The 121,896-nt window shown below is 42.1% G+C and overlaps 1 protein-coding gene across 1 annotated transcript; it reads left to right on the forward strand.

The window, feature by feature from the left end:
- The first annotated feature begins 5,034 nt into the window (after window positions 1-5,034).
- Window positions 5,035-119,568, forward strand: LOC101790354 (vasoactive intestinal polypeptide receptor). The gene is made up of 13 exons (XM_005023238.5): window positions 5,035-5,190; window positions 43,204-43,300; window positions 59,902-60,009; window positions 74,134-74,234; window positions 78,130-78,230; window positions 80,035-80,167; window positions 96,630-96,783; window positions 98,828-98,888; window positions 101,302-101,371; window positions 104,343-104,434; window positions 109,173-109,302; window positions 110,690-110,731; window positions 113,206-119,568. Exons 1-13 carry the CDS (start codon window positions 5,140-5,142, stop codon window positions 113,395-113,397), a joined length of 1,332 nt encoding a protein of 443 aa, XP_005023295.1. The 5' UTR covers window positions 5,035-5,139; the 3' UTR covers window positions 113,398-119,568.
- The last annotated feature ends 2,328 nt before the right edge of the window (window positions 119,569-121,896 follow it).

Consider the following 121,896-nt stretch of genomic DNA (forward strand, 5'->3'; position numbering starts at 1 on the left):
TTTGGTTTGTGCAATTATTCTTGGGGAATCATCAAATCAGTTTTGTTTCTGTTGTTTGGTTTTGTTTTCATTTTTGTTTTAATATATTCTGTTTCATCACTTAAACATCTGATTAGTATTTTACTTGTGAGTTTGATAGTTATATGTAAGTTATAAAAGGCACTCACAATACATATTCATGGACTGTTCATAAAGCTGACAACTGTGTAAAACAATATTAGACTCATTTCAGTTTTAGCACCTTGTTTATCTTTCTTCACTTTTGAGAGATTTTTCACCATAATAGTAACTCCCTGTACACACATGAAATATTTTTTACTAAAGTGCTTTAAAGGGCTTTGATTCTGAACTCTTTTTGCTGGGTTTGACAGAGAATAAGATTAATTGTGAATACTGAGAACAAACAGGAATAATTCAGGTTTGCATGGATGTTTGAAGCTCTAGCTACACTGAATGACACTTCATCAGCTGTTTAAATCTGCCAAGAAAATCATTCAGCAAAGAGACTTTAGGGATATAGGCTGGCTTCAGATGGTGACTAGATGATTACATATAAACATTTTTATTTCCAGCTTGTCACATGAAATCCTTTTAGAGTTGGTAGAGGTCTAGTCAATACAGTCAATAAAGGCCAGGACACAAGTCACCTCACCCCAAACTATGCAAAATAGATCAGATAACGAGCTCAGGTGGCAATATTTTAATTCTAAAAATCCACAGTTAAATAAATTGAATCCATCAGCTATGCTTAGAAGGGATCGATAAAACTCACACCTGTGTACCCCTCAGGTCATTGCACTACATTCAGTTACACTGTCCTGGGGCCGTCTTCCCCAAAAGGCAAAGAATCATAAAATCACAGAATCATTAAGGTTGGAAGATCATCTTCAAGATCATCTGGTCCAACCATCTCCCTACCACCAATGTCACCCACTAAACCATATCCTGATGCAGAAACACAAAGAGATGAAGAACACTAAACTGAGTGGAGCTTGCTGTAATTACTACCATTATTGTTATTTTGGGGTGTGATTGGGGGATCTCATTCCTCTTTCAAATTTTGTTGTTTTCAACTAACAGCCATTGGCTCAGGCTGCTTTTTTTTTTTTTCATTTTCTCCTGAAGTGTCATTTAATATCCTACACCTTTTCCCTGAAGCTGCTTAAATTTAAATAAAATCCCTGCCAAATTTCATTAAGAAATTGAGGAACGAAATATTTCACATTCTCCATTCATGGTGTTGCTCTGTGGACTGGATTTTGCTCTGATGTAAGAAGGGTATTAAGACCTCTCTTGCTGCAGCTGAAGACTTGGAAAGGAACATTGGCTAAATGTTCCAGCAGGTTTGCAGACAAGATGTCCTACTGGAGCTGATCAGTCCCTCCATGGACACCTGCATTTCTTGGCAGAAATGGGTGCACAGACAACAGAAATGAATTTCAAAAACAGGCTGCTAAATGCATATATTCATTATGATATTGGAGTAGGAGACTGAAACAAATAAATATTTGGAGTAAATTGGGCGATCTCTCTGCATAGCAATGGAGTGATGCTGGTTAGATCAACTGGTGGCCTGGTATAATGCATTAATAATGAATCAGGGAAGGCCTACAAAAGAATAGAAACTTGAATACAAAAAAAAAAAAAAAAAAAAAAAAAAAAAATTAGATCCACCAAGCCTGAAAGCTTTCCCCTACTGACTGAGAACCTTAAAACACAGGAAGCCACCAATAGTTAAAGCTTCGTTTTGCAAATAATAAAGGTGGATATAATTGTTGTGTTTGAATAACAACACGCTGAATATTTTCCTGTCTCTAATCCCAATGCAAATAATACATAGAAATATATTTTGCAGTTCGTTTATGGAATGCGATGCTATTACTTTATTTAAACAAATTCACAAAGTGGAAAGCAGAACAGATGCACTGTGTTGGGTTTGGAGAGAAAGCTAAATGGGGAACATAACCCCAAGGGCACAGAACAGCAAATCCAGCCTTCAGCAAACTGCTGCATGAATCAGCTCTAAAATGTTGTCCTTTCAGACACTACTGTTAATAGTCTTTGTATTGTTGATTGCCAGGGGCAGAAAGGAAAAATATACAGACAGGAAACACCCCAGTTGCATTTATTTATCACTGCTATTAGCCTCCACCAACATCTCTTACATTTGTATGGCATTTTCCCAAGCAATGTCCAGAAAGATAAGTCTTTTTATGAATGATGCCTCAGCTCAGATGTTAATTGCATTTTCGGAAGGGGACTAAATAACAGAAATGAGGTAAGGCAGCCACAGAGAAGATGCACTAGCCCAATCCGGTGGTCACAGATTTTAACTGTGCTGCTGCTGGTGTGAGGAGGAATTGGATCAAGACTTTCCTGAATTGTTTTGTTTGTTTGTTTGTTTAAAAAAAAAAAAAAAAAAAAGCCTTCTAGATTGCTACATCAAACTATTTGCAAAAAGAACTCATAACACAGTCCTAAAGCCTTGTAAAACCTTACACAGAAATATGTTAAACGCAAACACCGTGGGGCAAGCATCGACCTAATTTGATTTACATGGAGATTTACATGGAGATGACCTCATAACAGAATAACGTCATGGGGGAAATGCATCTTCATATCATAATAGATCAGGAAAATCATCAGTTTAATACTTAAACATGTTCCTGTCCCCACCCAAGGCAAAAAAATAAAGGTTTAAACTTGGCCATTACTATGTTGTTGTGTAAAACTGCTGTGCACCCAGACTTTGAATGGTTTTGGCTTCCACCTCTGTCCCAGAGAGGACATGTGGAAACAAGAATGGGTACAGAAGAGAGAAAATGGGGTGCCAAAGGTATGTTAAATGTCCAAAACAGGGTGCTGAAAAGCGGTCAAGATTTCTCTTGGTAAAACCACTGTCACAAGACAGGGAGCATTCAGGCTCCCTCTCTGCAAAGGAGCTGAAGACCAACATCTACCACTACTTTTTATCTACCCACCCCCCCAGGGAAATCTGCCTCCAGCAAGCTACTTGAATGCATTCAGGCCACATAATAACTGAAAGAAGCAAATATAAAGTGGCTATTATTAGCTGCGAGATGCAGTGACCAGCTAATCGGCTGTTCCCTTGTCATTTTACAATCAGAATGGAGTTTTAAATAGCTTTGTTGTGTGTTCAAATCGTTGTACAACTAATTGATGCAATTAGCATCTCGTCCCTCTTTTTACACTGGCAATTATAAGCCACCATCAGTCCTATGAAGGCAAACAAGATACAGGCCTGTTTTTATTCGTATCAAATGCAAAAGAATGGGGAAAAAATGTCCTCCAAATATCCATAAATGCACAGGTCTCTCCAAAGAGAGTAAAAGGGGAAAAGGTATCTTTTACATGTTAACTCCAAGAAGGGCATGCTTTAACGATTTGCTAACGAGAGCTAGAGGCTGCATATAGCAAGACAATAAATCTGCCCATCTGAGCTTGAAAATCTAGCAGTGCAGGAGAGAGAAGAGAAAGAAGAATATTATTTTTCTTGCTGTCACCTTTATTTATGGGACTTGTTTGGATTTTCATGCTAAAGCAACCTATACCTGTGTTTTCTTTCAAGTTAAAAAGAGCGTTGCCCTTGGTTTGAAATGAAACCTTCCACGCTGTGTGGGAGAGAGGAGGGTTTTCTACATTTACATCTAAAATACAGGTAAATTTGGCCTTCAGCTGTCTTTCAGAATCACAGCTCCAGAAACATCGTGCCACTGACAGACATCTAGGAACTTTTCTCTTTTTATGGGGAGAAGGGCAGAGAGTGGGCATACGGATTGACTGCATTGGGCTGGGATTTGCACTCTTTGGCTGTCCACGCAGCCCTCCCAAGCCAGCAGCTGCTTCGGAGAAAGCCAAATGCTCCTGACTGTCCCTTCCCAGCAGTGTTGGGTTGCTCCCCCAGCACCACTCGACCCCCTTGCAGACCTCATGGCAACATCTGCACCACCTACAGCCCCACCAGCTCTAACCCCTGTCCCTGTGCCAAGGCCATGCCTCAGCACTCTCCTCTGTGCCTTCACGACAGACCCCAGCAAGCTGTTGAACACAGCACTTTGCTGCCTGCAAGGTTAATCTACAAGGGCTCCTGGCTCCCTGAAGAGGGAGATGCTTTGGCACAGCCGGTCATGGATGTGCAAGATTCTTGCTCCAGGGCTGGAGGAATCCCATAGTGACTGCACCAGCTGGTGGGTAAAAAATAAAATTCAAGCTCTGATGATTTCCTCTACATCCGTTTCTCTCCATCCCACTGTAATGGGGTAAGGGGAAATATATATATATATATATATATATATATATATATAAAGAGGTGAAAAGGGAAGAATTGAAAGGAATTAAAAAGGAAAGATGAAGAGAAAGAGAAAAGACAAAAAAAGGGTGGGAGAGGGGAGCAAAAAAGGGAGGAGAAGGGCGAAGAAGTTTTAAAATTAGAAGAGGGGTGGAAATGGGAAAATGGGGGCAAAGGAGAGAAAAAAAGAGATAAAATGGAAAAGAGATAAAATGGAAAAGGGAGAATGAAATATAGGGACAGTGGGGGAAAAAGAAAAAAAAGGGGAAAAGAAAAAAAAGGGGAAAAGTAGAAAAAAAAGGGGGGGGGGGGGGATGAAACGTGTAAAAGGAGAAAAGAGGAAAAGTGAATGAAGGGAGAGAGAAAGAACGGAAGAACCAGAGGAGAAAAGCAAAAGGGATGAAGAGGGGATAGAAAGGAAAGGGAAACGGTGAAAGGAATGGGAAAGAAAGAAAAACAGAAGGAAAAGAAAAGCGTGGGGAAAAAAATAAGCAGACAAGAAGGGAAAAAGAATAAAAGGAAGAAGGCAGGAGGGAGTAAAATTGAAGGGAGACGAGGAAAAAAAGAGAGAGAAGAAGGGGGCAGCAGGAGGAGGAGGGAGGGGACACCGTGGGAAGCGCAGCGGGGCCGCGGGCACCTGGGGCGGGCGGGGGGCGGAGAGGCGCGGAGGGGGCGCGGCGGCCGGTGCCGCCTCCGCCTCCTCCTCCTCCTCCTCCTCCTCCTCCTCCTCCTCCTGCTCCTGCTCCCGTCCCTCCCTGGATGCGGGGCTGCCGGGTGAGCGCCGGGAGCGCAGCGCTGCGCCTTGCGCGCACCGCCCGGAGCCGGGCAGGATGGGGTGCGCGGGGCTGCGCGTCGTGGTGCTCGGCTGCCTCCTCTCCGCGGTGAGTGTCCCCGGCTCGGAGCCGGCAGTTCCCCGGTGTCCGCTCCTTCGGAAGGGGTTTGGCGAAGGGTTTTTGCTTTGGGCAAACTTTAGGCAACTTTGGAAGCGGTGGTGGTTGAAGGTGCGTCTCCGCTGGGTTTCCCTTTCTCTGCATAGTCCGTGCAATAGGAATCGGTTAATTAATTAATTGTCTTTCGAGCTCTGCTTCCTCTTCAAGAGTGAGAGGATCGCGGGAGCCGGAGGGATTCACTTTGGGTTCTCGGTGTTTTCTATCAGGACTGACTCTCGGTTTCGTTGCCATCCAGCCTTTGCAGCCTGGCTTTCAGTTTGGTTCCCGGCCGGGAGCTTCCTGCACCCTTCCGTGCAAAGCTCCCCTGACCCTGGGAGCAGCGGGCTGACATTTTGGGGGAACAGGGAGCAGCAGGGCAGGGTGCTCCGGCACAGAGATCAGCCACCGGGAGAAGTTGAGTGAAGCACCGCTCTGTGCCACCCAAACCTCATGTGGATGCAATGTTTGAGATGAGCAGAATGTGGGAGCAAAGGATGGCTTTTCTGGCTGTTGTGTCCCCTGCTTACAATTCCCACGTTTGCAGGTCCCTGAGTGGGGCACTGCTGTTTCCATCCCCGCTGCAGCCGGCTGGTAGCACGCTGGAGAATTAGCAAACGGGCTTGTTTCTCCTGTGCCTGGCGCTCACACACACACACACACGTGTGCACGCAAAAGCTAATTGTCTGTGCAAACAGTGCAGGCACGGGGTCGGATGCTGAACATTTCACCGAAGCTCTCATCTGTCACCTTACTCCTCGCAGTGTCTGATTTTTAACAAGACCATTCATTTTAATTCAGCAAGCTGCAGGGGGAGGAGATGGGGAGCTGCTTGTGGCTGAGTTTCCCTCTTATTTCTAATCCCCTCCTGCACGTTTCATTCCTTGAAGGGTGTGATTGTCTCCCCAGAACGCTGTTGGGTTGGGTGAGGTTGCCCCCAGGAGCTGGGTTGTGCTTTTGGTACTTGGCAGCAGGTTGCTTCTCTTCGCTCGGCTGGTGACAGCGGTTTGCCCAAAGCTGCTCTGGTCCCCAGCAGGCAGAGGCAGCACAACCCAGAGAGCGGGAAGTTACCCAGCTTTGGGACTACATCACTTGTGTCCCTTTTCTTCTCCCCTTGCCCCATAGGAAACAAGACAAATGGACTAATTTTATTATTTTTTCGGCTGTCATCACGAGCTACCCAACCACCTGCATCACTAAAGACTCTTCTTTGTAGAAGAACAGGCTGGGAAAATGGATTAAAGTATAGAAATAAATAAATAAATAATGGCTAGGCAATTAGTTCCAGGAATTCTACAGATTTTGCCTTAGGGAAAATCCAAAATAGTTCATGGCCGGGGCTCGAGCTGGGGAAGTGAGAAGGGGGTAGCTCTCCCACCAGCTGCTGGAGCTGCTCCAGCTCCCGCTTCCACTGAAGCCCATGGCAAAAATCCCATTTCTTTAAACGCTGTTGGCATGAAGAGGTCCTTTGGGGCCAGATCCTGCAGATCAGTCATGCAGTCTGCTGAAGTTTGACACGCAAGTGTTGGTAGGATCAGGCCTGTATGGCAGTGCGTTTGGTCCTATCAATGAGCGCAGACCCACGATGCTTTGGGACAAGGGCGATCTGCAGCATCCATGCAGCCCAAAGGCAAGCTCTGGTCCCTTTTCCACCTTTGTAGGATTTTCTTGTTTTGTACTTTATCTCACTTCCTTGCGTCGGTTTAGTGGAACCGTTGGTTGCGGTGGCTTTGTCGTTCTTTTGAACATTCCTGGCACCTGGCTTGTGCTAGTGGGTTAGAGAGTTTTTACAAGCTCCTTATCTCCGCTGATCTGCGAGGTGACTAATGCTGAGGTGTCTGATGCCAGAGAAAATCCCTGTTGTTTTTGTTTCTCAGCTTGAGACTGGGAATCGGTGCGCATTTTTAAAGCAGAAACAGTTCTGTGATTGTAACAAGGCTCTGGGATCAACGATCACTCAGCAAAGTCTTCTCATGCAGTTTATTGTGATAACTTTTATTGGTGTGTCATTAGAAAAACTTTGTACGAGAACAATTGGCTGATTGAGAAGTTCACTGCTATAAAACTGTGGTGGCACTGTGACTTCTAATTGCTGTCATAAACTTTCACCTTGGCCTCTCATGATTTACAGATGTGGAAAAAGGAAATTGGGTAAATTTTATTTACTGTGGTTCAAGCCATGCACACCAGAGTCCTGGTTCCTGCAATGGTCAAGTTTAACACTTGGGCGAAAAGTGCTAAATTTGGGAGGCCGGGTGTGCGATGCAGTGTAAATCCAGAATAATCCCTATGGGGTTCTGTTGGGTTGCTGGCCCAGAGAGCAATGAATTGGAGATGCTTGTGTCTAGTAAATGGGAAGTGGATAATTCGAATGACTTGGTGGGTTCCACGTGCCTTCAAACTGCAAGATATTGGAGTAGCCAAGTCTGCCCTGCTGGGTAATTTGTGTTTTTCTTCAGAGTTTTATTCTGCTGCTGCCATGAGGTGTACGTGAAGGAATAAAAAAAACTCGGATCTGGTCCTTCAACAGCTTAAATGTAAATGCTGGAAACAGGATCATTTAAAAAAAAAAAAAAAAAAAAAAAAAAAAAAAGAAAACAGTTAAATTTAAGTTCATGGGACAACCACTTCAGCCATATCTGCATCTCTTTCATCTGCCACTGACTGGGAATCTGAGAACTGAGATAAATACACTTAAACCAAAATAATCCATGTTTTGGTGAAGAGGCAAGGTACTTACTAGAATCCCGTAACCTAACTCCTGCATCCAACACAAGGTTCATTTAGCAATGAAATTATGTGTTTGAAAAAGGCCTTGTCACAAACCCAGTAATATATCCAAGTTTTGTGATTTATTAACATTTATCTATGTATAATTGCATTTATTTATTCATTCAAAGCCACCTAAGAGCACCAGGTGCCCAGTTACTTCTGGGTAACTCCAAAAGTCTCATTGTCTCTGTGTAAGACTAAAAGCTTTCAGAGTACAAATTTTCAGCAGTGCATATTTTTAAGAAGCCTTCATTTAGGGCATAATGAGGCAAAAGAGCAAAATAGGCAAAACTACAGTGTCTGATGTGGGCTGGGGGGGAGGCTATGTGGAATATTTAAGGCTGTTTAAGCAGCGTGGTGCTGCAGCCCACCCACAGGGGGATTCACACCACAATCTTCACACCATCCTGCAGCCGGGGTCGGTCCCCAGCAGGGACACTCTGGAGAAGCAGACACGAGGGGGACCACGATGTGTTGTAAAAGGAGACAAGTCCTTCCTGGTGTTTTTTAAAGAGAAGGGATAGTTGCCAAATATCCAGCATCAGAAAGCAGATGGGACCATGGACAGAGAAAGCTGTCTGGCTTGTTAATTCGGGTGTCGATGTATATGCTGCTTCATTTTTATCCTTTTTTAAAGTGCTCTAAAAATATTCTGGTTCAAACTCCCTCCCCGCTGCACTGTCAGCTGGTGTGACAGCCAGAGGGCCACGCCGAATACAAATGCAGGGCAGGGTCTGTTCTGCTTCGTGGAAAGTCTGGCTGGGGAGGGCTTGGGATGCTGCTGCTATTTTCTGGTCTTGGTTTTGCCCTTTTGTAGTGGTGCAGCTGATCAGTGGATGGCTCTTCTCACCCCAAGGGTGGCGGTCACAGCACTCAGTAGATGCAGAGCAGTGAGGTCTGCTGGCAGTTTTACGGATGGACAACTGGCATACGAGTAGGGGATGGGACTGGTTATGAAGGAAGTGTTTCAGCTTTCTTGAGTCTTGGGAAAGAGGAAAGAATGAGACCTAAAGAAAAATGGATTTGGGAAGGTCTGGGATGGCGAGCCAGGCAATGCTGCTCTGTGGTGTGGTGTAGCTGCCCCAAAGCCCTTCAGGCTACGTCTGCTCAGCCTGTGACTCAGCCATGTCCTTGGTGTGTCGCTGCATGTGTCACTGCATGGGCTGTACTGTACCTTGTCTCCTTAAGGGATAGCTTGTACAATTTTCAGGAAAAAAAAAAATAGCATTTCCCCTTTACCAGATGGTCTCCAGCAGAAGCAACTGGAAAGACTGGTATCTAGTGAAAATCAGTCTTCTGCTTGCCACATCATCTGCTGACTTTGTAGGACTGGGTGGTTACCAGGTATTTACCAGCCACAAATCCTTGTTGTAGATGAAGAAAAGGGTCAGGATCAATTGTCCTGCTCAGCATCAATTGTCCCTGTACAGCCAGATCTGCGTGCACTTGGAGGTGGTTTGTCACACCTGCATGCAATCAGTGGGTCGGACGCAGGAAAGGAGTCTAATTATCTACATGAAGAAAAATGTTGTTACTCCAGTTTGGATGAGGAGCAGGACTTAGCTTGGTTTTATGAGCATGGCAGGTCCTGTCCTGTTCTCCTTGTGGCACAGTAAGATCACCGCCGTGGCGTGGTGGCGCAGGGGATGTAGGTATATGCTGGTGCCTCAAAGGGATGTGTGATGAACACAACCCTGCTCTCTGGTCTCATCGACTTTCCGCCTTCAGTATTAGAAAGAAGAGAAAAATCCCATGAGAGGACCAAAATCTAGGAAACACAGCCAGGAAAAATCCCCAGCTGTGATCCAAATGTGTGGGTCAGAGATGCCTGGAGAAGCAGGAGAAGGCCTGGAGCTCTGGGCCAGCAGGTGGGTTGGAGAGCGTGGCTGGGCAGACAGACAGATGGACGTGAGGCTTTCTGAGCCTTCCCATGCCATGGCACTAGTTTGTCCCTTTTTGAGGCAGGATTTCCCACAGGGAGTGCTGAGCACTTGGTGTTTCGCTGCTCCCCCCTCTCCGGGCTCCCAGACGTTCTCCAGAAATCACGAGCTCCGCTCGGGTGGGAACCCAGCCAAGGCGGGGAGCGTCTGTGCCTCTGGAAATGAGATCCCAGAGGGCTGCAGTGGAAGCAGGACCGGACCCTCGGTTTCTCTGTCTGGGAGAGGAAGGGAAGCAATGCCGGCTATCAGATTGGCCTCCGTCCAGAGCTAACCCAGCCAACACCACGTCAGGGAGGTCTCGTGAGTGGCTCGTGAAGGCCGTTCACCAGCTGAGCGCTCTTCTTGTCACCGTTCCCTTTTTTTGGAGCAACCTGCAGCTTGTTTGGCCTTGTGCCTGACCACCAGGGATCTCTCTGGGATGATTCATCTCTCCAGGCACAAGCTTTACCTTTCACATTACCAGACCCGTAACTCAGGAAAACTTCATTCACTAGCAAGTGCCTCGGGGAAGGTCTGAGATGCAGGTGGTGCTCCCTGCAGCCGCCAGTGGCTGGATGTTCCTAAAATCCTTACACAGCCCTTCTGTTTGTTGAATGGGGCAATGCCAGACTTCTCCAGCTTTGGGTTTTTAGATCCCTTAAAGGCATCTGGAGATGTAAAGTTTCCTTCTGATAAGGATATTGTTAACAGTGCCAAGATGTTCTGTCCCCAAACTTCAGCTTGACTAGAAGCATCTGCTGGCTATTAGCTTTGCTACAAATCACTTTTAAACTACTTAGGCTCATGCACAAACCCTGATGAGGAAAGAGATATAATAGCACGAGCAATTATGATTAATAATTGCCTATCCACACAAGTATAAATAGCCTGTGTGAGCACAGCTTGACCTGCAGGAAGGCAGCAGGTAGGGTTGAGAGGTGGAAGCAAGTGCGATATATTTTGCTGTTACAGTTCTTGCCTCCAATATTCATCACCCACTCCTCCATCAGCTGTGCAGATGCGATGCCTTGGAGTGAGCACAGCCCTGCTACAAAGTTAGCGTAGGTGACATCAGGATTAAGTCCAGCAATTCTTAGGTGGTTGGTTTGTAAAGTGAATTCAGGGACACTGGGATGTGTGCTGTGGGCTGCTCATGGCAGGAAAGCACACATTAGTGCTGCTTTGCTGGCGTTTTATTGTGCCAGATTTTATCTACAGCACTAACTTATATACGTACAGAGTATTTCCTGGACTTAAAGACCTATTTTAGCTTCTGAGCTGTGCTTGAATTCTGGAGACCCTGATGTGGTTTACATTAACAAAGTCACTCTTCCAGTCAACTGAAACCGTGGATGTTAACAGCCTTCAACTCCTCCACTAGTCACATTAGGTGGATTTCTTACCCCCAGGGCAATCACTAACCATCCATTTCAGTGTTTGAGCTGGGAGATTTACACTTCTGTTGTTTCAGTTCAAATTCAGGTATTAGAAATTAATCGGGAGAGTTTTCTAATTCAGGATCATTTTCTGATGCATTTCACTAGTGGGATGGGCAACGGACTTGGTGGTGCTGGTTGGATAAACTCTTCAGGACTTCACAACTTGGCTTCATTGATTTGCATTGATTTAAAGTCAGGAGGACACCAGAGGAGGTCAGGAGGCCCCAGCTCTATGTTTGCTGAGCTGCTGTCCTCATGATCCTCTTTTCCCTTTTACAGCTGACTTAGGGCTGTTCCTACTTGAGTTGTGAAGCTGAATATGAACTCCCCAGGGGCTCATCCCTGTGAAATTGCACCTCATCAAGAAGGAAGGGGAAAAAAAATCAATTTAAATACAATTCTTTTCCAGAAGGGAAAACATCAATACTTTGTGTCTCCTTTGTAAATCTGAAATCTATAGGGTATCTTTTAAAAAGATGTTTATTCAAGGCTCCAACCTTGATTTTGTGTTTTAACAGATGTTTCAATTAATACCTGGTGATCCATAACATCACAATTAAGATCTGAGCAGCGAGTGTCTCCAGGGCCCTTATAAATGTCACTGTCTATCACAACTAATCAGCCCCTGAGCTTCCTTGCAGGTGACCTCGGGATGGGAATCACCTTGCAGATCAGGACACCTACGTTTTGGCATTTCTGCGTAGGTGTCTACACATGACCCAGGTGATTTGGGATCCCGGTGTGGTCGGGCTCAGTAGGCACCACATGCCTATGTTGTGCACCTTTTTTGAGCCCTCATTGATGGTAGTTGCAGCTCACTCAAACCCCGTGTAAATACCTACATTTAGAAGTCTTAGGCTGCCAGCCAAATCACTCCCCAGGTTTCCCATGTGTTGTATAAGAATGGGGAGAAAAAAAAAAAAGCTCACGCTGAATTTTTCCCTGCAGCCTGCTTTATTCGCTACTCAAAAGCTGCTTTTATCTAATTTTTCTGAAGTGGCCAGGCTGCTGCTGTTCAAACTTAAGGAACATATGCCTTTGCAAAGCAAAAAAGAAACAAAATATACTGAATGTGATGCCCCCTGCCATCCCCACTCCAAACCCCTTGCAACTCTATACAGTTGCGGTGAAATGAAAAGCTGCTTCAGACCTGACTCTTAGCATGTTTATGCACTCAGCTTGGAAGCAGCCAGAATCCAAATCCTGCTGCAGGTTCTACCTCTTCTGCCATTATTTAGCTGTAGCCAAATTCAACTCCTAATTTAAATGACTGCAGTGATTTATTTTTTTCCATCCTCTTTCCCACTAGAGACCCCCAGCTATTTATCAGGGGAGGGTTTCATCCCCTTGTGGCCATGTGGGATGTATTCCCTTGCTTTTTCTTTAAGTCACCTTTCTTAGCCCTCAGGAGCCTGCTGAGCAGATTAAAACCCACTGTCCTGGCAGTGGGTTTTGTGGAGGGGTGGAGGGAGTGAAATCCTTGTAGTTTGCGGGTAGCGATGGCAGTTCAGCAAGGAAAGCCAAGGGATGCTGCTGCTCTCTTCCCCTTTCTGAGTCTGTCTGTGTGTTTTGCTCAAGCTGGGGACCCTGCAGGGATTCCCTCCCTGGGGAGCTCTCTGGGGGCTGCTATTGCTCAGGGGTCATCTCAAAGCAGAGTGCAAGCACAGAGGAGCCTGCCCTGAAACAAGCCACTTGTTTCCTGAAATAACTGCACCCATCATTTCCACCCTAGCTTTTAACCATAATCAGGATTTCCTCCCCACTTTTTTTTTCTTTTCTTTTTTTTTTTTTTTTTCTTCCCCACAATAGAAGCAGCTTTTCTTTCTGCTCAGCATATTCAAAGGCAGAAAAATGCTGCTGTTGAGACAGTTCCCAGCTTCACAGGGCACCAAAAGGAGGCCAAGCTTTACGTGGAGAATTACTGACATGCTCAAGTGTCAACTGCTAGGCTGCCCGCATTTTTTGGGGGACTGACATTAAACACGACTGCAGAGCTCTGTGAGTCTTAGCTATGCCGTGCTCTTAATTCCTGTGCTGTAATGATTCCTCTTGAAGAAGTTCCCCCCAGCTTCCTTATTTCTCCACTCACTGACTTGTGTTATGCAGTTTTCTTTTTGGACAATTTCTCTGTGCAAAGCTTTTTTGCCTTCTGTAGCTTTGCCTTTGGGGCATGAGATGTGTTTTTGGGTGCAGGAATTCTTGCTCACTCACCCCCCTCTACCCCATTTGTTTTGAAGCACCATTTGCAGAAAAATCAACCATGTTCCCCCCTGCCCCACTCCTTTTACCCTTCCCTGGAAAGCTGTATGTGTTTCAGCAAATAGTATGTCAGGGGCTTATCTTCAGGCTGTTTGTGTACAATGCAGATGAAGCAATGTTTGTCAAGGAAAGTAACAGCTTATATTGGAACAAATGAAATAGATTATATTAAAAACACAGATACGCTTTCAGACAGAGCAGTGCTTCCGGAGTGCTGAAAGAAATAAAGCCTGGTAGCAATTGGGCTGGGTTCATCCTGAAGACGTTTGTCAGTGGGACAATCTGCGAGAGAAATGTGCTGCTCAGAGAGCATGGTTTTTGCAAAGCTATTGCTACCATTATTCTGTGTTCCAGACCTATGAAATATCTCCAGAAGCCAAGCCCACAAATCACCAGCCATGGTTCTGTTGGGCATTACAAACCACAGACTCGGTGGAGATGTTGGTTTTTATGACACGCTGCTGTTTTTCTCTCATCTTGGTTCTTGCTGTCTCAGAGCTGAGAGCTCTCGCCCACCCTGCAGCCCTACAAGGGCTGGTGGTCCTACCAGCTCCTCCCTGCCAGCACAGTTCGTCTGCTCTACAGGTGCTAATTACTCTTTTCTCTGTAATTAACAAACTTGACTAAACTCAGAACAGTTATTTCCGGCCTACGCATAGCCTGAAATTTCCTGACTGTTTCAGAGTTAGAGCTTTAAAAGCTTTTTTTCCTTTATCTCTATTAGTTTAGTGAAAACATTACATTCTGTATATCATTAGGCGATCATAGCTATAGCAGTACTTAATAAAACTGCGGCATGAGTTAGTTTTAGAGATTGTATTTTTATGGTTATTCCCCTTTAACCTATTAAAGTTCCCTTTTTCACAATGGTCCTTTGACTGGGAAGCTCTTCCAAAGCCAGACAGCTCTCGTGGTTTAACCTCCTTGGCCAAGCCCAGACAGTTTTGTAGATAGAAAGGAAATTAAAAATCAGAGCTTGCTGCCTTGGGTCTACTTGACCTGAGCCTCAAAAATGTCTTAAGGGACCAATAAGCATTTGAAAATATTTATAAAGCTAACTATAAAGCTGAAGCTTTGGTTGTCTGTTCAGCTATTTTACTACTACGTTATTGTTACAGGCAGATAAAACCAGGATTTATTGAAGAGGCATGTTCCAGAAACACTTGATTCACTTGTGGAAGATTAGCGAAGTAAAGGGCTGATAGGTTGCAGTTTTTGTTAGAGGAAAGACACCTTGTGTGCTCATCAGAACTGTATTTATGCTTTGGAAAAACAGATGTAGAAGGGAAAAGAGTCCACATAGCTCCTGCAAGTTATGATGGAGATGTCAGTTTTTTTGGGGCCAGCCAGGATCTGTGATCCCAGCATGATATTTGCACAAGGAGTTGGTGAGGATGTGAGATGAGGGAGAGGAGGTGGTTAAAATACAATGTGGAAGCACTCCTGCAAGCAATGGGCATGAGAAACACAAAAGCAGCAGTCACAAACCCCAGCTGCTCTCTGTTCCAAGGCCAGCCTGAAAATCTCCTTGTTACTACACTGCACGTTTGGGATAAACCTCTTGTCGGGTTGATCACAGGGTCTGCTGGTCACGCCTGGGTTGGGGCCACCTAGAAGCATCCTGGAGCTGCAGCATTCCCTAGGGACAGCCCGTGCTGGCAGTATGAAGCAGCCTGGGTGCACTTCTCTCCCCTGTGCTGCCTCTTTCCAGGCTGTTTTTCCTCTGCGTATTGCTCCAATTTTTTTTCTCCCCCTGTTCCTCTCTCTTGAAGATCTGACGGGATTTGTTATTGCACAACTGAAATCATCATCATAATAAAAGGGCAGCGGTGTCTTTGATTTGGGCTTGCTTTCTTCTCCACCACGGGACTGCTGAAAAGTCACATCTCTATTTCTATGAGGGGTATTAAAATGCTTGGCAGGTTGGTGCCCCTCTACTTAGTAATTATTTCTTCTCTGCCAGTTCACCACTCAAGCCTCCCAGGCTGTCAACTCTTGAAATAAGTATTAAATATATATTGCAGCCCTGGGAAGGGAGTCCAACAGGGCAGAGTATAACAAACCTAAAGATAAATGCTTGCTACCCCGCAGAGTAGCCTGGGGAGAAGTGCAGACAAGGAACAGCATCTGCTAGGGTAACTGTGAGTAGAAGATGAACCAGTAAATTGAGCTGCAGCTGGTGAGCGGCAGCGGTTCAGGTAAATGGACTTTCTGTGAAGGGTGAGCCTAAAACTCACTCTGGAAATAAGAAAAATATACTATCTGCTTATTTCTTTTCACTTTTATCTGCCTAAACTAACTTAATGAAGATGAAGCAGTTTATATGTGGTTAGATTAGCCTAGCAAATCGATACCAGGGCATGGTGCAATTACCTCCTGCACGTGCACTCGAGATAATGTCTGGGATTGAAAGCATCTCTAAAAGTAGAAGGCTAGCGCTGGCACAAGAGTGTTTGTACACTCGATGGGATTGAATTTGGCTGGCTATAGGAGCAGTGCTAAGAGCCAGAAAGTCAACTTCTTGTGCGATGGAGCTCAGTCCATCTCTGAAAAGGATGTGGTATCTGTTCCAGGGGAGCTTTCCCATATGATGTGTACGTTATACAGTTGCCATGCAGGGAAAGAAATTGGTGGGGTACTGTTCATGATGCAGTACTGGCCCTCCTGCTGAAGAAAAAACCCTGCAAAGCAGAGCCAGGAGCAAGACATCGTTGCAGTGCAGGAACGGAAGGGTGGCTGAGCTTGGAGATGCACCCAGGCTTGGCTTGGACATCACAGAGAACTGGAGGTTCAGACATGAACTTGGAGAGTTACTGGTTTGTTAGGGAGGGCAGGATCTTTCTAGGGTGTCATATAGTCCCCCCCAATATTACAGATTAGCTTGTTTTCTACTGGAAACTTCCCACTGATGAGGCCTCTCTTGGCAAACATACTGGCCTCTTTTTTTTTTTTCTTTCTTTTCTAAAATATGCTTGTGAGTGTATTTGGGCCTGCTGCAGGACACGTTCCTGTTGCAAGAAACCCAGAGTGACCTGGAAGGCTTTGCTCTGCATGTGACAGGGGTCATTACTCCCTGTCCCTGCTACCACTTGTTTCGAGGAATCCATCCACTATTGACTCAGGCCTTCCTGTACCAGCCAGCAGTGTCGTCATTCAGGCTGTCATGGGAGTCATTGCCATGAAGGGAAAAGGGTTTTGTTAGGGAACAGAGGCAGGGAACAGTTTTTTCATCAGAATAATGATGCTGGCCATATGCTTAGCGTTCAGCCGAGGGATTGGGTTGACAGTCGCAGCACGGTGTCTCATGGAGCCGATGAGGTCTGTGTCTTGTAAACATTTTGTTTCGGGAGAAGAGAGACGGGAATTCATATTTCTGATTGCTCTCCTATGAGCCATAGGAAATCTCTCCCAGATTCTTCACACCGTGCTAAAATAAGTTTAAAAATGGCCCTTCTCTCCAGAAATGACACAATCAGTTGCCTCCAGCTGTATGTGCAGAGAGACATGAGCTGCTTCCAAGGGGTAGGCAGTTGGGCGATGGGGAGAGCTTAAAGCTCACATTTTACTCTGATACTGAGGTCTATTAGTGCAGAAACCAGTATATTTCTGCACGGGTCACCCAATTAGTAGCTGCAGCTGACCTCTGGGTGTAGGGCATGTGGTTACTGTGAAATGAGATTTCATGAATCTAAAGGATAAAATCTAAAGAAACTCAACAGATAGCTTCGCATTAGTCCTTGCTGAGTGTTACCTTCCAAATGTGTTTCCCTTTAAAAAATAAAAATAATAATAAAAATACCAGCTTGAGGAATATTTTTGGAAAGGTGTATTTTTTTTTTGCTTGTAAAGTTTTTGGGGTGAGAGGAATATTTATTCTTGGGCATGTCAGTTCTTCATTTATTGGGGAGAAAAATGGAGTAGTTTTTACCATTTTGTCTTCTCATCACAGAACTGGAAAGCTTCATGAGTTCTGAGATATTTTTCTTGACAGAAGAGTGAATAGAGACAAAACTTGCTTTTTATGGATTGTTCTTAAACCTTCTTTTTCAGGCCAGAAAATGACCAGAATGTGCTAAATACTGTCACGCCTTTAAATGATGGCACAGCCATTTCTGGGAAGGATGGAAATGTCACTTTGCTAGTTTGCAGGTTGGAAGATTGACACATACAGATAAGGGATAATGACCTGCATTGTAAATCGTAGACCAGATACTGTGAGTGGAAGAGTTTCAGTATTGAAAGTCATTCAGTAACTATTAGTTTGAGGCATATTCAGTATTAGTTTGGGGATTTCTAAATCATTTCAACAGAAACTGATTTAATCAGGGGGTGGAGGGGTGGGCGGGGAAGAATAGGCTTGGAAATATTGGGCTAGGTGAACATAACAGAGTCATGACCCATGAGATCAGGCTTTTGGTGTCTCCTGTGGAGCATGTTACTGGGTACCCCCAAGTTATGCTGTCCCTGCAAATGGGTAGTGTTTCAGTGATGTGGCACATCTGGGGGCCAGGAGGGAGAGGGCAGGAGGAGTTACCAAGGCTAAACTGCATTTTCTGCATTAAATTTGATGCAATAAGCTGCATTAAAGAGACATTTGGAGATCAACGTGTCAGTCCTTGGGTTCCTCTGGGAGATGGTTATTTCAGCCTCTGGAATCCAGCACTATGTGGCTGCATCGGTCTTACTGGAACTAAAAATAAGAGTAACTTCCCCAAATAAAGTAGTGTGCGATCTTCTGTCAATCAGGAAAATGCTGCTGTGTTCCTCTGATGGTGCCTTTCTGATAGAAAGTCCCATCGGATCATTGCAAACACCATGAGTTCAAGACCTCGGTTTTAACATCTGTCTCAACGTCCCTTTCCCTAGTGGAAGCTGGCACTGAGAATAGAAAGATAACAGCATGCAGGAGCTTGGTCATTTATTCATTCAGCCCCAGGAATTTAACTAATGGTTGTGCTTGGGAAAATCCTGCCCTGCGGTTACCATCCTCAGCCAGAATAAATCAGCTTAGCTTTGCTGATGTTACCGGTACTGTGCCATGCTGTTTCAATGCTCAGGGAAAAAAAAAAAAAAAAAAAAAAAAAAGTAACCAATGGAGTGGGATACTGTGGCATTACTTTTACTTCTAGGAATGGGACAGATGCATGGCTTCAACCAGGCTGAAGGTGCTTTTGAGACAGTGGGGAACTTTTCAGTTGCCTACAAAGATAAATAACAGCATAGAAGCCAAGGAGCTGAAATTAAAAGTATAGAGGGTTCAGCCAGATATACAGAGGTTTTCTACATACCTTCTTGTATAGACTCCATGCCCTATATGACATTTTCTGATCCAAAATTGGGGTGAGGAGAGCTCGTGAGGATAGTCTCCAAACCGTTACACATGGTTTAGCAGAGTGTGTTTGCTGCACAACCTGGCTGGAGAATGAGGAATACGATGCCAGAGGTTTGCATGTTTCTTTTGTAATCAGTTAAGTGTTCTCACTCTGATAAGCAAAGCATGATTTTAATTAAAAAGCCATTCCAGATGGATTTAATTTGTATGCCACTGAAAAGGCAAATTACTGTGACTATAAAGAGAAAAAAGTGTGATGAGCTTCTCATTGCAGTGAATATAAATCCAGAGGGGCTTGGATCCTAAGTCAGGGGTTGTTTTCCTACTCCTTGGAAGAAGTGTTGGGATTTTTTTACCTACATCTTCTCAGCAGAAAGGAGCAATAAGGTATCCTTGCTTTGACTCCAGGTACTTTTCATGCAGAGTTGGCAATTCCTCAGGGATGTATGTAACAGCTCGCTGAAGACCTGTAAGTCAGGTTAAGAAGTCCACGACAAATGCAGGTACAGACAGACAGGTTTTGACAACCAGGTTTAATTCTACTGGGACAGGGCTGTGTAGCTCCTGTTTGTCGCTCCAGCCTCAGGAAGGAAAAATCCCATTGTCAATGGAAGCAAAGAAAAACAGATGATCCAGCTTGTTTTATCCACTTCTAAGTTTCACAGGACTCTAAGGGATGGAATAGAGGGAAAAATAATCTCTCTCCTTGAGCTTTCTGGGTGGAGAAGCAGGAGGCAGTTAAGGCATAAATTTAATTGTGCCACCCAAGGGGGCTGCTGCTCTTGGAGCCACCCTTGACCTTTGTTGCCTTTCTAAGGGCTTTTCAGAGCAAAGCTGTGAGTTTCAAGGTACTAAATGCCTCAAAGTTAAGTGCTAAGGAAAGCACTTAACTAACTCTATTTGCTATCCCTTACATATGCTGCATTAATTTGTCTCACAAGAGCAGAGCAGAGGGGGATGGTTTCCTCCCTCGCCCTGATGCCCACGCTGCTTTTGGTGCGGCCCAGGACACGGTTGGCTTTCTGGGCTGCAGGCACACATTGCTGACTCACGTCGAGCTTCTCATCCACCAGCACCCCTAGGTCCTTCTCCTCAGGGCTGTTCTCAATACATTCTCTGCCCGCCTGTATTTGTGCATGGGATTGCCCCCGGCCCAGATGCAGGACCTTGCACTTGGCCTTGTTGAACCTCATGAGGTTCTCGCAGGCACACCTCTCAGGCCTGTCCAGGTCCATCTGACGTGGTGCCCATACCACACAGCATGGTGTCATCAGCAAACATGCTGAAGGTACACTCAGTCCCACTGTCTACGTCAACACCAAAGATGTTCAACAGTGCCAATCCCAATACTGACGCCTGAGGACAACACTCTTCACTTTGATATTGAGCCATTGACCCCAACCCTGGTCATGATGTTAAGCTGTTGAATGAGATGTTGTTTGCCAGATAATTCTAATAATCAGCTGTCTGATAGAAACTTGTATTATTAAGAATATGAATGACATTTTTACCAAAAACTGATGTACTTTCACGTCTGTCAAGGGAAAAAGAGAGGCTGGACCAGAAATGGGATGAGATAGAACGTAGAAATACCACCCAGAATTCCCAAGGGTCTCTCCAATTTATGTTTTTTTAAAGTTTCTTATTTCTTATATTCATCCACAACAGTATTTCCAGTCCATATAATCACAATTACAGTCTGGAGTGCTGCTGTAAATAAATGGGGTAGGATTGCTGAGTTTCATTTTCCTAAAGCACTTTGCAAGCCTCGGTTTTGGATGTTTAGCTGGACAGGCCTGCTGGGAGCACATGGTAGTGGATGGCTCCTTGCCCAAGAGAGAAAGCTGTGTAAAAAGAGAGCTCTCTCTTTGGCCGAAGTCTTATGATCCTGTAAAGTACATCAGTTACAACTGACAGTAAATGTGGCTTTTACCACTTAAATGGTAGGTTTTATATTAAAATAAATGCCTTGTAATAAGGTGCTAGCATTTAATTTTAGGCTTTGTTGCATCTTTTCTTTCTTCACACCATCCCACTGATGTGTCTTCATTGTGAATCCCTTGATCCTCAGCCTGGGAACACGGGAATCAAATGAAGATATAAAGCCACATTTCCACACTTGGAGAAGCCACTTTCTCTTAGAAATACTCATAGCTTAATAAACCTGAGGGATGCACAACGCACAGCCGCATCTTGGTGCCAGTTTTGCCATGATTTCAAAACACTCCAGCTTTGTGCTATGTCAAATTGGAATAAATTCTCATCTACAAAAAGCAGTCCTTGGTGATATTTGCAGCACTGGGGATGGGATGTTCTGGGCAGGAAGCAATCCACTGGGGCAGGAAACCCAGTTAAGTGAAGTTACTGCAATAATCAGATAGCCATGAACATAATTTGTCATTGCAATGAGCAGGCAGGGCTGCTCAACAGAATATCCCTCTTTTTTACTTGCTGGTAGGTGGTGGAGCTGGAAAGAGATTCTAAAGGTCTTCTGTCCTTCTCAAGCATGGCATCTGTTCCCAGTAGCCTCTGTTACCTTCTCTGCAAGTGATTCCTTCAGTGGAACAACCTCTGCCATGTCTGTAATGACCTTGTGCGACCAAGGTGCATTTTTAGCTCTGCCTTTAGCTGAGCCTTGGGGAAAAGGTTACTTTCTTCATAGGAAGCAAAAAGCAATTGGGTTGTGAAATCCCAGAACTGCAGATGTGTTCTGGGTCCACGTTCTCAGATTAGCACCCAGATGAGGCTGATAAGAGATGTACCGTGCACCTCTCCTTTACGCAGATAGGGCGCCCTAAGATAGCAAGAGGGTTGAAACACTGTCCCACATATCTGTAAGTGTAATTGCACAATCCGTTTGTTGTCATTAGGTGAAGTACATCCAAGTACTTTGTAATTGGCAGTCGCAGCCAGAGTTCACTGTGTCCTCGGTCAAGTACTCTGAGCCTGGGCTGTGGAGTTCTGCAAAGCCAGAACTAATGACATGGATATCCCTCCTTTGCAGACCAAAAGATAGCAAAGAAAAGTGTAAATAGTGTTTCTTCTTCTCTGGAACAGTGGGGTTCTCAGACTTTTTCTCAGACTTTTTCTCAACCTTTTTCTCAGAGCCAGGTACAGTCTTTAGCCAGCTGAGGTAGTCTAGGGTCCCCAGGTGCCTGTGTAGAGAGCACAGGTCTCTTATGCCCTTCTTCATACTGGCTAGCCAACGAAGCCAGCTGTGCTGCATTGGGCAACAAACTTCAGGCAAATTAATTCTACCTTGGGTTGCTGGATATGCCTCTGTGTATACAGAGCCCAGCTTAGCATCACCAGTTTGCACTAGTGAAATAACAATAGCTGCTAGTCACTTTTGGCAAATACAAGAAAAAATAAAAAAGCAAAAACATTAAAAATAATGAAATGATTCTGAAGAAGTGACGAGAGTTTGATTTCTCATTTATTTGTCTCCTGGCTTGCAAACTGTCAGTATATTTCCTTTCTGTACGCTCATGATGACTAGAAGCCTGCTGCTGCTGCTTGTGTGTTGGCTGCAATGCACTGACCATACCACGATGAAGACCAAATACTACAAAGCTCCTGGTGAAACCCTGGGATTGGCAGCACCCAATGGTTCCAGCAGCATCAGTGTAACTTTGCTTTGTCTCTTCTTGTTTCCTGATCTGGATATTTAAGTATCTTCAGGCTTTTTTTCTAACAAAAGGGCATTAGTCAAAACTGAGTGGCCGTTAAGTGGAGTTCACAAGGATTTCTGTGCAGCATTTCCTCCTCTTGAAGTCCAGAACGTTACTGAGACAGAAGTTCCATTATATGAATGTGTTTGTTTCCAATCATCCAGCAGTGAGAGCAAGAGGACTTCCATGATTAGAGGCCAGCAGTTGTTTGAGAAAATCCAACTGGAATTTAATGTCTCAGTGCATGGGCCAAGATCAGACATCAGAAGCCTGGGAAGTCTGTGTAGTTGTAGCTATATTTAGATTAGAGTAATTCCTGATGGGAAGGGTAGATTATTTTATTTGGCTAGTTATTAAAAACAACTAATTTTCATTAGTTACCTCCAGCAAATTGAATCTAAACCTGTTTCTGATAAAAGCATAACTCACACTTTGGACTCTCCTTTACAGGAGCTGAGATGGACAACTCAGCACATCCATTGCCCCTTGCCCCAGGTATTAATCCAGACACTCTGGAGAGAGTTCAAAATTTGCTTAAGTTTCCACTTTGTATCTCCTTGTGTCTTTCTCTGCTAGATTGAACTGCCTTGTGGTAGAGTGCACCTCTGAAGATATTTAGCACTTAATTCTATCACCTAAATATTGGTGCCCAGAGTCTACTGAGATAACCGTACAGTAAGGGCATCCAGGTGTTGCTCCAGAAGGATGTAAAGCTCCTATAATTGCTTTTATGGCTCCTTTCCACACCCTTTCTTGGTCTTCATTGCTCTTTTAAAATGCCTGATATGCATCAGGCTTCCCAAGACAGTGTGGAAAAGGAATATTATCTTTCTACTCTTCCTTGCTGTTCAGTTTATACAGTGAACAGTTGTGTTAGCCCTTTCTCAGCAGCACATACTGGGAGTTCATGCTGAATTATTTACCTCTTCTAATCCCCAAATCCTCTGCCATAGAACTACTTTTCCAGAATTCAAGCTGCCATACTGGAGGTCTGCACTGAATTCACTCTTTCTTGAGCACAGCTTTTGCATTTGGCTGTGTTCAAATAGGCCTTTGGCTGTGTTCAACAGGACGAAGTGCTCTTAGGTGCAAGTTATCCAGGCCTGCAGATTTTGAATGTTTATCCCTCGTAGATGTTGTTTAATATCCGTCTTTGTTACTAATGGACTGGAAAAAGCTTCTTCATCATAATCAGATACATGCACATTGCCCTGCTGCTTTCCAAATACAGATCAAAATCACACAATGAACTTTCCTCTACTAGACCATACCATCTGTAAAATTTTGTTTGTTGTAATTCATGTAGAGAGAGCGGGAACCTGAAAGTAATAACATCTTGTTAATCTCCTATTCCTAATAGCTGCATATTTTTCCCAGTGTCTTAAGGTTCTTCTAAGCTTCATGACACAGCATTCCAATTTCTTTATCTTTATTTTCCTTCCATCTAGTAAATTTTGCTGGGTTTGGGCTGTTTGTTTGTTTATTTATGTATTTTCACTTCCAATTGCCCCTTACTACTTCCTAGTTGAACTGAGATTAGGTTTTACTCAAAGTTAGTCATTTGGATTGGGAAATTACGCTTGGCTTGGATCGTTATATTTTGGCCACCTGGTTTGTATCGCCAGAAGAACCATGATCTATCTTGCAGCACTGAGTGCAAATAGGGCAGCCAGGGGCCACATGGTTAAGGAGGTACCACATGATCAGGCTGGTGCCTGGCTGGCCACCAGGAGAAGAAGACTATGTGGCAGGTAGGACACACAGGTCACAAAAGGAGAACAGGAGGTTTTATTACAGAAGCATAATTCAGGAAAGGATGGAGACATTTTAATAGAATACCACAATATGCTGGAGTTGCTTTCTGGTAAAGCAGATCAGAAGTTGGAGGTGGGAAAAAGTTAACAGCATTTTAACGGGATCCTTCTAAAAGTGTAGACACAAGGTCCCATGGAAAGGTATGAAGAACTGTCAGAGAAGAGCACATAAATTCAATGATCCATTTGCCAAAACTGTTCATTCAAAATTCAGGTTTTGATAAATGTTATTTGTTCAATGAAATTTCCCAGAGTTCAGAGAAGATGTAAGAAAGGCACTTCATTCATTCCACAGAGAGATAGTTTTGATATTGTTATGAACAATGTAAATGTAGTTTCATTAACAATTTTATGGCTAGTATAATTAGTACTACCAGAGAATAAATAAAATAAATAAAAAAAAAAAAGCATGCCATGCTTTAAACTCAGCTTTCAGTAGGTAGAATACATACAAAAGGGGATCTCCTGCTATGTGTCATTATTTCTAGAGATATGTCTGTATTTATAGAACATATTCATGTTCATATGACTTGGATAGCAAACTTAATAACTTGGCTGGGTTTTCTGTGTTAATGTTTTCAGAAAATTCTTGGAATATGCTTGTTTTGAGTCCATACTTGAATTGCTACTGTGTTGAATGCCTTCTGCAGGAAACCTGTGACTTCCAAGAATTTGTAAGGTGGAAAAGAAACCTCTGATTAAAAAGTCTCCTCCAAAACTTCAGAAGGGAAAGGGAGTGGATTTATTTGTATTTTGTTAGTGGTACACCTTTAAGATGGCTTGCATTTATTTCCCATGAGGTGTTTTGTGTCTAGAAACATTGACAGCAGCTTGAGCTATCACAGAGGGATTTTTAACAGGGCTCTTTTAAACCTGTTTATACAGTTTCATCTTTACATACATACAGAGCTTCTTGAAGCCATATGATTTATCTTCTGTGGATGAACACACTTGACTGAACTCATTAGAGAAATGGAAAGTGGATACGGATGGGTTAGCAGATGACATCTTTCCAGGTGTGTTCTGAATGAATACCCTAACAAGACACTGGTATAAGCTGAGGATTACAGGCTCACACTGATTGTTGTAAAGTTACCCAGCAAGACATTGCTAACGTGAAGTTGTCACAGGAAAAAAGGTGAAGGAATATCATGGATCACAAATGATTTAAAAGGGCCTCAGCAGATGGTTGTGTTTTAATGAGGACACAGAGTATGAAGCTATGTCCATCTCAAGTGGAGTCAGAGGCTTGGAGGAGTTATCAACAATCTGGGAAGAGGAGCGAGTTTTGCATCTGTGTGTGTCAGCTGGAGCTATCACCGACCCAGTGAGCACCTGTGTTTGAACAAGGAGTGGAATACATCAGAGCCGTAGGTGCACTGTGGATGCTCCAAGGAGGTCTTGTCCAGCTTTGTTGATGGCTCCCTGGAACCTGTACCACTTGCATCAATACTTAGTGATGCTGAAATCTCAGAGACATGTCAGGGTGGAAAAGAGCATTTTTGAGAGCATTAATGTGCTAAGTGTCCTGCTTGGCCAGATGATGCATTCCAGTCTGCTTATCTCAAGGGACAGAGAGGTTCAGATGTCGAGGGTGATTGTGCTTCAGGGGTAACAAAGATCCATAGGATGCATGTTCCTGGCCAGGCATATGAATGGTGGAAAGAAGGTAAAACCACAGCAGACAGAGATACTTCTCTGCAGAATCATTCCCCTGGTTACCTACATTCCTTCAATGTTACTTTGAATGTTAGCTTGAATGTGATTCATTCCTTATTTATAATAAGGAAAGTCCTAGGCATGCCGTGAAACCTACCTGGCTGGGGAGCTCTGAGTGAGGTTCATGTGTGTGCATGTGAGCTGCTGGGGTTTATAAATGGAGAGGAACTAAAATGAGGAAATGTTGGCTTTTTTTTTTTTTTTTTCGTCAACAGCTGTTGCTGTTGCAGGGCAAGGTTGGATTTTTGCCCTTCTTTTTTTCAAAATGAACATACATGTCCAGGAGATATTGGAACCTGTCACGGCACTTAGGGACTTGGAAGGCATGAGAGGGGATGCCCTGTTCTGATAGCTTTTCTGCTGCTCCTCTGAGGTGGTGTTATTGCTGGTATTTTCCTGTTCATTTGTAAGTGACCTAGTGCAACATAAAGTTCATTGGAGAAGGGCATTCACCTGTCACAATGACGTTACCAGAATTTGCTTAAAGTTGACTTTGTTATTAAAACTTTGATAAGGGATCTGAAAGAGTTGTATTTTGTTCCGGCTCCTGATGAAACATTTTGTCCTCCCCAACTTGGTTAGCTTCTTTTCGCCACTTACAATATCCAAATTTCTCCATCTTTTGGGCCTGTTTTAATTTATTTTCAAAATGAAGCATTCAGAGCGGGTGCTAAACATGTGGGCAGCCCCACTTTCATTTGGCTCTTTATTACATTAGGCTGTAAGTAACATAAATAATAACAAGCTGGAACCGAACTTTTGTTATGGTAAAAAGAAGTGGCAAGTCATCCCTCATAGACTTTTAACTGGAGCACATATGTCCATTTTTGGGTAAAAGCCCTGGACCAAGCTGGAGAGAATCCAGGCAGGGTCAGAAGAATGATGCAAGGTCTGAATGGTAGGGGGGGAAAAGTGAAAGAACTTGGGATGTTTATTCTGGAAAACAAAACACTGAGGGGTGAAATCACAACTTGTCTTTAAGTACAGGTTCATGAGGGGAGAGTCCTGTTTGATGAGCTTGATTTCCTTTTATGATGTTACCCAGCTAGTTGACCAAGGGAAGCCAGTTGATGTAATCTTTTTGGATTTCAGCAAAGCTTTCGATACTGTTTTTCACAATATCCTTCTGGGTGAAATGTTCAGCGTAGAGCAAGATAAATGCATAATACAATGGGTGAAAAATTGGCTGACAGGTTAGGCTCAAAGAGTTATAATAAATGGGGTTACATCAGGCTGATGGCCAGTCATTACTGGGGTTCCCCAGGGCTCCATTTTAGGGCCAGTTGTCTTTAATGTTTTTATAAATGATCTGGACGCAGAACTCAAATGCATTCTAAATAAGTTTGTGGATGATACTAAATTAGGAGGAGCTGTTGACTTCGTCAAGGGTAGAGAGGCCTTGCAAGAGGGATCTTGACGAATTAGAGGGCTGGGCAGTTACCAACCACATGAATTTTAACACAAGAAAGTGACAGATTCTGCACTTGGGTTGGGACTGTCCTGGATATAGGTACAGCCAGGGGATGAGGGGCTAGAGAGCAGCCCTGTGGAAAAGGATCTCGGGGTTCTAGTAAGCAGCAAGTTGAATATGAGTGAGCAATGTGCCCTTGCGGCCAACAAGGCAACCATACCCAGGGGTGCATCAGGCACAGCGCTGCTAGCCAGATGAGGGAAGTGGTTGCACTGGCCCGATTTGTATTGTGTGCAGTTCTGGACATCATAATATAAGAAGGACATATAACTATTAGAGAGTCCGAAGGAGGGCTAGTAATATAATAAATGGTCTGGAGGGCAAGACTTATGAGGAGGGGCTGAGGTCCCTTGGTTTGTTCAGCCCAGAGCAGAGCAGGCTGAGGGGAGGCCTCATGGCGGCCTGCAGCTCCCTCACGAGGGGAGTGGAGGGGCAGGCGCTGAGCTCTGGTCTCTGGGGACAGTGACAGGACCCGAGGGAATGGCATGGAGCTGGGACAGGAGGGTCAGGCTTGGTGTTAGAGAAGGTTTTTACACCCAGAGGGTGGTTGGGCAATGGGACAGGCTGCCCAGGGCAGTGGGAGGGGACGGACTCCCCAGGGCTCCCTAGGCACAGAGCCTGCCAAGTACAAGAAGCATTTAGACACCACTCTCAGACATAGGGTCTGGTTTTTGAGTGCTCCTGTGTGGAGCCAGGTGTTGGACTTGATGATCCTTGTGGATCCTTTCCAACTCAGGATATTCTATGCATGATTTTAAGCATGTGAAAAGGCTGATGCAGGTAATAATAATAAAAAAATAAAAATAGTAACTGTTCTCCATAACCAGTCTGGATAGAACTAGCAATTCACTCCATAAATTGCAGTCATGGATAGCCAAAATCTGCGTGATGGTAGATTATAGAGAAATCCAGGAATCGATTAGGGACAATAAGGACTCTGTGGAGTCTCTATCTCTGGGAAAAGACGGGATAAAAGCTTACCAGAAGCCACTGCTGGGACTATTTCTATATCACATGGGGATAAAATAGTTCATCCCTTAAGAACCATCCTAATTTATTTATTTATTTTTTTAATCTGAAGTCTGTGAAAGTGTTAGCTAAATGGTTAAAAAAAAAAAAAAATCCCAACGATTGCACCTGCTCCTTTTTCTCTTGGCCAGCTTGAAATCATTTTGTAACCACAGTTTCCAAATAAAACTCTGCAAATTTTCAGTTATCCTCTGTTCTATGGAACCAGGAATCTGAGTTGGAGCTTTTGAAACAAGGAACAAAACTACCCTGCTGCTTTCACAAAGGGAACATATCTGACATAAACGTGTGTATTTGTATGTATTTGTAGGTACAGACAGATTTTTCTAAATTGTCTGTCTCTTACATTTAAACTTGTGCATTGACATAACCTGTAACTAATATCTGAGTTAAAAATATCTGAGCAAAAATACAGTAAAATACAATCAAAAGACTGAGAGAAATCTGGTCTTGACCATTTGCATAGCGCTGACCAACAGCGTCTGCTTTGGACATGCAAACCCAACTGGTTTGAAGAGTCAGTCTGGAAAGGCTCTTCCACTAAGTCATGCCAGTCAGTGTTAAGCCATTCCCAAGCAGTGCTTTATTTCTAATCCACATTTGTCTCATTAGAGAGTTCAGTCACAGGAATTTGTTAAGCCTTTTTTCAGCGTAAATAGTTATCCTCTGTAGGAAATTGTCTTATGTTTTAGGCACTTACTGGTTGTGATTGATTAGACTTTTTTTTTTTTGACTAGGTAAGTTTAGCTGAGATGTTTTGTTTTCACACTGGCAGGCAGTTTTTCCAGACTTTGAATCATTCTTAGAATACCATTCTTGTGTTGCTGAGCAAGTTAGCCAGGATCTATATTGTGCCAGCTACCTGGAATCTAGGTGAAATCCTGGCTGTTTTGAAGCCAATAGAAATCTCTTTGGCTGAAGTTTGTGTTTTACAACCAACCCTCTCAGTGCAGATTTACTGGTTATTATTTTTGAAGATGAGAAAGGGGGCACATAACTATATACCTGACCTTTTGCTGCATAAGATGTAATAGTATGACTACTCTTTGAGTTCAAGTTTTCCCCAGGGGGTTATCCAAAATGTACCTACAGAACTTTTACAGAGGACAAATTTCTGCACTATGAGGGTTGTGCAGCAATGATACAGGTCATCTAGAAAGATTGTGAAGTCTCCATTCTTGGACATTTTTAAGACTTGGATAGAAAAACTGGTGACTTACTGAGAGTAGTCAGCATTGCTGTTACTCAGCATGCTACTGCTTCTCCCTCATCTACTTCAGCTTAAATGCTCAAAGGGGAAAAAAATAAAAAATAAAATTTGAATTTTTTGCCCTTGAAGGGGAAAAAAATGGCATGTTCTCATACTGTTTTCCCCAAAACCAATGTTGGTTTCAGTGACTATTTCTCTCTCTCTCTCTCTCTCTCCTTTTTTTTTTTCTTTTTTTTTTTTCTTGCCCTCTCCTCCTTCTCCCCTGTCTTTCCAACATTAGTGTAGTTAACCTGCAGGACTGCAGTTTCTGGAACACCTGTCTGGTATCACTGCTGTCACTTGAATTTATGTGACCAAGCATTCAGCATCAAAGGAGGCTGGAAAGAAGCCAGGAAATATCAGGTTCTGGATGAGAAATTGCAGAGCAGACAGGTGCTGCCAAGGCATGGAGGAGGAATGAAAATCCGGGTTTATTGGCTTTCTGACTGTGAAGGGCTGATTAATCCTGTCTGTCTCATCATTGCTATCTTGAATCTAGGTTGCAAGGATCTCTTTGTTATAATTTACTGTGTTCACACTCATTCCTATTTTTAAACTGTGTTTCTGTGGTTCAGTTGTTAGTATTCATCCCCTGAGGGGGAATTTCCCAGGTTGGCTGGGCATTTACTAGAAGCACCATCATTATCCTTTAAATTATCTTTCTCCATCCCTTTGTGTAAGGGTCCGTGCCTTCATCTCCAGTTGTAGGCAAATCTGCATTGGCCATATTGGTCATTTGAAGGCATGTATAATTGTGTGACGGATTCTGAACCCCCCTGCTCACTGAAGCAACCAAGCATTGCCCTCTGAGGATGTTCAGAAAATGCCACAGGAAGTATTTGCTTGAGACAGAGACCATGTGAAGAGAATGTTGTTCACACTTGCGACTTCCTTGGTTTCCTCACAGCTCTTATGTTAATCCCCATATCAATAGTTAGGGCAGTCATTTCCTTTTGGCATGCAATTAGACTATTTACTGAAGATAGAAAAGATCAGATCCATCAATTTTCCTCTGTCAAAAACAAACAAACAAACAAAACAGGGACCTTATAAAAAAAAAAAAAAAAGCTATTAATTACAACACCATGATTTATTTTTGATAAACCATAGGTTGTATTTTATCCATAACTCCATTTGCTATGATGTTTTCAATTGTTCTTTCCTTCAAGTGGTGTTCAAAAGAATGTATACTTATGTGCTCAGATTAACTTGCTAATAGGTGTCTGGATCTTTTTTTCCCTCCTCCTTTGGTATATATATGTGTATATATATATATATTAAAAAAAATAAAAAAATTACATATGTTGACTTTCAGCCAGATGCTACCACTCCCACTATCCAATCTGAGTCAGTCTCACCTGTATGCCTGGCAAGATCATGGAGCAGATCCTCCTGGAAACTGTGCTAAGACACACAGAAAATAAGGAGGTGATTGGTGACAGCCAGTGTGGCTTCACTACAGGCAAGTAATGCCTGACAAATCTGGTGGCCTTCTACAACAGGGTTACAGATTGGTGGATGGGAGGGCAACTGATATCATCTACATGGACTTGTGCAAAACATTTGAAAATGTCCCCCATTATATCCTTCTCCCTAAATTAGATGGCCTTCCTGTACCTAAAGAGGGTCTACAGGAGAGCTGGGGAGGGACTCTGTCAGGGAATGTAGTGACAGGACAAGTAGTAATTGCTTTAAACTGAAAGAGGGGAGATTTAGATTAGCTATAAGGAAGAAATTCTTCATTCAGAGGGTGGTGAGGCATGTACATGTAGTACATGTACATGGTAGTACATGTTGCCCAGAGAAACTGTGGATGTCCCATCCCTGGAAGTGTTCAAGGCTAGGCTGGATGGGACTTTGGGCAACCTGGTGTGGTGGGAGATGTCCCTGCCCAGTTGGAACTGGATGGTCTCAAATGTCCCTTCTGGCCCAAACCATTCAATTTTTCTACGTTGTTCTCTTTGCAGTGGCTTTCAACTCATGTGTAACACTTTGTGTAGCCTTATTTGCCTTCAGTCAGTCCTGTTGTTCTTCATTGTTCAAGTTAAGCTGTCTTCCCCATGTGCAATCTTTCCACTTTCTATTAGTAAAATTACATTTTCACTTCAGAATTGTTGGAGGAAGCCACTGAACAGAAGGCTGAGGATGGGGGGAGCAAGGAGGAACAGAATAAACTGCATGTGACTTCTTGTTTTCTGGGCTATATTTAGTTTTATCTTTAATTTCAGCACTTTTCATAGTAATTTCATTTCCCCTCCTGTTGTTTTTCTCTCTATATTCATATGACTGAAAGACATTCCCTGCTTAACTTATGTTGGTCCTAACAACAAACACCAAATTTCTAGCATAAATCTCATCTTTTTTTGCCTTTTGTGTTTGTCTGAACAGTTTTCTTCCAAGAACCATCAGCCATGCTGCCCAGGTTTCCTGATTATTCCTCATGTCTATCTCAGCTTTTATCTTCTTAATTATCTAATTTATTATTTTCCTCATATCTAATATTCAAAACATGAGATTTATGTCTTTCTCCTGTTCCCACTGGGCAAGGGCTGACTCATTTCCCAATGTTTTTTCTAACCAATTTCTCATTTTCTCTGTTAGCTCTTTGCTAGCTGACTGGGGTATGTTGAGGAAAACACAGAATCACAGAATTATGGAATGGTTTGTGCTGGAAGGGTCCTTAAAGGTTGTCCAACCCCCCTGCTATGGATAGGGACACCTCCAACAACACCAAGTTGCTCAAATTCCATCCAACTTGGCATTAAACACCTCCAGGGATGGGGCACCCACAAATTCTCTGGGCAACCTGTGCCAGTGCTTCACCATCCTCATAGTAAATAATTTCCTCCTTATATCTAATCTAAACCTACCCTCTTTTAGTTTAAAACCATTACTCTTTGTCCTATCACTAAAACATTTAAGCATTCCATACAAAGCAGGACCTCTCCTCAGACAAAGGTGGACATCAGCATAAAATGGCATATGACAAATCTCGTCTGAATGTAGTCATCTGATATTTTTGTTTGTGGGTATGTTTGTTTTTTTTTGTGATGATTAACCATCATTGACTTGATGGTTAATCCTAGGCTCTCTGCCTCAGTTTCTCCATCCGTCAAAAGAAGCTAGAGATACTCCCTTTGTAAAAAACTTTTTGAGATTTACAGCCATTGGCATCACCTGTGAGAGGTCTGGTGGTGCTGTACTGCTAAGATTCAGTTTTGCCATCCAAACACTTACATCTCTTTGTATGTCATTTGTGTCCTGGTACACTTCCCCTTTTAAATAAACAAAGCAGAAACATTTTCCCCTTGAGCTTTTTTTCCCCCACTGTGTTGTTATCTGTTAAGGAATGATGAAAGGAAATGCCCGGTGTAATAAAGTAGAATTAATTATCTGCCTGAGTAGCCAGTTCATCACAATTTATTTGCATGGTGGAAAACATCTGCGAGTTGACTTTGCATTAGGGACTGATGGGAAGCAAAGCTATAACTAACAGCCAAGCTGGCATAGTGAGACCATGAAATAAATGAGGGGCTGAAGTCCTTGCTTCTTTAAAGCCATTGATAAGCCTTTTTCTGGCCAAGTATAGCTATGTCCATATTGTGGAAATTGCCAGTGTGGGTGCTTTGATTTGGAATACAGATATTTCTAGTACCTGATGCTTTGCTTTGGTCATCTGTTTCACTGGCCACTCAGCTGTGTACACAGCAAAAGTGACAATTGAGATGCAGCCTTGTAATAGCAGCCTTGAATCTGGGGATCTTGAGTCTTTTCTGAGAGTGATTAAGTGGAAGGTGGTTGGGTCTGGCAGAGGTATTAGGTGTGGCCCTTAGGCTCCTGCAGAGACATCAGTGCTCTCTTCAAGTGGAAATGTTTGTATGCCTGGTTTAGACAGTGTGTGTGTATATGTCATCTCATATTTGTTATATTTCCATGTGTGTCTAAGGCTCTTAGGCTCATGTTACAACCTGCTTAACCTGTAGATTTAAATCCTTCTCAGCCGGGAAGAGTGGAACCAGATTTCTGAGTTATTCCCATGTTTAAATAGAAGTGGTTTCCTTATTGACCATTCACACTTTGAAAACTGTTCAGGATGGATTCTGATAGTGTCAGCTCTTGTCGATTGCCTCCTCCAGGAATGTAAATCCTTCCTAAAATCTCCATCATCGGTCAGTCCATTAAGTGCTGATGAGAAGACGTGCTTCTTTATCAATTGCTTACATACACTGTGTTCTCTATATAGACCAGCCATTGGGCAGGGTGAGGGGCATCAAAAATATCTGAATCCAAAGCTCCCAAATGTAAATGCAATTAAAAGCATTTCTCTAGGAGAGCTCTGCAAAACCAGACAGTGATCTCCGGCTAGTTTTATTCTTCTAAATCAAGGCTGCCTCTGCGTATCCGTCCTGCACTATCTTAGGTAAGGTTCTCTTCAGTTGCCCTCTGAATGGTTTTCTCCATTCTTGTAATTTTTTTCTTCACTGCAGCAATACTCCCTGTGGTTGTCCTAACCTTGCACTCCCTCACATGTTTCCAGCAAGGTGATTTACCCTTTGGTTCTATCCTCAGCTAAAGAAGAGAGGAGTGGCCCTGTGCTGATTTATCAAAGATGGCAGCTCTTGTTCTTGGTGTGTCTCCAAATCACTGGGGTGCTCTCGAATCCCTCATTATTAGGAGTAGTGACTCAATCCTTTGTTCTGAAATACAGCCTCAGTAGGTATCTTGTCTTGGTAGGCTCTTCTTGGAAGCTGCTGCTGGATCCTTTAGGCTGTCTGTGAGAAATCTTTTTATAGAGAGCTCTGATGCTTTATAAAGGATACCTTAAAATCTACAGGTGATGTCCTCACACAGAGCCTTGCTGATTAAATCCTTTTTGCTTCCTTTGAAAAAGGAGGGATTCTTTTTCTCCTCATCTCTGAATGAGCCAAACACATCTTTTGCCAACATTTTTGTATTTTTTTTTCTGGACTCCCCCTTGGACATAACCAGTCTTTGAAATAAAATGCCTATATAGATTGTTCCAGATATACGTGGAGTTCAATATGAAGTTTGAATGGTAGCACAAACAAGCCCTCTTAGAGCTGCATTTTCAGGATGGGAAGTAGTATATGAATAGTAAAATCCAATGATATTTGTCCTAATGCTGGTTTAATTAAAAATGTTGAAAATATTGACAACCAAGGAGGCTAAAACCTTATCACCAACTGTATTGTATAAAGATACTGTGGTTACTGCTGGAAGGATGACATATATTGTAAGAGGAATTCTTATATGCATGTCTTGTTTATTATGTGTTCTGTGGTTTTTTGCTTCTTCATTTCCTCCTAGTTGCTCTTTGGAAATTGATACTGACCTTAACAAACCTGTGCTCAATTAAAAAACAGACAGTTTGCCGTTTCTTATGTTTGCTGGGAAGTTTGGAAGATCCATGTCCTGAAGTCACTGACTGTTCAGTGAGCTCAGGAAAAATGCAGCCAAGTGCTGCAAATGCTGAATGTCCCCACTTTTGACTGTTCAGCTGGAGATGTTAAGGCTGTGCCATAATAAATGCCAGAAAGCCTCTTTCATCCACCCTGCTGGATGCCACTGAGCTTCAGAGTGGCTCCTCTGCCTAGAAAAGGCCATGCCTGGGACACTGGCTGCTGGGCTGCCCTATAAAATTGCCACCTTGCTTGTTCACAGTTGTTTCCCAAATGCTTGGGAAAGACAAAAAGCTTGAACTTGCAAAGAGAAGCATACTCTAGCCTATGCTATGTTGGTGGTGCAGTAACTCTGGATTAGTGCCATTTCTAGACATTCTTAAAGCTTTCAGTTCCCCTAAAGTTAAAAAACGTTGCACATTTCTAACCCAAACTATGGTTCCTCAAACCAGACCACTGCAGAATTCCTGAGAACATCCAGATTTGTTCATCCTGCTCCCCCAGTTATAAATAATATCCAATAACCAGCCTTCTGGGAGGCTTGTGGAGTCCTGTATGTCAACAGCTGTACACAGCTCCGAGGCAGTGGAGCCCGACTGAGAACATGAAGTGCAGGAAAGAGACTGCAGGAGCTTTACTGTGATTTTGATCAAGCTCTTTTGCCACAGCCTCCACACTTACAAGCCCATGAGCTCCCCAGGGAGTTGCTCAAACTGCCACTCTCCATTGCTCCAGATTTGGGAATTCCTTCTGCTCTTCACCCCCACCCAAAGTCTTATAATTTTCTGGAGCCATCTGAGCAGATGAATCCAACTCTTCAGCAGGTATACCTGTTGGATGGTCATGTCTGGGTTGGATCTAGAAGGAAAACAAGATTCTGGTGCCACAGTTGGAGTGAAATTAAGCAGCAATAGATGGATACAGCAAGGAAAATGTAGGACTGGGTGGGGGCCCCAGGGCTTGGCCAGGGTGAGAATCAGACCTGGATGGATGGAGGCTTTGTCAGGAGTTAGGGTCTTGCCCAGCACTGAGGTGACAGGAATGAGCATAAGCAACAAGTGGATTTTGCCCACTTGAGTCTCTTCTGAGTTGAGTTGGGGACTACTTCTCCTGTGCACAGCAGTCAAGAGGTGGCTACTTATTGGATGACTCAGTGCTGGGTGGGTGGCAATTCAGGAAAGGATTAATAGGTACCTGCACATTCTCATGAAGACAAGTATCTTTTTTTGAATAACAGCCTTTCAAATTCAATGGATCTTGAAAACAATACAACCCATAAACTTATTAGCATGCTTACTAGTCTTTCACTCAACTTCTCTTGACAGGTACCATCTTCTACTCTTGGAGTGCACTGGGGAATGATGGGGCTGCCTAAAGTGTAATCATTCGACTTAGAATTGAGCCCAGGTCTGTGGGTTTTCTCATTCAACTTTAGGTATTTGGAATGTAGACATCCACCTCTCAAACAGTTGCCTAAGGCTCCCTGGATGAAGCAGTATAGGTTAAGTTTCCTCTAACCTATTTTAGACAGTTCCTGTAGCTTGAGGTGACTCATGCCCTGAAAATGCCTGCTTCTGTCTGCAGGCAAGGAAGGATAATTGATGTGAAACAGGCAGAAGTAGGTATCTACATTAAAGATGTGTGCTTTTGGCCCGTTGGATCCAAAAATCATGTGTCTGGGTCCTGGGGCTCAAGCAGTTCTGGATCTGTATTTCTTTTGTTCCTGTAACTCCCTGAGCAGAAGCTTTGGAGGTGAAATTCTTCCAGAAGGTTTGATCTGTTCAGTAATTAATACTTGGAACAACCTTTAAGAAAAGAAGAATTTTCTTCAACCAGGCTCTGTTCCTTAGACCCAAAAGTAAAAGGAAATTAGAAGCAGTCAGTGACCTGTATTTCAGGGCAACCTGCAGGTTACTTTGCTGCACTCCAATTTCTAGAGATGTCAAGTAGTGGAGTCCCCCTTTTTCCTTCCTTTGCTGCCCCTTGGGATAATCACTGTCATTCATTGCTTATTTTTCTTCACAACCATAGGAGAGATGTTACAGCCCTTTGCTCTTCTGTGCCCTGAATAATAGATCTAAACACCACTGATCTCAGTCTTGAAGCTGTTCTCTCTTTCTACAAAAACCTACATTGAAGTCCTTCATCTGAGCTTCCTGGAAAGGAAATTCATGCTTAGCTACTCCAGATGATAATCTTAAGTAAGGAGCTAAATATTTTTACCCAGTCATCAGAGCTGTCTCCTACTCAGTAGTGGGAATTTTCTGAATCGCTGCCTCTCGTTTAATCTCTCTGTGTCATTACTCCAGTGCCAGGGCAGAGCTTCTTGCTTGAGAACCTAATTCAGCTTTCCAACAGAGGGATATACAAGCTTGTCAGTAAGGAGTTAAGCAACACAGCTGCTCAGCTTCCCTTTCCTTCTGGTTCTTCAGGCTCTTTGCAAAACACTGCACATGTTTCTTTGATCTCCCAAGCCCTCACACATAGAGGGGACAATGAGACTAAATGAAGTCTCCATGCCTCCAAGCTCCTAGATTGATCAGGCCAAGTTGTCTTTGTTTAACAGGGCCTGCTTAGATGAGCTGGAAGAAAAACATCTGCTTTCCTTGTCAAATGATAGATCTGTTATTGGCATGATTATATTTGGCAGAAGCATAAAATTGAGTGAGCAAACCCAGAGTAAGGATGCTTGGGTATTTGCCTGGACCTCTTTTATTTGGGAGCATTTCCTGAGGACACATGCTACTGCCCTTAGTCTGAGAGTCCCTTGCCGACGGCTGGTTGCAGAGTAGTGTACTTACAAGAGCTGAGATCATAGCAGAGTATAGCTTGGCTCTCCTTAAAAACATTTAATTGTTTTTGCAAGTTCTGAAACTGTAGTTTCCTTATTGACCCTATGAAGGCCACACAGAGTGCTTTGTATGTTTTGAGCTTGGTCTTATCTCTCTTTTTGTCTGTAGTGCTGGTATGTAACACTTACTTCCCCTTGCTGACATGATATTTGTACTGTGCACTTGATTCTTAGACAAAGTTCAGAAGAGCAAACAGTGGTAATACTTCATAAATAATTTATAACTTTTTTTTTTCCCTCAAGACCACCAGAGCTTATGAAGCTCTTAGGTTTGACAGTGTTCAAAAATGTGTTATCCATCACTACAGATAGAAAACCTTTGTTAGTATGTTCTGTGGGTCCACTCTCTTTGCTCATTCTTGCACTTGAACTACACACAGTATTTTTTTGGCTAACTGAAAGGGTTGTTATGAATAAAACTCTATTTTCCTGAGGATGTTCAAAAGGAAGAAACTGTAAATCTAGTTTTAAGACAGAGCTGAATGAAGTTATGGAAGAAATCAGAGCCAAGACTGTTGCATAAGAAATTCCCTCAGTCCTGTGTTCCTACAAATAATAAGCGTAAATGAAAGTCTCTGGGCTGAAGCTAGCGGTAAGCTCTTCTGGCATAGCTCGAGCTCTCTAGGGCTATGTTGCTGAGGCTTAGAATAAGACCTACCTGCTAAAATCTTTCATTTCCTTTGCTGTCCACATAAAAAAAAAAGCTTGAGAAACCTCAACACTGCCTCAAGCAGTGACTGTGAAGTTGTGTTACAGAAACCGAGGCAGCTGAGAGGCTCTTGTCTAATACATTTACTGCCTCCCCATAGCTTCTGTGAAGGTCTCTTCATTCAGACCACTCAGAAAAATGTGTCACTATTGTACAACCTCTGGGAACTGAGCAGAAATGGGTGAGGGATGTGGTTTCATCTTCTGTAAGCTTTCCTGTTCTACCCCTCCCTTGTTTGCCTTGAAATGCTGTTGTCACTGCGGTCACTCCAGTCACCGTCTCTGCTGGATTCTCCAGGTGACACTCTGAGATCAGGAGAAAAGGAGGTGCTGGGTCCCATGTTACTTCTTGTGAGCCCCTATTCCTGTTTACCTGTAGCTGTGGCTTTGCTGTGAATCCTACCTGCCTTTGAGGAGTTGCTGCATGGCTAGCCTGGCCCTGCCAATGACAACATAGATGAAACTGAATATTTCTGTGGCTCCTTCAGTCAATGACAATCCTTTAGATTGTATTTAATTAAAAGAGTGTACACAATGGCTTTCTTAGCATTACCAGACTGCTCACTAATCCTCTAACAATTGTTGAGATCCCACGGGAAGGAAAGCTCTCATTAATAAAGACTTTGGGGATAATTCCACATGGGAGTTGCTGCACAATTCAGAGCTAAAGTAAATCACATCCAGAAAAAAAAACTTCCCTTCATCATTCTGCTCAGGGCTTCAGTGTGTGTACTGGGAAAATGGCCCCGACAAATCCACCACCATTTTTACATGGTAACTCATCCTTTCCATGAGGGCATTTAGGAAGGGAGGGTGTACTGGGCTTGAGCTAGCTACACATCCATGATGGACATGCCAGGGAAAAAGAATTATTGTTCACTGGCTAATGTTAATGTGATCTAACCTAAGCTATGTTCATGCTTTCCCTTTCTCTACACTTTTTGTGTGGGAAATGTGAATTGGTGCAGCCCTTAGCCCTGTGTCTGTGTGGCCAGTTGGCCAGTTCCCCTCTGCTGTGAAAGATGCCAAAATCCCAAATCTCTGCCTTCTCCACAGGGAGGAAAAAAAAAAAAAAAGAAAAAAAAAAAAAAAAGACCAAGCTGTGGAAGCAATGAAGTGAGTTCATACCAAGCTATCTATAAAGTCTACTTCATTCCCTTCTGGGAGCAGTACACCAAGAAAGGAGAGTTATTTAAACTCTGGTCTCAGGGAAGGTACATTTTAGCAGGCAAGACTCCCAGCTCTTGTGGGATCTTTGCAGTCATAAGCAGTTTGTCAACTGGGAAACAAATTCAGGCAACTGAACTTGTCACCCTGTTCACCACCAGGCCAGCTGAACTGATGACCTACTAAAAAAATAAAAAAATATATAAAAAAAAATGCTTTTCTCTTTCCTATTGGTGTCCAAAATAATTTTTTCTTCTTCTTCTGCAGTCTTTGTTAGCCCATAGCAATGACAGCTGTGATATGTGAGGGCTGTGTTATCACTGGGGAGGTAGAAGTAGGATTGCTGCAATTATTTATTTCCTTATTTAGTGAATGTAGAGAGTGAGCTGTAAACTAGAAGGCTTCAAATGTGAGTCTGTTTGACCTTGATGATTCAGTTTAAGGTCTTTTAGACACTAAATTCACACATCACTGGCCTTCTCCAGCTAAATAGTAGGTATTTTAGTCTGAACTGGTCCAACTCCAGTCAGCAAAGGGACATGAAAACCTTCAGGGCTGATGTGGACTTCAAGGTCTCTGTGGACTAGAAGGAATAGTAAAAATCAGTTCATACTAAACACATTGCTTTTACCCAACTAAGAGAAGGGAAGATGTGTCCCAATGAGAAAGAAGGTGAAATACTCTAAAAATAAAAGGTATCTTGTGCTATTTTAGGAAGCTTATTGTATCTATGTGGCATCTGGGTGGTGTTGATCCAATATATGTTCTACGAGGGGCCACACGCTCCTGGAGGGAAAGATGCTGGCAAGGAGGGCTACCCTGGGGTATCATCATATAAATCCTACCTCAGTGCCAGAGCAGTGCCCTGCTCTGCTTAAAACCAGTGGGGACCAGGCACCTAAGTACTCCTCAAGTCATTAGAGGCATCCACCTTGCTTAAAAGCTCACACCAGCACTATGTAAGCCAGATCAACTGTGATTAACATAGATTTATTTCCTCTAGGACTGGATGGAAAAAGACAAGATTTAAAAAAAAAAATATCTGTAGACAAATTTCCCTGAATCTATCACAAGCCCACTTCTGAAACTACTAACAATGTATTGGCTCTGCTTTTTTTGAAAGGTGATGGAACATTTGCTCAAAAGTAAATATCAGGTAGTGGGAGTAAATATGCAATCAACCAATTTAGGCATGCATTTTTAGTGCAGGAAAGATATGGTGGTGAAGTACTTGCTAATGGGCTCAGCAGAAAATTCGCTGCATAAAAAATTAGAAAAATGTGTTGTAAGAGTACATAACACTTTGCCAACCCCGATCAAAGTTAGAGATGGATGAATTAATTTATAAAGTGAAAACTCAAATTATTTATAAATGTGAGATGAATTTGGCAATAGGTTAAGTCCAGAGAGTTTTAAGTTTCCCTTGAAAAAGTCAGAATGTTCTGAGAGCAGAACATCTCAATCTTTGTATTTTACAGCAAACCCTTTGTGCATTTTATTTACAGTTAAAAAAAAAGGCAAGAAGTGCTGTAAATTAAAACAAAAAGAACTTACAATATTTTAAATGAGACAGGATAAAAATTCCAAAGTACTGTTTTCCCTTGGAAAAAAAAAAAAAATATTTGAGTACCAAGACAACTCCAAATAAGTCTCCCACACCATGTTGTTTTTGTTGCTGTTGTTTTAATTTCATTGGAAAACCACAATTAATTGTCTATACACTACTAATCAAGGCCCGTTCCCCACCAAAAGGAAACTACAGTCTGAGCAAGAGATGAGGTGGAAGAGGGAAGAGAGATGGTTGGATTAATAAGAGATGGTGAGAATAAAAATTAATACATTCAATTTTCTTATAATTTCAATCCAAAGGGCAAATTACATCAAATAATTGTTCCTTCAGAGGGTTTCTGAATCTTCTGGTTTCTAGCCTTGGCTAGAGAATGAGTAGGGAAGTAGCTCATGTTTTGAAATGAGACGTGAAAAGTTCTTTCCTTCCTTTCTCTGCTTATTTTCAGAAAAAAAATAAAAATAAATACATAAATAAATAAATATAATCACCAACAGTGAACACTGAATCAATGAGTTTTAATGAGGACAGGCTCTAACCCTGCCTCTCAAATCTGTTACCAACTCAGGGTCTTTTCTGCATTTAGCAGTGACTGCACAGACTTAGGCCAAGACTTCTGCTCTCTCCGCATCATTTCCCCCTCACCATCTCTCTGCAGCTCAATAGGTTTCTCCCAGCTCAATGCAGTTTGCCGTCTCTTTGAAAGAGACTGGGCTTTGTGTTTGGTTTTCTGTGGTGCCTTGCATAATGGGACCTGGATTTCAGCTTGCCTTTGCCAAAGCAATGAAGTGGGGTGCTCCCTCCAAACTGGGAGCATGTTGGGAACATTAGCAGGGTTGTGCTGTGGGTCCCCTCTCCGGCTCCTGGTTCCATTTTTTGGAAGCAAATTGTCATGATACATACTTGAAGCAGTTCATGAAATTCATGATGTAAGAGGCCATGATTAATTACCTGTGCATCTATAGACATGGCTTTATTACAAAAACAATATAATTAGATCCGACTTAGCAGAAACCACTTGGGGGAAAAAAAAGTCATGTTACTGGGAATTTTCTGCTTTTTAGCTCCTTGATCTCCCAGTCTGCATCTGAGATTTTGTTCTTATTTGATTTGGGTTTTGTTTTGCTTTGAATTAGCATAAGCCAGGAGGCAGGCCATGTGAGAATGGAGGGAATAAACTATGTAAGCACAGATCCCACTGCTCTTGGCATGAATTTTAAAGCTGCCATCTTCCTGCCCTAGATAGCTGTCAGTGTTAGGCTAGTCAGGCAGAGCTCCTGGAGCATAAGGGAATGGAATTCCTCCTGATAATCAAAAAATAAATAAAAAATAAAAATAAAAAAATTAAAAATAAAAAGTAACATTTAGATTTTTTTTTAAAGAAGGCATGGAGGGAAATGCATTTTTTTCAGTAGGCACTGGTTTACACCCCCTTCTCTAAAACAAACATAAAATGAGACTGGATGCATATCCCCATTGTGCTGTGGCTCAGGAGAGCTTGGCTGGCCGTGAATCCCTAGGAACACGTCCCTGAGTACAGATGGGTTTTGCTCACTCTCCTTTTCTCTGCCCTTTCTGTAGGTGTCCAGCACACGTCCAGAGTGCAGCATCATTCTGGAGATTGAAGAGGAACGCAGCCAGTGCTTGGCAGAGATCGCTATGGATAATCAGACCTCAGGTAAGGGACCACCCTCTTCTCTCCGTGGCCTGCAGGCTGACATCCCTGGCCTCACATCTACCTTATCACTGCCATTTCTCAATCCTTCCTCGGCAGGAGCAGGTCAGTGACTGGATTCTCTCCAGCTGGTATTGAGTTCTTATGTTAGTATATAAAGAGAAAAAGGTATTTCCAAAGCATAATTCCATCAACCAAGTGTTTGAATAGCTTGATGAGGGTCACCCCCAGTCTCCCAGCTGAGTGAGCCCTGCCACTGTAATTTCCTCCCATACATCAGCCAAAATTGCTTCTGTCCTGGGGGCAGAGCAGAAGAAGGAAGGGTGTGCTCCAAGGCTGAAAGGGGACTCAGGTCTGGCCAAATAGCTGCAGGTCCTCTCCTCGTTCACATGCCAGGTCTGGTTTTGTGTTTAATGGAGGTGTAGGGACCCATGGAAGACTGTCAGGTTCTGAAAATGAGTGATCAGATCAGGGAAAGGGGTGGGAAGTTGCATATTCTGCTTGAAATTTGCATCGCACATCTTGAAAGAGGAAGAATTGAAAGAGGATGTCGTCTCATCCTCTTTCACTTGGCATTGTTTTTAAATAGGCTGCAGACTGAAGGGCTGTTGTGCACAATGCTTATTAATGATAGAACAGCATCCTTGTGCCAAGCTGGTCCCTAGGGGAGCTTTACTGAATGCAAGGATGGCTTTTGGCCCCTGCTTTTATCTACTGAGATATGTTTTCCTTTGATTTGGAAACTATTTCAAGCATCCCTGTACAGTTAAATGGAGCTGTTTGAAGAAATGTTCTCCTAGAATCCAGTAAAGAAGGGAGTCGTCAGGGTAGTTTAAAACCTTCACTTGAAAGCCAGGTAAATGCTTTATTTCATGGACAAAATGTTCATTTTCATGGACATCTAGATAAATTCAATTAAATACAGTACATTCAAAATGGATGAATAAATACTTAAGCATTAATATTTTTTCTGATTTCCTCAATGAAAAGTTTAATCCAAAATATATGTATTTTTTTCTCCACTGAAGTAAACTGTTGACTGTATTCTTGCAGATTCTGATGTAAAACATGTTCAGTCATATTGCAAGCCATTAATGTCTAAGCTGTAGAAAACATCTAAGAATATTTTGGAGTTTGGGTTTCGTAGTGGAATGGTGAAAAACTGGTTGGGGTAATTCTACATTTCACCCATCACTCCCATAGTCATTAAACAGGACCGATTCAGAAATCATAGCTGTGAGCTTTATGAAATGGTCTTGTCCATGGGACAATACCTGCTACTCCTGAGTCAATGTTAGATGTCATTTGCATGTGTCTGTTTGTCCTATGTGGAAATAGTCATCAATGGTATGAACGTGGAACAAGCGTGCAAAGGGACACAAACAGCATGTCTAACCAAGTTTTACAATGCAAACTCTGTGGAAAATGTTTGCTGCCCATTTGCCCAGACACATCTGTAGGCATTTAAGAGCTCAGTACCTGCCCCTTAGGAAAGCACTCATGACTGCCTTTGCAATCAACAGAAAGAAGCCAGAATCTCTCACATGCTCTGTCTCTCAAATGGGAGACTATGAAAGTGATGAGGACAGGCAGCTTCAATGTCTAAATGGCATGCATTTCCCCCTTGGAGTGTCCAAGGCACAGCATGTGAGCTCAAATAGGTAGAAAAAAAGATGTTTTTCTGTAGTGGGACGTAACTTGACAAATGTAACTGAGTGCAGCTGCAAAATAAAACTTTGAACTTTGTGGGGTGGAGGCAGCAGGGACATGAAGATTGTTGAGTCTTAGTGTTGTCAGAAATAGATTTAAAAAAAAGAAATCACTGCATAAAATCTCTTAGCTAAAGGCTCCCAAGGAAAATATAATTTTAACATGGTTGAGTCCCACAAAGGAGTAGAATGGAAAACAATCAAGACTCCCTGCCATCTGTAATGTAATACCTTGATTTATCACCAGGTATGTGTATTGCCTTCTCTGCATTCAACATCCCATTAGCAAAAAGAAAATCACTTGAGATTTAACAACCGATCTATTATCCTTTCTAATTAAATGAGTGGAATTAAGGAAACACATGGTTTCAATACAGTCTGGAAATAAAGCTTTGTTTAGAAGCTATTATCAATTGTATTGATCAGAGGGGCTTAATCACAGATGTAATTTGATGTGTCAGATAGATTAGTCATTTATTAAGAACACCTTATGGTAGTACTGAGATTGATGACCAGCTCAGGGTAAGCAGGTAGATTTCCGCTGATAAACAATAGCATCTGTCTTAACACTGTTTTGTCTTTGAACACCTATTCATTATGGTGGGTGTATGGGCACAGGTTAAATCAATGCTTTCTTTCTAAATTATATCTCTGTGGTTTTGGTCTAGGTAGTAGGTATCAGTTGCTATTCCTACCAGCAGCAAACCTGGACCACAGATATTCATTATGGGCCAGACCAGAGCCTGTTTGTTCCCCACTAGGAGTGTGATTCAGTACCTGTGAAGTTACCCACATTTGAGGAGAGTGTGTTAGGGCCACGGGAGAGGTATGGAGGTCACAAAAGGGTGACCACGTCCGATGAGAAGATCTTAGCTTGTTGAGACCAGGAAGGGCTGCAGAAGGTGCAACTAAGAAGAAACCATCAGGGAGGGTTGGCTTGAGCTGGCAAAGAATAAAGTGTCTGTGAGATTGAAGTTTGGGCTTTAGAGGAAGTTTGTAACCATCAGAGGACACTGAACAGCCTTTCAGGAGAGCTGCAGGAAGGTGTGTTTTATTGACTTTGTGATGGAGCTTGCTTCGTTTACGAAAGGGCATGGACGATGCAGTTGGGTATTGCAACACAGGACTGGGTTTCACGAGCAGGTCTGCCCTTGCAATCCCCTGCCCTGTTATTCTGTTACCTCGATGCTAAAATAACTACAAATCTTGTACAACTTGTATAACTTGTAACATGTAATTGTGATTCCGTAACAGAAATGGATTCTTTAATATTAAAATCCAGAGAGGTAGACAGATCTTTTGGATTCACGTTTCAAATAGATATTGGTTGAGAATGACTTGGTGAGAGATTTTTTCACCTGATTTTAGGTAGCTCTGATGTATTCTGGCTGAATGTAGGCATCTCTTTTAGGATAAGATGAATCATGTTCAGGTTGTCTTGACTTGAGGCTTAGGGAGCTCATGTTGGAAATAACCAGAGCTCCCAGATGAATCCTGTCCTGGTGTTCAAGGGCTTGGAGAGGGGCTGGCCAAATGAGCTGACGTCGTAATTCCATTATTAGGAGTGATGAGTCTGTACATTCACATACAAAAAAAGCGTTTTGGGAAACAAAACCTTCATTTAAGTATTAGTTAAATGATCTTACCAACCTCTTTTGCCCCAAAGAGTGTTTACAATATAATTTGCAGCATTATTTTAAAAAGTCTTCTGAAGAACTTGTTACTGTGCAAGTGGCAGGACTCTCCCCAGCTCAGTGCAGGAGGTGATGCACAAAATGCCTCCTCTCAATCCCAGTGCAGAGTATGGCCCTGAAAGACCTAAAAATCAGTAATTTTTTTAATCAGCCTGTACCTTTCCTATAGTGTGATATAGGAGACATTTGCTGGGTATTAACATGTTGGAAAATGAGTTTTGGTTATTCTTCCTTTTATCACACAGCCAAGGAAAAAGTGCTACTGGGTTGCATCACACATAGATGTACCTGAGTGCTGGATTAGTGAATCATTCTCTGCTAATTCCTTAATTTCCCAGCCTAAGCATGTTTTAACCTCGCTCCCTGCTGGTGTCACAGCAGTTCTCCCTGCAAACTTTGCCTCACTTGATAACCACAGACTGATACAAGTACAGTAGCACTGTTGCTGAAGTTAAAGTGGCTCCTAGGTTTTCTTGGTTTTAGCTTTTCTCCTTTAAAATAAAAATAATATTTTCCTATCCAGAAGGGGTAAGTTAAGGACAAACACACTGAAAAGGATCCAGGTATTTTATGATTTGGGCGTCTGGAAGCACTGTAGGTAGATAGAAGAGGAAAGGCAGTATTTTGGCAGCACCCGCAATTAAAATTCACAAGAATTAATTATGTATCTGAGGAGAAATAACACTCCCAAAGAGAAAAGCCACATCATTTCTACACCGTGGGTGCACTATATGTAACGGGTAGCACATCAGCTCCGGGAGTTCAGGTGCAGAGTTCGTGGGGCTCCCAGGTCACCCCAAATGTTCATCAGCCAGCGTTGGACAAGTCCTGCCTGGACTGGATCAGTTCGGCCCAAAGATTTGAGTGCCTTCAGTGATTGCTTCCCCACTGGATGAGCACGATGAGAAGTTTTGAGAACAGTTCTGCAGACAGTAGTTCCCACACAGCCAGCAGCTGCTGCAATAGGAGGATGCGCGGTAGCTGCCTTGGGCTGTTGTCTTTCCCTTTCTCTTTGCTCTCCAGCTGTGTGGGGCTGCTTCTCTGGTGGCATCTCCCGCCACTACAATATAAATAAATGAGGCAATTCCATAGCCTGGGGTTCTCCAAGGCACTTTCTTGTTGTAGGAGCTAATGATGAATAGAGTTCCTCAGTCCTCTGCATTACTTTGCTTTTGAAATTTGCTTGTAAGCATTTTCAAAGAATGCAATCCCAGCCCCACTGAAAACCAGGCTTTTACTCCAGATACTTTTTCAGCCAAGACATCTGTATGCAACGCGGAGACTGCTCAGCTAATAATACACTTAGCAGCAGTAGGGTTAGGAGGAGAGGATAGCTGAAGGGGATTTTGCTTTCCAGGCCCACAGATGGTGGCAAATCTCTCTCCATGTGAAGTGTGTCAGAACCCCTAAAGGCTTGCTTCAAGGCAGGTCTCACTGCCACATGGCTGCTTGCTGACTTCCACTTGCTTTTTTTATCCCTGAGCACTGTGAGTGACCTTTTTTTTTTGTTGTTTGTTGCTGCCTTTTTTTTTTTTTTTTTATGAAAGCTTCTCCCTCCATGGGTGCAGTTTAGAAATAGTTGGGTTTAATTTGAAGCACCCAAATAAATAATAAATAATTAAAAATCCTGACTTTTTTGGCTGTCTTTCTTAAGTCAACAAAAGCAATCAGGTCTAGGTGAGTTGACCTCACTCATTCTCTTTTAATCCCATTACTGCTAATCAATTCCCTCGGCAATCAGATATCCTTTTGGAAGGGGGAGAGTAATTTGGGGATGACAGTTCAATGAGGTACTGTGTGACTCACAGTTGGATGGGATGAGCAGCTCTGGTGACAGTGCTTCTATGCAGGAAAGCACAACGTGATACAGTAAATGGTCTTCGTGGAGCGACTTCTCTTCCTGTACTGGGAAGCCCAGAACTGGACCAGTGCTCCAGGTGCGGCCTCACAAGTTGAGTGGAGAGAAAGGATCCCCTCCTTGACCTGCTGGTGATACTTTTGACTAATGCAGCCCAGGACACCATTGGCCTTTGCGGCATGGGCACGTTGCTGGCTCATGGTCACCTCAGAATCCACCTGGTTCTTCTCTGCCAGGCCACTTTCCAGCCTATACAGGTACTTGGCATTACTGCTCCCCATGTAAAGGTCTTTGCATTCCCTTTGCTGAACTTCGTTTTCTTTATGGTTTTTCAGTTGGTTTGATTTCCTCCGAAAGGGAAGATCTTCTGCTCGATTTGGATCCTAAAATCCTGTAGAAGTTAAGAGGAAGTGAAAGGAACTCAGAACAGCTCAGCTGGAGGCAGTCAGATCAACATTTTGTCTGTCTGTTCGCCACAGTTCAGTAGTGAAGAGATAGCTGAGGTGATTTTTTAAGTGTTGTCAGTAGCCATCAAGGAGCTGCTACAGTTGAGATGCTTCTGATACCTTGGGTACTTCAGCACTGCACTTTGTAGTTGAAATCTAGACCTATCTGTCTGGCAAGCACGATTTGAAACTCAATAAAAAATCAGAAAAGTGGATTACATGAAAAAAAATATTCCCAACCACCCTCCCAGCCACTCTTCACGTACAATTAAGTTGTACGTGCTTCAGCTTGCTTTGGGCAATAAAAGTGAGTCCTATGATATCATCACCATCACTGCCACATGCAAATGAACCCAGGTGAAGGATGGCCCATGTTGTTTATTCTTTATATAATGTATTTGCTATTCCACAGACCTGCAGTAGAGGCTGGCTTGAAAAGCCAAATTTGGAGCTTGGGGTTCTCTTGCAGTCTCCCTTGAAGAAGTCAAGGCGTGTTTGATGAGAGAAGAAGCAGCGAACATATGGAAATTAAAAGTCAAGCTGGAAAAACGTTAATGAAGTTTAAATGAGGAGTCTGTTTATTCATCACCATCTGTTTATAGAGCAGTAAGATAAGAAATAATTAATAGTTCCTTGCTTGCAAAAGTTCAAGCGAATTCTCACCTTCCCAGTTGCATAAGACCTCCTGGGACAGATGATGTGTAGGTCAGGTTTGTGTGGCAGCCTCTCTCCATGTGCACCGTGGCTAGAGCAGGCGCTAGGTGGCTGTTTGCAGCACAAGCACGCGAGGCAGTGCACACAGCAGGGGGACCACTCACCCAAGGCTGTATGTGTCACAAATTTTGGCTGCGTCGAGTGGTGGTGCATCCCCGAGACCTGCCAAGTGCTCCTGTAGGTGTTTCTTACCCCTTCACATGCATCGGATGGATGGTTTTGTCAGCAAAAGGCCACTGCTTGAAGCTCAGTAGTGGAGGAAATGTTCAGACAAGCCAGTGAGCTGGCAGGTTTGAAGGCTGGTAGCTTTCAGGGGGAATATACACCTTGGCAGACATGCAAGGGGTGGTCAGGGTAATATTGTCAGATGGCACTGGTGTAGCCAGAGGACAGACCTGCCCCTGGGCTGAGGTTGTCTGCAGAGAGAAGCAGACAAGCTTGTGCTAGTGGTTCAGAGCAGTTACAGAAAATAAGAAAAGAAAGCCCTTGGACAGTGGCTGACTCTTGCAAGCCATTAGCCACACATCAAAAATGTTAACAGATGCTCTTGAATAAGTAATGTGGCCTCCGGTTGTCCAGTTGTTGTTTCAGAAGTGGGAAGGGCTCCCCTAAGTCCTATCTCATATCTACTAGCATCTCCAAAAATCCCATATATCCTGGGACACCAGGAATGACATTAACTGCTGCCTTCTGGAGAGCTAAATCAAGCCCTGAGGATCTAGTCAACATATTCAATGAAGACTGGAGGGCAAACCAATTCAGTCTGTTAAAATAGTCATTTGTCCTTAACAATCTCTTGAAAGACAAAAGGACCTGCAAGACTTCCTTCTATGTTGTCTTTCCTAATTTCTTTGTTTACTGTCGTCTCTAACACCAGTCCAGGGGATAAGGAGAGCTCCTTCATTTCAGTCTTGGTACAAGCAGCAGTGTTGGTCCAGCTGCCAGATGGGACATCAGTCCTTACCACTCCTGGAAACGTGGCTCCCCTACAAGAGCAGAATATTCAGCCGTGTGTCATCAAGACTTTAAACTCTCACTTGTCTGTCTTAAAGGATCAGTAGAAGAGTCAAGGAGCCTTCTATGTAATGGAAAATTTTCTTTCAGTTACTGGATGGAAGCCATGATATTCACTTGGGATGGGCCACACCGTGGTACCTCCAAATGGTCTTCCTTCATTAACACTTTTTTTGTCTGCTCTGGGACTCTTCCTGCCACCAACACATTGTGCTGCAGCTCTTACAGCAGTGGCGCCTGCTCTGTGGAAATTTTAAAAGCCCTGTATTTCTTGGAAATCTAAAAAGCCCCGTATTTCTTGGAGGATCATCTACCCTTTGCCATACTAGGAAACTCAGTACTGAAACACGAGAAGAAAGCATGTTGTCACCACAGAGGTAAACCCCGCTTCAACCCTCAAATGCGATCAGCCCACACAACTTTCCTATTGGCTGCTCAAACACAGCCTGAAGCTGTTGGCTGTTTTCCCACGCAAGGAGGCTCTTCCTCAAGAAATGATGAGCAAAGGTGGTTTCCCTACAAAGCTGTTACTTGGCTGTACATGGTAACCCCCAGCTCAAGCTCTCTGCCAAGGGCTGGCAATTCCCAGCGGAGGTGCAGTGCCTTCTCAGGATGCCCTCTGTAGAGATGAAATTCAAGCAAAGATCTACACAGCACCCAACCAATCTTCCATGTAGGGCTAAGAGCTGTTTGTTTTTTCGTTTTTGCTTTTGTGTTTTTTTTTTCCCCTTGACCTCATCTTTCTAGAGACACAGTCATAAGATAAGATGTTAGCACATCTGTTTTCTGCCTTAATATGCTGTAGGGGTGGAGGCTTTGCTTTTGTTTTGCCTGTTGCTGACATGTCCTGGCTGCAAGCTTTCTAACAAACAGCCGTGTTTATTTGACTCAGGAACAGCTGTCCTGTAGCTTTTCGGGATTAACAACCATTTAGTGGCATAAATCTTGTACTGGAAAAGGCATTTTAGCTTGGAGAGTAAGTAACATTTGGAAATACCATCGGACTCTTTGGTTATTTTTCTTTTAGAATGCTATAATATATAAATGCACATAGCATTAGTTATGCAAGGGATATAGAAATAAGGAAAAATGCCATCACTATAGACCAATGGAAAGCAAATCCAAAACATCTTCAAAGCTTTGGCTAATTGCTCGGATGAAATCCATCTATACAGAGCTCTAAATTTCTGACAGCGTATTTGTTGACCTCACATCCCATCAGATTTCTGGTTAGGAAATATCTCCTTCCTGCTGTTTCATGTTTTTTTTTTTTTTTTTAATTTTATTTTTCTTACTGACTGTGTCAGGGCACTTTATTGATGGTATCCAGCCTTTTTATGTACAATAAGCATACTGGAAAATGTTGTATATTCCATAAGTTATGTCAAGCTCCTGTTACAGTGTATGGCTAAGATCCAAAACCTGCTGCAACTAGTGGATGTATTTCTGTGATTTTACTGTGCACTGGACTTTCTGTAACTTATGTGCTTTCATTTCTTGATAGCCTGAGCTTCTAACCTAGGAAAATGAAATTGTGGAGAACAGAAGCTGAAGTCTGAAGTGCTATACAAGGTCTAAGTAGGGCTTCTATTGTGATTTTTTTTTTTCTAATTGGTGTCTCACAAACTTTTCTTTTTTCTTTTTTTTTTCTTCCCTTCTGACCATTAAATATGCCTCCAAGTAAAACCAAAGGCCAGGTGAAAAAGCATTGCTGTCCCTCTTGCCCCTACCTACCTACAGAACTTCTCTTCTTCTGCAGATGCTCCCCAGCGCTATGGGCAAGAAGCACACTCCCAGCATGTTCAATAAGCAAGAACCAATTCAGGAAGAATTTACTTGATAAAGCACACTCCAGCTTGTGCAACAACAGCAGTAGCTTTTTAGTAGCAGGACATGCAATCTGTGGCTTGTGATTTGTTGAGGTAACTTCCCTTTTCCCCTTCCTTTTTTAGTGGGGTTTCATATTTACCCACATTTACCATATTTAACATTTACCTGAAGAAGAGCAAGATAAAATGGGCTGTTGCTTGCTTGTTTGCCTTCAATGAGCAAGTCAAATGAGCTGGACACTGGAAGGGCTGGCACTTCATTCAAGTGGCCAGGTCTTCTGAGCTCTCTTCTTGGTGCTACCATTCGAGTTGCCACCTGTGTTTCCAGAATGGCGAGGAATTTACAAAGATCAAGGTCAACATTGTAAGGCTGAGGAAAAGTCTCCTGGCTTTCACAGGATTTGAACCATCAGTGAAAGCTACTGCATTTGTGTCCTGTCTTTCCTTGACTTGTTTAATTATGAAACCCCACCAAATCTCTGATGTTCTCCTCACAACATTCATGTCTCTTTTTGGTCAGTGAGATGGTGAGGGATGGAGGAGCTCAGCATCAGTCAGTCCCATGTGAGATCTCACATTATCACTGCACTTTTGCCTTACCACTGTTGCATTATCACTGTTGCCTTCTTAATGATCAAGAAAGCATTTCTTGAGGTTGAGCCTACTCATCTTCAGCGACCTAAATTCAAAGAGACCAGGTACAGTTTAACTTCTCATAACTTCTGCAAATGAGCAATGAACAAGGAAGCCCTGGATCAATCCTTTAAGCATCCTCCATGTCAGAGCACTAAAGAACTGTTTCTTGTTTAGATGTTGGTGAGGACGTAAGTGATGTTTGAGGCAACCCACTTTATAAATCTTCGTCATGTCTTGGCATCTTTTGTTTCAGTTTATGGATTCTGGAATTAAGCAGAAAGGCTCAGTTCACAAGTTTGATTTATGAAACAAGTGATCTGGAGGGATGAAAAAAAAGTCAAGTGTTTATTTAGTTTGTTGTTTAAAGAAAAGCTGAAAGATTAGAAACTTTTTTTTTTTTTTTTTAATTTGTTTCCTAGTTGATGTTGATGATGGAAAAACTCGTAGGATTTTCATGCTTAAAAATAATCCTCCAGAAATACTCTCTGGTGATTTCTTTCATGCTGTTTATTTAGAATGACTCAGTCTAGGGGCTTAAGGTGAGTTTTCCTTCATATGTCTTTGAGTCAAATTTCTGCAAATATTCTGTAAAAGATATCTTTTTACTTTTCCTGTTGAGTTCCTGGACAGTTTCTACGGGAAGCCCCTGCAGAAGTACAAATCAATTTTTATAGCGAGAAGCAGTGTTCTGTCCAGCTTGTACACAGAGTGGGAAAAATCAAATTGATCTCTCTGTCTTGCCACACATACAGAGACAAAGTCCACGATAAACTCTTGTTATTTATCCTCACGGGGGATCTGTTTTGCCTTCTGTGATTTCCCAAGTCCATTTTCTCCTGAATTGGTACTGCAAACCTGTCACTGAGGGAAGAATAAAGGAGCATACGTGTGCCACAAAGAGCAAAGCAGTGGTGGGAAGAAAATGCAACAGTGCCAGGGTTTTGCCTGCTCTGGCAGTAATGTGGTTTTCCTTCAGCTAAGTGGTTTCTCTGTCACATCCTGCCCACGGCGCTGAGGCGATAGCATGCAGCGATAGGCAAAAAATATCCAAATTGAATGCAAAGCTATGAAAAGTTGAAAGGGAAACTTTGAGGGGACAGGTTTGCTTTGGAAGAGATTATCAGTGTTGATAAAAATAAAACCATGATAGGTGGAGGTGGCAGAGGAGAGATGCACACAGGATGCAGGAGTGGGGCTGGGGGGAGGAGGGCACAGCAGTGAACACAGGACAGAAGGGTTGAATTTTGCAGACAAGAGTGGGAGGATTGCAGTTAAACTTTGGAGCCAAGCAAGCCCTGGTCAAAACCAATCTGTCACAGAAAAATAAGGGAAAGCCCTATTCTGTAAGTCCAGGCAGGGTAAGATGGGGTAGAATTAGAAACAGAAAAGACACAAGGGAGAAATGATAGGAAACTGTTTCCATGCAAAAAGTAATTAAATAAGCTAGGACACTTCAGCTTGAAAAAGAGATGCTTGAGGAGGGATATAAAAGAGGATTTTATGGTTTTCCTCCCCAGGGAAAGGGAGATTGTGACTAGGTTATAAATATTTCTGTATTCATAAAGGAACTATGTTCCTAATGAAACCAGCAACGAGCAGGTTCAAAGCAAATTCAGAAAAGGATGTTCTTTCAGCAGACACTTGAACTGTGCAATTCCTTGGCCCAGGAGGTTGTGAATGTGAAAAATTTCCATGAGTTCAAAAGCAAAATCAAATCACATTTAATTTAAATGATTTATGTAAGAAAAAGAATCTTTCCAGAATTGTGTTCTTATTATTATGCACAATTTTAAAAATTTAAATAGAAAACCATCCCTGATTCAGGAAGACTGGGCTCACTGGAGGCTGGGGCAGTAGTAATAGCTGTGAGGTTCATGGTGGGCTCTCTCACTCTCCACCAAGACTGAACTCAAGTTGCCTGTCTGGAACTGAGGCACCATTAACAAATCCTTGCAGGGACCATCTTTTGGGGTCTGTTTTCTTCAGTAAGGTAAAAAACGTAATGCCCAATTTGGACAAGAAAATCAGCAGAAAGATAATTGGTTGAAAGGAAATCAAACTGGCAAACAGGGGAGAGCATCTTTGGGTATAATAACTTCTACAGAAGATGTCAGTGGGAGAGTAAATGTCACCTGGTAGCTCTTTACAGCCCTAACTCCAGAGAGGATGGAAACTGCCTACTGATACTAGATTGGAGTGAAAATCAGTTTCCATTGAAAACACACCAGGTCATCACTGCCTCTGATGGTACTGGGTGATATCTCAGCATGGTTTAATGTAGCTGTACCTTTGGCTTGCTGTTTTCTGCCTGTGGGTAGCGAGAGGCATGCAGAGATCCCGACATGTCCCAGGCAAAAAATTGGTATCTTTGCATCTGAACGTAGATTCAAAGAGCAAAACTGTGCCCATGTCCTCCAGGAGAGGCCAGGAGTGACCCCATTCATTGGGGAGTGTTTGGTGGGAATGACAGATGTGCTGAAAGGCTTTTTCTCTGACTTGGGAGTTCAGCTGGGTTAAGACCATGCCTTGGCACCAGCCTACTACCATTCAGTTCTTTCATCAGCCAAACCCAGTCACGTCTCAGAGCCACGCCAGAGCTCTGCAGATTCATGTTTATTCATGAAGGGAACTTATTCTCTGCTGCTTCCCTGATAAGCTTTGACTGTATATTTTCTGTAAGTGTAGATATAACTCAAATAAATGTTCTTTGCACCCCGCTTTGCCACTTCTGCAAAGCACCGTTTACCTGTGCTTCATGCAAATTGACATGTTTTGTGTTTATTAACCTTTTAAAGGGAGAGAAAACGAGGGCCCAAGCTTTGATTCACATTTAGCAGTGACAGTGGAAAAGGTTACCACCTTCTGTAGCTGTGGTGGGGTCTCCTAAATCACTGCAGCTGGGAATCTGCCAGTGCCTTTAGCCACTGTTGTGGTGGCAGCCAGGGATCAAGCATTTCCTACCTGGCTGGAAGAAAAGCCCTATGGTGGAGACCACCCTAAGACAGGCTTCTGAGTAAGAACCTCTTAGACGAGGGATCTCCAAAGCCCAGGCAGCTGTGGTTGGTGCAGCCTAGATGCTTGGCTTGCAAAGAGGGAGTCCGAGCTCTTGGATGTAAAGACGTGAGCTTCAGCATGTGGCTGATAGCCTCCAGCCCATTCATTGATGGTACTCCTTGAGCAGTGCTTCAGGAGCCTGTTTAAAGAGAGAGAGAGTTGGCTGCTAGTAATTACACTAATTACATGCCTTATAGTGAGAGGATGAGCAGTTTGATGTGCTTAGCTGAAGAAAGAAAGGTTAAAAGCCAGCTTCATTAAAGTTGTGAAGGATTTCTCCCTGCAGCCCTCCAGAAGAAGTTACTTGGCTCCAGAGAGCACTTCCTGACTTACCAGGTAGCATCAGGACAAAGCTGAGGGTCTGGAAGTCACAGTCAAAAATTTGAAAAGGGAAAGATTCTTACATATATGTGCATACTTATAATACCAAGAGTTTAAAGAGTGTGCCTGATTATCCAGAGAATTTGTGAATGCCACCATCTTTGAAAAAGTCACACACTTGTTTTCACACAGGGCTTCTTACAACTCACTAGTGATCATTTCCAAAGCAGAGGATAATCCTTAGCAGCGTGCATTCCTTGGTTTGCGGTAACAAGCAAATGAGCAGCACAGTCACATTGATTGAAATGGTATTGAAGGGTTTGCCCAACTGTTTTCAGGATCACAGTATTTATGAAAGGTGCATCCATGGGTCATTTCCACCTTGGATAAGGAAGGATAAATACATTTGCATCCCTCCTGCAGATACTCAGTGCAACAGAGAAAATATTTGTAATTAATTAATGGGGAAGCACTTAGCAATCACCAAACATGATTTGATCATGCAAAACAAATTGTCATCTTTCTTACATCTGTGAAGGCCAAGTGATGTCACAGGGAAGATGGGTTTCCCTTCTCCAAGTCCCAGTGCAGCTGTTTGTACCCTCAAATAGTTTTCTTGGATATTGATCTGTCACAGTGACACAGCTGAGTATTGCCCGCCAACCCTGTGATCTCAGCAGTCTGCCAAGGTAAGCTTTGGAGAAAGACAAATTTCTCCAAGGCTATTTGATAAAGGCTGTCTGTGTCACGATTTGGATGGACAGGCACAAACTTGTGCCTGAAGTTGTAGTGGGCTGACTGCAGGGCAAGCGGTGAGTGCTGAACTCCAACTGCAAAGCATTTTGCCTCAGATCTTCAAACTGTTCCAATTCATTAAAAATGTGAAGGCCTGTTCTTTCCGCCTCACATTTCAAACAAAATTACTTTAAATTATTATTATAAATTATTCAAACAAAGTTATTATAATGTGTTAGACATTAAGCTCTTCTCCTGCCTTAGACCTAGTACGAGTAAATTGTATCTCACTGAACTTCAAATGCTTCAAAATTAGCTAAAGTCAAGTTTCTGGAACTCCAGTATCCATTGACTTCTTCAAGTCCACACCTCCAGCTTCTTCACACGTAAAAGCAGGGATGTGAACTCCATCGTTGAAACCTGAACCCTTCCAGGCAGCTACACTAATAGCATCAGCAAATCTGGGGAGGCAACGAGGAAGAATGGCACTGGCAGAGCTGATGGGCAGATATGAGAGGTCTTTGCAGAAGCAATAGTTACTAAAGGTCCCCTCTGTGTGTCTTGCAAAATCAGTCTTGTGTGTCCTCACCTTATTTTAGTCAGAGTTTGTGTTACAAAAACACCTAAAAGCTTTTTTCATGCACCACAGGTGGTGGTGAAAAATGCTACAATGGAAAAAGATGAGGATCAGAAAAATTCTCAAAGTGCCTAATTCAGAACATTTAAAAAGCCATCTGATACTATCACCTTTTATTTTATTTTGCATTATAACCTGTCCTGGGGTAATGGGCCCATTATAATTTATTGATGCTGATGGAGATTGTAGAACAAGAAAGGTCTTGTCAAGAAATCATCTATTTTCCAGGGGCAGAATATGTAATATCTTAATACTTTTGGAGCTGCTGGCTGTTTGGTAGCAGATAAGTAAGACACTGTAAAAAGTGAGCTTTGCAACTGATATTAGAAATCTGAAAATTGAATTTTAATGAATGCTACAGAAGAGCTTGCATGAAGAAGATACCGTCAGTTATTCCCTTTTTTTCAGGCTGTGATAAACCCACCTCAGGACTTCATTTGAAAAGTTCTGTTTGCTCATGAAAGAATGAAGGAAAAACTTGTAAAATAAATTTGAAAGAGAGCTGAGGGTTCTTTTTCAGCTTCGGAGTATTTTTGTGCGCTCTCTTTATTGATCTGAGACAGCAAGCTGCCTCATTCTGAACAGACTGATGATGACACCAGCCTTTTCCTGAGCAGAAGGCCTAAAAGATTATTTAAAGGGGGAAATTCTGATCAGGATGTCATCACCAAGCACTGCAGCTTGAGAGTGGTTTTCACAGTTCTCTTTACTTGTATGTGGAAAGCATTTTCTCAAGGCTTTTTTCTTCATATTCCAGTTTCTTTTGTTAGGCAGTTGACCTTAACAGCAACACTTTAGTCACATTTGGGGAAGTGTCACAACGTAATGGGACACAAAGAGTAACCCAGAGCAGAGGTGCTATGAAGAAGCAACTGAGGGAGATCTGTTGACAACCCATCTATCTAACCCAGGCAGCCATAAAAGTTTCTGTTGAAAAGAAAAAGAAGAAAAAAAAAATCTTCAAAATTTTAGTAAGAACTCTAAAATATGTAACATGTTGGCAAAAAAAACATCTGAAATTTTATTAATTCCTGTCTGCAGACTCCTTTTGTCTTCAGTGCTAATATTACATTATTCATTACTCTGGTACATGTGTGATATCCTTAATGTCTTTTGAAAAAGCAGAAATAAAAGGACAAAATCAGAGCATATTGCAGCTCTGCAGAAAGGGCATGCCTGGCCATTTTTTCTCCCAGAAAGTATTTATTCAATTCAAAAAACCTTGTAAAATGTTTCATTTTAATAAAACACCATAGTTTCTCTCTAAAGTTAGCTCCATTGGTTGTGCCATCCCTCCTGGCTTAGATAGGGCTTTATACCACCTTGCTCCACCCTCCCGTAGAGAATCACTCCTGGTGACAGCCCTGTCCCTCCTCTGCCTCCAGGATGGTTTTATGCCTTCTCCCTTTTTAAAGAGAAAAATTGCTTCTTGAGAAGGAATTTGACTCCTGATCCCTTGATTGTCATCTGTGTCCCCATCCAACTGAGCTCACCCCATGCAGAACCATCTCATTGCAATGGGGAGAAATACTGGTGACAAAACTTTGGGGAGAGAGGAAAAGGAGTGGGAGTATGGCTTGTGCATCTCAGTATGTTCAGGAGAGGTGTCTTAATGCAACAAGGAGAGATAAGGGCAGGGAAGAGAGAGATTTAATTAAGCATTTCTGCCTTTTTTTATCTAAAAAGGCACTGCTAACAGTTAACTCTGATTTGTCTGGTTCTCTTCTTTCTGTGTCAATTTCTGGGAAAATTACAGGTATCACCAGTGCTGCAATTCAGGGACTGGGGTAGCTGAAAACTCTATGTTTAAACAAAATATTTCTGTAACTTTCCTTACAAAAGGTGCTCGCACCAATGCTCAACGCACCTTTGCAGAGCTGATTTCCTCTGCTCCATACAAGAGACAGCAGAGAGTTGCTTGTTTTTGTTCTATCATCAGCTTTTCTCTTTTCCCCAGGTTGCAGGAGACAATGGGACAACATCACGTGCTGGCCTGAAGCGCAGGTGGGAGCAGTTGTGGTGAAGCCATGCCCAAAGTACTTCAGATTCCTCACCACTTTCGTTGGTAAGACAGCTCATCTCGCTGGAATGGTTTTATGGCTTAACTGCCTGGAGGGTTTCACATCATATTGCGGGTAAAGCTTCTGGCGTAATCAGAGGGAGAACAAATTCAGAGGGACTAAGGATTTGCACGAGGTAAAGAAGGTTCCCAAGCCATACAGGGGTGCCCAAACCATTAAATCATCCTTCCTGTCTTCTTCCAGCACAACATACTACTTGGTGTCATAGGGATGCAAATGAGGCTCCTGGTGAAATCCAATAATATGGATGTTTTGCAGCAAAAGTTTAATCAACATGTGTAATAGTATGTTTGCTGTACAAAATGGACAGTTTAGCACTGCAATTAATTAAGTCTCTGACATAAAATAAACAAGCCGAAACTGTGTGTAATAAAGTATTTTTCCACAGAAATGACTAATTTGGCCACCAGCCAAGAAATTAAGCTGACAAATAATGGGCAGGGAAGGTTAATGGAGAAAGCAGCTTAATACACCGGTTGGCATGTTCTGGGAAGCTTTAATTTAAAACTCAGGTCTCAAGGGCAATGCAGCAACAGGACTCTTTGTCTCCTTCTAGATTATAGTCATTACTTTCTATTTTTATTATAGTAGTCCTGCAGGCCTCCACAGCAAAAGAAGCCTTTTTTTTTTTCAGTGGACATTACGCACCAGGCTGATTAGTCTTCACTTTTACAGAATTATAAACAAACACACAGGATAGGTTATGAACGGGAGTAAGGATACAATATTGTCCCTGCTTAGCAGAGCAGGACACTACATTGATTAACCAGCACAGACTGATTACATGATTTGCCCAGAGCCACATCAAAAGGCTTGGTAGAGCCAGAAGGGAAATGCAAAACTGGGCAAAACCCCTGTGCCTTGGCCCAGCCGTGTGGAAGAATTGCCTGTAGTCGGTGCTTTGTGCCCTCCTCTTCTGAGCAAAACATGCACTTGCTGGGTTTTAGGGACCCAGCAGTTAGTTAAAGAGGAAGAAAAAAATCTCCCTGAGAAGAGTTTGTAATACTTCATTCCACCACAGCAGAACAATGAGGTATGTGTACATATGTATGATACATACATATATACATATACCTATATGTGTCATTGGGATTGCGTTGAACTTAAGCTAAGGGTAATGCTTTTAATAGAGTACTAGCACAGGCTTATGAGACACAATCAAATTGCCTACTCAGAAGCATGTGCTGCTCTCTGAGAGTCTTAGGGCATCTCAGCTAGTCTCCAGGCTCTCTGAAGAAGGGTGCAGCTCTCCCATATCTCTGAATATCTCAGGCACTTAAGGGCATCTCAAAAGACCTGTTTTAACACAAGTATTCCTATTCTGGGAGAAGCCCAGATTCCACCAGGATCAACTAGGACATCACCTGGGCTTTCTGTGCACCTACTGCAATGTGCCAGGCCAGGAGCAAGCCTCAAATAAAAGCCAACCTGTGCCCTTTCTCTGCATACCCATGTTGCTGCCTTTTGAGCTGTCCTGTGAGCAGTGAGCTCAGCAGATGTCATCTGGCCTTGCAGCTGGCAATGTGCAATCATTGTACTTTGGACAATCATATACAAATGTGTAAAGCAGATATGATCATAAATAAAGGCAGGATAAGAGTGCCTCTTGTTTTACAAGATTTCTTGCAAAATTAATGTCATTGAAGTTTGTAAAGCAGTTCTTGCTTTGTAGTAGTATCATTGAATAGCTTTCAAGGAAATCAATCATCTAGCAAATGTTTATGTCCTATGCTTTGATCCCTTTGCAGAATCATGAAAGCTTATACCAAAGTTCTGAGCAATAAAAGATTTTCTCTATACTTACAGCAAGAAAAGGGTGAGATATTGGGGAAAAAAAGAGTTAATGTGATTTTTCCATTTAATGGAGAATATACTCTTCAAATGACTAATATGCTATCTCATGGTAAATAAAGGATAAAATATCTTGTGGCATTTAGAAAACCTAAAATCCCTAGCATAGTCTTGACGTCATTTGACATTAAATTTTTATGTCATTCACAAATACAGAAGATTTTCATTATTTTATGACATTCGTCAGTACCGTGTGAAGGAGATAGATGAAAATATTTTTGGCACCTTTTATTATTAAAGTGCACTACTTGCTATCTCTTCACCAGAGTGTTCCAGGTTTCTTTCAATACATGGAGTATGACATTTGTAATAGAGATTTGTTTCCCACAGTTTCTCCAAGAGCAAATTGTCCATTCTGCACAAGTTAAACAGTAAAAACTAGCACTGACATTTTTTAAGCTTCAGCTATGAGATGAATTGCTTAAGGGGGTGGGGGTGGGAATAGCCAGGATTGCTGCACTCAGCAAGGAAGAGATACTGATGAACTGCAGTTCATCGTTAATTCTACTTATTTCTATATTCAAGTAATCTCAAACTGTCTGAATCCTGCATTTCTGCAGGCGAGCAGTGCCTACTTCTAGAGTTACCAAGGCATGGTAGTTTCCCTGTGCACTTTAATACATGCATGCATTTTCACAATTCAGCTCAAAAAAATCCTTCAATATTGGTCAAATACCTTGAAACAATGCCACCACAGGTATGAGGTATCATCATAGCTTTACCTGTATCATCCCTCCTCTGTTCCAAGAATTCCTGATTTCCCGATTCCCTGATATCCAGTAAAAAACATCACCATCTCATTATTTGTTTTGTTCATCCTCATCACTTTTACACCAAACACCAACTCTTTAACAACGTTAAAAATGTGCTGCCAAACATTGGGTACAGATGATAATGGGAAAAAGAATTTGTAGGCATTGATGGAACCCGTACATTGAATTTACATTTTGCCATATATATTTAAGTGGAGAGGGCACAACCTCACAGGTTTAACCGAACTTTGTGATGCTACTGTCCAGAGTAGCCATTGTCATCAGTGCATTTTTATGTAGATGGGAAGCCATCAGAGATTCTAGCTGGCATTTCCACCCGGCACTGATTCATGGATCCTTCTGATGACGTCTTTGCCATTGTCTTATTGTATTTGGACTTAACCTGTTCTGGCAGTTTGAAGATCTAAAATGATATCATGAGAAGACAATGGAAATTATCGGTTAACTATTGTGACATTCATGCACAAATGATAAAAATAAAAAGTCAATGTAAGGAAGTAGTCAGGAAAATGATATGGAAATTTGCTTAATACACCACAGATCAGAGGTTGTGAACATACCCATTTATTTGTCCACCTGAAACACCTATTAAGTTTCCACATATCCTCTTGAATAAATTAATTTCCTCTTGGAAATCATCATTCCTCAATCCTGTGCCCCGTACTGGTCCAATTCTTGGGCCAAGTTTAGTACCTGGTAGGCTCCTGAGATAAACTGCCATACACTACAGCAGGATACGTGATCCAATGCTCCTTGTGTTCCTCCAATGTACAAGAGGATAGGAAATGGCTTTCCAAAAATCTTACTGCTGTTTTTTAGTCTCTCCCTCTTGCATGTAAGTGACAAGATAGATCTTCTGGTAAATAAAAGGTCTGTCATTCCAGAAGAAACTGGAGTGGCATGGCTCAGTGACACCTGCTTAGCTTAGTAAAACAAACAGTGGGAGTTCTCATTGCAAGAGCAAAATCAAGGGGGGAAAGGAGCACTTGAAGCCCAAATCCAGCACTGGCTGAAAAACAAAATCTGCAAACTGCCATGAAACTGTCAGATTAGAAATTGGAGGAAGGCTCCAATGGGGACTTGTGGGGAAATTAAAGACTGATTTGGAGATATTGTTTGATGATGTTTTAGAGTGGTCAAATGACGTTAAAGATCGGGGACATCCCTAGTACTCTTTCTATAAGATTTCTGATGGACCCAACGCATTTCATGTGCAGTGAGCCTAAGAGATAAAGAGGGAAAGAGATGGGACCGTGTAGCTTGCTGACTACCAGCACAGTGAGGGACTCAGTTCTGCACCTGTTCACCAAATACTCGGTTATGATTTCTGCATTATGAACTATAAAACAAGCCAAGACTTGGTTCGTATTAGTCTCAGGTGAATCTTGAGTTGTTGTCTCAGTGAAATTATGTCCCTTCCTCTGAATGTCGTTACTAAGAATGCTGACCATCTGGCTCAGGCAATTTCCTGGCTTCAAGCTGCTGCTCTCTGTCCTGTTTAGCAATCCCAAATGCTGCATGCTGTGAAGCAAATTCTCCAAGTCATATTTGGCTTTGGCTGTCCAAGGAGGTGATGCTTTTACTGGCTACCTGTAGTCTTAGAATAAGCATAAAGCTGTCTGTGCTTATCACTGACAGCTTTTACATGCACTCACAGTTTGCTAGGCTGATTTCCATGGAGCTCATTCAGAAGGTTTCATGCAGTTTTCCAGGCAAGAATTAGAGTGGGATGAGAGTCATGTCACCAGACTCATGTGGCTGACACCAACTACAAAAATTGGCAGTTGTATTGTACAGCATGTCTAAGGTCCACATTTGTGCACAGTGTTTAGGTTTGCAGTCTTTTCTCTAAAACAGAAATTTGGAAATGACAAGGGTATTTATCAGCATCGATTAATGAAAATAGCAAGCTGTTATTCTTCTACATGATGACTGGGATCTAAAAGTTCCAGGCTGCTTGAGAAAGATGATTCAATCTGGTCATGGGATTTATAAATTCCTGAATTTAAACAAAAGTGTATGTTAATAAAAATGTGTTTTCTGCCTCTTCAGCCTTGCTCTTTTCTGTCTATATTGTATAGTCAGGGTCAGAATAATCTCACCTAATGTCAGCTATATGAAAGGCTGACATTTCATCATTTAATCCCAGATGTGTGAACTTTCTCCTGAAGTCAACAGAGAAACATCTCCAGTTTATCTTGGAGGTGATTCTCTGTGGTTTGAATCAGCCTCTGATTTCCTCACTGCTCTATGGAGTAATTCAGAATAGACACTTAGGATGTCAGCTATAGGGAGACCAAATCTGCTCATCCACAGACTCATAGGTAAAATTTTCTGATTTAGCTAAGTAGTGTTTGTGTTAAATATTATTGCAAGTTATATGAATATTGGCTTATATTTAAAGAACTGTGTGACAAAATCTCCTCTGGGTTTAGTCTTTTAAACTTGGAGTAACTCAAGTTCGTGACAGCATTAGCATTCAGAATCTGAATTAAAGTCCTTAAACAAGCCCTTTCCTGCTTAAGCAGAGCCCCAAAAATTGCCTGAGAAATTATGGATCCTATTATGTTATTGTAGATGTTTTAAATCATAATCCATCATGAAGATTAAGTCTTCATTTGGTTTTTGATTTTTGCATGTCTTCCATCATTTTTAACTTGCACATTCATAATCATCTGTCAGATAGCTTTTCCTTTTGAATTTAAAAGGCGTCTTTCTCTCTGTGGCACATTTCAATTCAACAAATATCAATCAAAAGCTTTTTTTGGTTATCTTTTGTCATTCTGCTTTTTGGTATTGTGCCCAAAGTTATTTTAACTACTGTTTGATCCTAGGTACGAGTTAATGTGAGCACTTATACACAAGACATGGTTCATTTCATTTCTGCCATCTTACTGATGGCCTTTTAACAAATTCAGTATGATGGACAGCAAAGATTTAACTCTGTCATCTCATTTTTCTTCCTGATTCATCTGCAGAGAGTTTTGGAAATGGCATCCCGTCTCCATACCTCCACCTTGAAAGACATGAACTAATCCCTTGTAGCATTATCTAACCTCATTAAGGCAGAGGTAATTAAGTCAAATCCTTTCAATATATGTAATTCACTGGTAACATCCTGGTCTTAGTTGTGCAAGCTGAAGCAATTCCCAACTGTCAGAGCTCCCCACCCTCCAGCTGTGGCACACACACACACTGACACAACTGCACAGAGCAAAGGGAAGAGCTCCCCATGAAATAACATGAGAATGAGCCACCTGAAGATATTTAAGCAAGTGGTTGAACAGACTGCTGGGGTTAACTCCTTGATGTCACCTGCAATCTTGTGGAGTCCTTGCATGACCCGCAAAGAGTCCTTCAAAAACACCTGAGTCTCTCAGGGTGGATCTTGGGGCAGGTGTAGCCATGTCCTGGGAGAATCAAATGAAATTTGTAAGAAGGACATGGATACAGGCACAGAGATCTGATATTCTGCTGTCTTTCTTTGCAGTTGGTTAAATGAACAGTCAAATTCCTTCCATCACAGCATGGGTACCTAACAGTTAGGCATCCAATCTTAACTCCTTGTCTAATTTGTCCTCTAGCCAGTGGGAAAGAGATGCACTTACAGGGCATGAGTTATCCCACAACATGTCATAGAAAGGGATGAGATGACCTTTGGAGGTCTGATATAACCTCCACATGAAAACTTAGTCTACCATCCTTACATTTAAATGGCAAAAGTTCCGTGAGATGAACCCCAATCTTTTTCTCATGCAAAGGAGGTCTATGAGTAGACAAAAACAAACAAAAATGCAGAATCATACTCATTTCCCCAGCCTCAAAAAATGATTACCATTTACTTGCAAAACATTTTAATTTCCTTCTCTTGAACCAGGGTTATTTTCTTCATTTTCTTTCCTCCTTTTTTTCTATCTTGTGTTTGAAACTGAAAAGAAAACAGAACAAAACGGAGAGAGGGATGACCAGATGTTGGATAAGGAAAAGACATTACCACTATCATTGGGAACTCCAAAGTGAACCAAAACTACTCTATTTACTACAATGTTCATTTGAAAGGAGAAAAAAAAAAAAAAAAAAAAAAAAAGCAACTGTTGAGTCTATCTGTTATGCAGGTTTGTTCACTGAGATCCGCGTCAATGTCCTCAGGTGCCAAGCAGCCCCAGTCCAAATGTGCCTTCATGTTACAAAGATAAAATTGCCAGGAAACGTCCTCATTCACATGGAATCGTGGCTGTTATTTGCATAGTCCACCCTGAAAGTCACAGAAAAGGGGACAGGACAGCCAATGCTGCTGCTGCCCGTGCTTGTCAGGGCAGCCTCCCAGCACTCCTTAACATCCACTTTGTTCATTTGTCATGGACAACTGGAGGCCCAGCTCAGAATTCAGTGCTGGATTACTCTGTTTCCATAGATCAGTGTTGATCTTTTATCTGCATTTAAGAGTGCACCCTTCACTTCAGCTGGCTCCAGCTACGTGCAGTGGTGTAACTGACTGAAGAAACAGGTGGCTATCTGGATGTGCAGCTTATTTAAAGCTTAGTTTTGCTTCAGACCTTTGAGATTTGTTTGCAGCTGAGGTGTCGTGACACGGTTGCCCTGCTCCTCTGAAGGTCTGGTGCTGAGAAGGTCATGTACACCCAGGGATAGCAGTGCTGTAAGATCCTCAGATGGAAAGCCTACTGTCAGCCCATGTCTTGTGGAGTTAATACCTCCACTTAGCCAGAACTGTTCATTTTATTCTTGTAAATACTTCCTGGTGTACTGTACTTGCAATGTCTAAAGAGCTAATGAGAAATTTGTCCTAGAGTTTGACAGCTCTGCTTTTATTGTGAGGGAACAAACGGAGTTTGCAAAAGGTGCCTAATTAAGGGGAACATGTGCTGTTAAGAAGAGAGGAATTATCTGTGTTTATTAAGGATCGAGATCTTCATGCTGAGAAATGTGACATGCAGGAAAGGGAAAGGAGGGGAGAGGAAAATGGGAGATTTCCTGAAATCACAGGTGCAGTAAGCTTTAGGGCAGCAGAATTGTGAAAGTAAGACCAAGCTGCAGACCAAGCGATGTGAAAAAGAACAAATGAAGAAACCGCAGGCTGTGACTGTTACGTGATGTGCTGACACTATGCCACAGTTTGTTTGTCTGTTCGATACACCATGTTGGCAGAAATTGTGCTGAAAGAAGGATTTTACAAAATCATGGCTGAGACACATAAAGCAAGTTTGGAAAATATCTTTGTTATGACTGACAAATCGCAAGTTTCTCCCAGATCTAACCACTTCTGTGTCCAGTTAAAAACAAGCTGTAGCTCTGTCTGGAAGTCTCAGGTGTTTCCCAACAACAATAGGGCAGATCGATAATAAAAATGGAACTACACATGTTCCAATGGGCTCAGCAACATCTCAAGAAAAGTGATAAGATCTGCTATTGCTTTAATAGCTTCTGCTTGAAAAAATCGATTTCTGACCACAAGATAATGGCAGACCAGCAGGACAGATAGCTACTTAGAGCAGACCTTCCCTCTCCTTTAGAAGCTATTACACGAAAGGGCAAGAGAAGCAAGAGGAAGACTAAAGAGAACATCCTTTAGCAATGACCGGCCTCAGATCTCTTTGAATGAATTTAAGCTCCCATTAAAAGCCAATAAGAAGTTTTCTCCCACTAAGATCAAAGTGTTAAAATCTCACCTGTGACACAAACTTTCAGATATATTTGAGTCTGAGGTGTGTATTTGAAACAGATGAGAGAGAAAAATAATTAAGAAAGAGAAAAAATTTATGAGTGGGACATATGCAACAATTTTCTTATAATACAGTTATCTCTTTATATTTATTCCATTCATTTATTCAGTATTTAACTTCTATACAGATCAAACTATTATTAATTTATATTAATATTTTTATTAATTAATATATTAACTATTATTTTTAAATTATAAAGAAAATCTTCTGTTTCTATCTCAGTTGCACTGACTCTTCACTCCTCCTTCACTATGCCATGAATTAATCATGTCGTTCCTCTACAAGACTCTACCGGTGGGTATAACACAATCTGAAAGGTTCTTTTGATTCGTGTTTCTTCCACATCATCTCCAAATACGTTTATACATCAGGAAATTGAATTAAAAGTTTTACCTTACTGTGTTCCTCTCCAAGAAATTCTATCCAGATTAATATTCTTCAGACTAGAAAAATGTGGATTCAAAGGATGTAAGTCATAACGATGTGGAGAAAGTAGGTGAGGAATGATTGTTTCATGGTGTACAAGAGAAGAGGTACAAAATGAAACTGTCCGTCAGCAGGTCTAAAATAAGGATAGAGGGGTATGTTTTCAAACAACATATAAAAAACTTGTAGGGCTGATAGACCTGGAAAGTACAAGTGGAAGCCAGAAGTAGAAAGCACTATCAGAATCACTAGAAAGAGGTAAGATATATTCAGAGTATAGGAATAAATTTGGTGGTTAGATGTATGGAACACTAGCCTGTACCCAACCTCCATTTGAGGGATCTGAGAAGATGTTTGCTTCATAAAGCAAAAAAATTGTAAAATTATTTTGCTGCTTAACTTGTCTTTCTTCATAGGGATCTTTAACAGCTCTTCACCCAAACTGGGATAAAACAAGGGGAAGAAAAAGATAAAAAGAAGTCCTCCTTGTCTCCAGATCAGTATCAATAGCGTATATTCATTGTTATTTGTAGATCCAATGAAAAAGGATAAAAGTAGTGTCAGAGAGAAAGAGGCAAGAAGAATGCTTTTTTTTCCATAGAAGAAATTGAATTAAAACTAACAAAACATGAATATGCAAAAACTGAATTAAAAACAGGAATATTTGGACAATCTTTTCATGAGTATACAGTTTGGGGTCTTTTTTTCTTTTGCTGCTTTTTTTAATGCTAAAAAGAAATATGTTTGTTTTGCTTTGTTTTTTTAACAAACATAAGGCAAAAAGTGTCTCTGAATTCAGCCAGTCCTGCTTCTTTTCAGTGAGAGGGCTTTCCTTCCCTCTCTCTTTGTTTCCCAGAGCAGAGAGCTTCTGAATCACCCTGCAAACAAGGCAAATCTACTCAGGATAGGTGTGCGGCATGTGCCAGATTTAGTACAAGCTAATCAGAAGGAAAGATTGAAGCATTCTGCTAATTGCTTACAACCATCAGTTCCATTTTCATAATAGGCATACCATCAGACTGTGCAGATTAGCAAATTAGTGAGGGGATTGTGAACTCTAAGGAAGCATTTGCTTAGACCAGGAGCAGCTGCTGGGCCAGATGGCAAAGTCCTGTCCTATAGCAGACGTACTACCAGAAAGACGAGAAGTGTACGGAGGAAATGCAGTTGCTCCTCGTGCTTCATGTAGATGATTGTTAATTGCCGTGGCACACTGCAAGCAGATTTTCAAGGAATACAGGCAGAGGTAGCACATGAGGAAGAGCCATGTATAAATCCCAGCAGTTTATGAAGGCTTGGATGACCCTTCCTGCCACCACAGAGGATTAAATTTGCGGTTGGGTAACGTGTAACATGCTTTTGTAGGTCTTGAGAGAGACCCTGCTGATCCTGCTGGGGCTCAGCCTGAAGCCACTGACATGTTTGCACTTTCATACACTACATCTACTGGTATCTGGGGCTGAATCAAGGGATATGGTGGTTTGATTAAACATTTACGGCCCATCATGCCACACATGAGTCTTTAAGGCACTGCTGCTGTAAAACTTTGTGAAAACTGGTTATTCAGGCCTGCTGCTTTACCCCTTGCCTTTCAATAGTGCTTTATGCCTTGATTGTCATAAACACTGATATAAACGAGCCAAAGGTCTAGCCTCATATTTACACTTGTCATTCTCTTCTATAATCAGTGGCTTTTTATGTTACCGGTTCTCCAGCAATAGCTACAATTCCTTTAGCTTGTGTAAGGATTATCTCTTCACATTATATTTGCCAGCTTGAGAACTTTTTTTTTTTTTTTCCCGAGATTTCTGCACAGTTATTTTCCTTTCTTTGTACATCCATCCCCTCCTACCTGGCAGGGAGCCTTATGAAAAGGTCATCATCTTGTTGCCTTTAAAAAACATTTGTCCTGATACCTGCAAAGAGAAAAGGCAGAACCTAGCAAAGGACTTCAGTTACATGCAAGGCTCCCATGCATAGTGAGCTTCTAAAGTAATGAGACCCTTCCTGCACTTTCTAATTGCATTTGCATTTTCTAATTTTCAAACTGAAACACAGAAGATTTCCTTGCAACCTAAGGAAACACTTTTTTTTACAGTAAGGGTGACCAAGCACTAGAACAAGTTGCCCAGAGAGCATGTGGAGTCTCCCTCCTTGGAGAGGAGATATCTGAGGATATCCAAAAGCCATTGGACATGGTCCTGGGCAAGCAGCTCTAAGTGGCCCTGATTGGGCAGGAGGGAACCAGATAGCCTCCAGAGGTCCCTTCCAACCTCAGCCAGTCTGTGATTCTCTGAAATCAGGAAACTGGGTTCTGGCAAAACATGTTGTGAGGTTACTGTTATCACAGATGAAAGTTAGTTGTGGCTTTTTCTTTTTTCTTTTTACTTTCCCCTTTAAATAGAAAACCTCATCTCTTTGAAATGGTTGTGGCTTTTAGGAGTAGGTGCACCAGTTTGACAGTTGTAATGCTTCTGGTAAAAATGAAATACAAAACCTACAAAATCTTAATTTCATGACAGGGACAGGGAAAAGCTATTAACGAGTATACCCTCTTTCCTTCTTAAAAAAATTCTAAAAAAATAAACTCTGTCCACACGAGGAACTTGAACCTCCTCTTTCCACAACTCAGAGGAGAGCCTGGAGCACAAAACACCTCACTTTCCAGCCAGTATTAGGATGCTTTCCAGCTCTCACAATGGATCTCCTCCACTGTACATTGCTAATTACGTGATACTGAGGTGTAAGCCCCAATCCCCTTTCTCATTAATTCTCCGGAAAAATGGTTTGAAAAGATTTAGCTTCAGTCTGATAGCAAATAGGAAAGATTGGGAAAAATGCGAACTTTCACAGATTGAAGATACCAAGTCCAAAAGCTCTGCCTTTTCCACTACTGCCACATTTTACATCTTCAATGTACTACATTAGTGCACCATTCTGGAGAGAGTTTAAGAAACCATTATGGAAGATAGCCTAGAAACATCTTGACACTTCAAACACTTGCTTTCCCATTGACAGAAGAGCAGACTTTATTTCTAAAGCCCTGCTGTTGGTGAGGAAATGGAAATCTAAGAAGGACAAATGAACTGGCTGCAGTTTCACTGGAGGTGTGTGATAGAGCTGAGCTTTGAGCCTGTAGCATAAAAATCTCAGCTTAATACTTTAGTCTAAAGTTCACAGCCTGTTTATTAGGTAAACCTCAGAGTAAGTACTAAGCTTGTGAGGCATTTTTCCAAGTCTTGTGCACATCTTCAGTAGAAAGTAATCAACCTAATGTCAAGTAGTAATTAGAAATGTTGTTTGCTCTGAGGGGAGATATCATCCAGCACTTGACTCAAAATGGTAGTGAGGTAAAATCTATATCTTCTAACCTTGTACTTTTTGCACCTCCCAGGCATCTAGCACAGAACATGAGAGTTATAAAGATGTGTTGTATCAGACCACGTGTTCGAATCTGTGCATCAAAAAGTAAAATGAGCAGCAAAGGGTGGTAGAAAAACTTATCAGGGAAGTGACAATTCCTAAAATTAGGCAGATTATTGTTGTTTGTTTTTTTTAATCTCAGTGATGCTACATTATTTTGTTTCCCTCTGCCGTAGTTTACATATCTGCTAAACCATTAAGACAATTTTGAAAAGTACTCATGTGAACAGGGAGGACAAGAATTACAAAGTATCAAATGGTTTTAGGAAGTGCACTTGAAAAGAACTACAAGGAAATGAATGAAACTGAAACTGGCACCCCTTAATTCACTGAGAATAAGCAAAACCACCATGAAAACTAAAGACATCTCCAGACAGAGGGAGAAGTCTTGAGCAGGAAATAGGAAGCAGAAAAATTCAGATAATGGGATCCATTGTAATGAAGAAATTACATAACACCTTAAAAAATAAATAAATAGTCATGTCCTTGCTTTGTTTGCACATGATCTCTTATGATCTTGATATGAACCCTGGAAAAAGAAATGTAAACAGTGGCCATGCAGGAAAAGCCTGGGGAACAACAGCCCACCGAACTGCTCAAGTAAACTGCGTTTGGAGCAGCTGCTGAAAGGAGCAAAGGCACCAGAGCTTTTGTTGTATTCAGATCAATCAGAAGGAAGAATCACAGAGCCAAGTTTCGGTGTCAAAATCCACCTATCACAAGGATTCAAGAACTGGATTAAGTAAGGTGATAAGCTGATGATGATTTCAGTGCAAGATAGGTCTATATAGTTAGGAAGACGTTCAGATGACTCAACAGTCAGAAATTCCTGGAGGAGATGCTTGGATATTTTCATGACTCATAGCAGCAGAATTGATTTTCTCCTGTGTGCAGTTTTATTATTCTTGTGTGCAAAGGTCCTTATTGCTGGAAATGTTTGCAAAGCTCTTGAGTTTCACTGATGTAATTCTTCAACTAAAAAGCCGTAAGCAAGTTTTGACTGTTTACCATTTGCATATTCTGGTTTATTGTACCAGCTTTCCGGTCAGGGATGGCAGGATGTTTTATGTGATAAAAGACACCAAAGGAATGCCAAGCATTCAATTTGTGAAATTTTATTAGCTGATAACACAATCATGTGATTTATTTGAGATGGACTGGTTAGGGATCAGTGGTCAGAGAAGGTGCTGGGGGAATATGCAATTTACTTTTGATGGTTTGGTTCTTTGTTGTTTCTGTCTGACAAACATCTGTCTTGTACATATGTTAGAACAGGCAATACAGATGGTCAGTATCTGTTTTTTCTTCCCTCTTAGACAATTTTTGAAGTATTTTTTTTCTCAAGCACCAGTGCAGTAGATTTCATGGGAATCGCATTGAATAAAGTTCAGGACTCGTTTTATAGGCAAGGTCTGGGTTTTGAGGACTGGGTTCAGTTCCCAGCTCTCCCACCTTAACACAAAATCAGACTTTATCTATCCCTGCCTTGGCTTCTCACAAGCAAAACGAAAGCTGTAAATACTTCACTGCTCTGGTTAGATGAAGAAATTTCCAGGAACGGAGACAATAACACTCTCAGACAATACCCTTGCATTGCCCGCAACCAAGAGACTGAGTCCAGGTGGTATTATGGTACCATTAGAAGAGATGCTTTGTGGGCACCTCAATATTAAAAACTATTTGTATATGAAGACTGAATATATGACCAAATTTGTCTCCCCACTTTATGTGTTATGTGTAAGATGCTTACTTCTTAACAGAGAAAATGTATGAGACTTTTACTGTGTTACAAGAAATGTGATCTGACATTTAAATTAAGAAAAGGCAAACATATGTTTAAGGGCAAGCCCAATGCTTCTTCTGTTAATCATACCTTTCTATTTATTTTTCTTAGGAAATGTGACCAGGAATTGCACAAGTCAGGGCTGGACAGATGTGTACCCCGCACCATATGCTGTAGCTTGTGGATTTGATTCCAACAGCACTCCAGAAGAGGTTTGTAGAGCTGGATAAGTGTATATCATGACTTACTATCATTAGTAGATAGATAGCAGAATCATGAGGTATTCTGATCGTCTATTTTTTCCATTCCTGTTCTAATTCCCTGAAAATGAAGAATCATCTGGAAGATCTCTGGAAGCAGAGATCAGTGTCTGGTCAAATAGATGATCCTCCCCTTGATTTCCAAGGGGGTGGCAGGAACTCAGCACCTGAGAAAATGAGACCAGTGCCTCTGTGATGCCCAAGTGTAACTTCAGGTGCTTCATGTTCCACGTTCAAATTTGAAACAAGGCCTCCCTTGAGTTATTTGTATTTAGCCTTAAGTAGGTATGGTAATTCCAGTATTTGTAGGTCACACACAATCATCAAAAGATCAGACGGGATAAACCAATATAACTCATTTGTCATCAGTGCAGCTGTGCTGATCTCAACCAGATAAACTCTAGAAAGCTAGGCAACACACACATTTTCAGGCCATGTTACTGAATTTTGAAAGAAAATCCACAAACTGTCTGGCATATTACTTGCAGGTAAATTGGTAATCACTGAACTAGATATAATTAGCTTTCAAATATTATAGAGTGTTGTCATTGCACAGAAAGGAATTTGTTACTGCTTTGCTGCATGCTTAGGCACGAAGGGTAAAGTCTAAAGAAGATAACCAAACTTGTTAGAAGCAGTATTCACCTCACGCAACTAAAAGTTCAACATCTAGTCTAAACTAATCACCTATAGCTCTCCTATAGTCAACCAGAAAAAGCTCATGCTAGAAAAATATTATCTTTTGCTGCAACCATATATTTATATTAAACCTAGGTCCATGTGTTTTTATTTTTGTTTGTTTGTTTGTTTGTTTGTTTCTGCTGTATGACATTTCCCAGTGTTTGTGAATGCTGGACATAAGAAACTTAATAATGAATATATATCTAGTGTGTGTGGTCTGTGTATTGTCACACATTACAAAGGCACTCGAAGAGTTAACAGAAAATCTGAGCTGAACTTTACCAGCCTTAATAGTAAAAGAATTTGGAAAATACCAAAGGGAAAGATACACAAAGAATTTCAGGGATCTACTGAAGAGAGAGCTTTAGTTTGCCTTCGAGGTCAGCCACCTTTTCATATCCTCCTGTCCCATTCCTAAGATGGAGTTTTGTGGCACCAGTTGCATATTGCAAAAGCCATCGTTATGGGTCTGTTCTGGGAAGACCCTCCACCAAGACCTCTAGCTTATGTTCAGCTGCAAAGGGATTTGGGAATTCCTAGGACATGCTTTTGCAACCCAATGGATTGCAGCGCTGCCAGAGTGCTGCGTTACCAAGAGAACATGCATTGTGCTCTTTTAATTCTTTCTTAATTATTTTCTCTTGATTTGCACAGTTTTGTCATGCCGTTTAAGTCTAATTTGTGTGAAAGGTGGCTGAGGGGGGGTGAACATGCAGTCCTAGCCTGTGAAGAATAGATTTCTGTTGTTGTTGAATTGGCTGTCAGTTTGTGGAGGAAGAAATAAAGGGAATAAGAAAAAAAGGAGAACTGCAGGCTGTATGGAACATGAGGTCCAGAGCAGGCTGATAACTATCCATGCCTAAAACACTTCGTGAACTTTAAACATCTACTGGTCTCAAGTCAGAAACAGCAAAATATTTTTGAAAAATAAATAAGAGCTGTGAGTATGGTTTCAATTATAAATTCTGTCAGTCCTTATGAAATAGAAGACATAGCCACCAAAGTAGTGCATTTATGATGTCTGAAATGGTATGTTTCCTTTTCCAATCCAACCTTGAAAACCCATATGTTAGCTAATGGGGTGTTGTTTTACTGTCCCATTATCAGGCATGACGTGTAGCTTCCCCACTCCCTTCCCCCACCTGCTCAGATGGGAGCCACACAACTGTCCCTGTAGGCTCTCTCTGAGGCAATGAAGAAAACAGATCATTTCACCCCACAGTTCTCTCCAGAGGGGCCTCTTTGCACTTACCAGGGGAAACACAGAAGGTTTTAGCATAGGTGATGTGAACACAAAACAAGTTTGCGTGCAGGGCTGCTTGAAGACTTGATATCAGTGTTTCTGTTATTTTGCACTTACAAATGTAAATGTTTCACATTCTAATTCCATTCATCAAGGGACAAATGTAGAGGCTACTGAACAGAAGTGAAAGAAGCTAATTCTCAGTTAATCTGAGTTTAGCATCTACCTTAACTAATCATTCATATTACATTCCAGTGAAATTAAGGACAGGCTTTTAGATGTCGGAGAGGGAATGATAAAATTGTCTAATTTTATTCAGTAAATCACTATAGGTCTAGAGCCAGAACACAGGCATCCTGACGTACATTTCCTTCACTTCTCTAAATCCCTGTTCTTTCTAGGATTAGTATTTTAGTAATCTGAACATTAACAGTGAAATTCCAGTTCCATTTATGATCTTGAATAAAATTATCTCCTTTGATATCTGTAAAACAGGAGGTGATTGTCATTAGCAAGTACAGCAAGGTGGAACCTCAACTGTTCCTTAATGCAGTGCAAGTCCCTCCATGCTCTGCAGGTGGGCGAGCATAGGTATGGCCATATTCTGTAGACTCCATCAGTCTATCAGGTAAATAAATTAGAAAAGAAGCTCTTGCTATGAATCATGACCCAAAGTGCTTAGTGATGTGGATTCATTGAATGAGGCTACAAAGACACTGTGCTTTTATCTTCTCTGAGCTCTGTGATCCAAGGAGCAGTATAGACATGACCAGTGTAGCCTCTGCACTCTCTGAAATTTCTGTCTTAACACCCCTCTAAGCTGGGTTGTGTAAATGCTAGAGGATTACCTCTCATCTCAGCCTCACTGGTCCTGAACAGCACCTAGTGCTTATCAAGGCCCATGAAAATAACCTATAAAAAAATTCAGCTCTTACGGTTATTAAAGAGTGTTTTCCCAGATAAGGTTGGGTTTAGATTTTCTGTCAAAACTGCTTTTTGTGGTTTTGGCTGGTTGGTTGTTTTACAGAAAATGGTGGCAAGGAGGGCAGAGAAGGGTCAATCAAGGGCTAGAAAAATAAGACTTTCTACAAGCTGAGTTGGATTCTCATTAAAACTTTGATTTTTCATTGATAAAACAGATGTCTGAATACCAACTGATCTTTTCTTTTAAAGCTGAGGATCAAAATATATTGATTTAGTGTTGCTGGTGAGCCTTAGGAGAGCTGTTGTTTTTGTTGTTTGTTTTTTTGCCTTATTCCCCCATATTATTTAGACCAGGATTCCCTGTTGGATTTAAATCCCATGGTGCTCCATGTTCAGAGACTCCCTCTGTATGCAATCAGAGAGAAAACTGTGGACTAATTTCCAACTTAACATATATTTCTGTGTGTTCAGTGAGGATATTTTAGTTGTTTTTTTTTTCTTTTTTTTTTTTCTTGCTAAAACACAATGCTTAGCTTCCACAAAAGCAAAACCAATTTCCAGACCAGTTCTGTCCTCAAAATTCATTAATATAATGAAGCTGATCATGCTCACTGCCTAAGAGCTGACATGTCCGTGCACTGTTTAACTGAACATTAGTCAGTTTAGTTTCACAAGGTTATAACCATGTAGCTGTCTCTGCCAGTGTCAAAACAGACTCCTTCCTCTATGAATCTTTCCCTCGTGTAACATTAACCTGGTTTTGGTGCAATCCAAGCTCTGCTGGAACCAGACACATTCCCCTTATTCACACTGGTGGTATTTGAATTATGTAGTCTGGCTGATGTGATTTTAAAGGGTGAAGGAAGTTTTTTATAAGATAACAGAGTAGGATGGTTCCCTTATTTCACCAAGAAAATCAGAAAAATATCAGTGACATGGGTATTTAGGCAAATATTGGCAGCTCTTTGAAAGTTTTTTTGCTTCTTTCCTTCATGTTAGCAAACGTCATTCTATGGCACAGTCAAGACTGGCTACACCATTGGACATACCTTATCGCTCATTGCTCTCACAGCTGCTATGATCATTTTATGTCTCTTCAGGTAAGAGCACGAGCAAAAAAGACAGAGGTAAGGGGATGACTCAAAGGGAATAGTGGCTGTTTAAATATGAATAAGTCAACTGTTTTGTCTATAAACTATGAGTGGATGTAAAACACATCTAATATGGACAGGAGAGGGATGTTCCTCCGTTTTTTGGTATCTGCGTTTTATGATATATGATTTGGGGCATTTGTATGAGAGTTACAACCCCCAGTCCAATTATTTAAGGTGCGATTCATCTGACTAAATGTAAACTTTTACATGGTGGATCTCTGTATCTGAAATACAGGGACTGGGTCAGAATAGTATGGATGAGTATATTTAATGATGAATTTCAGCTAAAGTAGGCATTCAGAATGGGATAGATGGTTCTCACCCCAAATCTACCTCCAGAAATGCATTTCAGAAATACTTCCTACTGTAGCCTATGGAGATCTAGGGCAAAACAGAGTCACCCAGAACCATATTAGATGTGCTAGAGCCTTTGAGTCATGCACAAACTGAACCGGTGTAATGTAGGACCTTCAGGAGCCACAGGCCCTTATGGACTGAAAGGTAGACATGGTACAGCAAATTAAATGGCACGAAATGCCTAAGTTATGGCATCAGAATTCATCCTCAGTTCCTGTTGTTTGCAATAGATTCAGGCATGTATATTCGTGTGTACACAACTGGCCTCACCCTTCATGATCCTTAAGCAGAGATAAACGCTTCCTTTGCACTTCTCAGCATACATGCTCTCTCTGCTCCCCAAACAGTGAATCAGACATATTCAAATTATATTGTCTCAACAAGGTACAAGGTGCCAGCAAAGCTGTTGAAATTGTCAGGGTTCACACACTTCATCTGTGGGAAACGGTGTAATTTGACTTGGTTTTGCCACAAGAACAGAGGACTCAGCTCAGTCCCTTTATCTTGCCATCGTCAGAGATTAAGAGCATAAACTTGCCGATGCACAGTAACTCATTAAAAAGTGGTAATTCAATCATGTTGCTGAGTGAGGTCTGTTGTGGTTCTGATGACTGAACAAAATACACTTGAAAAGCAGACCTGTTTGATGAAAATTCATCTTCAAAATATTGGTGGGCAAGGGAAAGAAAAACCCTTGTGATGTTCTTAATATAATTAATAACTAGCCATTTTAAGTGAATATATTATTCACATTGCTCCAAAAAACCTGCAATATGTGTTAATTTTGGCAGCAGCTGCTAATTTATTTCTCCCCCCGAGGAAATATTTTACCTTTAAAAAAATTATTATAGTACAAACATTCTGTAAAAACAGTCCTTTATCATGAGTGCAGTTTACTGAGTCAAAGCTATTTCTTTTCCAATGGAAAGCAGTATGACGGACCTGTTTTTCACAGAATCACAGAATTTCTAAGTTGGAAGAGACTTCAAGATCATCGAGTCCAACCTCTAACCTAACACTAACAGTCCCCACTAAACCATATCCCTAAGCTCTACATCTAAATGTCTTTTAAAGACTTCCAGGGATGGTGACTCCACCACCTCCCTGGGCAGCCTGTTCCAGTGCCTAACAACCCTTTCAGTAAAGAAGCTCTTCCTAACATCTAACCTAAAACTCCCCTGGCGCAACTTTAGCCCATTCCCCCTCGTCCCTTTTGTGGCTTTAAAAAGACTTAAGTGAATTTGCAGTGATTTACATCAGAACATTGTCTGTGTCAGGGTTTCTAATGTTTAATTGTAATTCTATATCTTGGCAGAAGAAACATGTAAATAGATAAATAATGTTTTTGAGAAGCCTTACTGTTCAGAAATGTTATTATATCTCTCCTCAACAGAAAGCTACACTGTACTCGAAATTATATTCATATGCACCTCTTCATGTCCTTCATAATGAGAGCCATCGCAGTCTTCATAAAAGATGTTATCCTATTTGAAAGTGGAGAATCTGACCACTGCTTTGTGAGCTCAGTAAGTAGCTGTGCACATTGAAGTTTCTGCCGTGTTCTGCTGCCTCTCTTAAACAATGCACCAAAAGTAACTTTGCAAATGTATGTAAGACACTACCTTGGGAAGATTTCAATATTTTTTTTTAATTTGAAAAGAAACAAAAAGCTGATTGTTGAAGCTTAATTTGTGTGGGAAGGGCATAAAATAAATTACCAGGTTGAAAGGTTTGTGGACCTCTAGCCTCTTCTGAGGTCAAACCCACAACTTAGTCACTGCAAGATTTTGGGATTCCAGTCAATCCTGTGCCTACCTCCCAGTTCTGTGCTAATTTCTTAGATATTCTGACCAAAGACTTGCCATCCTCTGCTTAAGGGTTTAATAAAGCCTTTCCCCTCAGTGGTGGTGGGAGATCCAGATTCAGGTAACTTCACAGGTTAAATACCGACACATGAGCTCCATGTGTAAAGTGCAATCACAGTCAGCTGATATCTAACCAATATGTCTGCTAGGGTCCAGACAGCTGTCCCCCTCATTTTGAAGAAGGCACCTACATCTGGTGAGGTGGATGGCTCTCTGAGCTCCACTGATTGTATTGACCAGATTTCTGTATGAGTTCAGGCAGGAAATCTATATATAGACATCCCTGTCTATTTTTCATCTGGATCTGTATCCCACACTAACGTGGAACTGTGAGATTTCTCCTCTGGGATGAAAAAAGAGGAGAATAAAGGAGTTGGTGTATTTTCTCCTCTTTCAGACTCAGTGTAATCAACTGGAGCAAACATTAAGGAGAGCTGTTTATCTAATGGCAGTGTTGCTGACAATAGCAGGGGACTGGACACAGCAGTCCAACAGATCTCTCCAAGACCTGTGTTTCTCTGCATCATAAAGCAACAGAAAAGACTGTCTTTTCTCTTCCCAGTCTCACCACCCAATCTCTTCCTTGTCTTTTGACTTTTCTGTATCCGTACCCTGAGTTCCATCCCTGCTGCTGTAATGGCTTTTCTGCTTGAGCACTTCCCAGTTAATATCAAAGAGCAGCCTACTCCCATCATTTCCCTGAGAACTGTCTACACCATGTCCCCATTGCAGTGACCACATACCACCCACCCTTTGCTTTTTCTTTTCTTTCTTTTTCCTCTGTGGTTCGCTGGGATGTGTATTCTTCAGCAATGGGACTTTATTATGTAGGCCCATGAATGGTTACAATGATATATAAACATGGATGAACAATTGGCTGGTGTCTGCTGCCACAGATAATTGCCAATGCTAATTGGCAGAGGAGCCAAGAACCCAATGAACCATGGAGTTTGACCTAACCTCTCACTCCTGCGGGAGTTTTCACCAGGACGTGACTCGGGCATGATTGCAGAAGGCTCTGTGAGAAGTGTCTGCTGCAATAGTCCATCCTGAAGCACTTCTGTGTATAAATACTGGGCTTTGTCCTGCAGAATCTGTCGTTCCTGGAAGCCAGACTCATGGCTGCCACCGTTGTGTGTGTTTCTCCTCATCAGAGGATTTTGATGGGAAATGCCAGTTCAGGGTGAATGGTTGGATCCTACAGAAGGGTTACAAAAGTATGTGGAATAAATGTCTTCACTACACAGGACTGAGCTTACCCTTTGCAGAATATGGGCGATATTTTAGGCCATAAGGAAAAAATACCTGTATGGAATGCAATCACAATGCCTTTCCTAATATTCATCTGCTTGCAAACAGTTATAAAATCCGTTGAATTTATGTCGGGTTTGGTTGCATTAGGTTGGATTGAGCTACGTGAAATAATTGCATTGTTGTGCTTTGAACTTGCAGGATATGATTTTGGCTTGGGGCACATGGGTGCTAACTAGTTGATATACCCAGGACCTACTATAGGATTTATGGAAGGTTTCATGTTTCTACTGATAATGCAAGATATGGCCTTGAGCTCATTCAGTCTGAGGAGAGATTTGAACAAACAATTTAATTTACCGAATGCTGTCACCACTATGCTGTTTCAGAAGAGGGGAGAACCAAAGCAATAGAGGTCTTTTTATTAGAAGAGAAAGTACTGCACTTAGTTCCTATGAGGAAAAAAAGGACAAAAGCACCTCCCTTCTGAAACAGATTCAGGGATATATAAAATCCAAATGAATTACAACCTCTCCCAGCATTACTGAGGAAGGGATCTATTTCCTGAATTTAACCTTAACTGTTGCAGTACAAAGACATAAAATGATGTTTTATGCACTAGCCACTTAAAAATATTTTAAGCTCGCAACCAACATATGTGCCAATGCTCCAATCTGTTAGGAATTCCACTTAATATAGATGAATATGTAATTGAAAAAACATGTTCATGGGCTTTGCTGCAGCAGCATTTTTACTTCATTTTATCTAGTATAGGAAAGCTCAGTTACAGTGCTAATTCTATGGCAATTTAAACTGAAATACATGTAGTTTTGGGTTATAGAATCACAGGTTCATAGAACCATTTAGGTTGGAAAAATACCTTCAAGATCATTAAGTCCAACCATTACCATTGAGATCAACATGAATGCCCTGAAAAATAAAGTGTGTTGGGTATCTCTATGACCAGAGAGAATGTGGCCATAAGCATTTCAGGGACTCAGGGCCAATGCCGCCAATCACTTGATAGATCCACTCCTGAGGGAAAGAAAAGTCTTCCTGCTTCAGTGAAAAATGTACCCTGCCTTTCATGGGGCAGAAACCCTGAGCTGACAAGCAAGGCTCATTTGCATAAGCAAATGTAGCAGGCTTAAATGACCATTGATCCCAAGACCTACACAAAGTGGCCCAGGCCCTTTGTGCTGCTATAAGGATCACCAGTAGCAGCTTTGCAAATGTCCTTCACCTCTCCCCAGCTGCCCAAATGAATTAGGTGTGTCCTTAGGTGTATAGCAGCATGTAGACTGACCCTTAGAGAAGGCTCTAAAAACACATTGGGATTTTCCAGTGGGAAACAAAGCACCGCCAGAGACTTTGAATATTTTGGAGAGGTAGAAACAGTAGAGAAATCTCATGCCCATGTATACACACAGCTTATTGCCAAATGTGCCAGCAGTCAGTAGTAGACTGAACCTCACTTTCTTTGTCATGCCCTCAGTCGTAATGTTTGTAGTTATGTGAAACTGAATCATCATGTTGGCTTAAATTACTCTAAGATAGGCATATGTTCATGTGTTAGTGAATATGGGCTTTAAGCACCCAGATGTAGAGATGATCAGGCTAGGAGGGTTCTGTGAAATCGCCCACACCGATTTTTCCAATAACTATTTGTTACAATTCATTCAGAATACATTCAGTTTAATCATTCAGTCAATCATTTAGTCTTCACTTAGTCAATCATTTCTGATAGAAAACTTATGGCATGTGGCTTCATTGCATCCAACAGTTACTCATAATGCACAAAAATTTGCATCACTTTCCAGTCTGTATTTGACTGCATTTTTCTGTGTTCTTTTTTGTTGTTGTCGTTGCCAGACTGAAGAACCCTCTTAGCAAATTTTAGTTTTTTTCATATTAATTTTCTCTACGATTTGTGACCTTCCATTTAAGCATTCCCACACTTTGTCTTCTTCTGTCTTCCTCTCTCTGGAAAATGTCGGGTGAAGCTCAGTAGCCAAAATAGCAAACCTGGTAGAAGGATTGAACTGAACTCTTTGCTTGTCTTTTCATTTGATTTTGTGTGTGAGTGTGTTTTAATGGCTAAGCTTTGATTTAGTTTCATGAATGTAATATCTGGATAGCATAATGATGAACCACTTATGTTTCCAGCCTAGCTGAAGACAAAGAAGCCAACAGTTTGATATAAATAAATATTCAGTTCTAGAGATTGAATTCAGACTTCTGTTGAGCTCTGCAAATTTGCCTTTGCTGAGAATTCAGCCAAGGGAGGGATCATTTCTCTTTGTCCTTTTGCATTCCAGTAAGACAATCAAATTCCAATGAGAAATTCTTTTTTGCAAAGGAGGGCAGGACCTTTAGCAATAGTGAGCATATATGTCTCGTATTTTCAGAGTAGAAAATTAGTTTTTTAACATGAGCTGCCTCAGGCCAAATTGATAAAAGCTACAGGCTCCTACATAAACTTTATATATGGAAGTTGAAGACAGACACATTTTCTTTTCCAACACATCCCCATCTGGATTCAAATCCATCCAACTTCATGGAGAGTGCTTTGATATGCAGGCTATTGTGAAAACTGGAAGAGTATGTATCTTTTTAAGCACTTGTATAAAAATAAAACTGATATTCAGAAGGCCATAGGTATGAAGAGTTTCTGACCTAGTAGTTGGAGACTGCATCTGACCTCTAGACTAGGGAGCAACAGAACCAGGTTCTGCTGCAAGGATTTTTCTTGTGGTTTACTCAGCACTCTAAGTCCTTCACAGCCCCTGGAAGAACACAGCCCCTGGATGTACACAGCCCCTGGATGAACACAGCCCCTGGTTCATCTAGTGGTGTTTTATAGGACAGAAGGTCCCCAGCTCTACTCTCTGAAAAAAAAAAAAAAATAGAAAAAAGTTGGCAGGAGTCTGAAAAGGAGGGAGAGTTGGAAATTAGAGACACAGCCCTTTTATTGGTTACATTCTCTGTGATAGACATCTACTCTCACCTACACAAAAGAGGGCAAGCTCATTTTAGCATCACAGACTGGCGTCTGATGAACTTTGGCTGACTGGCTTGGGGGATGATTCTGGCACTACTCTGTCTGCAGACAAAGAGAATTTTTCCCTTGACTTTAATTGGAGTTGGGTCAAGCCCCAAAATGTGTAAATTCATCAGCTGGCACTCTTTCAGTAGTTCAGCTCATTGCTGCAGAACTGCTCCCCATCCACTGAATTCAGTTGGACAAGTCAGGCACAAAGATGCTGCCTGAGATAAGGAAAGGCTTTAAAGTCTCTTCTGCCATGAAAATGAGACCCGGTATGAAGTGAGGACTGCCTCTTTTTGCTCAGCTGTGTAGAGTGATGAAGACCCTCAGCCTTCCCACCTGATAGATAGCAGCCACATTTGGTTTTCATCCCAAGGAGCAGCACAAGGAGAAAAAGAAAAATTACTGTTAATGGAATATTTCTCACTCTGCTCTTCCACTCAAGTCTTACCTGAACCACTTTACCTGTCCAAAAAAAAATTGTGACACACAGCCAAACAGTTTCTGTTGGCTTCAAGGACAGGTGTTGAAATATACTGGTTTCAGTTCTTTCTGAGCTTTTTGACAGCATTTGGCTTCTACTTATGATCTCCTGAGAATGTCTGTGGTGTTGCTGTCACAACACAAACCTAACACACCCATTTCCTTGGTCTACATTTTTACCGCTAAGTTAGATAGAGAGATTTGCTTGTACCTGGCAGTGGAATATAATCTTTATATTATCTGATCTCCCCATAGCTGCTGCTATCCCTGTATCTGCTGATCACTGCTACATTTGAAGTTTTACAGCAAAGTAAATGACAGAGAAAGAAAAATAACTAGAGAAAGCTCCTGTATGTGATACAAAAAAAAAAAAAAAAAAAAAAAAAAAAGTGAAAGAAAAGAAAAGAAAAAAGGAAAGAAAGAAAGAAAGAAAGAAAGAAAGAAAGAAAGAAAGAAAGAAAGAAAGAAAGAAAGAAAGAAAGAAAGAAAGAAAGAAAGAAAGAAAGAAAGAAAGAAAGAAAGAAAGAAAGAAAGAAAGAAAGAAAGAAAGAAAGAAAGAAAGAAAGAAAGAAAGAAAGAAAGAAAGAAAGAAAGAAAGAAAGAAAGAAAGAAAGAAAGAAAGAAGAAGAAATGGGGCTGTTTTATGTTTGCCAAATCTCTTTCAAATCTCACACCAGCATTTCAAGGTTCACTTCACCAAAGGTATTGAGGCACTTCTAGAAAGCATCAGAAAATGGAGAGGAGGAGGGGGGAAAAGGAGAGACAAAGAGGCTACAGCTACATTCTTTAATTAACAGAGGCCTAATAGTGAAAATATTACGCATGAGCAAATAAAGCTAAAAATAAAAAATAATGCCTTCAAGTACACTTTGAAAATCAGGGCCAGAGTTAATCTGAGGTTTTACTGGCAAATTCAGTGATGAAGGGTGTGTGAAGCAATGAGAAGCTATAAATAGGTTTTGGATGTGTACTGACCATGGTCAGCAGCAGCCAGCAGCATGAGAGATGGGCAACCTATCTACCTCAGCTTTTTTACATTCTTGTTTTGAATTTATTATTATCCAGAAACACTCCACACAGGAATGTGATATCTTACCATCTCTTCTAGAATAGAAGAGGTCTCCACCTGTACAAGCCACCATTCTGATATTTATGAAGGAGACATAAACCACCTCATACATGCCACAGGAAGAGGGCATGCACACAGGTACTTGCTGTGAAGCTGCTGGCAAACAGTAACTTCCTTCTTTGTTAGTGAGACAGCAGTTTCTGGCAACCCCATCTTTGCACAAAGACACAACTCTGATCAGGGCTGGCAGTAGTAAGTAAAGAATAAAACAGGTTGGGAAGAAGGGTTGTGGTGTCTGGAGATGGAGATCCACTAAAATGATGTGGGAGAAGAAGGGAGCATATGTCTGAGTTTGGGAAGAAGAGAATGTGCAGTGTTGGAGAATGAAGAAAACCTTGAGTGTCAGGGAAGCTGGAGGTAAAACAACCATTTTGAGACAGGGAGGTAATGAATGGCAGTGATAAAGCTGGGTGCTTGGCATGTGGCACCAGAGGCGTGCCTGCCTAGGAAAGTGAGGAAGGTCCATGGATGCAATGATCCATTCTTGAAAGGAGAAAGTATTAGATTCTGGGTCATGCCCCTTCTGCACCTTGGACTGTTGTCATGCAACCCTTGAGAGGGTCTAGACCTTGCAGACCAAGCTCTAACATGGTTTTACATTGTTTTACTTGGATGAGTTAACCCTTACCTTTCTCCTTTGCTCTTGGAAATAACCCAGGCGTGAAGGTAGCAAGTTAGACTGTGGGAGAGCTCTGAAGCAGGAACTTCCTTTGAAAAAGTGACTTTATCTCACCTGACACTGCAATGTCCCAGTCATGTGCTGGCACCTTAGAGCAATGCAGAACGACAAGAGAACATGGGGCAGATGTGGAGAAGGACATTATTAAAACTCTGACCAACTTCTTCCTTTAGCTGCTGACTTGTGGTTCACTTGCCTTATTACTGAAGATGTGTTCAGAAGTGCCGTTATCATTCTTCAGCTGATGAGCGTGAAATAAGGACAGTTACCCCATTTACCAAGACAATTCTATTTTTATGTTTAAGCTCAACTCTGAGTCATCTGACACAGAGGCTAGACCATCTAGAACTAATCAACATCTTACAAATATTCACAAGACCAACTTCCCCTCCCCTCCAAAAAAAAAATAAAATCAAACCAATATTCCTAAGAGACAAAATAGAAAGGTCCAGGCCCTCAAGGCTGTCAGTTACATAACCCTTGTTAAAGTCAGACGAAGAGAAATGCTTAAATAGCCGTGAGGATTGCAGTCACGGGGCTTAAACTTGCTTCTTATGTGAGGTACAGCAGACATAAGAGCTGCCTATGGAATTGAATAGATAGTGTTGTGTTTGAGGAGGCCTCCGTGGGAAGTGGGCTAGGCATAAAATGTAGTCACGTGGACCACATTTTTTAGTTGGAGTAAATGAGTATAGCTCCATTTGTTTTAGCAGAGTTTGCAAGGTTTCTGCCAGTTGAGGATCTGACCCTCTGTGCTTTGCTGGGTTGGAAGCACATAAAGTAGAGGTTGTTTTATGTAATTTCTGTATTAGCAGAGAGAGACTTTTAAATACCTTACCATTTTCAACTAGCTTTCAATTTGCATTAAAGATGTGAAGCACCACAAAAAGACAAGGTTACCTTAGGGGACTTTGGGGCCCATATGCATTTGGCTATTGCTAGAGCAATGATACTCTATCCAGAGAAATAATACCCTACCCAGGCTCAGTCCTGGCCCAGCCCAGCCAGCACAAGTGGAAGTAAGGGCAGAGGAAAGAGACATGGAGATTGAGCCCGATGTCTTCCTTCCGATATGAACATCCTTCCACTGTCATACTGGAAGCCAGGAAGACTTAGCTTGCTGAAGCAGTGTGTGCGTGTGCATGCATATTGCTGTGTGGCACAGCTCATCAGTCTAGAAATAGCATTTCTGTTTTGTGAAGGCAGTGACAAATCAACAAGCTTACACACAAATCCAGGTTATAATGGCTTAATAAATTGCCCTGTGACAGCTGACATTCAGTAAGTATTCCAGTGTGTGCTCTTAGGCAAAGATGGGTGCATGAAAATGTAATGCATTGTGACCTAGAGGAAAGAAGGTTAAGATAAATTGAATTAATTTGCTATTGCTAAGGCTTAAGAGCACTCCCACATAATGTTTCTGGGGTACCGGTGTTGCAAAGCAGCATGTTAACAGGGAAAATCCGTGTTTGAGGTCTATTATTCCTGTGTCTGAGATAGATGGTTATCATGAGCCCTCTCTGAATTCAGATACATTGATCTGTCTGCCGTACATTGCATAGGGATGACTTACAATTGAATCTGCTAGGGCAGCAAGAGCTGAAGAATCTGTTATCAAGATGTAAAATTATTATTCTAATGAAGGTCTCTAAAGACATTTTTTTCTTTATTTTAATTCCTGAAAGATGAAAATTTGCTTTAACCAAGGCTTTAAACTTGACAGTTTAGGTCCTCACAAACTAAAGGTTACAAGCTCCAATCAGAAGCCACATCATCTCTATCGAGATGACATTTTAAGAATTTCCTTCATCAAACTTCTTTACACATAGACAGTGCTAGGACTCAACACCCAAAATTTCCATGCATCTCCCACGAAAGCTTGCAGAGCCACCCACTAATGTAGCAATTTAGCATTTAAGATTGCTTGCTTGTCAGACTCCATGACAGGGGAGGAAGAAAGGAGTGAAATACACCCAAGTGGCTTAGGAGAAGTTTTCTTTGAATAGATCTTGCTTCCCTTTCATGGTAGAACACAAACATTGCGGGTCTTTTTTTATTTGATTACCTGTTTGATTCTAGTCTGCAGCTGCAATTAAAGTGAGGGAAGAAATAAGCAGTGGCTTTGTGCCAGCCTGTCTTGTTTGTTTGTGTATTTAATTTGTTTTATTTTTCTGTTGTTACACAAAAGCAGGAGCGTGCCAGGGGTAAGTTAGCAATTTCTTTTCCTTTTATTTTTTGTGGCTAAGCAAATTGGCTTGACCTAGGTGCTCATTTTTGGAGAAACAGAATCACCCAGTAAGAAACTGTTTTATTTCTGTCAACAATTCCCATTGACGTCACGCAGAATTTCTGTAAATTAGGCCTCCAGCATGAAGCCCTGTTGAAGTCAGCAGGGGCTTTGCCATTGGCCTCTGTAGGGTCAAACCATCACCCTAATTGTCTCTGAAGAAGACTAGACACAGCAGCAGAAGGCTGAGATAACAATTGGTATTCACACTTTCAGTTTGCCAAATCAACTTCTGGAAATGTCTTCTCTACTGCAGTTCCTCCTTTAGGACCTTGGATGAGGCATGCTCTTCCATTTTTCTGTCAAAGCCAACTAAGTAGTGAAAATATATAAAAGCCAGTAGCCTTACGCATGGAAATGAGACAAGAAATAGGTGTAGGCTTTAAAGATACAACGTTGCATCTTTGCCAAATCCTCATGAGAGGTCTAAGCCAGGATCAAGTCACTATGGAATAACCACCTTCCTAAATGAAAAGCTCACTGAACATCACCTTCACCTTTCCTTTCTTAACAGAGGCAGTAATACCTAGACCTGTAAAGTGTATCTATTCCTATCAGCATATTTTTGTCTTGGAAAGTAACCAACCTCATAAAAGGAAAATTTAAAGCAGAGAGAAGTACCCTGTGAAAAACAAAAGCATGTATTTGGAAACTAAGTCTATCCTGCCATTTCCATGCAACATGCACAGAATTTAGTGGGCCATGCAGAGCTACGGATAGTGGCATACAATATTTAGGTCGTAAAACAATTGGTAATTGGATAGCTGTATGAATTCCAGTGTCCAGATGATAGTGAGATGAGGAACTAATCATATTGTACAATCAAACAAGCAGAGCAACTATGTGGTTGTTACATCTTTGTTACAAATTACATGTTGCCTTAGCTGAGGTGGACATCTCAAAAGAAGAAGAGCTGGGATGGGATTCAGTCTGATTTGGGCATATGGGGCAGGAATCAGTTCAAGACTCCTGTGTTTAGTTATGATTAAGACTAAAATGGCACTGTAGTTATGGAGATGTAGGGCAAGGCCATTCCTGTGTCTGGAGACCCAAAATTCAGCATCAACAAAGAAGGTGGTGTTGCTCTGTGCTACCCATTTTCCAGACATACTTTTGAAACAGGATCACAACTGGGATCTATAAAAAGCTTTTAAATAACATCGAGGAAGCCTCCTTGACCAGGCTGGGGAGAAGAGCAGCTGTTGCTGTGGGCAAATTCAGCATGAGTCACTCAACAACTAGCCTTTCGGACAGGTCATGTCTTCTGGGCAACATAAAAGAAAAGTGCTGGATAAATCTATCACTGAGAAAATGAGTTTTCATCTGTCTCCTGTTGAAGAGACCGGCAGAAATCTCTGTATAAATCTCTTAATTCTGCTTCAGTGGTGGTAGCCCAGGTAAAAGGACCCAAGTACCTTAAAGGAGATTTAGAGGCCTCCACATTTCATGATTAATTGCAATCAATCTGAGCCCATACTTTTGCCAAAGGCACTAGGGACTGGGCTGAAGGCAATGTTCCAATTTCATAAATAATGCTGGGAGCTGCGGCATTGCCCAGGATTGCATATGGTGACTTAAATATATCTTTAAGGTGACTTAAATATATCTTGGTGTCCTGCCACAAACCCCTCAAGCTGTCATCAGGATGCAGAGTTTGAAGGTGCAAGGACACAGAGGATGCACAGGGGTCACATCCATGCAGGGACATGGTCATACATGCATGACCATGGGGAGGTCAGGTCAGGTCTCGTGATGGGGAGGCCAGTGCCTGGGGTGATGAGACTCAGGCAGACCATTTACATCACCCCAGGCCATCTGTAGCATGTGGGGTAGGAGAATGATCAATCGTTGTGCTGCACCTTTGCACTTAACTGGATTTAGATCTTTCTCTAACCTCAATCCTAAACCTGTAGCACACCATATCCCTGGAAGAGAAGCCAAGAGAGACTTGTGCTTGTGCAGTGATGATCTCTGGTGCACAGCAGTGTATCTTTAGTTACCTGACTTATTTTTTTGTAAAGTTTTGTTGCATTCACGGGAGGCTGCTGCATGCACATTTGTATATTGTGTGTGTACCTCCTTCAAAACCTCATCCTCCTCAGATTAACTCCTGTCCAACTAAGCTACTTGGACTGAGCTAGAGAAATCTTGACCAGCTGGTCAAGATTGCCAGCACTTAGCAGTTAATAACGATCAGAGGTACCCTGAGCAGAGTTATTATCTCTGATGAGTAGGATATATGTGTCTTTAATGCAACAGGTTCAGATCTGTGTTAATCACTGCCCCCTTTATCTGGACTGCATTTCTCTAGGTAGGTCAGCTAGTCACTACATCAGTTTTTCAACAAAAATGTTTTGTGGTTTTTTTTTGTCTCAGGTCTAACATTAAAGCAAAAAGCTGCTAGGTGCGGTACAGAGCCTGGTAGCCTGTGGTCATTGCTCTGCCTTGTTTTTTTCCACCCTTATGCCCTTTCTCTTTACCCCTCTCTCAGAAAGCCTGGTTGTGTCTTGAGTGTTTTTTTCCTGTGACTTGACAAAGTGGGCTGTGGTCTTTGCAGTTACTGTAGCACATGAACTCTGTTCTGACTGTGAGTAACTCTGATGTTTTACCATCATTACAGTAAGCTTTGAATTTTTGAATCCTAAATTTTTTGCCCAGCTTCTCAACTAAATATATTTATTTGAGTCACACCAGCAGTCTAAACACTCATGTGCTTCATCTCTCCTCACCCCTTCTTTTTTGGAAGGACAGGCTACATCCCTAAGTTCAAAAGCCCATTAAATATTTTCCTTAAAATGACTGTAATATGTTCTCTTTCAAAGCAAATGCAATCTCTTCTACTTTCTCTATTCCTTTTTTAGCTTTTAGACCATTACACTTCTCCGTGTCTAAATCAGTGCTATCTCAGAGCAGCTCTGTCTAGGAGGGTAATAAATGCCCAGCATGACATGGACTCATTGCTTTGAAAGCCATGAGCCTGTTTCCTATCCAGAAAGCAGACATTCACACCCATATATGAGCTAAATGCTAAACACTCCATGATCAGCAAGACAGCATTTTGCATGTGTTTTGCACAACTAACATGAAAAATAATAGAAAAAGGATGTGTTCATAATAGAAATAATAATAATAATAATAATAATAATAATAATAATAATAATAATAATAATAATAATAATAATAAAAGATGTGACCAAAGATGTGTTTAAATTTGAGGAGACTAGCCTTTCTTTCTAGTGTACTTCAGGACATTCAGCACTGCAATAAATAAGATTTTTCCATTACTTGCTAGCTCAGCACCTTTAAGGATTCTCCATAATGGGCAGACATCTGCCATCTGACAATGGAAATCTCATACCCTTTAGAATGCCTGTGAATATCCAAATAATATCACTGTCCCATCACACAGCACACAGGAAAGTGATACAGAGCCTGTAGTTCTCCATCCTTCTGGAGCAGCAGCTGGAAGCCCAACAAAATATGTGACAGTGCCTACGATGTCATAAGCAGCTTACTGATAAGCAGCCAAATTTTGCAAAGTTTCTCTTTTTCAGATAGTCCTCAGTTAAAGAGTCCAACATAGATGGTTGGCCACAATAAAGCAAGGGAGGCCCATGCAATAGTTCTAAGGCATGCCTCATCTCATCCTTAAGTAAACTTCTGTAGCAATTAAAATGAAATTTTCTTATTGCCTATGATGAATTTAAAGAGAAGCACAAATGTGCCTGTCTGGGGTTAAGAGGTTTCCATCTCTCCTTAGCTGGAGGCAGAATCAGTCTCCACAGATAGTGGCTAGTAGCACACGTGGAAAGAAAGGGGACCTTCATGGGAAAAGCAAATATCCCATGTCTAATGCAGTCCCAAAGATGGAAAGCAGAGAGGAGCCAGTTGGGTAGATATCACATCAGCAAAGCCAGGGAAGATCATCTCACTGCAATGTCTTGAATGGACGCAAGCAGGACAAGCTGCCTGGAGAAAGACAGGGAAATAAGTTTTTGCAAGTGAGGTAGTGGAAGGAAAAGTAGAAGGAAAAAAAAAAAAAGTGTTGTAATGCTGCTTTTCCTGCTGAAATGCCTTTTCTAAACATAACCTGTATTGGTCTTTCAACACTGACATGTTGTGAGGTCTGATCTTTAATGAAAAAAATCATCTGTGAGATGTTATAGCTCATGTCTGCCTAGTGCCTGTCATTGAAAGGGTAAAGCCTCTTTGGTAAACACGGATTTTGTTTCCCAGCATTGTAACAGCCATTGTGAGGCTGAATACAGCTGATGAGAAAGGCAGAGACCCATTACCAGGTGCTGCATGTAATAATGAAGAGGTCTCTCAAAAGCCAGGAAGGACTGATTTCTGAATGTGTCACAGAGCTGTCAAGAAGGATTCAAGGGAAGAACAACACTGCAGTCAACAGTGAAACTGCATCTCTCTGCGAAATAGATGGTCTCGTTTAATCATACCCATTACGTAAAGGTAGAAAGAAACCCAGGCAGCAAGGAAGTACCATAAGTACCATGAGTTAGCATTAGAGCTTCACTGTAGGCAGCCAGATGAGCTTGGTCCATGCCAGTGCATCCAAAACTGTTCCGGGGCAGGACAATCCTGTGTCACAGGGGATTCCAGGCTGCAAAACATTATTGCCGTGTGCTCGCATTGATGCATAAAAATATCTTTTCTCCAGGTAAAGCAAAAAATGCCTGGGGTGGTAGCAACTGCTCAAATAGCCCAATATCTCGCAACACAGATCAGAGAATTGCAAAGCTACAGCCCCCTTAGGAAAGGAGTTGAGAAAAAACAGCTGTTGCCCATGTTTGTAATTTGCCTCAAGGCTGTAACAAGGCACCAGTGCTGTGTTAGGGAAGGAGGTGAAGGCCAGAGACTACCACAAAAGTAGCTGCCATTGGTCAGGGGGGAAGAGGTGATGGATCCGGGCACCCTTACATGGGGCAAATGCTGCTGCAGAGTTCAGTGCAGTTTCCTCTCTGTGACAGCAGTAGTTCTGCAAACTCAAGTTGGGGATTTCTGTCAGAAAGCCTCTCTTACACAAAAAATCACACACATTTTTTGTGAGGTGTCTTTCCCGATTCTGTAGACCATCCCAGCCCCTTGTGGCATGCTCCAGTCACAGGACTCTGCTGGAGCTCCAACACAGCCATCCAGAAAGGATTCCCCAAAAATTAATTCCCCAAAGCAAATTCATACTTGAGGAGCGTGGTGCACGAAGTTTGCTCCCTTAAACCTCACATCTCACCTGCAAGCTGCTGAATTAGGGCCAAACACTGCTGAGCACACTCACACCAGCAAATCCCCACTGGCTGCAGACACACCAAGGCTTCAGGCAAAAGAAATGAGGTGTGTCAGTGTCACACAGCCATATGCACACAGAGGCAGGGAGAAACGAAGAGCACAGGGATGCCACAGGGGGGAGGATGCCACATCCTGAGCCCTTGTCAGCTCAGCTCCCTGTCACCTTCACTGCCTGGGAGTGAAGTGCCTGCTCTGCCTCCACCTTCCCCCACTGCCACCCTGCAGCAAGTCTCTGTTTATGCCATCTGCCTCACAGAGGGGAGCTGAAGTGCATATAAATTGATTAGCAGGAGCCCGTGAGGATCCCCCAGCATGACATACTGGCGGGTGCTAGGAGAGGGTTGAATTAATTTTGAGTGATCAGCGGGGAAAAGTCTTTCTCCAAAACATGTTGCACCGAGAAAACATTTTCTACGCTTCTTTTTTAACTGGTGGGTTTCATAGCAACTGTTTTCAGCAGGAGAGGTGAGCAGGAGGATGTATGAGCTTGTCACTGGTGCAAATCAATTACTACTGTAAATTCTCCATCGTGCACACGCAGAGCAGCAAGGGCAGGCTGCTAACCAGGGAGTGCTGTGAGCCTGGTCCTCATGCCCTCGTCCCAACAAGAGCAGGGCATAACCCAAGCAGACTCAGTGAAGCCAGCTGAATCAGCATCTCAAGGATGTTTAGATAACATGGCTATGTGTAATGATGCAACCAATGCTTCCCTGTAAATCTGTAGGGAATAAGGACCCATCTGTGGACCTGCATCCATGAGCTGCTGGGGCAATGGCCAGGGATCCCATACCTCTTGGGGCATCTGACTTTTACCTTTAGGTGTTTTGCAGCAGTTTTCACACTGAGTGCCAGACAGAAATTTCCCATTCACTTTTTTTTTTTTTTTTTTCCATTTGTAAGCTGACTGTTCCCACTGCCTGTAAATCATCCTACTTCTGTGCTGCAGTGAAATCTTCGCAGCAAGTTGCAGCGTTTAATTATTCATTTTCCGAAGAAAAATAATCCTCTTTCCCTTTTCAACTCTCCCCTTCCAATGCAATCAAATCTGTCCATGCTCATTAGTGTTTACCCTCTTTTGTCTCCTTATCCTTTTATTTATTTAAAAAAGATGTGTCACGGATCTTTTCTTTACTGAGCATTCATAGCCCTTTGTAGACTTGACTTTCTTCAAACCCCTGTCTCAGACCCCTTCAGTTTTTGCAATATCTTCCAGGCCACAGAGTGATTATAATTGGACTTTGCTTTCAAGGGCAAATTCGTTTACTGTTGTTGCTGTTTTTATTATTTTTATCCTGGGCAGTCAGTTTGTTCAAGTCAGAGCCTTTTTTTCTTTGGGTTCAGGGAGGCAGTTAAGCAAGCCCCATTGAGAATGGTTGGGGGACCGTGATGCCAAAGTCACTCAAGATGTTGTTCATCAGGACACTGACTCTGGTAGCAAAAGCAGCATTAAAAAAAAAAAATCCCACTTCTTGTTTCCCCTCCAGTGCAGATCACCTCCATTGCACAGAATCAAGAGTTTATAGGCTGCACCATAAACCAGTCCCTGGGTTGGTCTCAGTTCAAAGTAACTCCTTTTTGGAGGGTTCTTCTGAACTAGGGCAATGGTTTGCCTCACAGCTCAGCCCCACAAGCCCAGCCCAGCAGAGGGGCCGGTAACTGCACATCAGGGCAAGACCTTCCAGTGTCCACTCTGCCACTAAGCCAGCTCCCCAGACCCAAACCCTACAGAGAGAAGCACCATGCTGGTAGGGATCATGGTCACAGCTTAACAGGGTTACCAGGCTTGAGTGCTTCTATCTCCAGGCTCACACAGTCCAACAGTGCTCAGAGATGCTGGCTCACTGGAGGATGCGCTCCCTACACAGATGTCTACTGCTAATTTGGTGTTTTTTTGCTACGGAAACATGCTGCAGCTCACCACTCATTTTTTTTCTTCTCTTCCAGGTAGGCTGCAAGGCCATGATGGTTTTCTTCCAATACTGTGTCATGGCCAACTTCTTCTGGCTCCTGGTGGAAGGGCTGTATCTTCACACCCTGCTGGTCATCTCCTTCTTTTCGGAGAGGAAGTACTTCTGGTGGTACATCTTGATTGGCTGGGGTACGCATCTTCTCAAACCTGAATTCCAGGAGGTGATCTGGGCAGGCATTTTTAACAGCATTTTAATCCCCAGACCTGGAGGTTCAGGGGGGCAGAGATGTCCCATATGTTACATTGTAAGCTAGAATTCAGTACAGACAGGAGCAAGACTGAGTGACTGGAGGAGTTTACCAGTATTAGCCTAAATCTTCAAAGGTATTTCAGAGCTCAGTTTGTGCTAGGTTCATTGAGACTTGGCCACCTCAGCAACTTGCACGACTGTTGACTCCTCATCACCTTTAGAGTGAGTTGTTCCCACCTGATCCTGGCTGGGGTCCCAAGGCTGTATCATGCACTGACCTCAGATTGTAAAGGGGGGTCTCAACTAAGCAGGACTCCTGGACTGAACCTGACTCTGCAGTCCCTTGCTCTCCTTGTCTTAATGAATTCAAGCTAGGTAGCTATCCTGAGATCAACACCTGTGTGCTAAAGGTGATAACCTTCTGCTCACTGCATTCAGCATTTCTCCAGCTTTAATGTGAATCTAGTCTCACACACAAAAATAAAATAAAATAAATAAAATAAAATAAAATAAAATAAAATAAAATAAAATAAAATAAAATAAAATAAAATAAAATAATGCTGAGGAAGGCAAAATGAAACTCCTTACAAAGTTGCCCAGAGTTGAACTGCAAACTTACACAAATTAATCTTACTAAATCAACTCCATTCTCTGAAGAGGAAATAGATCTCTTTTCCATAAGCCACTTAGATGAAGTTTTATGTATAAAGCAAAAATGGCTTTCTATTCCATGTTCTCAATAGCTGAAACTGGGAAATAATTAGAGCAGGGAGTAATCTTGAAAGGAAATGAAAAAAAAAAATCATTTCTGTCATCTACGGGGGTATGCCTGGACTCAGGATTTGAGCAGTTAGCCATAGAGTAACTTCCATTGAAAGTGACAGGAGTTACGCTTGGGTTCACACTGCAGAAGGGAGACGACTCTCCACACTATAAGCATAAGAAGAGGTGATGTTAGCAGGCCTTGTTTCGGATGCAGTTAATCAGGTTAGACCTTCTTTAAACCTGCCTTGCACATAGATACTCTTCCTTTTGGAACAGTACAGCTGAAAGATTTTAAGGAAAAATGTATGATTTTAAAGGAAATGTCTTGCATTGGTAATATGTTCAGAGGTTGCTAGGGTAAGGAAAGGGAATTCAAGGAAATGATAGGTGCTTGAAGGATTTTTGGCCTTTCAGTCATCCATCATTTGCAAGAGCATCAGTGATGTGTCTGAAATGGATCATGCAAGAATTAATGATTTGGACACACTCATTGCAGTTCTGTTTGCATTTGCAAATCACTAGTAATACACAATGTACAATACTGTGACTAACACAAAACAGAGATGTTCCTTCCTGGCATATTTCCAATCTAAATCTAATCAAAGAGGAAAGAGGGACCGCAAGGATGGAACAGGACCACCTTAGTCAGGGAGAAGATTATGGGGTGAGGAGAGAAGGCAGGTTCATATGGCCAGCTGCTGTCATCTCCATGTGAACTTGTCAGTGCAGGCTCCCTTGATAATGGAGATTCAGGCAACACAGTCAGGGAGTCCAAAGTAATACTCCTTGCCCTAAAGGAAACATCTAAAGTAGCTCAGAAGGTCTCTGTCTTAAAACTGCATGTTTCTCTCCACTGATGCTAATGTGGTGACTGGCTTAGTTACTGGTGTCCACACTGGAAGTCTAAAGTGATTCCTGCTCCTTGTGTTTCACCATCACCATTTTTGTTGCTTTTGTTTATTTATTTGTTTGTGTTTGGCTTTGCAATGGCATGATAAATCAGATAGGGAGTAATTTACAGGAAAGCCGCCTGGCCAGTGGGAGAGAAAGGCAGAATGTTGTGTGCTAGGCACGTGAGCACGGATAGCACGAAACATTTGCCCACTGTTAAGGGAAGGCATCACATCAGTCACTCAGGAGAGAGGGAGTGTGGGGGAGAGCAGCCTTCAAAATGTGAACAATGATTTGTAACAGTAGCGTCATCTCTTCTCTCTCCAGGTGCCCCCTCCGTGTTCATCACTGCTTGGACTATTGTGAAGATTTACTTTTTCAACGTTGGGTAAGCCTGTGGACTCAATTCTCTTTTCTGTATAATTCTTCCTTCCTTAATCTCCAAGGAAGGCCAATAAAATGCCTGAAGTTGTAGAAATCCAGACATCCTTCTGTAACCCCAAAGGCAGTCAGAGCAGAGGCTTTCTTTGCCCTGCCACCACACACCAGGACATTCTCCCAGACCTCCGTGAAGACACGCAGTTACATGAACTTAGGCTTACTCTTTTTGCTTCCCGGTCTGATGATGAGGATATTTGCAGAGAATTTGTGGCCAGCCCCCAATGGTCCCATTTGGTGCACAAGTTTAGCAGCTGCCCCACACTCAGAGCAGCCCTTGACATCCTGCAGAACTGACCCTACATACACTAGCACAGCACAAACTTAATAAACACACCTTTTTTCCTCCCATAGAACAGCTTTAAAATCTCTTGCTTCTTTTTTTTTTTTTTTTCTCCAGACAAATCTTGGGATCTGTTCTTCATCCTCTTTAACCTAACAACTGCCTTTGATACTTTATATATGAAATAGATAGAATACAGATAAGTAAATGAGACAGATATTTGAGCTACCCAAGGAGACATGCAAGTAAACAGGATCTGATCTTGCAGCCCTCCCTCATGCTTTGACTCAAGCAGTCAAACCAGAGTAATTTGAAATGCTTTTATGAGAAAACACTCCGGAGAGTTACAGAATCAGGTGCTCATTATGTACTCACTGTGCATACACTGGCATCTTGCATTTACAGCATATGGTTAACTCCATTTTCTCCCTTGCATTCTCTCTCTCCAAATGTGTCCTGATTTGTCCTTATTTCAGTCAGAGAAGCAGCTCAGATTTCTCATTGCGTTTTTGATGTATAGTCATGCTAACACATTTCCTTAGGGCTACTGAATTCTTTTAAGATTTCATTCTATATGCATAAAACTGACCTTATTTACTGCGTTAATAAATACCCTGTAAAATGAGAAAGAGACCTAAGGATTTAACCACTCTGACTACCAATTCTTCTTACTATATATTCCCACTCAGCTCCAGCAATTTTTAATAAAAATACAGACTGCTTTGCATTTTCTGGAGGCTTTAAAGTGCTACATTTTTGCACCAAGTAAAACAGAGTGTGAATTTACAGGATATTTTAATACCTAATGTAGATTTTTTTTTATATTAAAATGACCTACAGAGAAAAATTACAAGAAATTAACCTAGATTAAATAAAACCTAATTATGTAAGATTTGTTAAACAGCATTAAGCCTCTATTGAAACATTCTAACTCCAAAGTAAAGTGACCTTCATTCAGACTGCCTGAATTTATTTTAAAAATGAAGTGCACTAGACATAATTAAGGCCACTTTAATTCTAAATGAAAGGGCAGTGTGCACCTGACTAAGTATAAATATCTGTATCTGAGCAATTCACTCTAGCCTCCTTTAATAGCCAGTAGAGATTTAGCCGGTGTGGTCCATGGAGGGTAGTTCTTCAGTAATTTTTCTCAACCTAAAGGTGATGCTTAAAATAGGTCTCAGGAACCGTGCCCTAAATGTGAGTCTCTCCATCTACCATTACTTGCTCTGTCAGCATTTTGAGTTAGATGAGCTGAATCCAGCCAAAACTGTCTATAATGGGTTCCAACAATTTATTTCAAACATGAATGCAGACCAATTTTCATGAATGCTCTCCTGAAAATGTTCCCTTAATCACCTGACTGTTTTGAGGACTGCACAAAAATGTGTTCCTAGCTGCATTAGTCATTTCTAATTTATTCCTAGTTTGTTTTTTCCTTGTTGCCTTTAAATACAGTTCCAGATGACCTAGGTGAGTGGTGTGGTTTGCAGACCATTCTGATTCAGGAGGAGGTAAATTGCACCCTGGATCTTATGGACATGTCTGACTAGATCCATAGCTCAGATGCAGCCAGCTAGATTTAGTCAGACAAATCCCACCATATGCCTTCTGTCATCTTTTTCAAAAGGGGATTTTTATTTTATTTTTCCTGACGGTGCTGACTAATCAGTGCTTAAGGAAATCCCTATCCATGATTGTGGATAGCATTAGAGGCCTTACTAATCTGTGATTTTGGTAACTCTTCCTTGGAGGAAACCTCAGTGCAGGCGAAATTAAGCAAATATCCGCCCTCCCCCACTATCACCCCAACATAACATCTTCCAGCCCATTCCATTACCAAGGAGTGAAGTTCTCACAGCATTATATCTGGGCAAATGCTACCTACCAGTGCTCAAAGCCACTACAAAGTAAGTTGTCAGCCCTTCCCAGATCGTGCACGCCAGGTTTAGTGCTTTTCATATAACCTGTCACAGCCAACTTCAGCATTTAGGGAAACAAATTACCTGAGAAGGTTACACAGCTGCTTGTTTGCTTTTCCTGACATTTTAAGTCTGATTTTTTTTCTTTTTGTTTTTAGGTGCTGGGAGGAAATAATAGAATCCCCCTTCTGGTGGATCATTAAAGCTCCTATTTTGGTGTCTATTTTGGTAAAGTATCAACACATTCTGCAAAGAAATCTTTAATACTAAGTGGGGGGGTGGAAACGTGTTGAGAAGTGTTCTGTAAAAATCCAAAGAAAAGGCACTGACGCTGTGATGTATATTGAATATCTGTCTTAGGATAAGGAAGCTCACCTTTTGGATAAACATCTTTGCCATTAACCATTGACTGCAGGAAGAGCTTGAGTGTTGGGGCATCCAAAGTGGAGCTCACTTAACTCAGACCAGCTCCATCTCATCTGGTTGCTCTGGGCATTCTGGTGCAGTAGCCATGGGAATTTGCAGCCAGAGGAGATCAAGGAACGTGCTTAAAAACCCAGAAAGACTCATTTTGTGTAATGAATCAATATATGTCTAAATTAGATCAGATGAATTTTGCCATTAATGTTTTTGTTCTCTGAGCTCACCATATGCAGAACCCAGGGTGACTTGTTCAGTTGTAGGTGTCGACACTATAAAGTAACATGGGGTGAGTCCTACCCTAAATTTCTACCTAGCTAAAAAGAAGTTAGATGAAATCCTCCAGGTATTTGCCTCTTGTAATAGCATCCAATACAAAGTTGGATTCCAGCTATGTGTTTTTAAAGTTCTTGAGAAGCTTGGCTGATTTCCATACAGATCAGCAAAAATGCCTCACTCCCTGCTTCTCTGGATATGATCAATTCTGACCACAGAAACCATGACACTTCTAAGGAACTCTGAGTACTTCCATCCTTGTTGACTATTATGTGTTTCTTATGTTAGGTATCGAGCCAAAGCTTGAAATCAAATGAACTTGAGTTAAACTTAGCTTTGAGTTTTCTCAAATCAAGAAAAATGTGTGGGAAGGGAAGAAAAAGAGTACAACAGAAATCAAACTAAATGTGTCTCTTTTTAAACTGAAATCTTTTCTTAGACTTACATTCTTCTTATTCCACATATATTACGTGCTCTGCACAGAGACCTTTTCTGTAGCATTTGTCATACAGAGATTCCAAACTGAAGCAGTTTGAATAATTACTTTTTACTCTATTCACCTTACTGAAAAGAAATAAAATACTTAATGACATGTCTCAAAATATTTATGTCACCATAGAAAGATAAAATAGTGTTTTCCCTTCCCCAAGATAACCTTTTGGTAAAGAAACACGCCCTATTCTCCTAGGATCAATGATTCTATGTTTTCTTTTTGTCAGTAAATCATTTCCTCATTACCAAACAAAGTCTACCCAGCAATTTCTGATTTTACTTTTGCAGATATCATATAAATCTGTCACAAAGGAAGGCCATGATAACAGCTATCTGATGAATAGCAGGTTTCTGCAGGGAGGAATGCAACATTTTCTGCATGTCAACTGAAATAAAGCATAGACCTCAACTGAAGGAAGAAATACATATGTATAAGTTAAAAGTTAGAAAAATCTGTCCAACCTAAAGATATTAAGCACTGGGAATGGGTCAAGTGCCTTTAATTGTATTCTAAGTTGAAAAATATGCTGAACAACTTCTCCAGTTGCCTGATAGCTGTATCTTCTACCATGCAATGCTAAGGCCATACTAAACCTTCAAGTCACACCCCACCTGCTTATAACTGCCCTATTTCTTTCTCCATGTTTACTCTTAGCCACAACAAGCCAACACAGTCAATATTTAATATACGACAGGAAACTGGGAAGCAGTTCCAATCCTACCTGCAGTGCTGCAACTTGTGTGCTATCAATGTTCATTAGAGTAATTGATCTAAGTAATTCTGTTTTGAACTGATAAATTTTACTTGCCATCAAGTCAGATGCAAACCATTTTATAAACAAATAAATATGAACAGAAACTATAATAAATGGCATGGGATAGATAAAAAATCATTAAGTAATGCATCATAACAAAGAAATACAATTAATTTCAATCACTCATAAACTTCTAAAAAAAAAGAGTGATTGTCTAAATGAGAGATACTTTAATCTACTTTATTCACCTGTTGTTGAGATAAATGTAGGAATTGCTAGGGGAAATGTCACAATTTGTTTTTTTGCAGAAAATAAAATTGGCTGGTTAACACAACACCTACCAGCCTTGAAATCTCTAAAAATCAGAATTATATGTGCCTTCACTAAACATGGAAGGATAAAGAAAGAGGTTGTTTGCCAAACTAGAACTGAACCAAGTCCACAGAAATCCAGAATCACTTTTGTATATGTATATAACAACAGCATGGTTCAAGGGATAGGACTTTAGAAGCAAGTAGATCTTCATTCAACTCTTGCCATCTACTAGCTCTACGCCTTGTTTATAAAGTAAGATTAGCATTGTTTGAGTATGTTAATGGAGCAGTCTGAGATTTTTAAGTGAAAAGCACCATCTAAAAGCTAGGTATTAGCTGGATTCGTGTGGTCTAACCTTGTAGAAGATAACGTTTTCCACCACTGTGTTGGTGAGGTATTTCTGTTGCTATACAAGGTCTCTGACTTCTCTCCAGAGAAGAAATGCCTAGTAGCATTGAGAAGAGGCCTGCTTAAGTGGATCCTGCTTTGTGTTTTGTTTTGGTTTCTTTGGCTTTCCGCCTCAGTCTTTGACATGCTCAGCAGCCGGTCCCATGTCACCGTCTCCTGAGGGCTTTGACGTTCGTCGCTCCGCTAACTCCCAAGGCTCTTTTCCCACCCTGTCGTCGGCGCTCCCCCGCGCAGCAGGACGTCGTGCATAGCTGTGCTCTATGGGTTTGACATCATCATACTTGGGATATATGACACAAAGTCCCAAGCAGGCTGATGTCAGGCCCAAGATGGCTGCCATCCTATGTCGGTTAACTATGTGCTCCTAGAGTGGGGTTCTCTGCTCATGGCTTGTTAACAACGGCTTGCTCCATGGCAAAAATATTGCAGTGAAAGGAATCCCCTTTAATAATCATCTCTTTTCACTGGAGAATAATACTGCAGGAGCATAATTCTTACTTCTTTTTGTGTTTCCTTTCTCCCCGTCCCAACAGGTGAACTTCATCCTCTTCATTTGCATCATCCGTATCTTAGTCCAGAAGTTGCATTCCCCAGATGTTGGACACAATGAAACCAGCCATTATTCGTAAGTCCTAGGCTTTTCAATTGTATTGTATGGTTTTGCAAAACCTGTTTGGGTCTTAGTTGAAGTATTGCACTTGTCTGCATTTTACTCACCAGAATCTCGTAATTGTTAATTGACTAAAGATGATCAGAAATCAGGAAATGGGACATTTGCCTAAATGGCTGGGCACGAGAGCAACAATAATGGCCATGAAACAAAAAGGCCTTTTTCAATGTATATTCAATATTGGATTCTGAAGGTCAAGGAATCCTGATGGAAAACAAAAAGTAGCAAAATCTACAGTACAGGTGCTTTTTAAAATGAAATAGTTAGTCTCAGCACACGTTTTTCAAAGAAAGATCCAGAAAATTCATACATTCAGTACCACCTGTGGCAAATTTTCCCTATCTTAAGGAAGACCCCTGGACCAGATTGAATTAATCCATCCCTAATATACCCATTTCTCTTCACTGTTGATAATTAACATTGTCTTAGAAGTTTTGCTTAGTGTAGCACTTTTATCCTAGGGATAAAAGATTGACCCTAATGTGACTTTTTGTAATGAACAACAAGTGAGATCAGTATCTGCCTTTGTGTGCAAGACTGGTCTTAGGTGCAGCACTTTAAGACTGTAAGAATCAGTCTATATGTATGGATTTCTTATGACTTCAAAGCAAATAAAATAAAAGTTCAAACTTACCTCATTTTTGTCTCCTGTCGCTGTCCTGGCTTAGCATTTTAAATATCCTGGATATTTATTGAAGGATTTCTAGAAAATAACTGGAAAGGAAAAAAGTACAGTGTCTACCTGGTCATGGCTCATAAAATCTTCTTTGTCTTTGGAGGGAGCTATGTACGTTGAAGAATATGAATTAAGTTCATCCTTCTGCAAGATGGAAGACTTAATATCAGTATGGTTCTTAAATATCAACCAACCACAATACTGAGTCTTTCTCTCTAGTGGTGGTAAATGATGTATTTCATCTCCTAGAGATTCTCAGATTTATGAAAGGAAATTCCAGTATTTCACCTGAACTTCTTCCTTCAGCTGCCAAAACCAATTATTTCTTTTTCCATCATCATAACACACCAACATTACCAGGTCCCCTGCTTTCTATCACGTCTCTTTATGTATTTCCAGTTGGGCATTGTATCATCCTGCCTTCAAGACTACAACAGCTTTAGCCAGGTAGATAGATTAAATCAGCATATTGAAATATGTCCTAGTACTATGCAGCAGCCTGGAGCAGTTGGCTCCCATTCATCTCTGTAGAAGTGCTGCCAACAAGCATCAGAAGGGTTATGCCCAGATTACCTACCAGGTCACGCTGAGCTTTGAGTTCAGGGCTTTTTTCTACACATTTTCCAGTGAAGTGTGAGCTGCCAGTAAATCTCTCATTGCCTGGTAAACAAGCCTAGCATGACATGGCAGTAAGTAACTCAGACTTCCCCTCACTGGCCTGCCAGACAGGAACCAATTGCTGAAGTATGAATGATCTTCATATCTTCAGTTCCTCACCTTCCTCCTCATCCTGGAAAAGCATCTCAGCTCCATTAGGGCATGAATCAGTTGCTCACATATAGGTGTCCAGACCATATGAAATGCTGTAGGACACTTGATATACTTGTCTACGCCTGGCATCTAGGACATAGGACTTATGGGAGACTTGTACTTTTATACAGTGGACAGCTAGGTACATCTGGGGTCCAGATCCTTTTATGAATGCCATCCAGCATGTGATCTGCAGTCCTTTTATATGTCATACCCCTGTTATCTGAAATGCTGCTGCTTGCTTCAGGGGGTTTGGCCTGCAGGAGCCAAGAGAGCTTACCAAAAAGTGTTGTTAATGATAAGTGCTGGTTCCTCCTGCCAAATCTGGGATTAATATGTTTTAAACTAAGAAGATCAAGGATATCTCATTTGAATTTCTCCCTCCTTCTCTTGTTTATTTTATATTGTTTATTTTTTAAAAATAACATGTTGATATGTTGATCGTATTGTTCAATTCCAACCAGTTTTGGTTTTAGCTGCAGGCTGGAAATTCAGGTATGCTACTGACTCACTCATTAATGCCATACACACTGAGCCAGGCTTTAATGTATCAGAGACTGTGAAAACAAGTCTCCCAAAACAGCTTTCTGCAAATGACAGAGACTTGTGCAAGAACAGGACAGCAATATTTCAGGGAAATAGAAGAAGAAAACATCTTGTTTTCTGCAAAAGGAAGCTTGAGCAAAATTCATCTCTTTCTATTCTGTGCATGTTCATAGATCAATATTACCATCAAAGTTTTCTGGGCAACTTTCCATTATGCGTTCAGGAACATGACTAAAATGTTGGTTCACTCTTACCACTCCCACTGGGAGGAGCAGGTTTGGTGCAGGCTAGTGGAAACGTGTTTTTCCTAAATTACCTGTCACCATGTATATCTGTCAGAGAGGAAAGGTATAAGACATGTAACCTGTGCCAGGAGTGGAAGTTAATTTTTTTGAGAAGCCATGGCTTCCAGCAGGTAACATTAACCAACTTGAGACAACCTCTTAAGCAGTTCTGTCTCCTGCACAGTCAGCTTCGTTGGAGAAATTACACCATGACTAGGGACAGCAGTTTTCCTTGTTGTGGTTTTCAGGGAGGTCTTTTTAATATTATGAGGCCAGACAAGAGGGAGCTTGCCTTGAAGATGACAGAAGAGACAAAACATCACGAAGTATTTTGGGGAAGCTAAGTGCTGGAAGCAAGAGACTGGTTTGAGGTGCTGTGCAAACTGGAGGAGGGAGCTCCTAAGTGTACAGGTATATAGGCACTGCTCATTGCTAGGGTTCAGCCAGGAGGGAAAAAAAAAAAAAAAAGCTGTACCTGAGACCTCAACATTGTCTGAAATGATAAGACAAAATTTTCTAATCCACTGGAGGCTGTAAACAGCTCCCCTACAAATAGGGTAGATGAAGGTGGCATCACTTCAGATTCCTTTAGCTTGACTTGTTCCTGAAAGACTGGAGAGGAGAGATCTCTGCAAAGCCAGTGTTGATAGAAAAATGAGATTTGCTCAGAAAATGACTTGCTTTCTCATTTGTCAGGAGCTGGGGGTAATTAGGGGTGGATCATAGTAATGTAGGTAATGGAGGGAGTTGCATCTTACAGCAAGTAACATGGTACTCTGATGGTCAGTGATGATAGTGACAGTCCTTGCTTTCCTGGGGACAAGACATCCTCTGGCAGAGCAAGACATGAATGAAAACTCAGATTTTGAGTCCAGTTTTAACTTTGAGCATGGGATATGTTCATATTTAACTATGTCAGTTTTAACTATGAGCAGAGAGGTGCCTGCTAGTGTGGGATGGGGTGAGAAAAAGGCATATTCCTGGAAAGTTCCTCAGCTTCCTGCAGGCACTGATGTTGCCTGGAATGAGTTGCAGCCAGCAGGATTTCCTTGGAGAACCACAGCCTCCAACCAGAGCTTTAACATCAAACTGTCTTTGGGCCAGGCCCAGGGAAAGCTGGAAATGTCTTCTGGGAGATACACTGATGAACATCATCTGCATAAAGCTGGCACAGCAGCCTTCCCAGTGGGCTTATACAGATGGAAAACAAATGAAGATGATCTGAGGGGATTGAGCCTTATGGGATCTGGGAGGTGAAGGGTTTGTGTATGGAAGAACAAGTATTTCCAGCATCTTAGCCTTACCTTCAATTCCTCCAGAAGTCTCTGGGAGAAGAGGAAGCTGGAGGATGTAGGTGACCAAGGGAGCCAAAACCACCTTAAGCATCCTTAAATTCTTAATTTCTTAAATCCTTATTTATTTTTTTGTCAGCTAGATTCTAATAATGATTAGATTTAATAAATTATCATCTCTTCCTAATTAGACCACTGATTACCCAGCCTGATGCCATTAAGCACTAATACTGCTCATCCCCCTCCTTTGGAGACATTCATTGTGCGATAGCCTGTCATTATTCTGAGCTAAACATACCATTTCTCTCCCAGAAGCTGTAATTTTCAGAAATCCTAAGCAAACAAAGACAGCACTAGATGATGATTTAGCTTGTAGAGATGAAAAAAGATCTCTGGTGGGAGGGGAAGAAGAGAGGAGGGGAGAAAGAAATACCTCCATTGAAGTTACTGGGAATAAAGATATCACATTTTAATTTGTCACCACATCTGAAATCACCAGCCATCTGCAGTCTGCAGGCCAAGGAGAAATGATCTAGGGCTGATCACTCTGCTTCAGCCAAAGATGTGTATTTCTTTGAGAGCTGTTAATGAGAAGGAAATTAAGCGTGTGGAAATGTGCCCATAACGCTCTTTGGCTCACGTGAACAGGCATAGAGCAACCATGCCCAGCTGAGGGTCTGGTTCCACATTTCATGGCATCCCAGCCCAAGTTCTCAGGGGGATCTTAGGGACGTTAAGCTGTGAGGAGCTAATCTCAGCTCCCTCGCTTTGCTATATCCCAGACATTTCTGCCCAGTGGGTGAGGGCAACATCCTGACATTGCTCGCTCGAGGCTGCTGTTGAAAACCTGGATGTTCCCAGGACCTCAGGGTAAATGGCCCGTATCACATTGCCTAACAACAAACAAAGACATTTAACGTTCGTGATGCGGGCGACAACATCATGATCCTGGCAATCGGCAAATATGTACAGCAGCAAATTAAAGTTTCAGGGTTGCATAAGGCTCAGCTGCAGGATTTCTCATCAGCTTACCCTTTAGCTCCTCTTCCCTCTCCCCTTATGACTCATGTTTGTCTTTCCAACAGGAGACTGGCCAAGTCCACCTTGCTGCTGATCCCTCTCTTTGGTATTCACTACATCATGTTTGCTTTCTTCCCTGACAATTTCAAAACGGAAGTTAAGCTGGTCTTTGAGCTCGTGGTTGGGTCGTTCCAGGTAAGTCACCTTTTGGACCACCAGTTAGTCACCACATCCGTCATGGGAATATATGAACATCTGAGCTGGGTTTTCCTTGGATGTACCCAATACAGTTCTTATGCCTTTGGGGAAAAATCTCCTCACTCCTGCTCAGCAGGGATGGAAGATAATGTTATATTTTGCCTCCTGAAATTCCAGGAGGAGATTCTCTCTCCTCATTTTAGGCAGTTGGAAAGAAAATATATCTTTATAAGCTAGTCCCCAGTTAGTTGCTTTTTGTTTGCTTGTTTGCTTGTTTTACTTAACAGAGAAAATCAAGCACCTCCATTCAGTTTATGTATCACTAACACAGTAAGATGAGATAAACACCCTTCAGCAAGGGTGTTTTTCTGGCCATTAATGGCATTCTACTCTGTCTTCAACAAGCTGACTTTCGTGCACCATCTCTTCTGTTAGCAAAGTCCTGCCTCTAGATCCTGCCCAAGGCAAGGGGCAGGTGAAGGAGGCAGATTCCACGGGAGGATGCATTAATCTTGAGGAAACCCTGACAGAGTTTTCTTTGAAGACCTTCTCACACACTTCACTTCAGTCACTTCCAGAACTGGGCTGTTAACCTTGGCCTTGCTGTTGCATGGAGAAAAAAATAAATAAAATAAAATAAAATAAAATAAAATAAAATAAAATAAAATAAAATAAAATAAAATAAAATAAAATAAAATAAAATAATGTACATTTGTACCCATCCATTAGTTGGCTCTAGCCACTTTGGCACAGCCTCCAGGCAGAATCCCTCGCCATGTACCATACACATGTCAGAGACGTGCTTAGATATATTTGTTAACATCCCTGCCTACATCATCACTTCACATCTGGCATCTCTGAGAGTTAGATGGACCTGTTCTCAGTTCCTGTCTTTAGTGTTTGCAAACATAAGGGCTGGAGAGAATTTTGTTTTTTTCAATGAAAGGTGAGATTCTCAAAATATAGGGGTGATGGGAAAGGAACAGTTTAGCCTTATTCTGTACCTAAGATATTTCTGACCTTGACAACACACTAGTGAGCACAGTTAGATCTCCCCAGTTTTAGCTGTGAGAAGCAAGCTGGCTCTGGTATCCCATGCAGTTGCCTTTAACATCCAAGTCAGAGTGACCAAGTGCTCCACTTACAGCTGAGCTGACTGGTGATGGCTTTAAACATCAATCTGGAGCAAGCTTTGGACTCATAGCCATGCTTCAGTGTACCCTAACCAATCTTCCCCTGCTGCTTTTACAGGGAAGATGCAACCAAGTGGTTTCTAAGGGGCACCTCAGTAGTGCCTTTCTCCAGGGCTGGAGTGAGGTTGAGTTGTGGTCTTGAGGAGTATAAACTATGATGTGCTAAAAGCCTGTTCTCTCCTTTCCCCTAGGGATTTGTGGTGGCGGTTCTGTACTGTTTCCTCAACGGGGAGGTAAGATCAACAATGTTCTCTGGTTAATGTTTGCAGCTGAGGCAAATTGAATGCTTGCAGAGAGCAGATTGAGGAGTGTCCCCTTTCTGATATTACCACACTGGGGGAACGTTTCCAAGTCAAATGGTTCACCCCACAAAAACAACTCAGCCATTTGGCAGACAGTTTCCAGTATAATTAATAAACATTTTAGGGCTTTAATGTGCACTTTAGTATTTCTGCTACTGAGTCTTTCCTTTACTCTTGAGACAGCATCAGCAAAACTCATATATAACCTTGTATAAACCCTGATCTGAAGGGATCTCCTTCAGTGGGTGATAAAGCCCATCTTCTGAGTCCTACTCATGCTTACCCTCTCAAGGAAACCTCCACAGACTCAGGCCCACTGCCAGGATGCAGGCCTGTTACCACTGATATTTTTGTACCATGCTCCGTCTGCCTGTAAGAAATTCAGCAGAGACTGAGCAAACCCAAACTGCAAAGTCTACCAAGTAGGTGTGAGCAGCTGAGAGCTTGGAGCTGCTGCTGTCAGCTGGAGCACGTTCAGCTCAATAAACTGACAAGAAACAGCTGTGATCTGGGTTGTGTTCCAGCTTCCTGGGGAGAGGAAGAGTGTCCAGAATCACAACTTGCTCTCTTACAGCTCTGCTTCTTCTCTCAGCCATGCTGATGCCATGTGTGCATCACACAGTGGCATGCAGCTCCAGCAGAGACCTTTGCTGGTAAGCCTGCTCAGAGCAAGGCACTGCCACACAAACCTATTAACAATCCCAAACCCAAATAGGATTGATGTGACTTGTTATGCACAGGCCAATACCAGGTGAATATGATTCTACCTTAGAGAAATTGATCTTGACTTTTTCACAATTCCAGTCCTGGGGTTTGCATCTGTGTTGTTGTACTCTTCCTGTGCTTGCTGATCCCAGAGACCCTCAGACACAGCTATTTCGTCTAATTCATACCATTATCATAGAATCATAGAATCATAGAATATCCTGAGTTGGAAGGGACCCTTAAGGATCATCAAGTCCAACTCTTGACACCGCACGGGTCTACCCAAAAGTTCAGACCATGTGACTAAGTGCACAGTCCAATCTCTTCTTAAATTCAGACAGGCTCGGTGCAGTGACCACTTCCCTGGGGAGCCTGTTCCAGTGTGCAACCACTCTCTCTGTGAAGAACTTCCTCCTGATGTCAAGCCTAAACTTCCCCTGCCTCAGCTTAACCCCATTCCCGCGGGTCCTGTCGCTGGTGTTAATGGAGAAAAGGTCTCCTGCCTCTCAACACCCCCTTACGAGGAAGTTGTAGACTGCGATGAGGTCTCCCCTCAGCCTCCTCGTCTCCAGGCTGAACAGGCCCAGTGCCCTCAGCCGTTCCTCGTACGTCTTCCCCTCCAGGCCTTTCACCATCTTCGTAGCCCTCCTCTGGACACTCTCCAACAGTTTCATGTCCTTTTTATACTGTGGTGCCCAGAACTGCACACAGTACTCGAGGTGAGGCCGCACCAGCGCAGAGTAGAGCGGGACAATCACCTCCCTTGACCTACTAGCGATGCCGTGCTTGATGCACCCCAGGACACGGTTGGCCCTCCTGGCTGCCAGGGCACACTGCCGGCTCATATTCAACTTGCTGTCTACCACGACCCCCAGATCCCTCTCTTCTAGGCTGCTCTCCAGCGTCTCATCACCCAGTCTGTACGTGCAGCCAGGGTTTCCCCGTCCCAGGTGCAGGACCCGGCACTTGCTCTTATTGAACTTCATGCGGTTGGCGATCGCCCAGCTCTCCAACCTATCCAGATCCCTCTGCAAGGCCTTTCCACCCTCATTCGAGTCCACAACTCCTCCAAGTTTGGTGTCATCAGCAAACTTGCTCAAAAAACCTTCTATTCCTACATCCAGATCGTTTATAAAAATATTGAAAAGTACCGGCCCTAAAATGGAGCCTAAAACCTTTTATCCAAAACTTTGCACTGGAAGCCTGCATGAGGGGACAGGGACGGTGGCCAGATTTGTTCAGGATTTGAATCTGAACAGTGCAGACCAGATGATGTGTGTAAACTCTCTGAGCAGGAACAAGGAGCTTCTATCAAAAAAGTGCAGCTGTATTGACGGCTGTACAAACAAGCTGTAGTTAAATCAGTTGTATTTGGGCAAAAACAGGGCAGTAAAAAGAAATCCTAATTGCACACAAAGTATAGAATATGTTTCCATTGAAGTAGTCTGACACCTTCACCTTGTCAGATAAACAACTTTCTGCTGGCCTTTCTGCTGAAGCTCAGGAATTTCTGCACTGTTAGTTTATTGACTGGAGTGTCACCTCTTCTCTAAGTGGCTAACAGTTCTTACCAGGTTGAGTTTAGTGACCTGTATAAAATAATTCTTGGCCCCCCCCAATGGCTTGCCCATTGCTGCTCACACAAACAAGAGCAATAGACAACTGCCTTCTGCTGACATATTTGTCTTTCCACCACCTAGGTCCAGGCTGAGCTCAAGCGAAAGTGGCGAAGGTGGCACATGGAGCGGTTCCTGGACTCAGATATGAAGTATCACCACCCTTCCTTAGGCAGCAACGGCACCAATTTCAGCACCCAGATCTCCATGCTGACCAAATGCTCGCCAAAGACACGCCGGTGCTCCAGCTTCCAGGCCGAATTCTCACTGGTGTGATGGGGAGAGGCTCTCCAAGTACTGAGCATCCAAGGGAGAGAAGGATCCCCAGGAACCAGTGACACATTGACAAACCCATGTGAAATGATGTGCTCTGCATGAGCCAACAGGACAAAGTACTGGAAAAGCCACTGGCATCCAGAACAAGATCAGACAAGCTAAGAGGCAGAGAAATACTGTTCCTCTCCCTCTTTTCAGACCTTTCGCTCTAAGTTGGTGCCCTCAGGGGCTGATAACTATGAGTAAAGGTCCCTGTCACTTGAGGAGAGCCTGGGAGATCCTATTATAAATACTGAAGTAAGGGGGGAAAGGGAGGGGAGAGCCTGAGTCCTTAGTGGCTTTACCAGAACCGGCATCTCTGAAACAGATAAATTGCACTTTTTAAAAGATTACAGAATGAGCCAGTAAAGGAGAGATGAAGGCAAGAAGTGGAAAAAATAAAATAAAATTAAAAATAAAATAAAAAAAAAACAAACTTCTGAATGTGCCAAAAGCCCAGTTAAGAGGTGGTGATAAGGCACCAAAGAAAGTCGGAGATGGCAAGAAGGGACAGGAGGAACATGAGCAGGAAGGGGAGAGGCCAGCGCACGACCCCTGCCCTGTGTTTTACCCGTGCGAAGAAGAAGCTGCGGCACCAGGAATGCCCCTTGGAGGATGCCCCAATGTTGGAGCGAATTCTGCCAATTGCTCACCACCTTCATTAGCAAAAAGTTTCGGAGCATTGTTGGGTGCCCTCTGGAAAAGCAGCTTGCTGAGAAGGAGCAGCACAAACGTCCTTCTCTGCACTGCCTTCGTGGCATCGTGTCTTGTTTGGTTGTTTTCAATGAACAGGAAACTCGATTTGCATGTATAAAAACCAGGTACAGATGCCAAAAGCGGAGAACGGCTGTGTTTTTCATTCTTTTTAAGTTCACCCATCGATCTTGGTGCATTACTGCACCCAGCATCATTAGGGATCAGGGGAAAGCAATTGGTCTGTAATTCGTTTGCACTTGCTTAGCACACACTGCCAGGGAAGGGAGATGTAGAACCCTGTAATCCTTAATTGAATCAGACCTGCCATAAGGAGCCACTCTCCAGATGAAAAAAATTAGCTTCACAGCAGCAAGCAAAATTGCTTTCATCAAAACAAGGTTGGCTCAGCACGTAACTGGCACTCCAGGAGTCAGGAAGGAGCGAAGGAGCTATTAAATTGATTTCTTCTTCAGCTTTTGCAGGGAGCTTTCATCCTGTGATGAAGGCACTGTTAGATCTTTAAGATGTGCATGTGCATTTTACATCTTTTTTTGAAGGTCTATTAGTTTCCATATTGGGGCAATCCCTATCTGAGGAATGTACATAGAGCCTGCTAAAACCAAGGCAATAGTGGAGTGTTTTTTGTTTTTGTTTTCTTTTCTCAATGGAGGGAAGAAGGAGAAAGGAGAAACCAAATCCTGTTCAAATATGCTGAGCTGGCAGCTCATAGGGCATCACGTCACAGCGCACACTTACAGGCAATTCCTCAAACCCAAACTTAGAAAATAGCACGAAGATGCAGATGCTCACAGTTGTGTCTCACCCAATTGCTTTTGATTTGGGGTTATACCCATTATACACTAGTGGTGGAAAATCCAAGATCTCAACTTTTCCACCAGGTATTAACAACAAATGGACTTTCTTCAAAATTAAGTTGTAGTTCCTTGAAGGGAAACTTCTTTATTTAATGGGTTTGAGGGTTGTTTTTGTTTGTTTTGTTTGTTTTGCTTGTTTGCTTGCTTGCTTGAAGCATCTCTGATTCGCTGCCAGAAAAACACACTGAGCCCAGGAGGAGGGCTGCAGACCAGGATATCCAGGACATCCCATTCCTTTCTCAGTTCTGAGGAGCTGTTTTTCCACTGCATACCCCTCTCTGGAGCCATACTTGTCATCATCTGAGCTGGATGTTGCCAATATATTTCTCCACATGCAGGACTGAGGATAGCAGAGAGGGCTGAAGTCAGTAAGGGGCACCAGATAGTCTGATACAACTGCTCTGAGGGGTGGACGTGTACTCATGGGTTTCCAGCAAGCTAGCTCAGATGCTGTCACAGTGTAACCATGGCTATCCAACCTGAAAAAAAATACGAGAATAGATAGATATTTGTGGAGGAAGATAGTCACACTGAGCTCCGTGCTCCTGGAATTAAACTGCTGATAAGACTGAATGCTAGCCAGGTACAAGCTATCATTTCTATGGCTATGCTGCACTGAAACCATATCATGAGCAGTCAGAATCCAACACCAATGTGCCATGAGGTCTTCAAAATCCTCTTAGCAGTTCTCTAATTCCCAAAATCCAGAAAAACCAATAGGGTGTTTAAAATTCCCACATGTTGCTTGCACCAAAGCCCTTATGGCCTGGCACCCTGAGGAGCAAGGTCCCTATTGAATTCCCCTTGTGGATCTCAGAGGCAGGCAATTTTTGTTTGGAGCTGGTGCTGCTGTGGTGACTGCAATCAGACCTGGACCAGGACTCACACAGAACCTGCTGGAGAAGTCCCACAAGCACAAACAATTCTCCCATGCATGGTTCAAAGCAGGGACTGGACCCAGCTCTGCACTTCACCAAGTGAAGGGCCATCTGCTGGGATGCCTGGGAGAAGAGGGGGAAAGTTCTCATTAGGTTTCCAAGTTTTCACATTTGCTGTAAAATGTTTCCTGGTGTTGTAAACTGGTTCAGAGTTTGGGAGCAGTGTCAGTCTGGGAAAGAGCTGAGTCCTCAGGCTGTAAAGTCATGACCTCATCATTTGTCATGGTGGTAGCTCTCAATGCCCAGCAAACTTGGCTACAGAGGAAAACTGCCTAATCTTGTCAGTGTCTAAGGTGTGAACGTGAATCCCAGGTGCCAGAGAAGCAAAGCAGGGACTTTAAGCCCAAAGCTGTTGAGTGCAAGTGGAGCACCAGTGGCAGCAGCCTCCTCTCCTGCCTGAGACGTGAGGGAAACGTGTCCCATCTGTCTCAGGCAGCATCTCTGTGGGAGAAGGTCCCTGCCTGAGAGCCACAAGCAGGGTGAGTTTCGTCCCTGTGCTTAGCTGTGCCAGCATCAACCACATGCCAAAGGCAGCAGGAAGAGGCTTGCCTTTTAGAAACACAACAGGGAAAAAATTGGCCGTTTATCCATGCAACAGGTCCCTCTGCATCCCCCGAGCTGCACCACCAGCCTGAAGATAGGCCATGGCCTAAACTGAGGAGCTCCTTCAGAAATTAACTACATTAACATGCCAGCAACAGTGCTCCCAGGCATCCTGCTTGCAATTACTTAATCACTGAAAATCCAACAGCATTGCCATTATGCTGTCAGGGGTGTTGAAAGGTTGACATGGATGTGGTGAATACCTGCTGTGACAGGCATGGCAACCCCAGGGATGCAGACAGGGGCAGAGCTGCCAGCCCAGCTATGATGGCCCCATATTTCAGGAGAACAGAGGAGCCGGGGATGAAATCAGAGCTTTTCTCTCTAGGGATATGAACAATCAACTGATGGAAAAAATGTTTCTCATGCCTGCTCTGGCTTTCAGATCAGGCCCTTGTTTAGGTGACTTAGTGCAGGAATTTGGCTGGATAACTTGGCCTCTCTGCTCTGAATTTTTTTTTCACCCAACGCATCAATAACATAGAGTTCATGGACCTTGCTGCAACCCCAAATGGCAACCCAAACCGCGTTGTGCTAAAGCAATGCAGAAAACATGACGCCGTGCTCAGAGCTACTGCAGTTTGTTACAAAGCACAAGTCTGACCTCTTTAACTCATGGTAAGACAGGAACGACTCCGGTGAATGCAATGGAGTTACTTCAATACAAAAGAAGTTGAGGAGGTATAACTGGATGTGTTAAGCTTTTTGACATGTTTGAGGATCTTGAAGTTGGACTCTGAAACACTTTACAGAAATCAGGCCAAATTCTGATCCCACATGCATCTATCAGTTCACTGCAGTGACTCCTGATGTACACAAGCTTGTAACTGGAATTTGACTTTAGAAAAATTCCTTTATCTTCAGCCTGGAACTGTTTACTCCCTTCTTTATACCAGTGAGAGATCAAATCCAACCCCATTAATTAGTCACTCAAGGTTTCAGTGATTAAACTCTTAATTATTAATATGCATGGAACAATTAAATTATAAAAAATAATTTATTTTCTTAAGGTCTAGAGGTACAAAGTTCAATGCTAACATTAGACTAGATATTTCTGTTCAGCCAGGACCTATGTAGCTCAGTGGCCCTCTCATAAGCAGCTAGAAATGAGAATATGACCACATTTAGGGCTTGAAAAAGAGCAGTAAAGAAATTCTAGGCTGTGGCAGAATTTCAGAGCATTAAATTGAAATTAGGTTTTAAAAACAGAACGATGTGCAGCAGCATCGTTACTGCAGTTTTGAAAAAAAAAAAAAAAGGATCCCAAGCAAGACCAGGAGATGAAACATCTGATTTTATTATTTTTTTTCTGATTAGAAAAAATCCTGTTGGATTTTAAAAAGCAAAATGAAGTTACAAAGAAAGCTCAGGAGTGAATGTCGCTTGGCTCTGTTGTAAGGGTTAGCAGATTTTTGTGGCATCCCTCTGCCTTCATTCCTTCTACCATCACCATAATGTTCAAACAAGGCAGAAACCATTGGGTTTCTGCAGGAAATATGTGATATTTTCAGACTAGAAGGAAGTTCCTCGAACTTGGAAGTGCCAGTATGTGCCGTAGCAAAGCTCATTTTATTCTGTCGTGTTTGCACCTGGTTTGATCAATGCTCTCTGGGACTGCATGCGATACCAGAATCAAGGAGCCTGAGAAGCCCCCATATGGAAGAGGAATCTAGGTTTACCACCACAGCCCGTGTAAAACATGCCCTTTCTCTGCTGTGTCCTGGCCTCCCACGGCATCTCTGCACCAGGACGAATGTGCCAGACTTGGGGACAAGGACCACAGTCCTGAGCTCCCCAACTTGCAATGCAACTTTGCACTTTTCACAGACCAGTGCTTACAGGACCATGACGCCTCCTGATTGTAGATGACCCTCGATGAGTAGGAGGCCGAGCTCTTGGCCTCGTACATACCCATATCAATCTGGAATGACTCTGATGGTATCATTCTGGATATAAACTGGTGTAACAGGAAAAAGAATAAAGTCCGGGACTAGTACTTGGAGTCAGACATCCCCAAATCCAGAGCAGAGTAGATTTCTATCCATTTTCTTTCAGACAGTCAATTTTTCACCCATTATTTACATACCAGCATGATGAGATATAATTACAGTGACTGATCTTATTTCCCTCAGAGATCTGTAAAGTCACAAACCATGTCTTTCCTGGGCCAGTGGACAACCTCTTCCACCCCCTACTGTCTGAAAGTCCCAAGTCCTGTTTGCTTGCATGGTGTTGCATTATGTATTGAAGAGCCCTGGGTTTGAAACCCCAGTTATTTCTAGCATACTGTGAAATCACAGGGAAGAAGATAGTCGTTGGGACTGGAAAGTCTGTAACGGATCTCTAATGGAAATAATGCCCATTTTGGTTCTGAGGGCCAAGCCTTTAGGACATGCAGATTGGCATCAGCAGAGCACTTGATGTTTTATACCCTAGTTTTGTGGATATTGTAATCTTGTACATAGAGGAAATCTGAATAGCAGATTTGGGAAAAAAGAAAAAAAAAAAAAAACACTTTTGATACTCTGTGGATGATAAATTAAGTTTAAAAAGGCACTTTTGAATTCAAGAGTGTATTTTTCATACTCTGTTTCAAACGCAGCTCAGGCTGTTCTTTCTCAGTAGCTGGTGCCAACTGACTCTTTTCTTCTCACTCAAACTGTAAGCACCTCTGCTCTGCCCTCCTGTAAATAGGCTTTGACAGCAAAGAGTGATGAAAACTGGCTGTGAACAGAGAATCACTGTTAAGCCACATCTCTGTGGATTGTTATGTATCTAGGTGCTTGTGATGTATTCTCCATGCCAGTGAGACCAGGCCTGCTTGCTCAGCACAGGTGAAATCTCTGCCTTGTTTCATGGCCTTTTGCCTGATGTTATTTATTTTGTTCTGACTCTGTACATATGCAATGAATTGGCTATTTTTTTTCCTTTGTATTGGTTAATCTCCTTGCTTCAGAGGAGGTTCTTCTCTGTGGTTGACACTGCTGAAACCAAGCAATAAAACCATTGTGAAGAAATCATGTCTTAAGATGTTCCACTTGATATTTTACCTCATTTTTCTCGGTCCTGAGGAAGACACAGACAAAGGCAGTGGAGGAAGAAAGGCTGAGACAGAGGCAGTGAGCTGGTAAGGAGGTCGCCTAAAATTAAGCATGACAACCTCATACAAAATTAGACCAAATCACTCTCAAAATGAGAGACCATTGAAAACATCTGTGCCAGTAGAAGCATCAGTACCATATGTGATCCCCAGAACCACCACAGTGAAGGCAACACCACTGCAAGAATTAGATGGCTGGATGTGTTTTTTTGTTTGTTTGTTTGTTTTTTGTTTTTTAGGTAAGACTCATGTATAGAGGTAATAATCATGCAACTACTAAAACATTACAGTTCTTTTGCCATGGTAAAAAGTTGTTAAATGATTCCTGCATTGTAAGTATATTATTGCAAGTGTAGGGTTGAGCGCTGGAATATCCTGCAACTGTCTGGCAATGCCAGACATGTAATGGCATATAATGGTATAGGACATCATCCAGTGCAGTTTCCAGACCAGGGCAGTGGTTTGATTTGGGCTTGTCACAACCAGGTGATACTGCAGCAGTAGTGGTGGGAACAAATTTCATTAGATTTGTGCATCATGAGTATATGTCCTCTTGTATGTGGCACTGGTGAGACCGCACCTCAAATATTGTGTTTGGTTTTGGGCCTCTCACTACAAGAAGGATGATGAATTGTTCAAGCATGTGCAGAGAAGAGCAACAAAGCTGGTGAAGGGACTAGAAAACAAGGCATGAGGAGTGACTGAGGGAATTGGGTTAAGTCTGAAGAAGAGGAGGCTGAGGGGAGACTTCATTGCTCTACAACTACCTGAAAGGTTGCAGCAAGGAGGGGATCAGTCTCTTTTCTCAGGTGACAAGTGATAGGTTGTGAGGAAATGGACTCAAGTTGTGCCAGGGGAGGCTTAGATTGGACATTAGAAAGAATTTCTTCACAGAGAGGGTGGTCAAGGATGGGAACAGACTGCCCAGGGAAGTGGTGGAGTCCCCAGGCCTGGAGGTATTTCAGAGACATGTGGATGTGGCACTGACAGGCATAGTTTAATAATGAGACTCATCAGGTTGGGTTGATGGTTGGACTTGCTCATCTTGAAGGTCTTTTCCAACCTAGATGACTCTATGATTCAATGGTATCCTGCACACAACTCTTGCAGCTATCCACCCACAATCCATCAACCTAAGTACCACAGAGAGAGCTTCAGCACACCATTCCTGAACATGCAGATGCAAACACAATAGATCTGACTGTAGAAATAATTATATGAGTGGGTACTTAATGACTTGCTGGTGTAAATCAGTTGGGTCTGGGGTTAAGCATCCTGCTGCTTGGTTGCTGCTCTAGTTCAGCACTGGGATATAGTGCTAGGTTAAGTGAATCTCCCAAATGTGTTGTTTATCCAGCTCAAAAGAAATGCTTTGATTTCTGGAAATGCAGAGTTCATGGTAACTTTTTGATGTCTAGTGCAAATCTGTCCACTTAAATCTCTTCACACGCACTTTGAGTTGAAAATAACACCCTCCATGGGGAAAAAAATGGACCGGTCTTTTAACATGGATTTTGCAAGGCATCAAAATCTGTGCTCATTGATTTAAATTCATTAGCAAGCCATTTAAAGTAATATTTCTTTCAAGCACAGAATTGCCCAGTAGGGCTAATGAGACTTAACACTCTTTCTTTCCATTTCTACTGCCCCTTCATGGAGAGGCATGCAAAGCCCTGGCCTGCCTGCCTCCTTGACATGCCATGAACTTGTGTGCTGGTCCCTGGCTGCAGGCACTCTGTGCTCATCCCTGGCTGCTTTCCCACCCTGCCTGGTGACCAGGTACCTCCTGAGCCTCATGGTGGCCTTACCCATGCATCTTCCCCTCCAGCTTTCCTGAGGGTGCTTCATCTGCCCTGCATCGTGGGTGTGTTTCATCCTTGCTGTGTGCCCAGCTCAGTGGTGCTGTCTTTTCAGGTCTTTATTGCTCAGAACAAAGCATCAGGCTTCCTCTGTGCTGGAGAAATGCCTAGCAGGCAACTGCAAGTGAACAGTAATTATTCGTATAAAAGACACATTATTTAATGCACTTGAATATCAGGCAGAGAAAAATAGATTGCAGTGAGAGATCAGTGAGCTTTTCCTTGTCCATGGGGCCATTTCCATGGATCACCCCCTTCTTAAGCTGATTTACACCAGTTCACATGACTGGTAGAGGCCAAATCTACAACTAAGGATGACAAGTCTTTGCTATATCTGTCCCTCCTTTCCATGTGAATTAACCATTTTCATTTAAAAGCAAAGGGTCTAA

The sequence above is a fragment of the Anas platyrhynchos genome, chromosome 2, assembly GCF_047663525.1.
Source record: "Anas platyrhynchos isolate ZD024472 breed Pekin duck chromosome 2, IASCAAS_PekinDuck_T2T, whole genome shotgun sequence".
NCBI classification, from domain to species: Eukaryota; Metazoa; Chordata; class Aves; order Anseriformes; family Anatidae; genus Anas; species Anas platyrhynchos.

Excerpts from the sequence above, each read along its gene's own strand:
- LOC101790354 (XM_005023238.5), top strand. The coding sequence starts at position 5,140 with ATGGGGTGCGCGGGGCTGCGCGTCGTGGTGCTCGGCTGCCTCCTCTCC. Across the intron at positions 43,301-59,901 it reads TATGGATAATCAGACCTCAG|GTTGCAGGAGACAATGGGAC; the intron begins GTAAGGGACCAC and ends TCTTTTCCCCAG. Across the intron at positions 80,168-96,629 it reads ACCACTGCTTTGTGAGCTCA|GTAGGCTGCAAGGCCATGAT; the intron begins GTAAGTAGCTGT and ends CTTCTCTTCCAG.